This window comes from Equus przewalskii, chromosome 2, assembly GCF_037783145.1.
Source record: "Equus przewalskii isolate Varuska chromosome 2, EquPr2, whole genome shotgun sequence".
Taxonomy (NCBI): domain Eukaryota; kingdom Metazoa; phylum Chordata; class Mammalia; order Perissodactyla; family Equidae; genus Equus; species Equus przewalskii.
This window is the reverse complement of record NC_091832.1, coordinates 86892567-87018085: the sequence shown is the minus strand read 5'-3', so window position 1 is coordinate 87018085 and position 125519 is coordinate 86892567. Positions and strand designations below refer to the sequence as shown.

Below are 125519 nucleotides of genomic sequence, written 5' to 3'. Positions count from 1 at the left end.
CTTTTTTATGTGAAGAATTATAGCAGCAGCAAATATTGGTGGATACCAGTCAGTCACCCAAAAGTACCAATTTCTAAACTTCAGATGAGGATACAAGAGTGACTGTGAAGGGATGTGCTGTTGGAAGAGGACAGAGAACTAAAACTGAACAAGATGAGGGGCCTGCCTGGTGGTGCAGCAGTTAAGTTCACGAACTCTGCTTTGGTGGCCCAGTGTTCACTATTTTGGATACCAGGCACAGACCAATGCACCACTTATCAAGCCATGCTGTGGCAGGCGTCCCACATATAAAATAGAGGAAGCTGGGCACGGATATTAGCTCAGGGCTAATCTTTCTCAAAAAAAAACTGAACAAGAGGATATGATGACTTTTTGCGACCTCCTTGGGTGGGGACAATCCCATTCTCACCCCACCCTGAAACAAAATTTGCCCATGAAGGACACAGATATAAGGAGACTTAGGTTCTTCCCTGGCCAAATAGATGCCACTCGTACTCCTTTACGTTTTTATACCTCTTGCCCAGTGTTATTTGCCAGCCCTATTTGTTCCGCAAACTATGACCAAGCACAAATTTCTACTGCATCTTGCTGTGTTCAGAAACATCACAGTGCAAGTGGCGAAAGCCCTGACCTAGTTACAGTGCAAATTCATGCGTGTCTTTGCTGGGTCACTTAACTTCTGTGAACCTCTGTTTCCTCATCTGTAACATGAAGATGATGATGTCTCCTTATCACAAAGTTGAGGTGAGGATCTATTGGAAGAAAAACATGTGTGAAAATACCTTGGAAACATAACTGCCATGCAACTGTTGGGGTCGCTGTTTCCTTGAACCCTCCCCGTACTGTGTTCCCACGTACCTGCTAAGTCATGCCTGGCACAGGCGATCTGGATCAATGATGGTGATTGGTGAGATAGAATAAAAGAAGATTAATAAATTAAACCTGTTGGGCTCCAACAATGGAGTGTAACTGGAAATTGTCTGAAAGTAAAGAGGTCCGGTCAGGATTTCTCACCCTTTTCCTAGTGGACAGCTATTTTTTGCTTTTCCTGAGTTCCCATGGCTGTCTGCTGGGAAAGTCATGCATATTGTTAATTAAATGTAGCCACACTGGCAGCCAGCTTGGAGATAGACCAGATAAAACTCCAAGGTCATCCAGGAGATTGAAACCTACTAGATTGGGGGCCCTAGGGGTTTGCAGCATGAGGTGTAAATTGGCCCTTCATCAGATCATTGTCATCAGCCATGGGAGGCTATTAGGTCTTCTTGGAAGTTTTTAATTAAAGAAATGAAAAACTCAAAGCAACTATTTGTTTGGATTACTAGAAAAAAATTAAGCAAGTTCAAACAATAAAACCTATGTGAACTGTTTGAAAGTAGGCATATTTCCTACCACCAAGAACCCACCAGCTGGGATGGTTAAAAGTGCAGGGCCCTGGAGCTGCCGCCTCACTCCATCACCTCATAGTGTTTGACCTCCAGCAAGTGTCTTCACTTTCCTGCACCTGTTTCCTCATCTGTAAAAGAGAGGCAATAAGGCCTATCTCATGGGTTATCATGGAGATTAACTCAATACATGCAAAGCATTTAGTGCCTCTCAATAAATATTAATACTACTAATTAAATCCGGCTGGGAAGACAATGAGAAAGGAGTTCAGTTCAACAACATTTGATGCAGAACTACTTACCTTTCAAGTATTTAATAAACACAGTGGGAAATCCTGACCTCAAGGAGCTTATCTAGTGGGAGAAACCAGAAGGAAGAAAACTAGCAATTTGTGAGTGCCTGCTGTGCCAGGCACCATCCAAGGGTTGTCCACACATTGTCTCATCCTCACAAGAACATCTGAGATACAACTCTGTCCTTTACTCCTTATGTCATTTTTTTGTAAATGAGGAAACTAGCTCAGAAACTAAATAACTTGTCCAAAATCACTAGCTAGTTAGCATGGGAATCGGAATTGCAATTCAGGTGTGACCTAAAAATCTGGTTTATTCCACTACATCTTCCTCTCGTTAGTTTGCACACATATAAACTCCCTATGAAATAAGGCAGAGGATGAAAAGCACAGAGGAATGAAGAAAGAATTCGGATGTGGTTGAGTAGAGATCAATAAAGATTTTACAGAGGAAGTGGGATTTAAGGTTGAGCCTTGAAGGATGGGAAGCATTTTGATAATTGGAGAAACTTCTGGACGAGAGAACAGTCTGAGTAAAAGTATGTGTGACAGATACCTGTTGTTTGGTACACCCCCACATCTGCCCACCAGTTTCTAAACACACGCCTCCAACCCACAGGGTTACTATGGGATTTATCATACAGTATGACATGATGTCCCCTCTGGCCACTAATTGGGTGGTCTAGGCAGGGGCCTGTTCTTTGTGAATTCTGAGACTGGAAGTAAGGAAGAGAGTTTTTCTGTGCCTAGCTGAAGCTATCGTAAATCTTGGGAACTGTCCCCTACCATCTCTTCTGCTATTTGGGCTGGAGACAAGAAGGTCACAGAGGTGAGAGAGACAGGGTTCTCAGGGCATCTGGGTTCCTAGGTCTAGGATTTATCAAGTACTGCCACATTCCTGTGCTTGACTATCCTGGGACACACCAGAATCTTTATGGATAATCCCCTCTTTTGCTTCCTGTAGTTTGATTTGTGTTCTTGTGACATGGAAAAAACGTGATTTAAGCAATACAATATCAACATATTTGACCTTATAAAGATAGATCATTTTTATAGATAATTTCTTCTGACCAAAACAATACTTGTTCACTAAAGATTTTGAAAGTCCAAGAAAAACAAAAAGAAACCAAAAGTCACCTCGATAATTAAATTAGTTTATCGTTAACTAGGTGATTATGACAACGTGGCATAGAGATATTCAGCACACCATAGGAAATTCAGGTCTAAAGGTTAGTCTTATTAGCATAGAGATGATGATTGGCTCCATTGGTTAAGCAGTTATTGGCGTCAATCCTGTGCTGGGCAATAAAAGCAAACAAATCCTTGGCCCTGCCCTCAAGGAGCCGGCACTCTAATGAGAAAGGCAGACGAGTGAATGGAGAATGACACAGTGCTGTGACAGCAGGAGGCACAGAAGGGAACATAAACTGGACCAGAACAGTAAGTCAGGGAAGACTTCGCAGAGAAGATGGTGCCTCAGAACTAAGATTTAGCATGCCAGCTAAGAATTATATAGGCAAGGGATGGTAGGGGAAGATGTGTACCGGGCAGAAGGGGCAGAATGTGGGAGTGCCTGGCACATTTGGGAACAGTAATGCAGTGTAGGTGGCATGTAGGGCAATTGGCGATGGTAAATAAAAGAATGGAGAGGTAGGAAGGGGCCGGGTCATTAAAGATCTTGTGTTATACTAAGGAATGGGATTACACCTCCTCACCCCCTAGCATTTTAGCTCCTAGAGATCTCAACGTAGAAATGGTTGAGATCATCTAGGGATCAAACAGTCCAGGCTCCAGGAGGGCATACATGTAAGGAGCAGAGGGGAGCTAAGGGCGTAGGAACGAATTAGAGACGCCAAAGGGAGAGTTTCAACAAGGAGGGCTTGATTAGCAATGTGAATAGTACAGGGTTCAGAGGGATGAGAACTTAGAAAAGGTTAGGACGTCTGGTGACCTTCGAAGTTTTTGGGGGGTGGTGGTACATAAACCCAAACTGTAGGGTTAGACAGTCTGGACTGAAAAAGTGGAGGCAAAGGGCATTTGATTCTAGGAAAGTTTATTGGTGAAAAGAAGGAGACAAAGAGAGGAAACTGAATATGGTGGCTGGAGAGAGGAGGAGATGTGAAGGAAGGCTGTGTTAGATCAAAGAGCTATAACATGCCTGTAAGATGATGTCTGCTTCCTTGTGAGGTCTTCCTCTAAAAGGGGATGAAGTCTGCCCTGCAGAAGAATGGAAAGGTCAAAGCCGTTGCTGTGAAGAGAGAAATCCACTGGCAATAACCTCACGCACTGTGGAGAGGATCAATGGCATAGAGGTTGGTGACACAGCCTTGAAGTTGATCCAATCTGCATGATTATATAAAGGCTCTGGAATTCGGGGACAAGATTAGAGAAAAAGAATGTGGTAAAATTCCTGAAGTTGGAGATTGACAAAGCAATTTCCCTGGGGAAATTCAGGGGGATTAACAACCATCATTGGATTGATGGCCTATGTGGTCTGGGCTAAGAAGTGAACTAGGGGTACTAAGCCAAAAAGGAGTTGCTAGGAAGCTGAAATGGGAGCAAAGAGCACATTCAGTGTGGATGACCACAGCCTTCTCTTGTTACTTCATTCAGAGAAGTTTGAGAATGCAGCATCTCAAAATTCTAAGACAATAAATCCTGAGCCAAGGCCCTTCATGAAGGGTGCTGATATGGAGTAGAGTTGTGGAAGTCATTGGAGGAGAGAAAATCAAGGAACCAGGAAATAGGCTGAGAGGAGTTGAGTGATTCTGGTCATCACTGCATCACCAGAGAGTGCCTAACGCATAGTAGGCACTCTGTAAATAATGACTAAATGAACAAATGATATGGTTTAGCAGCATGGACACTGAAGTCATTTAGTATGACGTAGGAGAAACTGTAGAAGGTTACGGTGGAATTAGGGCAAGGGAGGGGCCGGCCTGGTGGTACAGCAGTTAAGTGCGCACATTCTGCTCAGCGGCCCGGGGTTCACCAGTTCGGATCCTGGGTGTGGACATGGCACCGCATGGCAAAAGCTATGCTGTGGTAGGCGTCCCACGTATAAAGTAGAGAAAGATGGGCATGGATGTTAGCTCAGGGCCAGTCTTCCTCAGCAAAAAGAGGAGGATTGGCAGTAGTTAGCTCAGGGCTAATCTTCCTCAAAAAAAAAAAAAGAAAGAATTAGGGCAAGGGAGAAGCAGAGCCACAGTAGTGAAGAAACAAAAATTAAACTGTCAAGAATCCAGAAGAACATCCAGAATCCGAAAGAATCCAGAAAGAACAAAAGGAAGACAAGTGGGAAAGAAAGCCAGAGAGAATCAGGAACATCCATCAGTTCATCCTGGGATCAAAAAGGAGCAAGTTGGAGAGTAAAGAGCTTCCTTCTCCCCAGTGCTTGGCAGAGGCTGGTTTTGTTCCAGAGCTCGGTATTTTTTGACATTACTCTTACGTCATGTGTCTTTTAAAGATTCTCTATGCCTAAGGTTTTGGAAGTATTTCCAAAGAATTTCTAGCTCAGTTCACAAGGTTTGTGATATATAAAGTAGGAACTCAAGAAAGAGGAAGCAGGAGTGGGGAGAAGAGAACACAGTTGATGGAGCACACTGGATAGAATTCTAGGCTCCCGAGAGTCTTCTTTCTCGTATTTCAGGTCAGGGACTAGTTCCTTCCCCAGACATTACCATGTCAATAACAATGTCCATAATAAGTGCATACCCAGCAAGCAGAATGAATGGAAGGCAGGGAGATGGTCACAGAGAGAATAGCTGGACAGGAATATGGTGATCCTAGCCTCTCTAGGATGTGAGGGCAGACTTCTCCTCTTCCCAAAACACACCGGATTTCTAGTAGGTGAGAGAAGAGTGAATCTCTGAAAAGCTACTTGCCCACTGCCAGCTCCAGGAGCCATGGGTGTGGAATATTTGGGTGTTTTCTGGGCTGATGCAATGCTAGCTGAGTCATTTAGAACAGTAGGTATTTCTTAAAGAATATGTTTTATTTACTGCCTGCATTGGGTCTACAGCATTTTCTTACGCTAGCAGGACTTATTAAAAAGAAATAATTTGCAGAATACCTTGCAAATTATTGTACCAGATTTAGATTTCGTTGCTATGAGGTTTCACCCAACACAGAAGATGAGCTGTTGGCCTCAATGTTCATTGATTTCTTTGTTACATATACATTTCTTTTTCTTCCCAGCAAATTTGGATTGTACAAATTGTAGGCAGTTTACTGAAAAGTCTATTTTTTATTGAGTCTGGCGACTTCGTAACAGTTACACTTTTATAATTCTTAAGTGGTTTTTAAGGCAGTGGTTCCCAAAGAGGGTGCTGTAGGGCATCCTGAGGCCTGCAATTTCCAAGCACTGGTACTGAAAACCTCTTCAATACATCTGCAAGCTCAGTGCTTAGCAACTGAAAGGCCATAATCCATTCCAGCTGAAACGGACCGTGATATTTAAAAAGCAGGGCCTTATTATATTTAAAAGCTTGGGAGTAACTTCTCTAAGGAAGACTTTGTAAAAAGCTGATAATTTGTAAATTCCCCCTTTGATCCAAAAAACAAATAAATCAAAGTAACACAGCTCTCTTTGTCCCTAAACATAGAGTAAATTTTAAAAAAAGAAAAGAAAAAATTGAAATTGAGCTGCTGTCACTCTTTAGGAGTAAACAGCACGTTGGAACATGAGAAAGAAAATTTTCTTCTTTCCCTTGGTCTCGGGTGAGATGGAGACCAGAGAATAGAGTCACCTCCACCATATTTCCATCCCACGGATTTATAATTATGTCGCAGATGTGACAGTGAAGAGTCTGGGCACATGAGTTATTTGGACTCATTTTTTAATGCTGACTCCATCACTTTCCAGCTGTGTCATCTAAGCCAAATGAATTAATGTCTGAACGTCTGTCTCATTATGTGTAAAAAGGAAAAATAATAGCCACGTTATCACAGGTTGTGTGATGGAGTGGTGCACACTCAATATTTGGCACAGAACCAGGCACACAGTAAGCACTTAACAGTGGCTTGGCTGCAATGGTGATGATGCCCTGCAGGGCTTCCTAAATACAGGCCTAGGGACCTTTCGGTAAATGGAGGTGGTGGGATTCTCAGAATCTTTGGGATATGATAGATGATTTGAAATCCAGGAAGAATTTTTTAAATCCCTAAAACAATAACAAGCATTGTAGTAAAGAAAAATGCAGTGAGTTCTGGCAAAGCAAAAATAAAAGCAGCACCCGGTGTCTAGCATCGCAAATGTTAATAAAACATAAGTCTTGCTGGTTTTCCCATGATGCTTCCAACAAGAGTCCCGTCTGTGGGTTCTTCTTTTTTTTTTTTTTGACATTTTATTTTTCCTTTTTCTCCCCAAAGCCCCCCAGTGCACAGCTGTAAACTTTTGGTTGTGGGTCCTTCTAGTTGTGGCATGTGGGATGCCGCCTCAGCATGGCTTGATGAGAGGTGCCATGTCCCCAACCAGGATTCGAGCTGGCGAAACCCCTGGCCACCGAAGCGGAGCGTGGGAACTTAACCACTGTGCTTTCAGGGTGCTTATAAATATTGATTTTCATTTACTCCCTGCCCTACCCCTAATTTATAGACTAGGTGCTTGTTAGGACATCTCTTACTCTTGTGATTTCCAATATTAAAATAATCTCCTTATTCTTGCTTCCATCCTGGGTCAGTTTACCTTGAGTGTTTGCCACCCCTGGTCTCAGACCTGTAACTCTCACCACCAGTCTTAGGGTGCTGCTGACCCCAAAGGATTCAGGCTGCTCTTCAGTTCTTACCCTCATCCATTTCACCCAGATTCTACTTCATCTGCTGAAAGGATACCCCACTGGGAATTCCCAGCCAACACCTGCCTTCGCTACAATTTTACCCATTCTCTTTCTGTGGTTCCACATTCTAAATTCCTGTTTATCCCTCTGTAGGCAAGGACTTATTTCGGTAGTGTAATTTTGTCTCCTCTGGTCAGGACATAGAAGGCTCCTATTCTACTTCTGGAAGTGTATGATTCCTAATGGGGCAAACTGGCAGCTGCTCTGCCCTGGGTGTCTGCCTAAATACACAGCAGATTCCACACTCCCAGTCATCAGATATTAATAACTCATTTGTACCCAGTAAAATCCATTAACTCACATCCCTACCAGTTTTCCTACTCCACCTGCACATTTGCCTAAATATGCTTAGAAACTTCAATTAGTTTAGGTCCTTTTGAGAGGAAGAGATAAGCAATTTAAACTTTATAGGATATGTAATTCTACTTAAGCATAAGGCTTTAAAGGTAACACCACTAAGAAATGTCTCTGAAACTAATCCCCAAATGACAGTAAAATGCTTTAAAACTCAAACCATCAAGACACCAATCCCAATGGGTTGAGACCAATCTATTTTTGAAATGAGTGGAGGGTTTCTATATATATTCCAGGCTTTAGCTTCTCTCCTTCAGGAGGCTGGGAGCCAGATGAAGTAAGAGAAAGAGAAAGGCTTTCGTCAGAGACCTGCGTTCAAATCCTGGCCTCTGAACTCCCTCCTGGGGATCCCCAGGAAGTTCTCCAGATCCTTTGAGGCCGGATTTTCTCCCTGTAAAATGGGAGACATACCATTCAGGGATATGGTGAAGATTGAGAATGATTATGTAAAGCGCTGCTTGTTATATCTGTCACCTGAGTTGATGCCCAATAAACAGTAGTGCCATTGTTATGTTTGGTTAAGCTGGCAGGGTGCTTTATTCTTTATATATGTCTATTTGAAAATTCACTGTAACTGCCTTCAAATCCAAAAACATTCAAGTTGTATGGTATGAAAGTTATATCTCAATAAAGCTGTTAAAAAGAAAGATTTTTAAAATTTAGAATGTGGAATCTATCAAATTCCCTTAGAAAATATAAAAGTGATTTTTAAACTGAAAAATCTCAGTGCCTATTCTGTAGGTGGCCAATAAATAATGATTAATGGACTTCACCTGCAGTTTTTCATGAGACCCTGAGCCCAAGTTCTCCCTTAGGTAGCCTGCCCTTAATCCAAACATTACTTACTACTTGTGTAATGTAAGATTCTTAGGATAATTGTACTCTGTGCATTAGGAAATAATTTGAAATTCATGAAGAAGTACATCCTCATGCTTTGATAAATGAGTATAATCAGTTCCAAAATTTTTGTTCACAAGCCAAAACTGGTGTCATCAAGCATTAAATAGTCCCATTAAAATTAATGTAAAAACTTTAGTGTTTCTCTTAATGGAATAACCAATAGAGTGGAGTGCCTCATTTAATGGTGTTGGAGGGCCCCAAGGCTCTCTCTTGGGTGCCTTTCTCTCCTCCATCCACCCTCCTCCCCGGTGAACTCCTCCACTCTCCAATCCCATGGCTTTGGTTGCCTTCTAGGTACCATTGGCTCACAGATGTGTCTCCAGACAGGGCATCTCTTGGGAACTCATACATCTAGCCACCTGCTTGATATCTCCACATGGGTGTCATCTCAAACTTAACGTGGCCAAAACTGAACTCGTGATTCCATGCCACGCCCCCACCACCCATGTGTTCTTCCCCTTCTTGGTAAATACCATCATTCATCCAGTTGTTAAAGCCAAGCATCTTTTCTCATCCCTCATCAATTCCATCAGTAGATCCACCAGTTACTTATTCCCCCTCCCTCCAATGCTCCTTCCCCTGCCGTTTGCATGACGGCTCTCCCTTGAGTATTACCTCCTCAGGTCCTTGCTGACCTCGCTGGCAGTAGCGGCCCCGAGGCTCTCTCCATCACATCACCTACTTGAATTCTCCTTAGCACTTGTCACCACCTGATCAGGGACCTTTTCTGTCTTATACAACAGTGTATCCTCTGTGCCTCAAACATTGCCTAGAATATGGCTGGGGCCTAGTAAATATTTGTGAAATTAAAAAATGAATTAGGTAAGAGAAAGTAAAGCATCCTGGTGGTAACATATAAATAGCATTCATAATTCTACAACATATAAAACTGTGAAATTTTGTATTATGAAATAAAATGTTAACACATTTGACCAATATGGTGTCATCAGTGACCCCCACTTCTCACCATTTCAGAGGCTGCAAATTAGTGCTAATTGAAAGTAACACAACAGATGTGCAAGCTCTTTAGTTCCAATTAGGTGTGGTATTTCTTAGTTAAAATATATTTGCAGGCATGTGGTGAGGGGTATAAAAGCTCAAATAAGTGATATCTTATTCAAACTGGGGTTAAAAACAAAATCATAATGGATGAACATGAATTCAGATGACTCCCAGCAAACATTCGCAACTAATAAGCAAATTATCAGCATCAAAATAGACATATAAGTATAGGGTTTAGGCAAGTAAAACTTACCAAGACAGTATACAAAGAGAGATGTGTGCAAACAGTGTTAATTAACTTACCTCCTTATTGGTGTTATCACTCTACTCTGACGAAAATCCTTCAGTAAGTCCTTATCACTGTGTATGACATATATAATAATGAAATCAATAATGTGCCACCTACTTGCAGAGCATGTGGAGATCCTTCATAATCTGGCTCCTGCCATCTCCTGGTGTGTCCCCACACCAGTCCTAAACTCCAGTCATGCTGGAAAACATGTCATCCTCTCCCATGACAACTTCTTGCCTTTACACAGCCTCTATCTGAGAGGTCTTTCTCCTGCTGCCTAGAAAATTCTAACTCATCATCAAGTAATATTTGAGGCATCACCTTTTCTGTGTAGCCACCCTGACACCTGCCTCAGGCAGTGCTGGGTGCCCACTCCATGAAGCTCTCATCACACTCTTGACATAGCCCCGTTTTCTGCAATAAGCATTTCTAGTGTCATTTTCTCATCATATTCCTTCACTCAACCAGCTGTTGTTTGAATCCAGGACAGTATCTCATTTATCTTAGGTTCGCCAGTGCTACCCCTGGCTCGGGATATAACAGGCACTTAGTAAATGCTTGTCTGAATGAAAGAATGAATTCACCTAAAGCTTCATAACTCTTCTTGCTGGAGTGAAATGATATCTCAGAAACTGCTACTTTAAATATGAGTTTTGTCCTTTTAGAGTTGAACATGATTCACTTTTCCCATAGGGAAGGCTCACCCTGAGTCTGAATGGGAGATCTGAACTTTCTTTCCTTGGAATTCTTATGTTTCAACTCTTTAAAATAGTGCTCAGTAAAAACACAGGAGATGCATGAAGGTGGGTGATATTTACATACGTTAAATTCAACAATCTTTTATTGAGGGTATTTGTGATCACAACACCATAATAAGGTTTCCAAGAGTGGAGGTTGTGGCCCAGCCTGGTTCACAACTAAGCTGAGGTGGCCCAGCAGGCAGAGGAGAGAGCTGGAGGAACCAAGAGATTGTGTAGCCCACAGCCCTTAGAGGGTCCATGTGTGGGCTCCAGGGCTGGAGGATGAGCCCCTGAAACTGCATGTAAAGTGTTTTGTGTATAGACCAAGGTGTATATTCCCTGGAAGTGTGTATTTTCCCTGGGGGTGGATGGATCTACAGCTTTAATTAAATTCTCAATAAAAGGTTAAGACATAGCCTGATATCAACTCCTCTCCCTTTATGAAGAAAACGGAGGCCTGAGCACTTGGGTGATTTCCCCAGGGCCTCACAGCACCTTGGTGTCATAGCTGTGTCTAGAACCTAGTCTCCAGGGATGTTTCCACTGCTTGGCCATGTTGCCATCCCATCAGAGAAGCCTGAGGCTTCTGGCAGTTTCCTTGGAAAGGCTTCTTAAATTGATGGCAGCATTCCATTTGCCCTAAATTAAATATAACATCAAAGGGTACCACTTTAAAACTGGAGGTAAAGAATATGCGTATTACATTTGATCTCTGTTTTACACCAGATTACATAACTGTACTAAGATGAAATGCTATTTGATACTTCCATTTTTTCCCCACACAATTTGGAGACTCTTTTAAACTTCATTTAAACTTGTACTACAGGTCAGAATGCAAATTTTATAATAAAATTATTGATCTGTGTTTGAGCTTTTAAAATTGCAGCTTTTATAAGCTCTTAGTTTCTAAAATGGCTATGGCTTGCTTTATTTATACATGAGCCAAGTTATTTAACTCTTTTAAAGAGACTATGCATTTTATTACTTCATTTTCTCTGTAGGAAATGACAGAAGCTCCCCAGGAAATTTTTGCATGAACTCCATTTCTATGCTTTTAGAAAGAGAAGCAACATGGCTCTTCAGTTTGGAATAATGAGAAAGAGGTTCTGTGTTTCTGTTTCCCGTGGAATGTGCCCCTCTTTAGAATTACTGCCTTGAGGTTGCTGTCAAAAGTGACAAGAACAGTCTACCATCTTGTGTCCATTTCACTGGCTTTTACACAGTACTAAAGGAGAACAGAAGGTTCTTTCCAGGTTGCACAACTGCCTACAGTGATTCTACTTGAAGCTTGGCATTATTGCTGAAAAAGTCTCACTCAGAGTGCTCAAATGGGGGGAAAAATCTCCCAACTGCAGAAGAGCTAATAAGATATGTCACCATCATTATGAAACAGCTAGCTGGGGAGGGGAAGGTGGAGACCTGTCCTCCCTCTCTAGGAATCCCTAAAAAAAGACTAGATAGTACCGAGGAAGAAAGGCCAGAAGGAAAAACAGTCAGAACATTAGATAAATACGGAGAAATAAAGCGTTAGCATTATGTACACAGTGGGGACAACTGCATGTACATTGCGAATGCAGAACAGAACCCAATGGAGCAGGAGAGGTGGCCCCAAAAGGCTCATGAAAGCCCAGGCCAGGGGCAAAGAGGCAGGTGAGAAATAAGAGGAGAGTTCAGAAGAGGAAAAGGAAAAGACTGAGAGGGGAAGCGAGCTCTCTGTTGTCTGTCACCTACTCCCCTTTCCTCAGTACCTGCCTCAAGGGCCTGCCCTGGTTATTTCCCAGTTCCTCCTGGAAGCTTATTCCCCCATCTTCTAATTGTTCATTCGTGTATGCAAGTATTTATTCAGCAAATGTTTATTGAGAACGGCTTCTGGCAAGAGGCAAGATTTCGTCTAACCTTGGAGGAGGGATGCCAGGAAATTGCAACGAGGAAGTAAAACCTGGGACAGTTCCAGCAAGAGCCTTACTCACCTGCAGTGTGTGGGTACACGCTAAAAGAATTGAGGTGACTGGCAAAATGGTCCTTCTCTCCAAGTTCCTTCACACGGCAGTCAAGTCGCTGTTTCATCTGAGCTGACTGGACACATGAGTGGCCAAAAGGCAGACAGCCTGAGAAGCCAGGCAATTGGAGAAATGCCCTCTGATACTGATTAGGGTTGGATATATGTTATTATCATAGTGTACTTGACTTTTCTGTAGTATTGTTCCCCAATCTCCAAGCCAGCTGTGCTCGCTATTATGCTGAACGATGGCCCCCAAACACAAATCTCTGGGGGGCTTCACTGAAGAGATGGGCAGTGAAAGACTAGGTGGTAATCCCGGATTCCCATTGAAAATAATATGTTATTACAGTGCTCTCTTTTATCTAACTTTCATCTTTTATATATCTCACATGGTCCTGTGTTTTTGTTTGAGATTTTGTTTACAAATACAATTGTTCAAATTTTTTATGAAGGGAACTTGCACACGATGAATTAACAACCCAATAGTACAGAAGGGCTTTTCTAATTGCAAAGCAACAATCCTAAACTCTGCTCTCCCTTTCTTAACTTTGCTGACCTGAGGCAACCATTGTTACATCTGTTGTTTTTCTTTTGGTTGCCATCTCCACAGCTCCAAATAATAAACTTGTGCTTCTATTTCTTGATTTCTCGATTCTAGACCTCGTTTATTGATTCCCTCCTGTGATAGAGGATTTAGCTAACATATATGGCTCCCACATCCCCTTCCCACCTCCTCTCAGTGTAGCAATTTCGTGATTCTTGTTTCCTTCACTTTGCCCTAAACTTCTCCTCCCGACCTTGTAACCTGAACCTCTGTTTATTCAATGTCAAGGTTGATGGCATTTACACTGTGTTCCTTAAACAGGGTCAAGTCTCCTGTGATTTGCCCACAGGTTGATTCTAAATGTTCCAAGCCAATAAACAGCATTTACATTATCATAACTATGTGAATAGCATCCATCTAGAGCCAAGTGGTAAGTTCTGATTACCCACCCTCCTCTGTGGTTCCAATATCACCACTGTGCCCCTCAGTGGAAAACGTTTGAGTCAAGTTCAAATGGATTCTCCTTTTGTGTGTTCTACTGCATAATCAGAATAACATTAATTTTAGTTTGCTTTTTATTTGGACCATAACTTTCTGATGATGGGAATTTTTTTGTTTTTCTTGTAGTTTCTGATTGCTTTTGTTTTCCTTTCTTTTGACTGCATATGATGAGTTTTTTAATCAGCTTGGCTAGGAAGAGTCTTGTTATTCAAACTCTAATCTAGGTGTTGCTGTGAAGGGATTTTAAAGATGTAATTAAGGTCCCCAATCAGTTGACTCCAAGCAAGGGAGACTAAAGTGGGTGGGCTGAACTTTCCCTCAGAGAAAAAGAAGAAATTCCATCTGTGGATGACAGCTTTAACCTGGGTCCATGGTTTCAAGCTTGCCATGACCTTCCCCTCCTGATAACCTGGACTATGGATTTCAGACTTGTGTAGCCAGCCCCCACAATCATGGGATCCAATTCCTTGTAATAAATCTATCTAATCTATCATCTCTAACTGGTTCTCTTTTTCTCATTGAACTCCTCTGTTCCTTTAGCGCATCTTCAAGTTTTACCAATGTCTTCATGATACCATGTAGTCTACCAAATCCCCATTTTCCCAGAGCCGTCCCTCCTGGAGCTGTTTCCTTCCCACTCGAATCCACATAAGTTACTCTCTAGGGCTGACCAGCCACTTTCCCAGGACTTCCCTTCACTGCGCTCCCAGGTTGAACTTGTTTTCTGGATTCCGTATCATCCTCTTTGTTGGTTTACTTCTTCATTTTGTTGGAGTTCAGCTAAAACTCATTTCCTTTAAAAAAAAAAAATGAAGGTAAACTTTGAGAACATGTTTTACATTCCGCTCTCCCCTTTGATGGATAGTTTGGATAGGTTGAAAATAATTTCCTCCTAAGAACTTTGAAGGTATTGATAGAGGTTTTTGTTGCTATCTAGGATTGCTGGTGAGAAACTGATGCCAGTGTGATTATCAGTCTTTTTTAGATGACTTGTTGTTTTTTCCCATTGAAAGCTTTTGTGATTTTTTTCTTGTCTTTGTCATGCTGAAATTCACAATGATAGTTCTAGGTGTTATTAAATTATTTCATCAATTTTGCTAGGCATATCCTAATCCCTAGAACCTATGAACATGTCACCTTACGTGGCTCTGCACATGTGATTAAGTTAAAGATCTTGAGATGCAGAAATTCTCCAGATGGGTCCAAAGTAATCACAAGGGTTCTTATAAGGGAAAGAGAGAGGCTAGGGAGTCAGAATCAGAGAAGGAGATGTGACTGTAGAACCAGAGGTATGAGAGAGAGAGCTGAAGATGCTATGCTGCTGGCTTTGAAAACAGAGGAGGAGGCTGCAAGCCAAGGAATGCAGACAGCCTCTAAAAGCCGAAAAAAGCAAGGAAATAGATCCTCCCTATAACCTCCAGAAGGAACATAAATCTATCAACCCTTTGATTTTAGCCTGGTAAGACTCATTTTGGACTTCTGACCTCCAAAACTGTAAGATAACATATTTATGTTGTTTTAAGCCACTGAGGTTGTGGTAATTTGTTACAGCAGCAGTATGAAACCAATACAGATTTTTGTGAGATTTACTCACCTTTATCTTTCAACTCTTGAATTGAATGCTTTATTTCAAATATCATGTTCCAATTTCCAAGAACTATTGTTCCTTGTTTCTTTTTTATAGGATCCTATTCTTTTTTTTTTTTTAAGATTTTATTTTTCCTTTTTCTCCCCAAAGCTGCACCCTGCCCCCCACCCCCCGGTACATAGTTGTGTATTTTTAGTTGTGGGTCCTTCCAGTTGTGGCATGTGGGCTGCTGCCTCAGCATGGCCTGATGAGCAGTGCCATGTCCGCACCCAGGATTTGACCCAGGGAATCCCTGGGCCACCAAAGCAGAGTGTGCAAACTTAATCACTCAGCCATGGGGCCAGCCCCTGTAGGATGCTATTCTTATCTTATGGGTATATTATCTTCTTTCAGATAGTATATCTTGGAGTGAATCTGAAATGTCATTTTTCTCTTTAATTATTTCTTCCTCTGCTATAAAATTTTCTGGGGCTTTTTCATTGTTGTTTCTTTCTAATCTTAGACTTTCTACATCATATCTGCCGAACTCTTATCATCCTGAGGAATAAGGCAATAGAAAGGCTGATTAGAAGCTCTACATGTGGGCAAGGGGCTTGTTGACCAGTAGGTTTCCCTCCATATGCTGCGGGACCCCTAAATGCCAAAGTGAGCAGGGTTTTACTCTGAGGTCCCAAGACCACAGTGGCTGCCCCAGTTCTCCCCAGAGAGTTGTTTGGGGGAAGAATCCTCCAATTTCTTTGTCTTGGAGTAACTGCCGGGCTGCAACAGTTATGCATGCAGGAGTTGGAGGGAGATGCGCAAACTCTCCTAAATATTAGTCCTTCTGTTCTCTACCTCACTTCTCATTCCTGTGCTGTAGTATCTGTCATTTCCAGCCCCTTCCTGCAGCTGTAGCCCGCCCCTCTTATGTTCTAGGTGGCTGCTGCCTCTCATCTGCTTCATGGTCATCTGCTCCATTAGCCTCTCCCCAAATTCCAGAAATGTGTTGAGCTCTCTTATCTGTTGATGTTTCCCTTGCTATTTTTTTTTTATTGCTGAGAGACTTTTTACATTTTCAATTACTTTACTACAATATTATTGGGACCTTAAGGGAGAGTGGAGCTCAACGTGTCAGTGCTTTAGCCTGCCATCTGGAGTAAAATCTCCCGTGGGATTCTGACAAACCAAAACTGGGCCAGAATGTGGGCAAAGAAAAAATCCACAAAAGGACAACTTGAGGCAAATGGCCTTGATTGTGCCTTGAAGAACAGGAAACACAGCCACAGACAAAATAAAATACAATTCCTATTGTTATATATTTATTAATTATGAAGAACAGTCTTAAGTGGACCATGAATGAAAGAGGCAGCCAGGAGCACCTCCAGTGTTGACATGCATCCTTGTGATGGTTAATTTTACTTGTCAACTTGACTGGGCTAGTGCCCAGAGAGCTGGTAAAATGCTATTTCTGGACATGTGTGTGAGGATGTTTCCAGACGAGATTAACATTTGAATCCATAGACCTAGTAAAGAAGATAGTCCTCACCCATGTGGGTGGGCATCATCCAATCTGTTGAGGGCCTGAGTACAACAAAAAGGCAGAAGAAGGGTAAATTTGCTTTTTTTTCCTTGAGCTGGGACATTCGTCTTCTCCTGCTCTTGGATATTGGCACTCCTGGTTCTCAGACCTTTGGTTTCGGACCAAATTATACTACCAGCTTCCCTGGGTCTCCATCTTGCAGACAACAGATCTGCAAGGACTTCTTGACCTCCATAACACACGTGCCAATTCTTATATAGATAGATGTAAATATAGACATACGTGTGTGAGAGTATATATGTTAACTCAACATTGATTTTTTTTCAGTTATCAGCACCAATGATCACCTTTCATTCAATAAATAGTTAATTAAGCATCTATTTTGTGCCAGATACTGTCCTGGATGTTTGGGATATAATGGTGAACAAAAATAGATGTATTTCTTGCCTTCAGAGAGTTTATAGTCTCGTGATCACACAAGTAAATGTGAAATTACATCTGCAGTTAGTGCTTTGAAAGAGTGGTACATTAGTCTGTGAGAGTGAATAAAGGCTTGCTCACCAGATCTGAAGCGTAGGTGAAGGTTTCTGTGAGGAACTGACTTACAAGTAGCATAATTTTCAACAAATTCTATTGTATATTTTATAAGCATATATGCATATTATTATTGCATACACATTTCATCAAATATACACCACTTGAGGGATAGTAGAGTGGGAATGAAAAGTGTTCAGGCTGGGTGTCAGGACACCTGGGGGCCTGGGATCTTTTATTCCAGCTTTGCCAATGTTGCTCGACCGCGAGTTCTGTGGGCAATATCGAGGCAGTAACAAAAGAGGCCATGTTACTGACAAAGTGGGGAGAAGCCCCATTGGGGTCATCGAAAAAGGGTAAAGGAAAAATATCTCCCTTTCACCAACATGTTCTTTCCTCCCTGAGAAACGGTGTTTCCGCCAGCAGAATGCAGGGATTGTCCACCAATCCCTTTTGATCTCTGAGGGCCTTTGAAATAGGAACATAGTTACAAATAGGGTTTTGAGTGGCACATGGAAATACTTAGGTAGCATCATCTTTGGAAAAGTGGTACTGTTCTCTACAGATTTCAACTCAAAAGCTAAATTCCTTTCCTGGAAGAAGTTTTGTGTTTTCCCCATTTTCTATATTGAACTTTGCGTTTCAGTTGCTAACCACCATTTATATAGTCCAGAGTACACAACGAGACGACAATCAATGCACAGTTACACAAGAACTGCTAACAGGTGTCTCTAGAAATTATAGTCATTTTTCAGGATTCATCTAAGAACTATATTACAGGCAAATATGTTAGCAACACATGTAACCCTGGTCAGCTGTGGCTATATCTAAACAGGCAGAATGCACCTGTGGGGGGATTAGGAAAGGCTGACCAAGTCCTATCTTTAAAATTTTATTAAAGTGCAACACAGAAGAGATAAAATGAATAAAGGCATTTGTGTATTTCCTGAGCCTACAAAGTCTATGCCAATAGTTCAGAACTGCATTTTAATATCATATCTATACACTTACAAATATGGACTATTTTTTTTTGAGGAAGATTAGCCCTGAGCTAACATCTGCCACCAATCCTCCTCTTTTTGCTGAGGAAGACTGGCCCTGAACTAACATCCGTGCCCACCTTCCTCTCTTTTATGTGGGACGCCTGCCACAGCATGGCTTGCCAAGTGGTGTGTAGGTCTGCACCCGGGATCCAAACTGGCAAACCCTGGGCCGTCAAAGCAGAATGTGTGAACTTAACCTCTGCCTCACCGGGCTGGCCCCAAATATGGACTTTTTTAGCCATGAAAAATTATACTGTGGATGAATATTCATTGGCATGGGAAGAAGTTTGCGGGAGACTGCTAATTTAAAAATCGGATTAAAAAAACAATGTGTACTGAATGGTCTCTTTGTAGTAAATAAACGTGTATATATTTATAGAAAGAAGAGAGAATTGATATCCAGAAGTTGTTAACAGTGATTACCCCAAATGGTGGGATCCTGTGTGTTTTATTTTACTCTTTTTGCTGACCTGTGTTTTCCAGTTTTTCTTGAATAAGATAGCATTGTTTTTCTAATAAGAAAAAAATAACAAATGTTACTTTAAACATACTGTATAACAAAACGTCTTAAGATCATTTGACAGCAACTGAGCTGCTGATAAACTGCAGTGATGGCATAAAACAGGGGTGAGAAACAAAAAAATAACAATCTAAGTGACTCCTTTAATTCTGACCCAGGTTCCAATGTGTGTTTTTTTCCCCATCACCAAGCAATTCTCTGATACCAGCTGGGTGTCCTACAATTTAACTCAATTCTGACACTACCTACCTGGAGATCGCATCAGATCCCTCAGGTTGAGGACTCAGTCCCTCAAAACTGCCGCCCACCCCCATACACACACACACACACACACTTCAGACACAATCGCAAATCCAGGTTGTCACCTGTGCTTCTGACCAACCAGCTGTAGAGTAAAGGTTCCAATGACCCCCTCCTCGGGTTCAATCTATTTACCAGAGCAACTCACAGTACTCAGAGAAGCATTCACTTACTAAATTACTGGTTTATTATAAAAGGATGTAGTTCAGGAAGAGCCAGATGGAAAAGATACATAGGGCAAGTTATGGGGAAAGGGCACGGAGCTTCCAAGCTCTCCGAGCGCCCCCCTCTCCTCAAATCTCTATGTGTTCACCAACTGGGAGCTTTCTGAATCCAGTCCTTTTGGGTTTTTATGGAGGCTTCATTGCATAGGCATGATTGATTAACTCATTGGCCGTGGGCAATTGATTCAACCTCCAGCCCCTCACCCCTCCCTGGAGGTGGGGGGTGGGACTGAAAGTTCCAGTCCTTTAATCACATGGGTGGTTCCCCTGGCCACTAGCTCATCCTTAGGTGTTTTCCAAAAGTCACCTCATGAACATAAACTCTGGTGTGGTGGAACGGGTTTGTTATGATTATCGAGACACTTTTATCCCTCTTATCACTTAGGAAATTCCAAGGGTTTTAGGAGCTCTGTGGCAGAAACCAGGAGGAAGACCAAATATATATATTTTTTATCATAAATCACAATATCACATTTCCTTAGGGCCAACATTCCCCAAAGTGGGATCCTGAGAACACACGTCCCACAAAATGCTCTTGAAAAGTAAAAAGAAGGTCGATTTTAAGACCTATCACAATGTCAGGAATATTTAAAAAACAACTAACCCTTTTGTGGATTCAAAATACACTGTGGAAAGTTTTTCAGTGAAGAAACCTGTGGCGACAATTACTTACTTGACCACAGATAAGTTTTTTTCATGGAACACTTAAGAACATTCCATGGCCCACTTTGGGAAATATTGTCTTCCAGCAAAGTCCAAGAGGATGCTCTTCTTTAAGTCCCAGAGGCCTCTTTTTTTTTTTTTTAAAGATTTTATTGTTTTCCTTTTTCTCCCCAAAGCCCCCCGGTACATAGTTGTATATTCTTCGTTGTGGGTCCTTCTAGTTGTGGCATGTGGGATGCTGCCTCAGCGTGGTTTGATGAGCAGTGCCATGTCCGCGCCCAGGATTCGAACCGACGAAACACTGGGCCGCCTGCAGCGGAGTGCGCGAACTTAACCACTCGGCCACGGGGCCAGCCCCCAGAGGCCTCTTATTTTGATTACTTTGTCTAAAGGAGGAATTCCACAACCAAAGACTTTCAGTTTAATACTCCTAATGAAGTAAAGTGCAAAATAAATACAGAAGTATCACACACACAGCAGCAAATCTGCTTCTGTTGTCTGACATTGGACAGAATTCTCCTCGGTGGGAAGGAAACCAGTGTTAAATTTCTCTTTGGACTCTATCACCAAAGAGGAGAGTGGAGAGGCTGGCCTGGTGGCACAGCCGTTAGGTGTGCACATTCCGCTTCTTGGCGGCCCTGGGTTCGCCGGTTCGGATCCTGGGTGTGGACGTGGCACCGCTTAGCAAAAGCCATGCTGTGATAGGCATCCCATGTATAAAGTAGAAGATGGGCATGGATGTTGGCTCAGGGCCAGTCTTCCTCAGCAAAAAGAGAAGGATTGGCGGTAGTTAGCTCAGGGCTAATCTTCCTCAAAAAAAAAAAAAAAAAAAAAAGAGGAGAGTGGATTCTCCCACAGCAAACTACACGGATCTCCAATTTTCACCTCCTGGCCTAATTCTTCAAGACCTCCTCTTGGCCTTTTCCAAGAGGTTCTCACTTCCTCCATTCTGTAGAAATGATGCTTCAAAAGTCTCTAATGAGAAATTTCAGAGCTAGCTTCCAGCTTGCACAGACCACTTGTTGGTTGTTTGGTACACACAAGACTGACAATTTGGAGTATATTTAAATACATTTTTATTATAATTTTAAAATAGTAATAAAACAATTTTTTACTGTGGTAAAATACACATAATATATACCATTTTAATCATTTTAAGTGTACAATTCAGTATTAAGTACATTCACATCGTTATGCAACCATCATCACCATTCATTTCTAGAACTTTTTGATCACCCCAACAGAAACTCTGTACCCATGACACACCAACTCCCCAGTGTGCACCCCAGCCCCTCCCCATCCCTGGTAACTTCTATTTTACATTCTGACTCTATGAATTTGATTATTCTAGACAGTTCATATAAGTAGAATCATACATATTTGTCATTTTGTGTCTGGCTTCTTTCACTTATCATGTTTTCAAGGTTCATCCAAAACAAAGTAGTTTTCAATTAACAATAATTATTGTCTCATATCAATGAAAGGGATGATTCTGTTTGTAATCTTTCCCCAAGGTTTCTGTAACCCTCTCAAAGATGGAGAGCTTGAGGCACATGATAGAGCCTACGTCCAGCCAGTTTCTTTTCTCACTCTACTTCTACCGAAATAGGAAGTCCTAATCACAATTATTGGTCATCAGGATTGGCAAAATCATTCAGGACCTCTGTCTTATAACTCTAAATATATAACTCAAACATATACCCAGAAAGCATGTTCTGAGTTCTTTTGCAGCAGTAAGTCAGGGACCAGGATGAAAAAACACATCATCACACTTAATACCTGGAATGTTGTCTGTTTCAACCTCAGAGATGATGGTAAATGGAGCCTTACTCCACTTTGATTTCATTGGGCTCTGGAAAGTGTTTCTCCAAGTTTGGGCAATAATTTCCTTTATTTATCTTATTTTTGAGGATCTGACATATAAGTATGTCCCATAATGTCTTGGATTTCTCCAATGAAAGAAAAAATCAAGTGTTAAAATCAAATTTATTGATTAAGATATTTATATGATAGTTTGGTCTTCTTAAGAAATCCTGATAGCCACAATATCTAAAATGATAAAATTTACACTCTGACATGATAGCCTGAGGCTATTAAAGAATAGAATATATCATTGAAACACGCTACTTGAAAAAACTACCCTTTTATAAAATTGGCATTACTAGTGTCATGAAGAAATACTTTAATCGCATCCTTGATTTCAAAAGCTTGTTTAAACTCTTTTACCTCAATAAACAGTTTACTTCTGTGTGGAAAAGAAGGCTTATACTTACTGCCAATTTCTTCACAAAGCATGCTTCAAGGATAAACACGCGGTGACCACAGCATTAACTACTTTCACCAACTATGTTCTGGAGAGAAAGCAATGGTAGAGGGACAAGTATTTCATCCAAATAAGTGAACTCTTCCTCGTTGAATATATTGCTGGTGCTGTCAGTGTCTTTCCAGCCTACATCATGGCTCACAGAATAATTGCCAACTACCTGAAAAATCTCCTCTAGCATGAGGTTGGAGCAATGAACTAAACAATAAGTCAGTGAGCTCTTCTCTTTCGTATATTGCTGCCCATTTCTGCCAACCATTGATTGATACTCAGCACATCTGTGGTTCTTCCCAAATGTAAGCCAAATGTCTGCTAGCACACACTCATGATAGACATTGCCCTTCCGTGCTGGATGCCATTAATATCATATGATGTACAACAGTCCACTTTGATTATGAAATTACCAGTAGCTAATTAAAGTTTCTTCCTGAGCATGGTAATTATCATTAGCTATATAGCTGGATTTATAAACTTTTTAGCCATAGCGTGACTTCTATATTTATTTTTGTTTTTTTGGTGTATAACTTTGAATAACGTTTCTCTAGTTTTGGTCTCTTCTCCACGTTTAAATGACAAAATTTATCAATTTCATATTATAAAGCATTATTTTGTGCTTGTTCAGGAAAAACTCAATTGGTTTATCAGAAAGGTCACAATACTTTGAAAGCAATGCGAAAGCTTCTGTGGCTTCTTGCCATTCTTTAACAAAGTTTTGTAACAGACAATGCAATAGAAACTAGAGGTAAATTGATTGCTGGGCTGATAAAATCCAATTTTCACATATTCATCAAGATTCACTCGTTCTAGCACATACAGCTCCACATTTGATATTGGCATTGGACTCCTGTTCACAGTTTACATACATAGTGTTGTTTTGTTATATTTACATTACCATTTTCATCACTACTCTTACATTTTACTACCTCTAAGCACTTGATTTATTTCTGTGAATTGGCTATCATTAACACACAATGAAAAATGTAATATTCACAGATTTAAATAGCTTTTAAATATATAAAATTCAATAGTCAAGGCAAAGAGCACTATTAACCGCATGTTAGTTGAGATGGACAATTTTAGGACCATAGTGATTAATAAGTATGCAACTAGATTCCTATAAAATATAATCAATTAATCTTAACTTTCAAATTTACGAATGAACAGGAACTAAATGGTTCCTTGCTCTTTCCTTCTATAGAAATCCTGGAAAACAATGATCCATGGTCTGCCTGTGAGCGGACCTGCCCCATGGGGTGTGATTTCAGGGTGTTAGGATGGCTGCCTGTCCTGCAAAATAGCTCATCATGCCCCTAGCCTGATAGCCAAAGTCCCCAAGTCATTAATTGTTCCTCCTATGACCTCAAGATAGAGCTGGCTCAGAAAATTCAAGGTGATTTTTATTAAATATCGTGAACCCCACAGCATAAAGTGAGGCTAAACATAGGTTATATATAAAACAGTGCCCGCCTTCCCCAGCTCATAATCCAGACCGTAAATAAACAAATTGCAAACCACCCATTGTGATAAATGTTGAAGGAAAGGAAAGACGAGAGAGAATAATAAAGTGGCGGGGGGGGGGAGGGGGAGGTCCATTTTAAATTGGTGGGTCAAAGGTAAGTGTTATGTAAACTATTTCCTCCAAGATCCTCAAAAAGAGAAATAATCCACGGGTATTAGTAGATGTTCTTTTTTCTAATAACATTGGTGTAGTGTAGGAATACCTAAGGACAACATCCGTTTGTTCTTTCGTTCAATAATAATAATAATATCAGTGATTCCTGTGTTAAACAGGCACTGTTCTAGGCTCTGGAGGTACAGATGTGAATGAGACACACAAGATTTCTGTATTCGGGCAGCTTTCCTTCAGAGTCGAGATATTCCTCAGAATACGAAAAGAGAAGAATATAGCTAAACTCTGGAGTAAACTATTACCAACGTTTATAAAGCGTCATTTCATCAACAACACAAGATCCCCATGGGGATAAGAAATACACGGTGGCCCAACAACACTTGACTGTAATCTGACCGAATGTTTAATCACATGTTTTAAAAAAAGGGCACACATCAGTCAAAACTGGTGATACCCAATGTAGAAGATAAAACCCTAAAACGGGGCCAGCGTGTCATAATGGTTAGTGATAACACTAACCATGAATACCATTTTACTCCTCTTCTGACAGAAATTTGGCCTCAAATGGAAACGTGTCTGAGAGAGAATTTTGACAAGTATGTGTTGCATTTTCATAACCAAGCAATAAATTGGCATTCTGGTCACACACATCAGTCTCCAGGAGCGTCCTTAACATGAGTCTTTACCTGAGAGATCATAAATCAAGCCTGCGAGGCTGGGAGCTGCTCTGGACGGAGCATGGAGCAATGAGCTCCAGGCAGCACCCCAGCACCCCTGCTGGGGAGACCAGCAGGCTTCCGCCACGAGACCACCACCTTTAGGGGAAGGTCTCCTCCCAGTCAGCAATTTGCATTGATCCATAATCATAAGATATTTGGAAGGCACCTCATCAACTATCCACAGGGAGAAAATAATGACTTAGGATGAGGTAGGAAATGATTATTTCAAGGTTTGTAATGAATCATTTTAAAAAAAATGGCTGATATTCCCAAGAACTGTCAAAATAGACTAGAAAATGAAAGAGCAATTGAACCCACAACTTTTAATCCCTTTATAAGTGTAGTTGCCTGCAATATCAGTAGGAAGATGGGCTAACAGCCAATGGAGTTCTTTTAATTAAATAAACAGACATTTCTCATTTATTCTAACAAGCTGAAATTGTGCATAAGATCAAAAAAGAAACATTCAGCAGTTTAGTTCTTGTCTCCCTTTCTCGTGAAATTGAAAAGAAACAAAATAAGCACATTTGAATTTGGTGTAAATGGGATGAAGAAAATTTATCATAGACAGTTCAATATTAGTCATCTGAGACCAAAGCTAGTCTTTCCAAGTTCAGCAGAAATACACAAAGAATTTGATAAATATTGAATTAGGCTTCAAGGCAACTGCTCGTGCTTTCAATATAATCTGGTTTTTTTTACATTTCTTCCCTTCTACTTTAAAATAAAAGTTTGTCACCAAATACAATTTAAAAAATACATTGACTTGCTTTTCCTCTCAGCTTAGGGAAGAGCTTTTGCTTGCTTTAACACCATCATCTTTAGCCATTTTTCTCCTCAATGAGAGGAAAGAAAGCTTGAACATTTCCAAAGAAATGTAGTAAAAAAAAAAACCCAGGCTGCCTGTAAAACGATGTGGTCATGTCAGATACATTGCACATATTTATTGTCAAGTTAACACAATGTGTTTAAAGATATAAAATTAGATTGCGGTAATTATTTTGGAAATTTGATTTTTTATTTTATGGAGTTTTGTGCAAAGTGCAGAATTTTTAAGCACCTGTAAAACATCGGTCAGTTTTTCTAAACTTTGCACATTAGGATCACCTGGTTGGGAGAGGGGTAGATGGTGGAGAGTGTGGGGGAAAGCCGATTTAAAGAATACTGATATTAGCTCCCTTGTTGATTATAACCTGCAGTCAAAGTTAAGAATCACTGTCCTAAAAAATAATTGTGGTAATGTAACCATTAAAATGCTGGAAATTCAAAGTGCATTTAGGTTTAGGTCAGGTTCCCAGACGAAACAGAGGATGCTTAGTTAAATTTGAATTTCAGATAAACAGCAAATACAGACTTCTGTCCTAAATATTGCATAGGCACACTGTATTTTTATCTGGCAACCATAATTTAGGTTCTTTTTTTTTAATTAAAAATTCTTTGGAATAAACTTGTTCACCTACTCTTGGAGCTCCTTAGAAACAGACTTCTGTGATTAAAAAAACCCCCAAAACTGGGTAAAGATGTCAGACGTCTTCCTGTCCTGGGGTCCTAAATCCACTCATCTCCTCTTACACGTTCGGAGTTCCCCCTTGGCTGTGTCTCGCGTTGCATCCAGGGTTTATAGTTGTCTTTAGCAGGGAGGGGCAGGGAGAAAGAAGGCTACGTCATCTTGTTCAGACCAGAGCAGAGTGTCTCTGCTTTTGTTTTTAAATGTTAAATTTTTCATTCATAAAAGTAAAAAAGTGCTCTTTGCACATTAAATTAAAACATTATGAAACTGGGAGATAGCCACTGCTAACATTGTGTATTTCCTTCAAATCTCTCAATAAATAAATTGGGACAGGGGGCCGGCCCTGGGCTGAGTGGTTAATTAAGTTCGCTCGCTCCGCTTCGGGGGCCCGGGGTTTTGCCGGTTCGGATCCTGGGCACCGACACGGCACTGCTCGTCAGGCCATGTTGAGGTGGCATCCCACATGCCACAACCAGAAGGACCCACTACTAAAATATACAACTAAGTACTGGGGGGATTTGGGGGAGAAAAAGCAAAAAAAAAAAAAAAAAAAGATTGGCAACAGTTGTTAGCTCAGGTGCCAATCTTTAAAATAATAAAAAAATAAATTGGGGCAGATGTAGATCTAGGAATCACACACTACTAGAAGATTCAATAACTAAGGCAGAAAACTCTCAGATCTGTTGTCTTCCGTGTTTTCTACCAGGGTGCCTCAAAGAGGAGTAGCAGGGACAATCTCAGCTTCACGAAATGGCTTGCTGTTTCTTCCCTGTCTAATTAACAACACATCATAGACCATTTATTAAATAATGTTTCCTTCCTCCATTTATTTGTGATGTCCCCGCTGTCGTATACAAAGTTTTTGTTGGTATTGTGAATCAGGCATTTTTATTGTGACCTATAACTGGTTTTGCTGTTATAAAGGGAAGTTATTAACGTTTGTCCGTTTGTTTTATTTTGGCCTCCTTAGAACGATTTCTATTTAAGAAGCTTGCCAAACTTGAACTGCTTCTCTGGCTAGGTCTTATTTAGGCTCTAAAATCTGGTCACTGTGAGTGGAAGTTTTATGACACCAGGAAATGGAGACCAATCAAGGGATTTGGGTCTCCTTTTACTCCTCATCAAATACTACTAAGTAAGTACAAATACTCCTCTCCTTGCTTCCAGCCCTTTTGTGAAGGAGATGTTTCTTCAAATGTCACCATGGGACCACTGCCTTACTCATCACAAAAGGGGTTGTCCTGACTCCCGTTACGACCTCCTCTGGGTCAGAAACTGTGTGCTCAAGGTATCATCCAGTCTCAGTACTCTTACCATTGAGACACGTTCAATGGTGATGTCCAAAAGCAACTTTTAACCTCATTAGAGCTAAATTGTGTGCCTTTACTATAAGTATTAAACAGCAAGAAGTGTAATTTCTAGAAAAATAAAATCTTTTTTTTTTTTTTTTGAGGAAGATTAGCCCTGAGCTAACTACTGCCAATCCTCCTCTTTTTTGCTGAGGAAGACTGGCCCTGAGCTAACATCCATGCCCATCTTCCTCTACTTTATAAGTGGGACGCCTACCACAGCATGGCTTTTCCCAAGCGGTGCCATGTCCGCACCCGGGATCCGAACCAGCAAACCCCGGGCCGTCAAGAAGCAGAACGCGCGAACTTAACCGCTGGACCACCAGGCCGGCCCCCAAATAAAATCTTCAAGAAGTTTCAAAACATTAAATGGTCTTCTCACATTGCATTATGTATAATTTATCTTCCAGGAAGGAACACACAAATCTTAGTGTGACTTAGTTAGGAATATTGTCACAGTTTATTAATCCCTGTGTTCCTGTGAGAAAGAATAAAAAATAACCTGGTGATGCCAAAGGATCTCTTAGAGTCTCTGATAACACTCTATTATTAGTTCTAATAGTTTTAAAGTTTAATTTTCTTGGTAGACAATAATGCCATCAAGAAATAAAAATAGTTTGGTCATTCCTTTTCAATATTTAGACCTTATAAATGTAATGTAATATGTTAAATCAAATAGATCATTGGAGAAAAACCATGCGACCATCTGATTGGATAAAGAGAAAAACATTTGATAACATTTATTATTCACTCCATGAAATTTTACTGAATATAGGATTTTAGATTAGCAGTTATTTTTCACTACCTCCTGCCTGTCCTTGTTTGCTCTCCGTCTAACTGAGGATTCTTTGAGTATAATGCCTTTTTTCCCCTCTGGCTTCTTTTAAAATCTTAAGTTCTTGCTCTTCTGCAGTTACACTATGTTTCCAGGTATAGATTTATTTTGGGGTGTCTTTCATTACTTCTGGAAAATTCTCAGCCATTATCTCTGCCCCATATCTCTTTCTCTCCTTTTCAACTGGAACTCTTATTAGATGTGTGGTAGACCTGCTCACACTAAGGTCCATGTTATGTAAACTTTCCACCTCTTTGTATCTCTGCATTCTGAACAATTTCTTCATATCTACCATCACACTAATTCTCTTTTCAACTCTTTCTTAATATATTGTTAAATCTATTCATTGAGTTTTATATTTTACTATGTTTTTCATTTCTAGAAGTTTTGTTTAATTCTCTTACAAATATTCTAGTTTATATTTTATAGTTTCTTATTCTCTGAAGACATTTTAAGCTTGTTTTTCAGTTTTGAAAACAGAAGAAGCATAGTAATTTTATTATCTGTCACTGAAAAATTCCAATATCTAAATTCAATGTAGATTTATTTCTGCAGTTTGTTCTTTCTGCTGGTTTTGTTCTTGGTGACTTGTTTCCCTATGGCACTTGGTTACTTTTGACTATGAGCTACTTTTTGTTTTCCCTTGGAAAAGTATTTTTGAGGATTTCTAGAGGCCTAAAGTGAAGATAGTTTTGCCGCTGCCTGGTGCCTAAAAACACTACCAGTTCAGAAACACCTTAAATTCACAGCTTAGGGGTTTTGGACCACCTTGGTGATGTAAATATGGTAGGCAAGCTCCTGAAGCATTCATCTGGTTAAAACTTCTCAGGGATGGTTTTCATTTCCCATTCCGACTCTGCTTAGAGCCAAGGCAACTCTCCTTGCAGAAGTGGGGCAGGTTAACTTCCAGCTCATCTTTAGACTGCGGGCATATCCCTTTGGTTTCCTGGTTTTATAGAGAAAGTCTCCTTTCAGATTTTCACCTTGGGTAAACCCTGGGCTTCGATTTCTGTTGTCTATGCATGACAAGGCCATTAAGGTGAAAGTTTACCTGGTTTAGCAAATGTTCTTAGGTCAAAACCAGTTTAAGTGCTCTGCCAGCATCACTGGGGTCCCTTTTCTATTTAGATTTTGGCCTCAAAATTCCTTACTATCTCATCAGACCTTGTTGCTTTGAAGAACTTGTTTTATGTGCTATCCATCATTTTAAGTTGTTCTTCCCTCCAGCTGGGAGGGTTGGTCTGAATAATGTAGCCTGCCATATTATTGGCAATGGAGGTCTTCTTTTATAATTAAAAAAATTATATTCAACCTGTGTTTCTATCCCCTTTCTCATCCCTAATATATTTATGGCTGTCGGTGTGTGTGTTTCTTAGTTAGAAATTCCCAGGGTATTTTTGTGTTATTTTTCCTCCAAAGGCACAACTCTTGGTCCACTTATAACTCTGATAGTTTTTATTTCATAATTCTTTAATTTCTGCTTTAAAAAATATTTAAATAATAAATTCATTTTTGAGTTCACCTTTGGATGTATCCCATTAGTTTTATTATTTTACATTCCCTTTGTCTAAAGGATCTATAATTGTCGTTTTTATTTCCTTTTTGTTCTAAGACTTATTTGGAATAATTTCCCTCCTCAGTTTCCAAATGATTGGTTTTTTCCCTCATGTTTGATCATTTATTATTATACTTAGTTTTTTTTTCTGGGGGTGGGGGAAAACCTGCTAGACAAATTCTAAAAGAGCTGTAACACATTTATTATTAATTTCTATCTCATTTTATTATTTTTTAGAGAATACGGCCTGTTCAGTTTCATATTTTGACAAAATTTACTGAGTTTTCTATAGCCTAAAATATTTACCAATTTTAACATATATTTTACAGATCCTTGTCAAAAAGAAGTAATCATACATAAGGTTAACATTCAAGAGACACATAAACATAGATAAATAGATATTAATCTTTAAAATTATAGTGATATGAAGGTTGTTTTTTTCCTACTTGATTTGTCAGGTCATTAATTCAAATGCAATAGGTATAAAATAAGAATCTTTCTTAGGGGTAATATGTCTAAGCCTATTCTTTTCTAAATTGAAGACAGTTTCCTTCAGATTACTTTAAAATGCTTAATATTTTCACTAACTAATGATACTTAAAAGAGCAAAGCATGTAGTTAGTATTTGTAACAAGATTATTTTCTCTCACTGTCAAATTTTTACAGCCTGTACCTCTTTCAACACTGAACACATATCAGCTATGGTCTTTCTACACCCTGTCTCTCCAGTAAGCAACATGACTGTGTTTTTTCTTTATGCTTTGGACTGCCACTGTGTCAATTTTTTCCTAGTAACCATATATTTAGGGAGAAAAAACGGGCAAGAATGTAATCTCTAAATAGTAGTTTGACTTGGAAACTCTTTTTACTTCTTCCTGAATCATTATATTGATAAGAGTATTTTTTTTTTGAGGAAGATTAGCCTTGAGCTAACATCTGCCGCCAATGCTCCCCTTTTTTTGCTGAGTAAGATTGGCCCTGAGGTAACATCCGTGCCCATCTTCCTCTACTTTATAAGTGGGATGCCTGCCACAGCATGGCTTGATAAGCCATGTGTAGGGTGAACTTGCAAACTTAACCACTGCACCACTGGGCTGGCCCCAAGATTTATTTTTTCATAGGAGTATAATGGCTCCTTTTGGAAAATTTGAAAACAGCATCAGCAACACAAAGAAGCAGGAAAGAAAACGTGCATATAATCCCATCACTCCAAGGCAACCATTGTTAACTAGTTTTGCTTGTTTCCTTCTATTTCTTCTAGAATTATTTTTATATTGAGATTCATTTTGTATTCTGACTTTTCCACTAATACCACAGGCATTTCCACTATTAAAAACTATCCATCAGGGGCCAGCCCAGTGGCACAGCGGTTAAGTTTGCACGATCTGCTTCAGCGGTGGGGGTTCGCTAGTCCGGATCCCAGGTGCAGAACTACGCACTGCTTCTCAAGCCACACTGTAGTAGGTGCCTCACATATAAAGCAGAGGAAGATGGGCACGGATGTTAGCTCAGGGCCAGTCTTCCTCAGCAAAAATCAGAGGATTGGCAGCAGATGTTGGCTCAGGGCTAATCTTCCTCAAAAAAAAAAAAAAACAAAGCAAACCTATCCATCAGAATCATGTTTAAACGCCTTGATAACATCTTATTATTTATTTAATATTCCTTTAATGTTAGAATATAATTTTCAATATCTTTGTATTATTAATACTGCTTTGATGAATTTCTTTTCTTTGTTTTTCTTAAGTAACAGTGGACCTCAAACTTATAGGTGCATCAGAAGCACCTGGAGGGCCTCATGCCCAGAGCTTCCGATTCAGTCAGTCCAGGTGGAGCCAAAGAATTTGCATTTCTAACAACTTCAGGTGATGCTGATTGTCCAGGAACCACATTTTGAGAGTCACTGGAATCACTGTAATTAACAGAATGTGTACGGGTTTGCTTCAATAAATTTCTGGAAAACAATGCTTCTTCCTTCCACAGTAGGTTACATCTTTGACATTGCAGGAAAAAAAATAGTAATGCTTATCCTGGTTTGAAAAGAAGGTAGTGATGTCTATTAAAAGGTTCTAAAAAATCTTTTAGTCACTGGCTTTTGCTAACCATTTGCACTTACCATGGAATCTTGCTGGAATACTTATCCATCTGACCCTGGAGCCACAGCACCATACAGCTGGTCTCTTTCTTTTCTTTCTTTCTTTCTTTTTTTTTTTGTAAGTCACCTGCTCTCATTTAATTCATTTCCTTTGGTGTTTTCCTTCCTGTGGGAAGTCTCTGACATCTGTCCCACATACTTCTTTATGAATACAAAGGCTCATCTTTTATCTTTTATTTTTAACTTTTATGAGTCAGTTATTCTTACCCTTTTTATAGTTGTCATCTTTTTATTCCTTATGTTTTAAAAAGACACTCTAGACTGTAATACTGTGCGGCTGCTTAAAACAAATCCTTATTTTTTAACAGCTTTAATTACATTCTGTTGACATTTATATTTAGGTCTGAGCCTAATGTCAAATACTAGAAGCACATGGCTTCTCACTTCGTTGGCACCATCATGTGGTGGAACTGTGTATCACACAGGAAAATCGGCCACGTACAGTAAGACAGGGTGCCATTACATCACATCTGACATACAGATAATACTGAAGTTAGAGAGGTCATAATAAGTTGGGGGATCTGAAATAATCCTGTTACTTTGGTAACCACACAGCAAAATGGGAGCTAGTAAACACCAGTGATTAAGTATGTGGACCCTGGAGTCGATTACACGAGCTGAAACCCCAGCTCTTCCAGTTATTATGATGTGACCTTGGGCACATTGGTTAATCTCCTTGAGCCTCAGTTTCCTCATAATTATGGAGATATCAATAGCATCTATCTCACAGGGATATTGAGAGGAGCAATCAATAATACTGTACTAGTTAACACAATGGCCATCAAATAATAAGTAATATCAGTATTATCAGTATATCATCAGTAATCAGTATATAATTAGTAATATCAGCTATGATTAGCTGTTAATAAACCATCACATTTGGTTTTCCCTTTATGTTCAAAGTCAGAATAGAAACAGTATCAGAGAAGAAGACTTCCTGGGGCGGCCTGGTGGTGCAGCGGTTAAGTGTGCACGTTCTGCTTTGGCGGCCCGGGGTTCGCTGGTTGGGATCCTGGGTGCAGACATGGACCGCTTGGCACGCCATGCTGTGGTAGGCATCCCACATATAAAGTAGAGGAAGATGGGCATGGATGTTAGCTCAGGGCCAGTCTTCCGCAGCAAAAAGAGGATTGGCAGCAGTTAGCTCAGGGCTGATCTTCCTCAAACAAAAAAAAGAAAAGAAGACTTCCCCTACAATTTTAAAAAAGTATACCAAAATGGTATAATTATTTTCAGAATGATCAGAAGGTGGAATTGAAAAAACATTTAAATAAAAATGGTTTTTTAGAAAAAACAAAGTAAACTTCCAGAAAGAAAGGCCTTCTAAACGCTACTTACAAAGAGAAGTATCAAAACTATCTAGTAAAATTAGTCATAATTGACATCAAAATAAATAATTATGGGGAGATTAAGTAAAACTCCTTTCAAAGGGTAGAAAAACTTTTTTTTTTTTGAGGAAGATTAGCCCCCTGAACTAACATCTGCCACCAATCCTCCTCTTTTTGCTGAGGAAGACTGTCCTTGAGCTAACGTCTGTGCTCATCTTCTTCCATTTTATATGTGGGACGCCTGCCACAGCATGGCTTGACGAGTGGTGCGTGGGTCCTCTCCCGGGATCTGAACCCACAAACCCTGGGCCACTGAAGTGGAGTGCATGAACCTGACCACTATGCCACCAGGCCAGCCCTGAAAAACTTTTTAATATTAAAAATTATTTATAGCCCCAAATCCTTTCAAAGGATTTTTAATAACCCTATTAAAGAGAAATGTATTCCACTAAAAATACCTGAAAGACAAATTACTTAGGACAAATCTAGATGTTGAAAATTTTTCTATTAGAAAATGAATTTTAAATATTTTATTAGAATCATAGGATAAAAAGGTATTTCAAATCAGTGAGAATAAAACAGGTGAGGTGTTTTCCTCCCTTTAAAACCATGCATCAGCGTTAAATAGAATGGACGATCTTGTCAGAACCAGAATCTTACATTCAGTTTCCAAACTGTAGCTTCCCCGGATAGTTAGCATCATTCAATGAATTTTTTTATGCCATTATGCAAATATAGTCTATGTTCATTATCTTTCTACTCATTAAATTCATCAAAAGCTGTCTAGGAACAGATTTTCTGTTTTGTCAACTACACCCACAGTCTTGTTCCCAGATTTTTTATCAGTATTTTCAGACTGTGAGGGAAGGAAAGCAAGAAATGGAACAATTTCATGAATTTTAAATACGCTGTAACCGTTTCAGCGCAATATTCCAGCATATAACAGCCGTCTGCAGTTGCTCCCGGCATACCCAGTCTTGGGGCAATGCCAGGTTAGCGCAGGTGGTTAGAATTCGATATTAACATGTCCATAATCAATTCCCATGCGAATCAACTGCCCGTGCAGAGAAAAATGTCTTCAGTGTCAACCTGAACTTCTGAGGCCAGCAGTCTAGAAAAGCTATGTCTTTGATTATTAAGATTCGGGAATTTTCCAGAAATCTATTATTGACTTCTATTTTAATTTCATTGTGGTCAGAGAATTTATTTTGTATGATTTGAATCCTTGTAATTATCTGAGACTTGTTTTATAGCCCAAAATACGGTCTTTCCTGGTACATGTTTTTTGTGCACAAATATGGTATACCTCTCTATTTATTTAGATCTTTCATTTTAGCAATGTTTTGTGGTTTCAGAGTACAGCTCTTATATATCTTTCATTAAACTTATGTCTAGGTATTTATAATACTATTATAAATAGTATATTTAAAATTTTCATTTCCTAATTGCTGCTTGCTAATATATAGAAATATTGATTTTTATATACTTATCTTTTATCCTATGAGCTCACTAATTTCCATGATTAATTCTAATAGATTTCAAAGATTTTCTACATGGAAAATCTATTAATCTAAAGATAAATTAATTAATCTGGATTAACAAAAAAATTAGTTTAATTTCTTTAATAGTTAAAAAATTTTTAAATTTTTAAAAAGACAGACTTTCCACATAGACCACTGTGAATAGACAGGGTACTCTTCCTTTCTAATCTTTACACCTTTTATTTCTTAATTAATTTTTGCCTATTGCACTATCTAGAACTCTGATACAAAGTTGAACAGAAGTGGTGAGAGCAGACATTTTCACCTTGTTACCAATTTCAGGATTGAATATTACACCACTAGGCATGATAACAACTATTGGTTTCACGTATGTCCTTTATAAATGAAGTTCTCTTTTTAGTTTTGTCTTTGGTTTTATCATGAGTTGGCAATAAATTGTGTCAAAGTTTTTCTGAATTTAGTGAAATGATCATACGACCTTTTTCTCCTTTATTTTATTAATGTGGTAAGTTACATTGTGATTTACTAAATGTTGGGCAAACTTTGCTTTCTGGGCAAAACCCTAACTGGCCGTTGTATTTTATCCTTTTTCTATATTGCTGTGCTGTGCTCAATTTGCTAGTATTTTGTATAGGATTTTTGCATCTATATTCATAAGTAATATTGATCTGTGATTTTTTTTCTTCTAAGGTCTTTGTCAGACATTTCTATCAGTGTTGTCATTATAAAATTAGTTGGATAGCATTCTCTCCTCCATTTTCTCAGAGAGTTTATATAAGACTGACATTATATGTTGTTTAAATGTTGATAGAATTTACCAGCAAAATCAATAAGGCCTGGAGTTTTCTTTATAAAATGGTTTATAATTATGAGCTCAGATTCTGTAATAGATGTACAACTACTCAGATTTTCTATTTCTTCTTAAGTTTTGGTAAGTTTTCTTTCTCAAAGAATTTGTTCATTTCTTCTAAGTTATCACATTTTATTGACCTGAATTTGTTTGTAATATTCTCCTTTTATGGTTTTAATTAGAATTTTTCAGCCTCAGTACTACTGATATTTGGGGACAGGAAATTGCTATTCTGTACACTGTAGAATGTTTAGCAGGATCCCTGGCCTCTACCCACGAGATGCTCATAGCAGGCTTCCCAGTTGTGACAACAAAAAATGTCTCTAGACATTGCCAAATGTTGGGGACAAAACAGCTCTGGTTGAGAAGCAGTGTCTTAATGTCTGTAGGATCTTTAGTGATCTTTCATTCCAGATACTGATAATGTGTCTATTTTTTTATCATTTTGTTAGGAGTTTTGTAGGGAGCACAAAAGCAGGATACACCCCAGATTTGGCCCAGGGATGTTTGCTGAGCCTGACTTAGACTACTGACTAACTCTTTCTTCTTTCCTAATAAAGGAATGAAAAACAATAAATTTTCCTCTAAGAATACTTTATCTGTATCCCATAATTTTGAAACGCTGTGCCATGCTGATGTATATTAGCGAATTAATGGCTATGGATACTAGTGTTTATCTATGGAGATAACATACGAGCATTATTATTATTCCACCAAAATTGCCTACAAATGGACTTTTGGTTCTGTGAGAAACAAGCAATGAAGAATAATATCAATATAACTATATGATAAAATTTAGTCACATAAATTACACTTTACCAACCAGTTGATAAGTTGATCTAAATTCATACAATCTGGCAGCAATGTTCTTTCTGCTCTTCTAGCTAAGAAAAGTCAGCCTGCAACATCCAGAACGTTTACCAGGACAAAAAAATTACACTGATTTTACTGCACCTTATCGAGTATTGATTTGCTGCCACCTGCTGGGAGGCAGAAATGGGTGTCCAGTGTCCTTGAAGGGCGAGAGTGATGACCTTAGAGGTTGTAAAATTTTGCCTATCCCATAAAATGAAACATAATATAGTTACCTTTGGGCCTGAAAGAAACCAGTAATTTTATAATAAATGAACTTCATATAAAGAAAATTTGATCTGTATATAAAAATGGGAGTGTATTTTCCACCTAAGAGAAATTAGATGGCATATTTGCATTTACCCGGAAATGATGTACAATAAAGTTCTTTAAAATGGTGAGCTCCTCAGGTACTGACACTGTATTTGTGTAAAGGTAATTAACCACTTGACTGGGGTAATGGAGAAACTTAAAATCTAAAGAACCACTACTAAATGAATATTAGTAAGAAATAATAGTAAATCTAAGATTTTTTGTTTCCTTTTTCTCCCAAAGCCCGCTGGTACAGAGCAGTATATTCTTAGTTATGGGTCCTTCTAGTTGTGGCACGTGGGACACCGCCTCAGCATGGCCTGATGAACAGTGCCATGTCCGTGCCCGGGATTCAAACTGGCGAAACACTGGGCCGCCAAAGCAGAGCGACCAAACTTAACCACTTGGCCACGGCCACAGGGCCGGACCCTGTAGTAAATCTAATGATGATAATTGCGATAGGCAGACAAGCCCTCAAAGACATCCATGCCCTAATTTCCAGCGCCCAGAGGGTGGAGCCCTGAGCCCAGAGAGCAGAACCAGGAGCCAGAGGATTTATTCCTAGGCCTTAAACTTAATGGAGACTGCCTGATGGGGTTTTGAAATTGTTGGGGGCTGGTGACTCCTTTTTTCCTTTCCTTTTCTCTTTTTTTGAATGGGAACGGTTGTGCCTCTTCCACCACTGTATTTTGGGAGCAGAGAACTTGTTTTCTAGTTTCACAGGTTTACAGATAGAAGGTGATTTTGCCCCAGGATAGATTATGCTGAGTCTCACCTATACCTAATGTAGATTTAGATGATGAGATCTGGGACTTTTGAGATTTAGAGACAGCTGTAATGTGTTGAGAATTTGGGGAACTTTGGGAAAGGGTGAATGGATTTTGTGTGTGAACAGACTGGGGGCCAGAGGGCAGACGATGGTAGGCAAAATGGCCCCTCCCAAAGATGCCCACACTCTCATGACCAGAATCTGTGAATAGGTTATCTTATGAGGAAAAAGGGACTTTACGGATGTGATTAAGGTTAAGAACCTTGAGATGGGAAGATTATCCTGGATTATCTGGGTGGGCCCAATTTAATCACAAGAATCCTTAACGCAGAGAATCTTTGACCACCGTTACTGGCTTTAAGATGGAAGGGGGCCACAAGCCAAGGAATGCTAAGCTGCCTCCAGAAGAAGGAAAAGGCAAAGCAAGATCCCCCCTAGCGCCTGCTCAAAGGAATGCAGTCACCTGACATCTTGATTTTACCCCAGTGAGACCTGGGTTGGACTTCAGACCTACAGAGCTGTAAAATAATAAATTTGTGTTCTTTTAAACCACTGTTTGTGGTCATTTTTTACCACAGCAATAGAAAACGAGTACAATAATAATACAAGCTGGCAGTTACTATGTTCTGGCACTACAGCAAGTACTTCCCAGATGATAACTCTCTTAACAAAGGAAGCTAAAACACCTCTGAAAGCATATTACAGATGTAGCCTTGGTACCTCTCTGACCTCATCTCCTCTTGCTTACTATCACCCATTCATCTGGTCTCCTTGCTATTCTTTAAACATGCCAAGCAAGCTGCCCCCTCTTTTTAGTATGCACTTTCCTTACATATCCACAACTCCCTCACTTTCTTCAGGTCTCTGCTCAAAGGTCACCTTCTCAGTGAGGCCTTCTTTGTTCACCCTACATAAAATAGTGTACACCCACCCTAACCCCTAAACCCTAGTTTATTATTCCACACGGCACCTATGATCATTTGGTACATATTTGCTTGTTTACTCTGTGTCCTTTCTTGCTCCCCAAATGTAAGCTCTGTGAGCAGGGGCTTTATCTGTATTGGTGACAGCTATATCTCAGAACCTAGTATAGTGCCTGGCACATAGTAGTCACTCAATAAATATCTGTAGGAATGAACAAACATTTAAAAAACTACTGACAGGTTACAAGAGTTCATTAATGTTGTTAAAATTCTAATGCATCAAACACAGCACAGGGTAGGGATCACCAGGATGACTCACATTACCACTACTTTGGTTGGTAAATGGGCCTCAGTCTACAGATTCATTATCATGCCTTCAAGGAGGTCATTTCTGGGGCCAGCCCGGTGGCATAGTGGTTAAGTTCACAAGCTCCACCTTTGGTGGCCCAGGGTTTGAAGGTTTGGATCCTGAGCACGGACCGAGCACTGCTCATCAAGCCACGCTTTGGTGGCATCCCACATAAAACAGAGGAAGACTGGCACAGATGTTAGCTTAGCAACAATCTTCCTCAAGCAAAAAGAGGAAGATTGGCAACAGATGTTAGCACCAGGCTGATCTTCCTCACAACAAAAAAAGGAATGAGGTTATATTTCAAGTGACTTCCTACAGTTCTTACACATGGTACACCATTTCTTAAGGTTAGATTATAAGACAACTAGCATACAAGTGATTTTTCTACTTTCTTATAAATAAGCATAAGCAATACTTTATTTAAAAAACGTTGCTACAATTATTTTCCAATTTTTTATTTTGAAAAATTCTCATCCCAGAGAAAAGTTGGAAGAACACTCATATATTATTCACCTAGAACCACAATTAACATAGTGCCATATTTTCTCTCTACATACACACTTTCTTTCGGACTGAACTATCTGAAAGTTTGGGCAGACACCATGAGCTCACCCCTAAACACTTAAGCATACATCTTAAAAGAACAAAAGCATTTTTCAAATAACCACAATATTATCATACCTGAGAAATTTAAGTCAATATATCCATTATGCTTCCAATGTTCAAATTTCCCCAATTGTCCACAAAATGTCCTGTATAACTTTTTCAAAATCCATAATCCAGGGCCAGCCCAGTGGCGCAGCAGTTAAGTGCGCATGTTCCACTTCTCGGGGGCCCGGGGTTCTCCGGTTCGGATCCCGGGTGTGGACATGGCACCGCTTGGCACGCCATGCTGCGGTAGGCGTCCCACTTATAAAGTAGAGGAAGATGGGCACGGATGTTAGCTCAGGGCCAGTCTTCCTCAGCAAAAAAGAGGAGGATTGGCAGTAGTTAGCTCAGGGCTAAACTTCCTCAAAAATAAAAAAAAAAATCCTATCTAGTTCACAGTTGCCTTTAATGCAGATCAGTCCTCTCTTTTTATGTTGTCTTTCACTACATTGACGATACAAATCACATTTTGAATTTTTCTGAGCGTTTCCTCACAGATTGAGGCTAAACGTTTTTGGCAAGAATTCCACTTATGTGTACTTCCAACAACCTCACAGCGACAGGTTTGTGTTCTCCCTGACACTGATGCTAGAAATTTTTCCCATGAAAGGTCTATTAAAATTTTGCAAAAGACCAGCGTTCGCTGACACAGTTTAGGGAACATCTGAATAAGAAACAAACAAAAAAAAAATGAAATGGACTAAAATGTTTAAGAGTTTGTAGAAAAAGCAGGTAAGGATTAAAAATCATTTTCAAGTTAACAAACTTCCCCATTTCCTTAGGTGATGCAAACTAAGCTTCCATAAAATTTACCACTTACCAAAAAAACACAAAACATCATACAGATGAGCAACCTCAAGCTTAAAAAGATGAAATCACTTCTCCCAAGTTCTATCCTTATTGTATTCACTGTTTTCAGGGGCTGAGATTTCTAACCAGGTCTGACTGCTTCCATGATTGGTCCACTAGGCTCCTTCATTTAGATCTAAGTTTAATTTTCTGTAATTGACTATTCATGGATCTACAATTACTCTGGAGTAAAAGTGTGGTCTTTTAGCCTAAATAATCATGAAGACACTAAGGAACACTAATAATTCTTTTTTTATGGTTCTATATTCAATAAGAATTAACCCATATCAAGTAGTTGAGGAAGGCCTAACCCCTCACAAATGCATGCAATTATGCAAATCACACATGGGGACTGGGGTCTTGGCTCTAAATACTAATTATAATACAGCCTCCATTTATAACCACTTCTATTCGCCATAATTTGATCCTTGCTATTTCCTATTCGTGCTGTCTTTATTACATGACAGCAAACACTTGGGAGCCTTCAGTTTTCCCAAAACATCCTGCAATTTAGGTAAAACTCAGGTTTTACTACTTATTAATCTAACAGGTTTTCAAAAAATGAGTTACCATCCTGCCCCGCAGTGAGGGAGGAGATACTAAGCGTGTTCGCGGTCATCTCCATCTCAGGCCAGCGCCTTTCCTCCTCGGGGACTTTCCGAGGGCGGTGAGCGCGGGTCCTTGCCTTGGGTGCAACAAATATTAATCAATACGAATGTGTAACTTCTCTAAGAGAAAAAAGGGCGGGTCCTTGAGCCATTAAAAACCACGCCATGGCTTAAAAACCTGAGCTCTATTTCCGCAGAACGTTGAGCATTGATTCCAACAGGTTGGAAACTACTTGGCGGAGGCCAGGTCTCCTTAGTGTCCCCAGTGTGTCAGACGGGCCATGTCTCACCCTCCACCCCAGCCTCTAAGCTTCCAGGGAGAGGAAGAAGAGGGTCTGCGTACGACGGCCACCGCAGGCTACCCGGGGCCTGACTCTGGCTCCGTCTCCCGGGCTTCGAGAAGCACCAAGGCCGGGAGGGGACGAACGTTACCCTCGAGCCAGGAGTCGAAAGATGCAGCCTGGACCTGGAGAAAAGCAAAAGCTACCCGCAAAGCTGTAAAGCATCCTCCCCGCTTCCCTTCCCCAGCAGCTGCCCACGCTCCGCCGACTTCCCGACTCCGCTCAACACCGCAAGACCCCATCCTCGAGCGCCTGCCGCCACACCCCACAAGCCCGCGGCCACGTCCGCCGGGACCCTGGCCCCGCCCCGCGTCGCCCCCGGCCTCCCGCCGCTCCCCAAGCCCCACGCTCCCGGCAGCCGGCACTGCGCCTGCGCGCCGCGGCCAGCGCGGGGCGGGGCGAAGCCAGCGCGGCGGAAGGGGCGGGGCGGGACCGTACTTCCGGAGGCCTGGGTGAGTGAGTATGGGGCGGGGGTTGCGCGCGGCGTCCAGAGCCCTCGCTGGGCTCCCCACCCCGGCGTCGGGGGCGCCCCCTGGAGGCTTTGGGGTCGGGGAAGGAAAGGGAGACTTGCTGAATTGGATGATATTGGGGGTGCGGGATGTGTGTGGACAGGCAGACGTCAGCAAAATGGGTTCAAACAGAAGATTTGTTGTTTTTTCCTTAAAAAAGAAACGGTCTGTTCAGTGTTAAAATTTTTTCATCATTTTGGGCAGGTTTGTGAGCTTACCGTTGTGCCACAGGAAGGAGGTTTTGGTAAGGCTGTTCGTTCCTTGCTGCTGCCAAACCTGGCCAATGGTTAACCAGAGGATGGGTTGGAGAAAGGTCCAGTGTAACTACTGCTGAGAGTGAAATTAAAACTCTTCTTTTATGGGATAAAATCCAGGATATAAAATCGGGTTCAAACTGAAAGTCACAAACAGTTATCTAGGTTCTGTCAAATCTGTGCCGGGCCCGGGTTAGGTCTCCTCCAGCAGACGTAGTGTATTCAAATAATTCGTATTTCTCTTTAGAAATTGAAAGGCAACCTAAGCCAAAATGATATGATAAAATTTCTTATTTTATTACTTTTCTTTAGAGTTCTGCCCTAATACAGACACTTTGGAAAATAGACAAAAAACAGACTGCTATAGTTTTCCCAACTTGTTAGAAAAACGTTTCCAAAAGGCCTTTGCAGATTCTTAATCATCTTGGAGTCGGTCGTACACAACGTGGAAAATATTCTTTTATATAGTAAACATATTGTTTTGTGTTAAAGCTAATAGGAATTAAAAAAAAAAGACAGGAATAGGTCAGTTCTTTTATGGGCCATATTCTATTAGGAGAGACAAAAAACAAAGATGAAAAGTTCCATAACCGAAAGAATGGTAAGTCAGTTTGAGTTATTTGAAGATGTCTAAAGAAAGCCTGTATTTGGCATGGAAAGTGCTGGCAAGTGCTTGAAATGTTTGCGCCTCAAACGATTGTTGCCATGTTGAAATGTGGGTCCCTCATACACAGATCTGATTTTCTCCACACAAATCCAAAATCTATATTTTTATTTTTATGTGATTTTTCTTGATTTTTCATGTTATTGGCAACCTATTCAGTTACGCACTCACACGCCCTCCGTGGGCAGGAACAGCCAGTTTGTGACCTCTGCAGATTACCACCTGAGTATTCAGAAATAATTGAAATTAAAGGAGGAAAAAATTCCTGGAAACTGTGTTAGGAAACATTGGCATTTAAGCTGAGTGGTTGGGAGAGGTGTCATAGAGAAGGAAGGATATGACAGGTGAGTAAAATCTCAGTTGGGGAAGTAAGTGGCAGTTTTGGAAGATAATGAGTAAACTCTCCTTAGAAGAGCTCTGAGAAGGCAAGTGCAGTAAATGGAAGAAAACTGGTTTGGGAAACCCTACAACGCCGGACTGGACTTTACCCTAGGGCAGTGATTCTCAAACTTGAGTATACATCAGGATCCCGTGGAAGGCTCATATTTTCATATGGAGAGTACTAGAGATTGCCCAGGTCCTTGAGCTAGTCTCAGAACTCCCCAACACTAGTTCAGATTTGAACTAGAGTGGTAGATGTGGAAAGAAATCAAAATGTTTAATGGTGACGGAATTTAGAAAAATAGAGACTTCCCAAGCAGATTGAAACCTAAAAGTAGAAATTGGGAAATCGGAGTCTTAAGTGGAAAAGTGATAAAAGGTAAAGTGGACAGAGAACTTTAGAATATTCCCTGCATGGATTCAGTATGTGTTCTGTATTACTCTTATAAAACAATGACCTATTTAAAAGTTGCTTGTTTAAAAAGTCATTCTGCTGCACTAAAATTTCCTGAAATTATTTGAAAAGGAGAAAGTAAAGCCTTCTGTGGGGTAGTGGGAGATGCTAAACAGATTAATAGCATCTGACAGCTTATCTTCAAATCAAAAGTGATTAGCATTGAGAAATGGAAACACATGGTGTAACACTGCATTGCCTGTATGAACTGTGCTGCACCGCAGACACTGACCTAATGTATTGATTTTGGAAATCCTGTACGATTTTTCTTGCCGGAGTCGTTATTGAAATTGAGAATATTCATTGGATCAATTTCAAGACAAATATCCCAAGTCAGACTAAGTGCTGCTGAGCAAATTTTTAATGAAGGAAAACATCCATATATTGAAATCAGACTTTAAAAAGAAAGTCCTTAAGATATATATATTTACTGTAAAATCTAGAAAAATGTATGTTTTCAAACATTGATTAACTGAGTAATCAGCATAATGGAGTTATTGATCCATGCAAAATTATAGCACTCATTCATTTATCCTGTGAGCATTTAACTATGCGGTAGATACAAAGATAACTCACAGTCTAGGAAGACTGACATCTTAAAAAATGATCACAAAACAATGGGATCAGCACTATAATAGAGGCATGTGACCAGTACCTGATGACAAGACATAAGAGTGACAAATGAAGGGATGTGGAAAGGAGGCCGGGGAACTGATTATAGAGGAGGAGACACTTAGTTGATTCTTGAAGGCTGAGGAGGATTTGTGAGATGATTAAGGAGAGAAGGGCATTCCAATCAGAAGAAACATCATAGACAATGGCCAAAATGGATGGAGAGTGTGGCTTTTTCTGGGACCTGTGTGCAAATCAGAATAGTTACAGCAATGTGGTAAAAGTGGAGGAGGGGACTGAATTAAGTTGGAGAGGTGGATAAGAGCACTCATAATGAGTATGAAATATATATGTGATGACTGTCTTAGCTAGATTGTCAACTTCATGATGTTAGGGGCCATGTTGGACCCATATACCAATGTACTCCAAGGCCTAGCATAGTGCCTAGCAAGTAGTAGGTTCTCAATAAATAATTGCTGAATGAATGAATGGCTGAATCACAGAAAAACTTTTTTTTTTTTTTTTTTTTACAGATAAGGCAGAGGGAACTTTAACTATTTTAAGCAGAGGAGTGTTATAGTCAGATTTACATTTTATGAGGATAAGTGGCAATCTGGAGATGAATTAATAATGGTCACAGAGATGGCTATAGTGGTTTAGGGTTTTTCAAACTTAAGGTTGTGCCCATTGGTAGGTTGCAATCTACATTAGATACACAGAGTGTATCGCGTGTAACGGAGGCAAGTAATGTTTTGTGAAATTTTTGTTTCAGTTATATGCCTGCTGTGAGTGTATTTCTTCCTGTGGATCCAAGCTTGAAAGCCATGATAGTAGAGAAATGTGGGAATGAGGGTGGAGAGGAGGGAATGGATATTAAAGATATTATGGAGGACAACAAATATGAGTCTTAAAATGCTGCTCTCCATGTGAACCTTGCAGGGGAGCAGTGCACTTACCAACCCATTTCAGGATTTCTGCCCACCTGATTTTCATTATATATTCATAAATTGACATTCTGATTTATTAGGAATGGCAGTGCTGAGTTATCTTACTGAATGTTGTAAATGCTGCAGAATTTCTCTTGTACTTTGGTAAGCTCAGCTTAAAATTGTAGGATGAAACCATACTCTCAGGAATCATGAAAACTCACTGAAACAGTTTGATTTGATTATTGGCCAAGTTCTTTGATTTCTTTCCATAAGAAAGCAGGAAAAGATGCTTAGATACACGAGCCGGTGGGAAGTCCTTCTTCCTGCCTCCGTGATTTTGCCACTCTGGGACACCTAGTCTGTTCTGCCTGTGACAAAAACATAAAGGTGGAAAGTTGCTGAGTTATATTGGCTTTTAAAAATTTTATGGACTCCTTTAAAATCTGGTTGATTGGTTAAATTAATGGGTTTAAATATGTTATGCATGTAGTTGTCGGGTGTGACTTATTCTCTGTGGAGTGAAAAATTTAAATATTTTAGAAATTTGGTCTGTTCTGTCACCTAATACATTATTGGGATCTCCTGATAAGGTTTGCATAGAAAATGTAAACTAATTTTTCATTTTGGGCTAAGCAAAAAAACAAAGAAAGAAAATGAAGATAAGCAGCCTGCCATATTCAAATGTAAAGGGTTATTTGGTGTTCCCTTGATGTGACATGACATCACTCCTCTTTTTATACAACAATCTAAAGTTGACACCATATAGATCTGGATTTATGAAATCCATAGTTTTTCCCAAGTTCTGCCCCTCGTTGTGAGGCCTTGGTCAATCAGCCTCACCTTACTGAGCCTCACCTGTAAAATGGAATCTTGTCTCCTGTTGGGAGGCTTAGCCGAGGAAATGCAGGCACAATATCTCACATGTAATAAATATTCAATAAAAGGTGGCAGCTATTGCTCTGCCGTTCAGATGGGCCCCAGGATTTAGGGGTACCACGAAAATCAGCCCACAGGGAGGTTTGAAGGCGTAAAAACCTAGAATTATATACATCTGGATAGCTTTTTTGGTTTTAGCAAAAAAATGGAGTAAAATGGTATCATCCTTTCCTGGTTCTTTCTTTTCACTTAAAAACCTTTTAAGATTTGTATTGGCCTCAGAGGGCAGAGAACTTCACAATCCCAAATTGTGATAAACCCTGCAATACAAACCATAAGCTTGTCAGATAGTTGGCGTGGATCTTCTGAGAAAGACTGCAATTCAATTGTGGTAAGATATCACTATTCTAAATGTTAGAGCAATCTATATACTAATTATTAGACAATTTTTATCCATCTCGTTTATTTAGGGAATGTTATTGCTTGCATTATTCTAGGTGTACATATTTTCATCTAGTAAAGCTCTTGTTACTGGGTTTTGATTCCTTACAAACTTATCTTTCTGTTTTGGAAGATCAGTTAGATTTTGCCTTGATTCAACATAGGAAACTTAGAAGATAGAATGTTTTTGCTAAAAAATTCTCAGATCACACAGGTTAAGATTGTTGCTCAAATGTTTCTTTATAGTATAGTAAATCAACAAAAAGTGGATAGAGCATCTACTCGTGAACCTTAAAAAAAATTATTAACAGATTACTGTACCAAGCACTGTGCTAGGTTCTGAGGAATAGTAAGATATTGTCCTTTGGGAGGATTGTCAGCTGAGGGATGAGAATTGGTGAGGAGGGGTTTATAAATAGATAAATTAGAAAACAAGATGACAAATACTCTACCTGAGATGTGAACAGAAGGCTGTGGAGCACAGAGAACAGTTGACTGCCTGGGAAAAGTCGGGGAAGATGTGTCTTAAAAGAGGTGATATTTGAACTGAATTTGTCAGGCAAAAAAGTGGAAGATATGCATTCTGGACACCTAATTTTTATTATAGCATCTAGATAGTTTTAAAAAAAATCTGCCATGCTCAAAAATAGTTACTACCTCATGTACATCCCATTATTTCAGAGTACTACTGAACTTCAAATCTTAACGTGATTCTGATAGAATCTCTGTGCATACAAGTATAGCTAAAACACGATTATCACTTTTCACCTTGCACATAATTCTTTTTACTAGGTTTTTGAGTATATATTGCAAATTTTATGTCTAATTTAGAAACTGACATTTAAGTATACATTGAATGTAATGCTGATGATCACAATAACTGGTTAAATTAAGGACTCATCCTGTTTGATTCTCATATTATGAAGAAATCCAAATGCAGAAGGAAGCAAGTTACAGGTTATGGCAAAGATAAAAATTAAATCATGAATAGTTATTTGACAATTCTCATTAAAATTAGGAAAATTCTAAATTTCATCTTAAAAGATTTTTGTGTATGGTTTTTTGTTTCTTTGTTACCACGGCCACTGCATTAGCTTTCTTTTGCTGCTATAACAAACTGCCACAAACTCAATGGTTTAAAACAACACAAATTTATTATCTTACAGTTCGTAAGGTCAGAAGTCTCTGACATGGGTCTCACTGGGATAAAATCAAGGCATCAGTAGTGCTGCAGGCTCAGCGAGCCAAGGAGTCAAAAGAAAGATTTCTTGGACTCTTAACATCTGGCAGTAGTGCTCCTTTATTCAGAGAATAGCATGGAGTAAAATGGGGCCAGGACCCATGGGCAGAAAAGAGCTGTAATGTGTTGAGGGTTAGAGCTAAATTTATAAGGCATAGGTATGTGAGTGATTTCTTTACAAGACAAAGGAAAGATCCTGAAAAAAATTGTTAAAATGGTATCAGTTCAGGTGGGGTCTGGTTAATGGGTGGTCCTGTAACTTTAGATAAGAATCAGATCGGGGCCAGCCGTTAAGTTCACACTTTCTGCTTCTCTTCTCAGCAGCCCAGGGTTCGCAGGTTCGGATCCCGGGTACAGACATGGCACCGCTTGGCAAGCCATGCTGTTGTATGCGTCCTGCGTATAAAGTAGAGGAAGATGGGCATGGATGTGAGCTCAGGGCCAGGCTTCCTCAGCAAAAAGAGGAGGATTGGTGGTAGTTAGCTCAGGGATGATTTTCCTCAAAAAAAAAGAAAAAAAAAGAATCAGATCGGATTAAGTCAGGATGTGCTGTGCTTCCCAGAGGATGCTATAGATCAGTATGTAGGGCAGGATTCCTTGGGCTTCTCCCTGGGGCAGCCTTGATGATCCTCATCATGTAGCACTCCTAGAGGCCTTAGGGGAGAATCTGTTTCCTAGCCTTTTCTCCTACAGGCTGCCTGCATTCCATGGCTCTCGACCCTTATTACTCCAGTCTTCAAAGCTGGCAAGGGTGGGTTGAGTCCTCCTCACATGACATCACTCTGCTCAGCTCTTCTACCCCTCTCTTCCTTTTGAAAGGACCTTGGTGATAACATTGGGCCCCCCTAGATAATTCAGGATAATCTTTTTATCTTAAAGTCAGCTGATTAGCAACCTTAATTCCATCTACAACTTTAATTCCCTTAGCCTTATAACACATTCACAGGTTCCAGAAATTAGGACGTGGACATCTTTGGGGCACCGTTTTTCTGCCTACCACAGTAACATATGCCTCCTTTAAAAAATCAGAAAAAGGTGATCAGCCAAAAAACAACATGTAAGCACCATAATACCACTCATCTGTAGACAAAGTTAACACTTTGACATATGTGTTCCTTCTGTGTGTGTGGATAAATTTTATGAAATGTGGTGTCACACCTCCTCTTTATCTCCAGTCACTCTTTTGGTAATCCTTTTAGTCTCATGGATTTAAATGACACCTAAACACTGATGATTCTCAAATTTACATCTCAGCTCTGACCTCTTCCTGAGACTGGTAAATGCAACTGCCTACTCAGGATCCCACCTGGATATTTAGTAGGCATTTTAAATGTAATGTATCTGAAGCTGAATGCCTGATCTTACATCAAACTTGCCTCCCACAGTCTTCCCCAGCTCATTAAAGGGCAATTCCGTCTTTGCTGTTGACAAATAAAAATGGCAAGCAATAGGATATATTGGAGAATATGAGGAAGCCATTTGGTGTAAACCTAATTCGGCCTGACCTTGTCTTTCCAATAGGGCCTGACCGCGGCCATTGAGCATGCATTGTATATCTGCTTTAGAGATTCCCTATGGCAAGAACAAAGGCCCTTAAGATAAAGGTGCAACTTCCCTCCCCCTCCCAACGTTGGCATTCCTTAAGGATTAAGCATCTTTCCTTAGGCTAGGAACTGATTGCTGCGCTCACCTGTGACCACCCAGCTTGAGACAATAGGCTTGCCTCCTGCTACGCCCTCCGAGATAGCAGACCCACTACCTGCTATGTCCATCAAGTGCTGTGCTGACAGGGCAATCTTGTGAGTATTGTGGGAGCGACATTTCAATCATATGTGAAACGTCCTGTTTGGGGGTATATAACCATTCTGTATACCTCACTCCCTTGGTGCCCTTTCTTCCTTCGGGAGGAAAGGCCCCGGGCCATGGTCCTCAGATTTCAGCTCAGAATAAACTCACCCAAATTTTCGTTTATAGATTGGTTATGGATTATTTTCGTCAACACTGTGAATCAGGATAAAACCTGTGCCTTATCCTTGATTGCTCTCTTTCTCTCCCGTCCCACATCTCATTTAATATCAGGTCCTTTGGAATTCCTCCAGAATCTGATTTAACACTTCCCCCACCTGGTCCAAGTCATCCTCATCTCTCATCTGCATTATTGCAGTAATCTCTTAGCTGGTCTTCCCGTTTCTGTTCTTGCTTCCCCATCAGATCCCTTTAAAACAGAAGTCAAACCAGGTTCCTCTCTGTCCCATGGCTTCCCATCTCACTCAAAATTAAAGTCCTTCCGGTCATCTATAAGGAAAGCCCTATATCTGACCCCCTCTTCGACCGTCTCTCTTACACTTTCCCTCTTGCTTACTCAGGTCCAGCCACATTGGCTTCGTTATTTATATGTCTGTTGTCTGTCTTCCCTTACTGTGATGTTAGCCTCATGAGGGCAAGAACTTTTGTTCTATTTTGTTTTGGTATCCCAAGTTCTAGACTATTGCAAGACACATAGTAAATGCTCAAATATTGAATGAATGCTTTATAGTCTTGTTTCTCTCTCTCTTTCTCAGTATATTAATTTGCTCTTTTTTGAACATGGCTTTGTTGGGTAACAAGAGGTAGTCATGGTAAGACTTGTTAATTAAAGGGCACCCTTTAAATAGTTGTAATTTTTTTGTAGACTGCATATGACGACATCTCCCCTACGGGAGAACAGGACTGGGTTTCGTAATAAAAATGTTCTGTATCCTAGTTAACATTTCCTCTTTCTCTGTTCTTTGGCTCCTCCTGCTGCCACCACCCTCACTGCACACTGAAATGCTTCTTTCTTACTTTGGGAGGGGCAGAGTTACTAATACCTATTTCCCTTTTAGCCAAAGGACTTCTCTTTTATTCTAAAATAATTTATTAAGAAAAAAATGCCACAAAGAGTCAAGAGACCTGGGTTTGAGTCCTGGCCCTGCCACTATCTGTGACCATAGTCACCTAACTCGCTCTTGGTTTCCCCTTCTTAAATGAGAATAATAGTAACTAACTGTCCTCATAGAATTGTCCGAGAAAATAAAGTGAAATAAAGTATTTTAAATTGGTTTATAAACTCTTGAGTGACAGGCAAGTGGGAAATGAAACAAGTTAAGATCAGCAGCATTTTTTTTTTTGGAACAATTACAGTGTGCCAGCCTCCATGGCAAGCTTTAAGGATTCTAATGTGGACAAGAAAATCTTGAATCTGGCTTCTCTTTTCTGTTCCTTGATGTCTTGCCTAAGTCCAGGTCCTCATCATCTCCTTTGAGTCTTTGCTGGGGTTTCCTAAACTTGGCTCTGTGTTTTCAGAGTTTAATCAATCTTGACTTCTCGCCACTGCTCCTGGTGTTATCTCCTACAAACCAAAGTTGATTATGTCACTCACCTCCATAATTCCTGTGGTTTCTTCACTGCCAACAAGACACAATCTAGTTCCTTGGCCTCAATTCACATTCTGGTCCAGTCTCACATCCTATCACTGGTTCCATGTATACACCAGGTGTCTGCCTCACTGAATTTCTCCGTCTTCTCTGGTATGGTAGGGAAGAGACCAGCTTCCATCTCTGACTCCACATTTAGGTCCTCAGCCTGGAAAGCCCGCCTCATCCTTCTGCTGTTTTTTTATCCTTTTGGACCCATCCCTGACACTGACTCCTGCATGACTTGAACCTTCCACTCCCCAAGCAGAGTTAGTTTCTGTAATTTTGTTCATTCCCACTGCATTTTGTTCTTTCTTTGGATGTGGTGTTTATTATTCTGTGAGCCCTTGAAGTGCTGCAATTATGTCACTTAGGATAAGAAAATGAGGCAGTCCACCTAAGAAGGTGTAGTGGGTTGAATGGTGGCCCCCAAAAAGGTATGTCTGTGTCCTAATCCTTGGAATTGTTGAATGTGACTTTATTTGGAAAAAAGGTCTTTGCAGATGTAATTAAGGGTCTTTTTTTAAAAAATATTTTTATTTTGAGGAAGACTAGCCCTGAGCTAACATCTGCTGCCAATCCTCCTCTTTTTGCTGAGGAAGACTGGCCCTGAGTTAATATCCGTGCCCATCTTCCTCTACTTTATATGTGGGATGCCTGCCACAGCATGGCTTGCCAAGCAGTGCCATGTCTGTACCTAGGATCCGAACCGGCAAACCCCGGGCCGCCAAAGCAGAATGTGCGCACTTAACCACTGCACCACCCGGCTGGCCCTTAAGTTAAAGATCTTGAGATAAGATCATCTTGGATTATCTGAGTGGGCCCAGTTCAATGAGAAATGTCCACACATAGGAGAGACACACAGAGAAGAGAGGGCCCTGTGAAGAGGGAGGCAGAGATTGGAGTTATGTAACTGAGCCAAGGCACACCTGGAGCTTCGAGAAGCTGGGAGGGGCAGGGAAGGCTCCCCTAGAACCTTCAGAGGGAGCGCAGCCCTGCTGACACTTGGATTTCTGACTTCCAGCCTCCAGAACTGTGGGAGAACATATTCTTGTTCTTTTAAGCCACGAAGTGTGGTAATTTGTTAAGCAGCCCTAGGAAACTAATACAGAAGGTTATAGTGTAATTACTAGAACATAATAAAATATCATTGTCATTACCATCAGTAACATTATCATCACTGTTATTCTTACTCTTATAACCTAGCATGGGACTGGAAAGTGGTACATGCTCAGAAAATGGTATTTGAGTGAAAATACAGTTCTTGCCTCTGAGCTTCCAGTCTGCTGGTAGTGGTGGTGGTATTGAGTGTTGAAAGGTAGTATTGAAAGAGAGCTTCCAAAATAGATCCCCTCTTAATTTTTTTCTTTAAACATCTTTTTGTGTGTTTGTGTGAAGGGTGGTAGTGGATGTTTTTAAATTGTTTTTTAGAAACTTTTTTATACGTTTTTTATTAGTTGTCCTTTTAGAATAAGATTAATTTTGTACAAATAGAAATCATAATGTTCCCCTCCCCTCAAAATAGAAAAATGGTGAGAAGTTATAGTTCTAACAGTAAAAAAATCTTAAAAGTATTTCTTTTTCTAATAGAACGTTATTTAGCTAAAATTAATTTCATGCTGGTTGGCCTTGAAGTACAATTTAAAGTGGTACTTTGGAGCAATAAAGTAATTTATTTCGTTGTGCTATGAGGTACTTGAAAACCAAAGTTTTCCAATAATCATAATCCCAAACTTGGTTTTCTGTCAAGGCTGTGTGTATCATTTGTCTGTAAATTTTAGTTTGCCTCTGAAAGCTAAGTCTGTGACCTAATTTTTACTAAAGTTTTATAAATTAGTATAATAATAAGAGCTAATGTTTATTGAGCTCTTACTCTGTGCTAGGCACTGTTCCAAGCTTTTTATATGAATTAACTCATTTCATTCTCACAGCCATCCTATTCTCTTACCTAAGAGGAAGTGGAGGCACAGAGTGGTTAAGTAACTTGTCCAAGGTCATTATCGCTTAAGGGGCAGAGACTCAGCCGCCATGCTCATAAGCTCTGCACTCTCCTGACTCTGAGCACCGTGTCGCCTTTCGTTGTCTGATACAGTTTGAAGTGGACCCTATCAGTAAATCTAAGGAAAGGATCCCCATCTAATTCCGTAGTGGTTCCAACTTTAGTGTGCTCACCTACTGAGACTCCGATTTGTGGGGCTAGGAATACACATTTTTAATAAGCACCCAGATGGTTCTGATCATACTTTGAGATATACTAATCTAGTTACCACACAATCCTCGTAGTTCATTTCATACAAAGGCTTCTTGTTGTTGTTGTTGTTTGTGTGCTTATGTTAGGGCCATTCTTTGCATGTATCTCTGTTCCGGTGAGTCTGGTGAATACATACATGTACCTAACTTATGCCTCGGGCCCACACTACTGGTCACATTTCTTTTGTAGAGAATGAATAAAACTCCAGCATCAAGGGATATTTTTTTTAACCTTTTGAATGAACTTTAGAACAGGGTATATTTGACCCAAGGAAATTGTTGAGATGAATGTAAGGTCTATAGACAGAAGGAAAGAAGCATGACATAAAATTTCTACCCTAATTGGGCTTTTTGTGTATTTGTGTTTTGTTCAGAAGAAAATTGTAATGTACATTGCATTTCACAGTAGAGTAATGGTTCCATGATTTGGGTTACTCTGAATAGTAGCTGTAGGCAAGGAGAGAGTCTTCTAAGTGTGGTAAGAAACTTTCACCCATTTGTACTACGAAGCATTCTGATTGTGTGTATTTAGGACATAGGGAAAACACTACACTTGCAGTTTTACTACTTCAGTATCTTAGTTGTGTATTGAACTGGAAAAAATATGTTTTTGTTTCTTTTAGGGAGTCACAAATCACATTGAGCCACAACCGTCCAGTGTTTTCTTCAGTTCCAAACGAAATGAATATTCCCAAGCTGCTACAACATCCTCACCAGCATTTCCTAAAAGGCCTTTTAAGATCACCTTTCCGACCTTACCACTTCATCTTTCACTCGAGTGCTCATCTCGGATCAGGAATGCCACCTGCTCAGCCATTTACTTCTCTTGGACTCCATTGTACAAAGTGGATGCTGCTGTCAAATGGTTTAAAGAGAAAATTGTGTGTACAAACAACCTTAAAGGAGCACACGGAAGGATTTTCTGATAAGGAACAAAGATTTGTGGATAAACTTTATACTGGTTTAATCCAAGGGCAAAGGGCCTGCTTAGCAGAAGCCATAACTCTCATAGAATCAACTCACAGCAGGAAAAAAGAGTTAGCCCAGGTGCTCCTCCAGAAAGTGTTAGTCTACCACAGAGAACGGGAACAATTAAACAAGGGAAAACCACTAGCGTTTCGAGTAGGTCAGTCTTTTTTGATTTGCTTTGGTCTGTCCAGTACACATTTTTCTAAATTCTCTCTCTTCTTTTAAAATAAGTCTAAATAATTTGAGATCTAATAGGGATTCTTTTTTTCTTTTGGGGATGAATTTTTAATGCCTTTTCTTTGCAAATATTAGTCTTGTTATGTTGAAAAAATATGCCATGACCATTTGAACCAATGTTCTATGTTTTAAGAAAACTTAAGATTTCTGTTTTGGTAAGAATCTTGCTATGGCTCCCCGAATAGAAGTAAGCATAGGAAGAACTATTAACTAGTTTACTCCTTTCTCTCCGAAGTCCTTCTGCTTAACAGTCTAAAGTGAATTCCCTGTTTTTGTGGTTATATCAACTATAATCATCCTTATGACATTTCAAAGTTCTACTTGTTAGGTGTTTCATTAGTCTTTCTATAGGCAAGTCTCCTTTCAGATACTTTTTGTTAGAGTTTCTGGGAGTGGCTTGGCTCTAAGCCCAGCCATCTCAATACCAAAATGTATTTTAAAGGAGAGACCATGTTCATTTGCTGTCTAGAAATACTAGACATTCATTTGATTTCTTGCACAATTGACTTGTTTCTGTAATTGCAAATAAGCTTGTTATATTTTTGAAATTGTGCATTTAAAAAACAATTTAGATACGTTTGACCAGCAGGAATTAAGCAAGTCAGTTTTGGGTGGCATGAGAGCTTTTGATGATGACAAACTTGGTGATTCCAACCAACCCTCTTACTACAAACAACTTGAAATGGTGGACCAAGTGCAGAAATTTTGAGGAATGAGTAAATACACTTACAAATTGACTGGCATTACATTAGACTTTTATATATCAGTTTATTGGTAATATGGGGACTAAAACCTCCTGGTTTTTAGGGTAACGGGAATAAATGCTTTAAAGATAATTTCAGAAATAGCTCACCAACCGAAGTTTGTACTAGTCCACATTTTTCACACACCTTATTCGTCTGCCCTCAGTGAGGGAACTCTCATTTTGAGAGTATGCTTTGGGTGTTAATAATCTTTATGTTTTGTAGACAGACAAGATAGCAAACATTCAAAGAGAAATTCCAGTTATGACAAAGTGTTTACTCTTTAGGCTTTAGAGACTCTTTGAAGAGAAAATGTCCCAGAAATATCTGGAGTTAACCAGCAACTCACACGTAACTAGCAACTCACAAATTTGCAGTGCTCTTCTGGTTTTTCCCTCTTGATCTTATGAGGCCAGATAAACCCATGTCTTTATTGCACTTATTTTATCACCATCATAAATAAAAGCAACAAATGTTTATTCAGCACCTATAAAGATGTTTAGGACAGAGACCTGCCCTGAAAATTGTGTGAGGAGCCAAGCATACCATATACCATATATACTTTGAATATAGTTACAATTAAATGCTTATGTGTTATATACTTTATTGAACATAAGCTTTTATATCTCTTACTTTATGCCATGCGCTGCTCTAAACATATTGCAAATATTAACTCTTCTAATCCCTACAACAACCTGAAGAGACAGGTGCTACTATTCTACCCATTTTATTGCAGAGTATACTCAGGCACAGAATGGTTAAGTAACTTGCCCAAGATGACACAGCTCATAAGAGTCAGGGCCAGAAATAGAACTGGCTGACTGGCTCCAGAGTTGTGCCGAGACTAATTATTTTTTTCAGGATTCAGTTTATATTATATTCTTTGAGTTCTGGATGAGATGAAAAAAAATTATCTGTTATAAATAGAAGAGTATTTTCTCAGTCACTAGAAATTTCTAGAGAAATGACTTGTTTTTCCAACCGGAAGATAAAGCATACAGAATTGGGGGAGGTGGAATAATTACTGATCATGATGAGAAGTGGGCAGATATAGAAATTCAGCACATTAACAACATAGGCAATGAAGTCTATCCAAAGACATCTACGTTATAGTAAAAGGCAAATCACATTTTGTACCTTTTTTGTTTTGAGGAAGATTAGCCCTGAGCTAACTGCTGCCAATCCCCCTCGTTTTTGCTGAGGAAGACTGGCCCTGGGCTAACATCCATGCCCATCTTCCTCTACTTTATATGTGGTACACCTACCACAGCATGGCTTTTGCCACACGGTGCCATGTCCGCACCCAGGGTCCGAACTGGCAAACCCCGGGCCACTGAGAAGTGGAACATGTGCACTTAACCGCTGCACCACCCGGCCAGCCTCTCATTTTGTAATTTTTAAAAGTGACTTTGGTGAACTTACAGAGCTCAGAATTGTTTCCTTCCTATATCCCTATTACTCAGGAACTAGATAAATGGATTTTCACTTACTGCTTTAGGAAATGTTAAAATACATTAATGATGGTTTTAATAAATTAGGAGAAATAGAAGGTAGCCTAATATTTTGTTTAATAGAACTCATCCTACTGCTGATTTCATTTATTACCTTAAATTAGATGATCTCTTTCCATCGTAGGATTGTCTGGGCCCCCTGGTGCTGGAAAATCAACCTTTATAGAATATTTTGGAAAAATGCTTACTGAGAGAGGGCACAAATTATCTGTGCTGGCTGTGGACCCTTCTTCTTGTACTAGTGGAGGTGAGTATTGCTGATGCTTTTTAAATTGCAGAGCCGGGGCTCGTGAGGCTGTCTGCGACAATTTAGTGGGAATTTGCAGTCAAGTGACTTCTGACCTTGGCTGAGTTTGGTCTCCCTGAAGGAAGGGAGTTCTGCGGGGCGAGCTGGAAGCTGGCGGAGGTACTTTGGGGCAATGGGCTCTTCAGAGGAGGCCGGCTTGCGGGTAGCCCAGAAGGCTGGGTACTCAGAGAACTAGAACAGGTGCCAGAGGTTGAAGGTAATCAAGAGCAAATTTTAGCCCTTTGGCTATCACCCCAAAGGCCAGGCCCCTCTTCCCGTTGTTTTTCCTGGCTGCATCAGCCCCTGTGCAATTCAGAAAATGGGTCCTTACTCATTTGTTACTTTCCTCATATTATTGTAACATCTCTTAAGCTTTAAAAAAAATTGTCCTGCACTTTATAGCTTGTTACCTGTTTGTATTACATGTTCAGTTAAACAGAAAGCTCTTAGGGGGTCCACGTATTTGCTGCCGCTTCCACTACAGCACTTAGCATAGTACATTGCACACGGTGCCCAGCAATTACTTAGTGATTTGAGGTCATGCAGTCACTCAAAGTTTAATTTGCAGCTCATCAGAGATAAAATAAATAAATTTAGCTCCCCAAAGTATCATTTAAATAAAACATAAAGCATACCATATAGATACTCAGGAAAGGTTTTTCTTTTCTTACCCCTCTTTATGATTTAAGCTTCTCACATTACAGTTATTCATTCAACAAGTATCTGAATGCCTACTATAGGTGAGGCATTGTGCACGGAAGGCACTGTGTTGCATAATAGTGAGTAAGACACAGTCCTCTTGGCCTTGGCCGCTTCATAGGTTATGAGGGAAACATATAAGTAAACACAGGCCGCTACACTATGATTGTATTGTAAAGGGGAATATACAGGGAGCTTTGTGAAAGTGTTTGGTTCGTATGCTGTGAGTCTAATGCTAAAAAATAAAGATGATATAATCATATTTCAGGGGCTTTAGGTTAATAGAGAGGTGGACAACAATTCCTATTACCACCCATTGATAAATTTAGCTGAGAACATTCAGTTTTTGATTCACTGTAATAAAAGGTTAACCATAAAATAAAATTTATACTCACAAGGTTCAAGATTAAATCCATGTCAATGTATTGTCTTATTTACAGTCTAAGAACTTTGTTAAAGGTAAGTACTTGAACAAAGAATTATTTATAGTGGCCCTCATCTTTATCTAGGTAAGAAGGCTTTTTTCCCCCCATCTTCATAATATTCTAAAAATACTTGTAATAGCAAAAGAAAATAACTTGAGATAATAATAGGAGAAATGGTGACATAAGATAGTCTGATTAAAGTTGCATAGCTATGTGTTTCCTAACCTTTCTCAAACCAGAAATGAGGGTCCCTTTCTCAGGTAAAAAAAAAAAAAATATATAGACTTTGAATAAAAATACACAAGGATAAACAGGACACCGTCACTATACATTTCTACCTTATTAGTGTAACAGTATACACACTGGAAAAACAGTGTTACGTTAAGGTTTGAGAAGCATTTGCTTTTTAGCCTACAGTCACTCCTGTGCTTTGGATTCAGGGACCCCCTGCAACAGCTTTGAGACCTCCCTGAGGGTCTGCAACCAACAGTTTTGGATTCACTGGCAAAGACAATCATATGAGAGAGTAATTTCATAATGTTTAGTTCAGTGTGTGAGGATCTATAGGATAATAATTTAAAGTATAACTTTGGCAGATTGTTGACTTCATGCAGAAAATTACTTTAGAAAGAAGTTTTATGTGCAGTAAATAAGGTAGTTAAGGAATATGAATTTTTCCTGTTCTGTAGGTATTAAATTGTCTCCTGTGAACAAGCATTCAGCGTGCAAAATATGTAAGACGTGGTCCTAGAGGCAAGGAACTTATGTTAGAGCAGGGCTTCCCAACCTTGGCACTAATGCCATTCTTTCTTGAGGGCAGCTTTCCTGCGCATTGAAGGATGCTTAGCAGTACCCTTGGCCTCTACCTGCCAGATGCCAGTAGCACCCTACCCCCCAGTTGTGACAAGTAAAAATGTCTCTAGACATTGTCAGATTTCCCCTGGGGGCAAAATCACCCCCAGGTGAGAACCATAAGCACAACATTAAGATGACAGTAAAGAAACCATCCTGGCTGGAATGGAAGATTGGTTTGGGGACTGTGGAAGTTGAAATTAGGTAAGGTAGGGCTGCATTCTGAGGGCCTTTAATGCTAGGCTGAAGAATATATGTTTGAACCTCTAGTCAGTGGAAAGCCATTATAGGTTTTGAGGGGCTTGAAAGGTTAAAAAGATTAATTTGGCATGATTATATACACTGTTGGAGGAAAGCGCAATAATAGGAAATACAATTTGAGATTTTGGGAGAAATGTCATTAAACACTTCCTTTAGGAGTTGGCTGATTGATAATTGGCGTTTACAAGTGTTCTATGATTATGAGGTATAACTGTGTGTTTTAGGATCTCTCTTAGGTGATAAAACCCGAATGACTGAGTTATCAAGAGATATGAATGCATACATCAGGCCGTCTCCTACTAGAGGTACTTTAGGAGGTGTGACAAGGACCACAAATGAAGCTATTCTGTTGTGTGAAGGGGGAGGATATGACGTCATTCTTATTGAAACCGTAGGTGAGTGTGATTTGCCATTTCATGACAATAAAATGCTATGATGATGAATGCTGTATAAAGATGAGTGACAACTAATTTCATTTTGTTCATTCAGCAGATATTTACTTAAGGTATAATTAAATACATGATATTATCTCAGACTCTCTAGGAGATAGGAGTATTTAGGCTATAATCCTTACCTTCGAAAGAAAAGAAAAACAAGCCCTGTTTCTGATAACTGTTATACAAGGTTGTATGTTATAAGTGCCGGAGAATAGCATAAGGATGACCTACAGAAACAATGCTTTAATGCAATGTCTGTTTTGTTTAAGCACATTTCATTCGTCTATAATATTCACTGAGAAAATTAATATAGTTGGGTAGCTCTTGAATATAGGACCATGTTTTATTTCATCTTTATATCCCTAGTACATCATTATCTGTAATGAAAATACTGAGATGGAAATCTCAAGAAATTCACCTTCTTGTGGAGAGACAGACTGTTATATTACTGTGTGATAAATGTTTGTGACACAACCTGACTTAGATTTGGGGGATCAGAGAAGACAGTTGAACTCAGTTTTGGAAGAAGAAGTGGAATCAAACAAAGTAGGGGCTAAGGGCATTTGTAAAATCAGAGGAGTGAGAGAACTGGCCCATTGAGAGAACTCTTGTTTGCCAGGAAACTTAGAGAGTGAAGGCAGAGAGTAAGAGGGATGGGGCTGGAGACTAGAAACTCCACGATTTCAGGGTGGATGGAGGAAAAGTTGTCTGAGTGGTAGTAGGAGAATCAAGGGAGAAAAGGTCCATAAAGACCAAGCGTCTTACCTGGAAGTTGCATGTGGCTGCTTGTCCCAGAGACTCGAAATAACTGTGACTCAAACAAGAAAGTGGTTTGTTTTCTTGTAAATAAAAGAGGCCTGGAGGCAGGCAGTCCCGAGCAGGCTGGTGGTTCTATGATGCGCTCCAAGTTCCAGGCTTCTGCTGTCTCTGCTGTCCATTCTTAGCACTTAGTTTCCATCCTCAAGGTTGCCCATGGTTAAAAGATGGCTGATGAAGCTCTGTCATATCCATGGAAGGAAGGAAAAAGGGGGAGTAAGGAAGGGGTAGGGAGAAGAGGTATGCCTCCTGGCTTGGTTAGCCGTCTTTAAAGAACTTTCCTGGAAACCCCATCTAGTGAGTTTTGCTTTCACTCATGAATCATCTCCAGCTGAAAGGGGGTCTGGTGAATGTGGTCTTTCACCTGGTTCATTGATGATCCTGATAACATCAGGGTAAGGAAATAGGGAAGAAAGGATATTGAATGGGTAACTAGAAGTCTCTGCCACACCAAGGAAGGAGAGAGTTTTGAGCGGCGTTTTGGTGGAGTAGGGCATGTGGAAGCCAGATTTAAGTGTGTTGAGATGGATGTCAAGTAGTGAAGTGGAGACAGTGAGCATATATTGCTTTTTTCCAGAAACTTGGCTATAAAGAGAAAATGAGAAATATGGTGATAGTCGGAGGAGATTGTGAGTTTTTTTCTTGTTTTGTTTGGTTTTAAGATGAGAAAGACTTGAGCACAATTCATGTGATGTAGTCTGTAGACAAAGGAAAGGTTAAAGATAAAGCAGAGCGAGGGGCCTAGAGGAAGTGAAAAGGAAGGAGAGCTTAACCTTCAGCCAGTACTTCTCACACCGAGACTGGAGAGGAGGCAGTAGGTGGAGTTTGATTGGCATCTGCTCATCTGTGGAGGGGGAGAGGGAGAAGCTGAGGAGGTTCTTGCCTTTATTTTCCCTTTGAAGTAGGTGCCATGCTCATCAGCAAGTGGGGAGATTATGGGAGAGTGAATGTTTGTAGTAATCACTGTGAGGAACGAGGAGGAAGCTGCTTGAGGACGTTTCGGGACATTGCTTTTACCAGGCCATGAGGAAGATAGAGCAGACATTGGAGACCATGACCCTATAGTGGCACCTGTCTACACAGTTGAGCAGTTCTCCAGAATGCTTATAGTTGGGTTGATCCATGGGTGAGGTTTGCAGGGCTGATGTGAGGATGAAGGCAAGAAAGCCAAAAGTATCAACAGGCATGGTCTAAGATTAGAATCGCTCTATCTGCTCACCAGTGAAAGGGAAGCCAAGAAAGAGCTGGGAGAGTGAGGAGAGAATGGAGGTCTCGAGGTTCTCCAGTCCCTCAAGGACTAAGTCTAATGCAAATAAGGGAGGGAGAGAGCTGGGGAGGATGACAGGTTTGCTCAGAGGGTGAGACAATGGCATTTAATAAATTCTTCAGAGGTGGGGTGTTTAAAGTGGGATCAGGTTGAGTGTGTGACTGTAAGTGTGAGTGAATGAAGTGTAATGGAAACGATGGTCAATGTAGTTGAGAAAGTCAAATTACCATGAATATTTTAATATATAGTTGTGATTTAAAAAATTTCAGGTGTGGGTCAGTCAGAGTTTGCTGTTGCTGATATGGTTGACATGTTTATTTTGCTACTGCCACCAGCAGGAGGAGATGAATTACAGGTAATTATTTTGATTTTTTCCCCCAAAAAACACAAAGTATACGTCTCTGAAAGTACACATTTCCAATGTTGTGTTTTGTAAATTAAGTCGATATTAGCATAGGGAAAGAAACATCATTCACATTGGCTAAAATACCTGAGTTAAAGGCAGGTGCTGTCTATTTTTCCCAACTTATGGTAATAGAATGTGTGACCTTGCAGTAATCATACAACTTAGATTTTTCCCCTGTAACATGAGAGTGAATGGAATACATGGATGCTCCTGTCGCATGGGTGTTTGTAGTACAGTTGGTTCAAAAGTGCCTCATAACTGTTTGTAACTGGGATCCCACTATCATAGTTTACATATTGTGAAATAGGATTCTTACTTTCTTCCTGCAGTGCAGTTCTGGCATTAACTACCTAGAGTTAGCACAGACTTCACAGGTTGAGGGCACAGTCCTTCACAAGACTGCCCTCGCTCCAGGCGCCAGTGCAAGCTTGGGGCTTCCCAGGCCACTCATGCCTCTGACCAACTTGCTACAAATGGAGTGGTTTCCCTCCACTACCCCTCAGGTTTGATGATTCACTGGAATGACTCACAGAACTCAGGAAAGTACTATATTACACTTAAAGTTTTATTATAAAGGATACAAATCCGGACCAGCCGAATGAAGAGACACATAGGGAGAGGTCTGGGAGGGTCCCAAATTTTTAAGCTTCCACGTCCTCAGGACGCATTTCCCTCCTAGCTCGTTGTATGTATCACCAATTCAGGGAGTTCACCTGAGCTTCACTTCTGCAGTTTGTAGGTGTAATTGACTGAATCATTGTCCACGCAATTAAACTCAATCTTCAGCCCCCCTCCCCTCCCCAGAGGTCATGCTGATGTCACATGGCTCAAAGGCCCTGCCCTCTAATCACATGGTTGGTCTTTCTGGTGTGGTCAGTCACAACCCTCCCCCCCGCCCCGAGTGATCTCACTGCATAAACTCAGGTATGGTCCCAGGCACCCACAGTGAATGACAGACACTCCTATCCCTCGGGAAATGCCAAGGATTTAGAGGTCACTTTCCAGGAACCTTGCCGAAGACCAAACAAATTCTTTGTTACACAATACCTCGCTTTCAATGGTATAATTCTTAAAAATGGTGATAGCAGACTATGGATGTGACAATTTAGAAACATTAACTATTAGAATTTAATCATTGAAAGTTATGTCTAAAAATATTTGAAAAGAAATTTTAATCTTAGATGGAAAAATCTACGTTTTCCAAATAAAGTTTGGCCTGAGGATTTCTAGTGTTTTTATGCAACATAATTTAAATCAAGAAATTGAGGCATTTTTAGCCATCAGGTTATTTTTCCTCAAATGTAAATTGAAAAAAAAATGCTATATACATTTAAGGAAAACTTCAAAGACTTTGTTTCTGGAAATGCAGACATTAGTGATATGTGTGTTTTCTCTTTAAGCACCTCAATGATGGATAGGTTGCATCCTGCAGTCTAGCTCATGAGGAGCGGAATCCATCATGAGAGTGTGAACTGTCTCCTGCCACTCAATCATGTTGTGTCTTGATGATGTATTTATTCTAACTCTAAATGTATTTCAGCATGTTAGTCTCTAAATTTGGCAGAGATGTCACAGATGACTTCTGCAATCCCAAGAGCCAGTGCTTTTGAGTAATTTCTATTGAGTAGTTGTGATTCCTGGCACCCAGGCCTTGGGAAGATGCTGAGAAAAAGTTAATGAAGTGCATGACTTTCAAAATCTTTGCATTGACTGGTGTCCCATTTTTTGCTGGTTGTAATTAAATGTTTCTGATAAATCACTTTCTTCTCATTTTTTCTTTAGGGCATCAAAAGAGGTATAATTGAGATGGCAGATCTGGTAGCTATAACTAAATCCGACGGAGACTTGATTGTGCCAGCTCGAAGGATACAAGCAGAGTACGTGAGCGCACTGAAATTACTCCGCAGGCGTTCGAAAGTCTGGAGACCAAAGGTTAGCTCGCATTCCATTCTGCATTTTTCACCCCGAGTGGACTGTGCACATTAGAAGAGAGGATGTAAGTCCCAAGCGAGACATATAATCAATCTTTGCTTGTATGTGAGATTACAGTTTAAAAAATCATGACAAAGCCAGAGTGTGTAGTCATGATTTTAAATATAATCATTCAACCACTAAATGTCAAAGACTACATGTGGGGTGATAGATTAGATTGCTTAATGCTTGACTTGAGCCATTTGGAAGTGATAGCAAATCCATTCTGAAAGGACCATCCTTAAGATTATGGAACAATTAATGATTTGATTATCTATATTAGAGTTTGAGTAAGAGAGAAAAGGCTTTTGATGTGATAACTTCCCTTCCCATTATGCTTGTTAGGTGCTGTTTTCAATAAGGAAAAGAAAAATCCTGTATTAAGTGATGCAATAATATTGATGTGGGCAGCTATATCTGCAGGAGGACACTGTTATTAAAGAATAAGCTGTAATCACTATAATGAGAACGATGATGACATATCTCACTGTCAGCTCCCAGTCTCCCCCACACGTTGTCTGTGTTAGTCTGAAGCCGTCTTGTAGATGCGGGTGCCGGATGCTCAGCTCTTAGCACCTGCTGAATCAGGCAACTTTGACAGAGGGAATGGGGCTGTTTCTCAGGCCTCAGGGAAGCCCATGTAGCTTGGCCCTTCTCATCCTGACCCTCTCACAGTTCCTCCCTCATACCTCTGAAGAGCATCCAAGCAATCCTAAGTCAAAATAAATCTCTGGGCTAAAAATCTTCACCTTGAATCAGTGTCTTATTTTTGCTATGTGCTTGGTAATCCTGGTAAGTTACCTTGACTAATTTCTCAGTATATTTCCTTAGACACAGCAATAAAACGTCTCAATTTTGTCACTTGTCTGTTTCTATAGACTGTAAGAATTAATTGGCAAATATCAGAGTCCTCATGAAAATGTTTTCTATCATTTTAAGTAAAATGGTTCTGATTCATCCCCTTTCCCTAGGTAATTCGTATTTCTGCCAGAAGTGGAGAGGGCATCACTGAAATGTGGGATAAAATGAAAGAATTCCAGGACCTAATGCTTGCCAGTGGGGAGCTGAGTGCCAAGCGACAGAAGCAGCAGAAAGTTTGGATGTGGAATCTCATTCAGGAAAGTGTGTTAGAACATTTCAGGACTCATCCCACAGTCCGGGAACAGATTCCTCTTCTGGAAAAAAAGGTTCTCAGGGGGGCCCTGTCCCCAGGACTAGCAGCAGACTTGTTGTTGAAAGCTTTTCAAAGCAGAGACTAATAAAATTTATCCTATGCAATAATTCGATATGTCATTTCATAAAGTATTTTAATATTAAAAGTCACTTGGGTGCTTATATTTTCAGTAAGTTTTTTTGGTGCCCTTGGCCTCCTTATTTGTGAACTGTGCTTGAAAATTTGAAGAACATTAGATATGGATGGCAAAGGTCAGGCAGCTGGACAATATTTATAAGGTACCTGTTGTATCTTACTGATTTCCATTTCTTTTTATTCTTATACCCTGGCATGGTGGCCTGTAGGATAGTTTCTTCTCATCAGTCAGGAGCAGAGAAAGCTGAGAAGTACAGAAAAAGATCATGTACCTTGAAATGCTTTCTTTGATTCTGTATTCTCTGTTTCCAGAGAAAATGTAAGCAAGAGTGACCACATTTTTGAAGTCTTACTTGAGGCTAGAATAATACACAATGGGTTTCTAAGAGCTGAAAATCATGATTGACATTTAGTGTACCAGACTATTCTAGGAATTTCTGAAATGGCCATGTACACGAGTAACAAAACAGTTTGAATGTGTACTGATGTGAACATAATTTTAAAGTCTACTTGTGTAGACTTATGGATCCCCCATGAATGGTAGGAGAGCCCAAAGGAAACTGGGAAAATCAGCCACAGATAATGTAGGTCCATTTATCCCCAAGAGTTGGAGTAAACACCCCAAAGACCCAAGTGAGGTCAGAATGATTCAAGGGTTATTCTGCTTGAATATTATCAAAAGTTTTTGCTTCTTTTCCTTCTCAGCCATTTGTGTTCATATTAACATCTTAAAAATCCACTGTTCTTGATGGTGAGGACCAAGTTTTGTCTTCTGGAGGAAGCATGGTGCAGTGATTAAGAGCTTGGGTTCTAGAGTTGGACTATGTGGGTTTAGCCTTTAAACCGAGATCAATTGCTTATTTGCTGTGTAAGTTTGGACAGATAACCCACCTCTCTAAAACGTTTCCTCCCTGGTAAATGGAATTGACATACTAACTTTATAGGGTTGCTGAGGATAAATGAGACAACTCAGGAAAATCATTTTGCTATCATGATGGTACATAGGAAATACTCAAAGGCTGCTTGCTATTATTATTATGTTAAAGTTATGGATACCTGAAGTTGTCCAAACCTTATATATAAGCTCAATTTTCTCCCATAGTCTTATTACTACCGTCATGCTCTTGTAATATTTTATGATTGTCTTTAAAGCACCTTCTCTAGTTAATTCTTTCAATATATTTTATACTATTTGATGGTAGTTATAACTGTGTACATTTGAATAAAATTATTTCTAACCATAAAATTTCTCCATTGCACAAAATGTCTTTCAAGAAATTTCAAACGTATTCTATTCTGAACCCTTTAGAATATTTTACACAGTATGTAAGCTTTCATTGTTACTTACCCTCCTATCTGGAATCAAATTTCTTATTATTTTAGCAAACATTCCTTTACATTTTTTTTTTAAAGAGTTGTGTTATTGGCATACCTACATCATATATGAGGGTTAGGAGAAACTTCAAAGATTATCCAGTCAATTCACCTAATTTCAAAAAGGACCACTATTTAGCCATCCTATCAGGTGAAAAACTGTGTTTACAATCTTCCAGAGAAGGAATTTCCTAATTTCCCTTAGTAAGCTATTACAGGGAATAGCAAACCCGTCATTTGTGGTACAACGTTAAGTCACGGTGGCGTGTGCACGCACACACACACACACACACACACACACACATACACACACACTGCATTATAAAGAAGGTAGAGGAGAAAGGGTTTTGGTAGCCCTAAACTTAGCTGTGCATTTCTTCTCGGTCTGAACTACTTTTGAATGTTACAAATATAGTCATAATAAGCATTAGAAAACCCCCATTGTCCTCCTTATGTTGTTATTGTACCACTGGCTAGGATATAGAGACCAATTTCTAAGATATTGTTCACCTTTATTTCTGTTATTTGCTATACTGGAAGCTGTATAATACAGTAAAACATTTGTGGCCTTTAAAGAAAAAAAATCCATGCTTGCTTTTGTTCAGCTCAAAAATGCTTCCCTCCCCGCCCTCTGTGACGGTACCGTACTAGCCCCCTGACCTGGGCAAAAGTGTAGGTTTTGACTTAGATACACATAGAGTCAAATCTCAGCTCTGTCACTAACTAACCATATGATTTTGGGCAAGTTATTTCTCCTCTGTATGCACCAGTTTCCTTATCTGTAAAATTAGGGTAAGAATAGCTACTTTACAGGGTTGTTGGAGTAATTAAGTGAGAAGTTGTATGTAAAATGCTTAGCACTCAATAATTGGTAGGTGTTGTTAGAAATATTGCACAAAGAGACTCATGACAGCTCTCTCTTCTATAAAACACACTAGCATCATTTAATTTTAGTTTGGCCAAACTACTTAATCTCCCCATGCCTCAGTTTCCTCATTATTAAATGAAGTTTATTAATACTAAATATTTAATATTAAACGGGGGTGACAACACCCAGAGTTGTTGAAAAGACTATTTTAGTTAATACACATACAGTGCCTGGACATGGTAAGTGCTAAATAAATACTTAATAGTAAACAGTTGCTACCTCGTTGTGAGGATTAAATGAGTTAGTCTCCCTCTATCATAAAAGCATAATTCTTTTCTGAAAAAAACCTCATAGGTTGTCAAAAGCATAATTACCATTAATTTCTGTAGGTAGGTAAAAATGTGCTATGTTCCAAACTGAGCTCCAAAATTGACATTTTGCTAAAACAATACCAAACTTCATTTAAATGACTACAATTGTATGCTTACAGCTGCCGTTAAGGTTAGCTATCACAATACAACCTTACAAGGAATTTTCTCTTCATAGACCGTAATATGGCTATTTATCTCTTTCCCTAAGCTCTCATAGCTATTCCCCAGTATACACTGAAGACAAAAGCTAATGAGCAACATACATAGGATACTCAGTGTTTATGTAATTCAACCTTCAATGCAGGAAGGAAAAAAAAAAAACAGGAAAAATTAATGAAAGCAATTCTAACATTTCACTCACCCAGTAGATTGCCATCATAGAAGTCATGATGCTACTACTACCAACTAGGAAACGACAAGGACTTAAGAAGAGAAGCAACTCCTGTCGTCTGCACGTCTGCATAGATGTTGGAGCTCAGCTGCTCCTAAAGACTGAGGAATCCAAGTGGAGCCTTCCTCAACACACATGGTTCCTAAGCCTGACTCTGAAACTCCTCATGAAGTTAAATTCCTCATCACCCAAGGGGCTTTATCTTGGCACCCCTGTAATTCTCATGGAGTGTTAGAATGGCGGCTGGCACCAATACTCGCTAATGGTGGCATTGTTATTTAGGTAAGAGTAAGAAAATGAGGAAGAAGTTGAAATTTTCCTTGAAAAAGAACAATGAGAAGGAGACTTTAGCCTATTTGTTTTTCTTTTTTTCCACCATAATATTTTGGTTAGTTGGCTACTAAATTTATGAACTTTTTAAACCCACTTGACATAAATACTTCATGATAATTCCAGCCGTGTGAGGTTTGTATAAGTTCTCTTGTTTTGTCATAAGTAATATGTTTGATAACAAAGTAATAGAGTGGCACAGAAGCAGTTATAAAATATTGAATGCTTTTTTCTCCAGAAAATTTTAATTTTGTACTGTAAAATGTGGATGATGCCAGTGTGTGTCAAAGTACATTAATATTTACATGAAAATTTGATGCAGAAAGGTAACCTTGGGACAATTTATTTTGCTTAGTAGCCACCTCAGCTTCTTGATGTAATGAGGTGAGGGCGCATTTAAGTCAGTGAACTATTTTACTTTCAGCAAGGCTAAATGCTTAATCTCAATTAATGTTGCTTTTAATTAACACAGAGGAAATCATGTGACCTCACCCTCAAGGCTCTGTAACATCCACCTGGCCAGCCATAAGGTGTGGTTAGAATTCTACAGAGAGATAGGATGACAATAAAGCCACTTATTGGGCTCCTACTTATGTGCCAAATCTTGTTACATATAGAACCCAACTATTTCAAGGATCAACACTCTCTTCTTACGAATAAAGTCACATGAGCTTTTACACCCAAATTTTGCTGACTTGGGATTCCATCATATCACACAGGATCTCAGTCCCCTGAAGACTCGTCTTCATAAGTATTTTTGGAAGTCGCAGGGGTTCCTCACTGGTTCACACACAAGCCCACACTCTTGGGTGCAGCTTACTCCTGCCAGGCTTCTGCTGGGCCTCCATGATCTCAGCTGCTGCTGTTCCTAGGAGAGCCCTGCCCTGCTTAGATGTCCCCACTGTGAAACTCTTAAGTTGCCCAAACTGCTGTGTTCCCAGAGCACAGGATCCTTGCCTCTCTCCTCACAGGGGCTAGTCCATCGGGCTGGCCTAGGAACCAACTACCACACCATCTCTCATTGTGCTCAACTCTCCTGTCTCTTCCCCCAGGACCTAAACTCTCAGTCTCTGCAGAAGACTTGCCCCGCACAAGCTCCCTTTTCAAAATGTCTACCAGCTCCTGCAAAAGATGCCTGGGGAGTTGGCAGTCCCTCTTTTTCTGGCAGTATTGCCTTAGGCTGAGTCGTGGTCTCCCAGCTTCACATATATAGGATTGCTAATTCTGTCAACAACCCCTCAAGAAAGGTATTACTACTCTCAAATTACAGAAAAAGAAATTGAACAACAGGAATACTGAGAATTAATCTAAATTCTCTATTCCTAAATGTGATGCATTATATACATTAGATTTTAAAAGTACTATTTTCGAAGTTGCTCAAAGTACTTTATGAACTTCATTTTATACTTTTTATAGACAGCTCAGTGACAGATACTATCTTTATTTATAGATGCTTCTGTGGTATAAAGAGGACCAAGGGATTTGTGCATAATCCAGATGGTAAGATCCTGCTCGGTGTTTTATCTTTAAGGCCTTTCTTCTGTAACCTAATATTTTACTTTTTTAAAAAAGATATTTTATTTTTCCTTTTTCTCCCCAAAGCCCCCTGGCACGTAGGTGGGTATTTTTAGTTGTGGGTCCTTCTAGTTGTGGCACGTGGGATGCCACCTCAGCATGGCCTGATGAGCAGTGCCATGTCCGCGCCCAGGAACCAAACCAGCGAAACCCTGGGCCGCCAAAGCGGAACATGCGAACTTAACCACTGGGCCACAGGGCCGGCCCCCTGTAACCTAATATTTTAGATTTTTCTCTTTTAGAGAATGATACCTCAAGGTATTTTTTCCAGTAGGCTTTCCTGGCTTATGTTTGAAGATAATATTTTAGACATTAAAAACCAAAACATGACTTACTATCGGCTTCTGTATTAGCCAGGACTCTTGGCTAGAAATGACAGCAACCTACTAGCTTGGGCAAATCAAGAGGAATTTATTGGTTCGCCTACTCATACAAGGAGAAGGGGAGTGGTGCAGCAAACTTCAGGGACACAGGTGTTGCTAGGGTTCTCCATGTCTCTTCTCTTTCTCTCTGTGTATTGACTTCATTTTCCAGCTTCCTCCACATCGCTGTGGATGTGGCAACCAGTAGTGTGACCTAGTGCAAGAGTGAGAAACTCTCAGGGCTGCAGCCTTACAGGAGCCTCCACACTTTCATGGACTTTACGTAACTCCAGGGACTGTATTGTCATAGTGAAGATCCAAGAAAAATCCCCTCATGGCTCTAACAGGAGGCGAGGGAGAATAATCATGTGTAACATGCCCAGAGCCTTCTCCATCAGGCCTATTCTCCAGGAGAAAAGACTCTGCCAGAGCTTTCTCCCAGCTGGGTAAGGGCATTCCTCCTACTCCATCCCCACTACTGTTTTTTTTCTTACCTAAAGTAGGGGGAGGTGGGGAACAAAGTCAACAGGGGTCAGGGCTTCAAGGAAATAGATTGGAAACTAATTGCCAGTAAATAGATTGGGAGTGTGGGGTGGAAAGCTATACTACTGGAGAGACACTTGTAAAGGTCAGGGCCCAGGGTCACAGGACCACTTAAAAGACTGATATTTAATCAAAAGATTATAGAATGCTCCCTTCCCCCCCCACCCCCCCCACATTACTGTCATACCAACAGAGCTCCAGTATAATAACATTGAAAGAACTGCAAGACACAGACTCTCTCTGAGGAGGAGGACTTAGGGGAGGCCAAACTCAAGAGCGGAGACAAAAGCAAGGACACTAGAGAAATTTGTAGCCTCTGGCACGTATAGCTGCAGCAAACATGAAATGTATCCCAACCCTTAGCCAGATTAACGTACATCCTCACACTAAAGTCCTTTTTACCTCAGTTCCTGTTACTTGATACATCATGTCTGGATTTCAACAAAAAATTACAAAGCATGCCAAAAGGCAAGAACAAACATAGTCTGAGGAGGCAAAGCGATCAGCAGAACCAGACTCAGATCTGCACAGATGTTGGAATTATCAAACAGGGAATTTAAAATAACTATAATTAATATATTAAGGGCTCTAATGGAAAAAATAGACAACATTCAAGAACAGATGGGCACTATAAGCAGGGAGATGGAAACTCTGAAATAATCAAAAGGAAATGCTAGAAATAAAAAACACTGTAACTGAAATGAAGCACGCCTTTAACGGGCTCGTCAGTAGACTCAACATGTCCAAGGAAAAAGATCAATGAGCTTGAAAATCAGCCATTAGAAACTTCACCAACTGAAATGCAAGGTAAAAAAGAAGGAAGAAACAGAACAGAACATCCAAGAACTGTGGGACAATTTCAAAAGATGAAACATACAAGTCATAGGAATCCTAAAAGGAGAAGAGAGAGAAGAAATATTTTGAGTAATAATACTTGATAACTATCCAAAATTAACAATGGACACCAAACCACAGATCCATGAAGCTCAGAGAACACCAAACAGGACAAATACCAAAAACAAAAAGAAAAACCCACATGTAGCCATATCATATTCAAACTGCAGAACACCAAAACCAAAAAGAATGGAGGCAGTTCTCATACACGACCCAGTCTCAGTATGACACTTCTGCCGCCCTCTTTTTTCTGCATCATTCTAGACTTTACTCTTTCATAACTGTTTTTCACATACACCATCAAGGGCCTTTCCAGCTCCAATTTTTCTCATTATTTTATAGCTCTGATTACCACTTTAACGCTGTGTAATATCTTGGTTCCCAATGACAAATTCTTGATAGAAATATGATTGACCTGTTCATCTTTTGGAGGTAGTAGAGGTCACTGAGGGAAATCTATGGATGGGTTGCCCAAATGAGGTATCCACCTCAATCTGGGTTTCAGGGGTTGGGATAAAGTATAAATACGGTTCCTTCTTATTCAGTAAGAACAGTTGGTAAGGCACCGTTTCTCAGGGGTTTATGGATGGGGCAGGCAGTGGCGTATGCTTCCACCACAGAACAAATTACTAGGTAAATAAATGAGTTTCAGAGGGGTGAATGATTTGCTTAAATCAGTCAGTATGACTCAGGCTCAAACCTACCTCTCCTAACTCTTTACTCAATGATCTATTACATGGATTAGAAACAAGCTGTAAGGAAAAATACATTGCCTGTTGACCATAGTCTTTTAAATTATTCCTGCTCTTTCCTTAGAAAATTATCAGTCTATTTAATAATAGAAATGTCATGGTTTGCTAGAGATTTGCTACACATACTACATCTTTATTTAAGATATGAATATGAGGGGCTGGCCCAGTGGCACAGTGGTTAAGTGTGCACATTTCACTTCGGCAGCCCGGGGTTTGCCGGTTTGGATCCCGGGTGTGGACATGGCACCGCTTGGCAAGCCATGCTGTGGTAGGCGTCCCACATATAAAGTAGAGGAAGATGGGCATTGATGATAGCTCAGGGCCAGTCTTCCTCAGCAAAAAGAGGAGGATTGGCAGTAGTTAGCTCAGGGCTAATCTTCCTCAAAAAAAAAAAAGATAAGAAGCTGAGAAATCACACCACCTCTTTTTAAAACCAGTGAAGGTGCTGGTTCTGGAAACTTTCTTCCCACTCGTTCAAGTCACTTGGGGCTCTTGGAACAAGAGAGGATTCAGAGACCATTTACTCAGTGAATCTCAGAACACTTTATTGCCCATACAATAGCCATCATGCACCATTATTATTGCTATGGTTTGAATTGTGTCCACCTAGAATGATATGTTGAAGTCCTAACCCCCAGTACCTCAGAACGTGGCCTTATTTGGAATAAGGTTGTTGCAGATGTGATTAGCTGAGATGAGGTCATGTTGCAGTTGAATGGGCCCCAATCCAATATGACTGGTGTCCTTATAAGAAGAGAGCCATGTGAAGACACATACACGCAGGGAGAACACTGTGTGACGATGAAGGCAGAGATTGGAGTGATACAGCTGCAAGCCAGAGAAGGCCAACAATTGCTGGAAAACCACCAGAGGCAAGGAAGGATTCTCCTACACATTTCCGAGGGAGCATGGGCCCTGCTCACACTTGATTTCAGACTTCTGGCTTCCAGAACTGTGAGACGGTAACAGTCGTTCTGTCGTTTCAAGCCACCTAGTCAGTGGTACTTAGTCACGGCCCCCATGGGAACTAATACAATGGTCATCTCCCTGGCTGAGCCTAACTCAAAGAGGGAAACTTCCATAACGATTTTATTACACTCCCCTCCACCCTAAATAAGAATATATTCTTGCACCTCCCAATTCTGCCTTCCCTCAGTACCTTGAAAACTCGTGAAACAAAAGGAACACAAGAGATTCCTGGCATTTCTCTTGTCGAGGTACCTTGCTTCTGTTGCTATTCCACAATTTATCCCATAACTTGGCATCGAACTCAGTATTGGGCTTTGGCCATCCCAAAGGGTCTGAATTTTACAAGTCTGGGAGGTTGGGTTCCTGTAAGAGGGATTCAGGAAATTACAGAAGTACTCTAAAGCAATTAGCCATGAGCAGCAGAAAAGCCATCATGAAATGTCTGGCCACTTCAGGCTCTTCTGCCTTGAGGAACTAATATTCGATACCTGCTAGAGAGTGGGGAGAGGTAGAGTATATAAAACGTGCTCTGCCCTTATAAAACTCACTCTAGCTCTATTCAACTTTTTATAATGTGTGTTAAGCTTCTCTAGCATCAAGCCCTATCATGTAATATTTGCAATATGAATTTTTAGCTCAAAATAATTTAGCCCTAGTAATTTGCTCAAAAATTGTACCAGGTATTTGTATCTCAAAACAACAAAAGTTGCTCTACTGTACATGGTTTACCTACTTTCCGATATTTAGGAAGTGGAGCCAGTTAAATTTGTATGCTGCCTTTTTACACAGTTCCCTTCTTACATACCTCTTGATTAGTGAATGAATCCTAACCAGGGTGGCAGGAAAGCTGCCACAGGTATAGCATATATCATTGTATTGGTAGGGAGTAGACCAATATGGTGGGAAATAATAAATGGTATTGTTCAGGCCCAGAGTAGATGCACAATATTTATTGAATGAATGGATGAATGAATAAATTCTGAGCAGAGCTCATACACAGCCACAGAGACAAAGCCACATATTGAACAGTCCCTACAAAGAACCACAAATGGAAGGGCAGGAATATATTGAATTAATCCAATTCTATGGAGTACCCTAAAATTGCATTTGTCAGGATACTCACATATCTGTAGGACAAAATACTGTTGTGTATCTCTTAGCTCAAGCATCTCTCAGTATGACAGCAGAAATGCAGAAACAGGCAATGTAAATACTTGTCCACAATATAAATCTGCTGACATGCGGATTAAGTGTCCAAAGGAGGTAGATGGAGTATTAACGTTGATCATTCTGGGGTAGTCTGTTCCCTGGCCTTATGCACGTTCCTTCCTGTGCATCCCTAGACTTGTGGACCCTGAATCAGCATGTAGTGGTGTTTCATAACAGAGAAAAGGGTGGGTTCGTATTTGACTAAGCCCACAACATAGGCAGATAAACTCCCCTCGGTGAACAGGGAGGGAATGAAGTGTCTATCAGTTAAGCCCTCCTGTCTCTGTTCGTCAACATACATGCAATAACTGATCATTTTAGCAATTTTATTTTGTGCCTCCTCCCAACCCCTGCCATGAAACCTTCCAGCTAGGATTCCATTTGTTTAAAGCTATGAGCAGTTCCTATTATTTGTCTTCAAACATGTAGAAACTATAATCCACTAAGATTAACTACTTTTTAACAGACAATTTTTTAGAATCCCAGTTAGGAAACATGCCATGGGTGATAACTTTCTAGGATCTCTCTTCTTAGTCTGGAAAATTTCTGGGGTTGTGAGGGTTTTGCACGTTAATATTTAATTGACAATATCTGATGTATGGTTCTTGGGTTGATTTCAGAATCTTCAGAGTATTAAATTATGTGTATAACAAGAGGCCATACGCCTCTTTCCTTACAAACGAGTCTATGGACCTCAACTTGGGAACACAAGGTTGTTCGTTTAGAAAAATAAAGACTATAATTCTTTGGTCTTTCTCTGCAGGGCCCGCTTATTAGGTGATCGATTAGAAGCCTCTTTGAATATGAAAGTCAGTAACATACAGGGTGTTGGGGACGCTTTTGGACTGGACTAACGAGAAAGGGAGTAGTCAGCAGACGTGGGACCAGACAAAGGCTGAGAGGGAGTTACTGGGCAGAGACAGGCGGAAGACAGCAGAGAAGGAGATTAAAGCAAGTTAAAGATGTAGTTTTAAGCGGTCTAAAGAGTCCAGACCCTGCAGTCACACCGCCTGAGTTTCAACTCCAGTCCTACCTCTTCCTAGCAGTGTGATGTTGGGCAAACATTCTGTGGATCAGTTTCTTCATCTGTAAAATGGGGATAATAACAGTACCTTCCTCATAGGGTTGTTGTGAGGACTAAGTGAATCATTGTATACAAAGGACTTACAAAAGTGCCTACAACATATAAATATGTGCTTCTATTGTCATCAATTATTCTTATTATCTACATGAGGCTCTCCTAAGACTCAGGTTACTTAAGCAAGAGCAGAACTTGGAAATATCTTTTAGGATATTCTTTTAAATGACTTTTGATTATGCTAATAATGTGTTCTATGTAAAACTAAGGGTGTTGTCCCAGCAGAATTGTACAGCAATGGCTTAATTTCATAGAGCAGGAAAGGTGGGCCAGCGCAGCTTGTGAGTGTACTTCCCCCACACTCTCCTTGGGTGAACCAAAGAAATCAGCCATCACTACATGCTCTTTATCCCAGGAGGTGCTACTGTGAAAAGCCTTGACCCTTCTTATGGCTCATTTTTTTAGTTACGGTTATTGAAAATCTTTTTGTTTGTTTGAGAGTGTGGGACACAATTTGTGGATTACCTCCTTGTGGGTACCTATGAATAGACAGGGTTTCCTTGGAAAATAGCAACCATTAACTGAAATGTCTTTGCTTTGGGGTCCACGGTATACCTAATCTTTTCCTATTTCTATTTCTCTATTCCCCATCAACACTCGGACACTTATTTTCTCCCTTCTACTGATCATGGACCCAGAACTAGAGAGAGAGGAAATTTGAGAAGCATCATATTTGACTGAATTCACTCCAATCTCTTTGCCCTAGAGTTTGTTTGTTTGTTTGTTTAAGGCCTAGACTCTAAAGAGCAGTGGAAGGGAAAAATAAATGTAAACCTAAAAGAGATTCTTTGCAAGATTTGGGAGATTGATTATATGTGAATGCATTCTATTTGTTTTAGTTTTTGTAAAATAACATTTTAGGGGCCAGCCCATTGGTGTAGCGATTAAGTTTGCACACTCTGCTTTGGCAGCCTGGGATTCGCGGGTTTGTGGACATAGGCACTGCTCATCAAGCCATGCTGTGGCAGCATCCCACATACAAAGTAGAGGAAAATTGGTACAGATGTTAGTTCAGCGACAATCTTCCTCAAGCAAAAAGAGGAAGATTGGCAACACATGTGAGCTCAGGGCAACTCTTCCTCACCAAAAAAAAAATAAATAAGTAACACTTAGTTCTGATTTGAGTTACATATACTCATTATAAAAAATTTAGAAGAGAAAGAAAGGAATATAAAATATAAAAATCACATGTAATCCTCCTACTCAGTTATAATAAGTATTAACATTTTTATTTATAGCCCACTAGGCCTTTTCTTATAAACATACACACACATATTTTTTATTAAACAAAATTGGGAACATAGTGTATATACACTGTTTGTAATCAGTTTCAGTTTTCAAATAGTAAATGTAACCAAAAATAAATTTCAGGAAAGAAGAGAAAAGGATCCTTCCTTTTTGGCTTCTCCTCACTAATTTTATCAGTTTCCTTTTCCTGTGCCTTTGCACTTTGCCCTTCTTCTATTTCCCTCTAGTCCTATTGCAACTAGTTCCCTGATTCCTGCATCCTTTAGACCATGTGCCACACAGTTTTTGATAAGTAAGTTACTAAAAATTTCAAAATCACACAACGGGTAAGCATCAAGAAATCATTCTAAGATCAAGGACTGAGAATTAATATTATTATAACTGACAGACTCAAACAGTTAACTATGACACATGATGTATGCTCATTCAGCTGCTGGCCACACTTATCCAAATATCAGCATTTGGCACCTTGTGAGGAGGAGCCAGATTCTTGCTGAGATGGAAACTTCAGCTTCATATGGGATCTTTTTTTCTCAAGGGAATTTTGCTTTTTCTGTCTTTATATGACTTGTTTTCTTCCTGCGTTTCATCTTGGAATGGCATCAGTAAGTTTCTTTTTTGTTTTTTGAGGAAGATTAGCCCTGAGCTAACATCTGCTGCCAATCCTCCTCTTTTTGCTGAGGAAGACTGGCCCTGAGCTCACATCCATGCCCATCTTCCTCTACTTTATATGTAGGATGCCTACCACAGCATGGCTTGCCAAGTGGTGCCACGTCCGCACCCGGGATCCAAACTGGTGAACCCCGGGCCGCCGAAGTGGAATGTGAGAACTTAAGCGCTGCACCACCGGGCTGGCCCAGCATCAGTGAGTTTCTGTCTTCACAGACTACAGCCTGATACATCCAATCTATGGTGATAGAGATCAAAATAGTGATTACCTCTGTGTGTGTGTGTACATGCTGTTTTGACTGGGAAGGGACAAGAGTCTGCATCTGGTCAGCAGTTACACAGATGTGTACATATGTAAACTATATTTGTGTACTTTACTGTTTGATATTACATCTCAATAAAATACATATATTGCTTGATCCACCCTCTTGCTAGGTTTTCAGTGGTTTAGGCTGCAGATCTAGTCAAGTAAATTCCAGAGACTGTGGACCTGCCACTGTTTTAGCTATAGAGACCTCTAGCCTTTTCATTCCTGGACTGTTCATAGAATAGCAATACCCAGAGATGCTCCCCACCCCACAAAAGGAGTTTTGTAGTCAATTAAGTTTAGGAAATACTACACTATCTAGGCCTCTTTGAAAGATTCACAATGCACATTGAAATATTAAAGACTATAAATCCTACAGCAAAGAAACATGTTTATCCCAACTTGTCCTAAACATGAAACCCTTTTAATTAACACCTAGTAACCCCTCATTAGGATAATCAGCTTATGTTTCGATAGAAGCCTGAATGGGGCCTGCCCACCAAAGGCACCTGCGCATCAGGTGATATGTAGGCCCTCTGCTGGTTTTATTGGGTATGAGGTCACTCAGAAGCTTCTATTTTCACTAAATCACACTCACAACCCAGAGTTCATTGTCACAGCGCTCTTAATTAGGTTTTTTCACATTCAGCATACTGGGGACTGAACAACATGGCTTGCCATAGCTCAGTTACAAAAGGAAGTTTTTTGTGCATACTTTCAACATGGAAGTCAGACCATACAAATCACACACTAGTGTCCAAATCATCTGATAAAATGAGAACAAAGAATGAACGTGAGCTCCCTAAGAATTCTAAGATTTTATAAATTAAACTCTTATGATAATAAATTCAATTAGTTTGTTCTATTTATTCTCTAATTTGAAGTCTTATTTTTAGCAGACTAGTTCAACCTCAAATAGACTGATTAATTAAGCTATAATTCCATCTAAATCCAATATCAGACATTTTCACTTAAATTAAGTTTCACTACCCTTGGTTCTTGAGGTTATAATTGTTAAAACGATATCATAATTGATTCTGAGAGAAGAGATAAAAATAATATAAAGGACAGGAATGTGATAATAAAGTACGCTTATATACCATAATTTACTTTTAAAAGAGCTTATTTTACTACATATTTGTTTATAGACTGCCACACAATTTGAGAAGAAAATTTAAAAATGTTTCCGACAAACAATCTTTCACAATCTGTTCTATTTATCTTCCTGTCTCAAAACAATGCATATTGCTCGCAGAGATTTCTTTAGAAGCACCATTTTTGTTAGAATAGTTAAAGGTTGAAGCATATAAGCAGTTGCTACCTGCCACTGGGTGGGTTGAAAGAGCTGGGCAGCCTGGTTTTCATTGCTCTCCTTCACTCTTTATCTCCATCTTCTTATCTCATCTGGATTTCTCCAACTGGCCTTCAGCTCCTTGAAAAAAAAGCAGCTGAGTCTGCAAACATCTGCCTAATCCTTCTGGGGCAAAGGTGCTTATGTTTCAAATTTCCAAGTTTTAAGGAAAGAAACTCCTAATTTAAAATACTAAGAATTATTTGAAAATAATTTCCTTCCCAAAGAAATATACCCTGTAGTATGTCAGCCTCACTTTAAAAGACTGTTTAGGGGCCGGCCCCATGGCCAAGTGGTTGGGTTCGTATGCTCTGCTTCGGCGGCCCAGGGTTTCGCTGGTTCAGATCCTGGGTGCAGACATGGCACTGCTCATTAGGCCATGCTGAGGCAGTGTCCCATGTGCCACAACTAGAAGGACCCACAACTAAAATATGTAAGTATGTACTGGGGGGGATTTGGGGAGAAAAAGCAGAAAAAAAAAAAAGATTGGCAACAATTGTTAGCTCAGGTCCCAATCTTAAACAAAAAAAAAGACTTTAAATTCAGCTCCTAGAGCAGTATTCCCAGTATTCAAAGATCAATTGCATCAAAATCACATAACAACATAGATATGCTGATTCCTGGGCTCCTCCTCAGATCTATAGCATGTTTAGTGTGCTTCATACGTGCTGATCCAATCACCAATTGAGATGCTTTTTTTAATGCAGATAATGGATCCGCTCACAGATGTTGCTTATCAACACCTCTAGGGTGAGGTATGACATCTGTATTTATAAAGAATTCCACAGGCTATATAAATGAGCACTGAGGGTTGAGAACTACTGCTGCAAGAGTTGATAAAAGAAAGGACAAATGTTTGGTGCTGGCCCGATGGCATAGTGGTTAAGTTCCTGCGCTCCGCTTCAGTGGCCCAGGTTCTCAGGTTTGGATCCTGGGCGTGGACCTATACACCACTCATCAAGACATGCTGTGGCAGAATCCCATGTACAAAGTAGAGGAAGACTGGCACAGATGTTAGGTCAGTGACAATCTTCCTCAAGCAAAAAGAGGATGATTGGCAATAGATGTTCGCTCAGGGCCAATCTTCCTCATGAAAATCTTTTTTAAAAAAATTTGAGGACAAATGTTGAAAGACCTATTTCAATTTGCCTATGAATGGTTTGTTAATGTGGAGAACGATGGGCTAACATATCAACCAGATTTAGAATAATTATTAGTGAAGGATCGAGATCATATGAATAGATTGAATGCTATGACTTCTCAATCTAAAAAAGGTTCACCAGTGGCACTTCAATGACATCAATTCTTTACCCTCCCTGCACTGTAGAATCCTCCAGGAGTAGCTTTTAAAAAATACTGATGCCTGGGCCCTATTCCAGACCAATTAAATCAGAATCTATGGGGAAGGGATGGGGAGAGGTGAGGCCTCAGCTTCTGCTTATTTTAACAGCCTCTGAGGTGACTCTCCTGTGCAGCCAGCTTAAGCACCATTGCTCTATGACATATGACAAGCTGTTTGAGTCACCTGCTATTGTTGACATCACAGGAAGTTCATGTTTGCTTCCACACCCTTGGCGGCTGGTCTTCAGAGGAAATGAAAGCTTGGCACTGTCCTTTTATCTCTTGTTCCCATCTCTTAAAGCTCCACCGTTAGGATGCACTGTTTTATTTATAAAAGCAGTTGCCACCTGTTTTCTTTCCATAATTTGTAGCCGTATATTGCTTAGAGCAAAGGCCAGAAAGTTATATAACTTACAAATTTGTTAGTTAAAATTTGGGGGCACGGGGGTAGTACATGTGGAATTTTGGGATCCGTTGCTTGGCAACTTTAAGAGAGTTAAGCTTCTGCATTCTGTGAACTGTCAGAGTTACAGAGTTGGATGAGCCCAGTCAATTACTTCTTGCTACTAGAAGGAAATTACTTCTTCATTATGCAGAGGACTTGAAATTTGTCGTTCAGAGCAGGCCCTCCATAGCGATGTCACACTTCTTCTACTTGACTCCACAAATTCTTCTGCCCTTTAGCCCTCTTACTTCTCAAGAGTTTGAGGTGATCAGACGCAAGGCTGGAGCATCTTGGCAGAATGAAACAAGATGGTCAGATTCTTCTGTAACAACATATGCGGGCAGTTACCGGAAAAAACAGCTGGATGAGTCCACGTGCAACCGATTTTCTTATAAAACAGGACAGCACTGGCCTGAGTGTAACCAGTAAGATTTCTTTGTAATTTACACCTGGATATGTCGCTATAAATAGACCAGAATGCTATTAGAAGAAAGAGGGTATTGTAGACCCTGAGAGACTTCACAGACCTTAACTCTGCATATTTTCCTGTGTAAATGTCAGTGGGAAGAACAGCTAAATGTCAGTCACTAGCTGAAATTATGACTGTATTCTCTATGTAGTACTCCTAAAATTATGTCTAACTACCTGCTCTTAAAAAGAAAAAAATATGAGCATTTGATTAAACTGCAGATATTTTGTGTTCTCTGCTCAGCAAAGAGGGGCTCCAGAGAATTTCAGTTTGTTTCTTGTCTGGTTTTTCCACTCTTAGGAGTTGAAAACTCCCCACAGAGCAGGAAGGTCAGCTAAATCTTCCTCTGCTGCCCACCTTGTATTGTCCATCGACGATGCAGGTGTTGAGGGCCCAAAAGACGTTGCTTGAGGGTTTACTATAAGCTAAGTCCTATGATAGGCCCACAGAAAAATATTAATTTCAGTTTAGTATGTCAACGGAAACCACAGTAATAAGTAATCTGCACAAGGACAGGAGATATTATCAGGGGAAGGATATTGTGTTTCTGGAAAGATCTCAGTAAAGCAGGGTTCCTCTGAGCTGGTTTAGGAGACGGGGAAAGGAAAGAACTGCATGGAAGGGAGGCATGCACAAAGGAAAAGACATTTAATCTCAAGGAGTATCAGAGAACTGCAAGGAGCTCAGTAAGTGTGACACAGAAAGCCTATGTGGGGATGTGGAAAAATATGAGGACTCGTTATGAAACACGTCCCTCTGGATGTTAATTGTCAAATATCTTGTCCAAATTCTGGAAATCTATTTGAAAATCAAGTTGAATTGGCTCCAACTTGAGATGTGAGGAATAAGTCAAGTAATATAAAGCCAGATGGACTGCTGTACTACTGTTTAGTTTGTGGGATGTTTAGAGGCAGAACTCATGATTCAAAAAGAAATCTTTTGGCCTTTTTTTTTGGCATTAGGTAGTTCCCTAGTTAGTTCTTAGTAGCTCCTTAGTAACTGTGCACACAATTCTTTCAGAACTGGGGAGTTTCCTAATAAATATTAGTTATACTGTCTTCCAGGGCTTTCCAAATTATCAGAACCATGCTTAAAGCTAGAAGGCCTCAGAAGTACTTTCCAGTTGGATATTTTGTCTGGTTTGCTCCTGCAATCCACAGTCTCTGCATTTTTAACAGCTCTCAACTATGCTGACACTTCAGTTAACTGGAAGTTCCTTTGCTAATTCTGTGAATTTTGAGGCACATCTTGGCCAGATAGGGGAATCTTCAAGCGCTGCTGGGGGCCTCTCGGAAAATAAGTTGTGTTTGAAAGCTGGTATCCAAACAGAGGCACTCAGCAGAGTAGAAAAAAAAATTTAATAACTGGAAAAATGCAAAAGTATGACATCTGGTGAAAATGTACAGAACTTTGAATGTTTCCTATTGAGAGCACGATCACTATGTGAGTCATTCCAACCAAGGTGCCCTGTGACATTGCAAATTGCTAAAGAGCACAAGCTTGTGAGGTTTATCTGTTTTTTTGGAATCTCAGAAATATAAATTTTTTCTTCTCATAACTACTGCTATTCTATTATAGGCTAAGAAGTAGCAAGTGTTATTAAGGGAAGACGGAGGGCAGAATCAGCTCATTTTGAAAGTACTGATTATATTCTAAATTTGCTTTTGCTTTTAATCTTTTTCTTGGTTAATTTTAGCCCTGAGGACAACTGTCTTAAGTTCTGAGCAAAAGCTGTTTGATTGAAATTTTGTAAGGCCAGGGGCCGGCCCTGTGGCCGAGCGGTTAAGTTCGTGCGCTCCGCTGTGGCGGCCCAGTGTTTCATCTGTTCAAATCCTGGGCACGGACATGGCACCGGTCATCAAGCCATGCTGAGGCGGCATTCCACATGCCACAACTAGAAGGACCCACAACTAAGAGTATACAACGATGTACCGGGAGGCTTTGGGGAGAAAAAGGAAAAAGAATAAAATCCTTAAAAAAAAAAAATTTGTAAGGCCAAGGCCACAAAGAGACATTTTTACACTGCTATAAAATCAAAATGGCCCAAAATATGAAAATATGAATGGTCCAAAATATGAAATGATTGATAATTTAAAATGTGTTAAGTCAGGAATATATTAAGGTATACAACAGAATACTTTTTATTCACCTTATTTATTCTCCACGTACATTGAAAACCCCATATTATGCAAGACAGAAGAAACTTGGGAGAAGTCTTGATCATTTGGTCCTGAATCAGTTTTAACAGCAAATACAGTAGTCCTCCCTAATCCACGAGGAATGTGTTCCAAGACTCCCAGTGGATGCCTGAAACCACGGATAGTACCAAACCCTCGCTATATACTGTTTTTTCCTATACATACATACCTGTGATAAAGTTTAATTTATAAACTAGGCACAGTAAGAGATTAACAACAATAACAAATAATAAAATAGAACAATTATAACAATATACTGTAATAAAAGTTATTGTAGATCTTAGCAACCTCAGCACACGATTTTTTTCTTTCCTTAATAAGTCGAGAACTTCAAAGGAAACACCTTACAACTTCTCTTTGGCATATCCGAATTGCCAGCATCACTACTCTTGCACTTTGGGGCCATTATTAAGTAAAATGGTGGATGGTAGGAGCCAGGTTTCTTGCTGTTATAGTGAAAGGTTAAAGATAAACAAGGGGAAGAGACTAGAATGATCCATGTGGTAATGGATTAGAATTGGAAACATCAGCATAAACTCATGTTTAGCTTAATACAGATATATATGGTTACATATAGAAATATATATAGATATGTGTGTATACATGGGTTAGTATACACGCATATGTTTTCCTGCTCTTTTGAAGAAAGCCCCTACATGCAGCCCATATCAGTATGGACCATCAGCTGAGAGGGCCCAGAAGCAAGACTTGCAACAACAACCACACCTAGTGCCCAGATTTTGGTTTCTAATACGCTTCTCCAATAAAGGAACCAGGGTTTCTTGGAGGAATGGCGATTCTCAGACAGGAGCAGCAGATATACAGGATGAGCCTGAAGCATCTTGTAGTGCCAGAAAGTATAAAAGTGTCCAAAAAACCCACAAAAAAACAGTGATGGAGCCAACTGAAAGAGCTCCCAATGGCCAAAGCAGGAAAAATTGTAGCAATAAAATAAAGTAGTACTGTATTGTAGCTCAAAGTATAAAATAAATGCCCACAAGTTGGTACTGGCATAAATGAGTGACTGAATAAATACATTAATGAGGAGAAAGGACAAATTTCCCACAGAAGACTTTCAAATAATTTGTGTAGTTCCTTTTGTGTTCAAGGAGGTGGCGCATAACTCACAATTCCTTAAGTGCGAGCTGTGCATAGTGACTTTCTTCCAATGACTATAGAAAGGGAAAAAAAGAGTAATTTTATAGTGGGGAATCTTGACAGCTTTTACCCTCAGAATGATGTGATGAGAATGGTACTTTTCCTCTGTGGTCCTCCTCTCCAAAATACATTATCCTCATCTAATGACGAGAAAAACATCAGACAACTCCCAATTCAGGCACATTCTACAAAATAATACCTGGTCAGTAATCCTCAACATCGTCGAGGTCATCAAAAGAAGGAAAGTCTTAGAAACTATCACTACTATGGGGAGCCTAAGGAGACACAACAACTAAATTTAATGTATCATAGATGGGATCCTGGGTCAGAAGGACACTAGGGAAAAACTGAGGAAATCTGGATAAAGTATGGTTAATAATGTGTCAATATTGGTTCATTAATTGTTAAAAATATACTGTACTAATGTAAGATGCTAATAATAGGGGTGACTGGGTGTAAAGTATACTGGAACTCTCTGTGTTATCTTCACAATAATTCTGTTAATCTAAAAATGTTCTAAATTTAAATTTTTATTTTAAAAAAAGGAGGAGAGGTGGAGAGGAGAGCTGCCACATGCAGGATGGTCAGAAGGCAAGAAGTATTATTAGGGTTAAGGAGGGACGTTTTATAATGATAGAAGGGTCAACCAAATAGGAAGATACAACAACCCTACAGTTGTCTGCATCTAATAACACAGTCTCCAAGCTTTTTAGATAAAATCAAAGGAGCTAAAAGGAGAAATAAGCAAATCCACAATCATAATGGAACATTTAACACACCTCTCTCAGTAACTGGTAGAACAAGCAAATAATCAGCAAGACACACCAAATTTGAACAACACAATCAAGACACTGGTCCTAACTGCCATGTCTAGAGTTCTGAACCCACCAACTGCAGGATATGCTTTGTTTTCAAGAGCATGAGGAACCTTTTCAAAAATTAACCATCTGTTGGGCCGTTAGGAAGTATCAAATTCAAAGGATTAGAATCATACAAAGTATGTTCTCTGACAAGTGTTATTAAGCTAGAAATCAATAACAAAAAGAAAACTAGAAAATGTCTAAATATTTACAAATTTAATAATATACTTCTATATAAAGCGTGGGGTAAAATGAAATCACAATGAAAATTAGAATATATTTTCAGTTGAATGATTAATAAAATACGACATAAAAAACTTGTGAAGGTAACAGTCAAATGGTGAAACAGCACAAATGCCCATAAACACATGAATGGATGAACAAAACATGGTATACACATACAAGGGAATATTATTCGGCCTTAAAAAGGAATGAAATTCTGATATGCTACAGAATAGCATACATATATATGCTTCAACATGGATGAACCCTGAGAACGTTACTCTAAGTGAAATAAGCCAGTCACAACAGGATAAATATAGTATGATTCTACTTACGTGAGGGATCTAGAATACGCAAATTCAGAGACAGAAAGTAGAACAGAGGTTACCAGGGACTTAGGGGAGGGGAAAACGGGGAGTTATTGTTTAACGGGTTTAGAGTTTCTGTTTGGGATGATGAAAAAGTTCAGGAGATGGACAGTGGTGAGGGTGGCACAACATTTTGAATGGACTTAATGCCACTGAACTGTACACTTAAAAAAATGGCTGAAATGGTAAATTTTATGTACATTTTACAATAGTACCACTACTACTACTATTATTAGAAACCTGTGAAGGGTAGGACTACCAAAATCCAGAGAGAGGACCTATGTATATCCACCCCTCCAAAAAAACAGAAAAACCCTAGCATAAACTCTCAAAACCAACTTTTACAAAACTCTGTAAATTAACCAGAGGTGTGCAACAGTCTGAGGAGGGTGTTTTCAAGGAACACTGCAGAACCTTTGTAAGAAAAGCAGGGTTTGTGGCATTGAAACTGACCACTCCCATCCCTGGATAGTCCTTGAGAGCAATGGTTCCCACACTTGTTTGATCATGAAAATGATCAGTTCCTGTTAAAAATAAAGATTCTCAAGCCACTCCCTTTAGGAATTCTGATTTTGACGCACTAGTGAATCTGTAGGTGTGACAAAAGCTCCACATGATTCTTAGGATTAGAAAACAATGGGAAATTTCACTTTGTAAGAGGGTAAAAATCATGTTCTAGCAAGGCGGTCATCTGACACTAAACTGGATGTTGCTTCAGGGCTTCTGAGTAGTTACAGTTTGAGGAGACAATGGATGTTGTGGGGTTTAACCCTCTCCTTTATTGCTTAGGGCAATGCTTGCGCCCCTGTCTCAACCTTGGACCCTCCCAATTGGCCTCACTGTCACTCAGGAGGAAAACAAACCCAGAAGAGATGGAAGCTATGATAACTCTGACTGGGCCTCTCAGAATAGTCCCAAATTATCTGAAAAGCAATGGTTTTCCTTTCTGAATTGGTACTTAAAGAAAGAAATTGGAATCTTGCTTCTGAAATGAACAGGCCTCTGCCAGGGCTTCCTAAAGCCACAGGACAAATACAGAGCACTAGTTTGTTACAGCAGCAATAGAAAAGTAATACAGGTAGAATGGACAGCAGAAACATTTTTACAATAAAGGAAAGCGTAAGTTTTTATAATAAAGGAAAGTATAGCATGATACAAAATTTTCATGAATGTCTAAAAGCAAGAAATATAAAAGAAAATTAGTACCAGTAAGAGTTTAAAAGTTATAGTTACAGTATAAAAAAGTTACAGTATAAGAGAACATTATTTCCAGTAACAGTTTAAAAATGAAATTTTTTTAAAAATGCCACTTTGCTAAAATTTGTCAAGTTTTAGGAATAAATGTAACCAAGGATGTGAAAGATCTCTACACAGAAAACTTTAAAACATTAGTGAGAAAAATAAAGATCTACATAAATGGAGAGAGAAACCATGTTCATGGATTGGAAGACTGAATATTGTAAAAATGATCTATAGATTCAGTGCAATTCCAATAGATGATTTTGTGGAACTTGACAAGATGATTCAAGTCCAGAAAAAAGCCAGGACACTCTAAAAAAAAAAAAAAAAAACCAGGTGAGAGGGCTTGTTCTACAGGTAACAAAGTTTATTACAAAGTAATTGAGGCAGGACGGTATTACAGCACAAAGATGGACAAATAGACCAATGGAACAGAATAAAGAGCCCAGAAACAGACCCTTGCTTATATGGGCACTTATTTATGAAAAAGGTGGCAGAGCAGTGGAGAAAGGCCATGTTTTCAATTCCAGGTAGATTAATTCCAGATGAATTAAAGACTTAAGTGTGAAAGGTAAAACAATAAAACCATTAGATGACAACACAGAGAATATCTTGGTGATCTTGAGGTTGGCAAAGATTTCTTAAACAGAACTCAAAAGCACTAAGCACAAAGACAACATTAGACAAATTGGACTACCTTAAAATTAAGTAGTTCTGTTTATACACCATTAAAGTGTGAAAAGGCAAGCCACAGAGAGGAGGAAGATATTTTCAACTCAGGGACTGACAAAGGGGTTATAACTATGATACGTATAAAGAACTCCCACAAATTAGCACGAAAAAGACAACCCACTAGAAAAATGGGAGAGACTTTAAAATGAAATTCATAAACCAAGATATCCAAGTGACCAAGAAACTTATCAAAAGGTACTTAACCACATTAGTAATCAGGAAATGCACATGAAAACCACAAAGAGCTTACTCATGTAGAATAACCCTCCAGAAAGGTTAAAAATTAAAAAGATCATCAATACTAAGTGAAGACGTACAATAGTGTGATCTCTCACATACAGCTGGTGGGAATGTACATTGATATAACTCTTTATGAAAACAGTTTGGCCTTGTCTTCTAAAGTTAATGTTATGGATGCCCTAAGACTTAGCAATTCTACTTATAAGCATATACGCAGTTGAAATGCATTTTCACACATATACAAAGAGACGTGCACAAGTATGTTCATAGCAGCATTTTTCATTATAGCCAAAAAACTGAAAATAAGCCAGTTCTATTCATCTACAGTAGAGTGGACAGACGGTGGGTATGTTCATAGTGTCGATGAAGCGGAGCAAACTAGGGTTACGCCCAGTAACATCACAAACATGATGTTGAGCATTTTGAGCCAGACGCAACATGTATTGTATAATTCCATTTATATAAAATTTAAAAAAACAGCCCAAACCAAACTATAGTGACTGGGAATGTCTACTTAGGTGATAAAAATATAAGGAATACAAGTGATTCCCACAGAAGTCAGGAAACTGGTCCACTGACTAGACTACCCGTATCAGACCACCTGCCCCAAACCTACTGGAAAATAATTACTTGGGTTGGGCTCAGAAATCTGAATTTTTAAATTAATACCCTCAGGTGATTCAATTGCTCCTGTAGATCAGGACAAGAAAAATGCAGGGTAGGCCACCAGCCCCTGTCTCAGGAACAATTAGAGCTAGTTTCTTGGCTGAATACACGTACAGGAGCATTTAGGACTCCTTAGGCTGACAACAATTCCACTCTACTCCTACCTCACACGCAGTTCCAGGTCCTAGAGCTTGGAGACTCTCCTCTCCCCAAATGAGAGGCCTAAAACAGTGGCCACCACGTGTTGCACTCTACAAATTGATGACTGTCCATTCCATACAAAATGACCTGTGCTTCCCACCAAGCCCTTGCTTGCCTAAAAAGAATGTCATGTCTCAATTCAGGGAAACAGATATAGATGTGTTTGGAAGGATAGACACAGCATCTGTGAGTTTCCAAGTTTCTCGTAGAACAGCTAAGTTCTAACTTATGCTGGGAAACCAACATATATAATGACTGTAATAGTTCCTATTCCATTCATGGCACTGATCTTATTTTGAAAACAACTCCGTAGAGAAAGACTCATAAATCTGTTAAAACAATTATGAACTTAATGTTTGAGCTTTTCATGAACAAAAGTTGAACACTTTAGCCTTTTATGACAAATCAGGGGACAAACAAATCACTGAAGACAATGAGAAAGTCTGACTTGGGGTGATTTTATGGGAGTGTGGGGTTACAGTTGGGAGTGTGGAAAGAGAGGAAGAGGAGAAGCAAAAGTTCAAGAAATAAATGAAAACATGAGCGAAAGTCCCAGTAAGTCCATAGGCTGTAAATTATAAACTCATTACTCGTTTCTTCTATTTTCTTTCTTCAGGGTGTCATCACCAAAATGCCCTGCCTGCAGTCCCACGGTCTGCAAGGCTGGTCCCCAGGAGACCACAAGTGCTAGAGGTAAGTGCAGCATGATCGGTTCTGCACGGCCCTCTGCCAAGGCTGCTGAGTTTATGACTTTCAGCTTCTTGATTGTAGTCCATATGGTTTCCATTTGCTCACCAAAGGCAAGGTGTCTTTAAGCAAGAAAACGAGCACGTTCTACCCTGGATCGGTCACTCTTAAAAATGACAGTATTCTAGAGCAAAGGTTTTCTTCCTCTGTATCAGTCCCAGAATGTAACTTCTGCCAGAGCTTGGAGCTCTACGTAATGTAATCTGAGCTTTACCGGATGCATCAAAAACCAAGAAGAGAAACCAAAGCTATAAACCATCAACTAGTAAACTGTATTTACTAATCCATAACCACCTGCACCCTGTTTTCGTTAAATTAAGATAACACTAGCTGCTCTAACAGATAAACCTCCAAATTCCAGCTACTTAAAACAATCAAAGATATTTTTCTTCATATAAAGGCCAAGGTGGGTGTTTTGCAGGCAGATCTTCCACACGGTGATTTAGGGACACAGACTCCCTTCATCTCGGGGTTCCACCATCCCCTGGGGCCCAGAGTCCTTTGTCTGCATCTGGCAGGTGGGGGATGAAGGGCAGGGAAGGCACACCTGCTTTTCCGCCACTGCAGCCTGGAAATGACACACATCTCTCACGTTCACATTCCAGGGGAAGGAGTCACAAGACCCCACCTAGATGTCAGGGAGTTCAGACATGGGTAGACGGTGAAAAGAGCTATCCTGCAGCCTTATGGGGGTTTCCTAAATAATGGAGATAAAGGTTTTTAATGGCTGCCTTGGACAATCGCTATTCTGCTGGCTTTCCTAATAAAATTTGACTTTATGGGCATAGTACATTTGAGATGGGTTTTATGTTTTCTTCTCTGGTTTGTTGAGGCAAGAGGATAGGACAGCTAACCATCTGTGCTATTGTTAAAACCAGGAAAGACTTGCTTTCTCCCCTTTGCAGTAACGAACATAAAATTAAAACACACTTCGTAGCTTGGAGACAAATCTGAGCAAGAAGGGTATGGGAAATTAGACAGCCTGGTTACATCATTCATAGTAAGTTAGGCTGACGGTGCATCTGATCCGAGCAGCCCGGAATACAATCCTATTACATTTACATTGCTATTTGTGCCCTTCCGAGTTCTAAATAGCCACTTATGGTCCATGAGAGCTGATAGCTGAGTGGTCCTGCGGTTGGATGGGTGGGAGTATTTGAAGGGTGGTAACATGAGCAGAAAAGGCAATAATTTACCACCATATGATATTCATTACTTTGTTTTCCTATCTCCTTTCCTGTTATAATGGTAGTGTTCGTAAGAGGCAAGGTAGAAGTAACCAGTGGAATATATTCAGAATGATGACATTAATGGACTTGGCCCATGTTGCCTTGTTCACTCTCCTCAAACAGTAATTTTAACTTAACTGATGACTACTCTGTTCATTAGGAGGTGACAGTACATCAAGGTAGAATTATTTAATTTGGCCAAATGACAAGCTCTCCTTGTGCTTCTTTTCAATTTCCATGTGTCGTGTTGGGATTATCAACTTTAATTGTGCTAGAAGCCCCTATTGAAGGGAGTTAAAACATGAAGCCAAGGACTAAATTGTCAATACAAGCCAACTGTATACATTTGCTCACCACAGGTCACATTGGTCCATCAACGACTGTCTCTTTGTAGAAGTGGATCCATTCATATGGCTATGCAAATCAGATGGGCTGTGCTTAAGTGTCATTCTCGATCCTGATAAGGGGAAAAGCTCTCAAATTCTTTTTCACAACTGCCTTTCAAAGAGTTCAGCCTTCTTTGTTCTGCCCACACTAAAGTGGTTTTCCTTTGGCGTTACTATTAATTCTCTTTCCAAGTGTTTGATTTGATTGTGGCTTTTCCTGCCTTTGGACCATCATAGGCTCATCTCTCAGATTCAAAGAAGAACACAGCAATAACTAATAAAAATAAAAATCAAACATCATAAAGCTGCAGAACAAATTGTTAATTCAACTTTCTCTTCATTTGCACTCCAGTAAGACAGATTCTAGTAAGTTTTGTTTAACTAAAAATCTTCTCTCCAGCAGATGCAATTTATGAAGAGTGTAGTGGAAGGCAGACTCTGACACAGCTGGGGCAGCCCTCACTGGCTACTCCCTTCCCCTCTCTTGTTCTAGGCACCATATCTGTGTCCCACACCTGGACCCCACTAGGATAAGCCCAGACTACCCTTGCAAAAGGGTACACTGGCCTCTTTTGTTCTTGCTGTTGCAGGAGACATAATACGCACTGGGGGAGAGGTTTTATACAGTATGACCACATCAAAGCCCAGATGTGACAACATGTGCAAGATTGCCTTTGGATATTCCATAACCACAGATAACAAATTCCAAGCCCCCGAAGCAGCTCCATGGAGCTGTTTTTCGGTATACAGCCTTTAACAAGGATGACAGGGTCCAGGAGAATATTGACAAGAACCAAATAATATTCTCGGAGGGCAACACGAATATATTTGTTATGTTACATGTTTGTGTCCATTTTTTACATCCCTCCTTTCCTCCTATTCCTTTACTCCCACTTTTACTCTTCTATGAAGGCTTCTCCAAACCTTGAGACTTCTAAAAGCAGTAAGAACTCACCAGACTACCCCATAAGTCATGTATTCACACAGGGAGATCTTAAAGCATAAACGAGATGATGTCACTTCTCTGTTTCCTGTCTCACTTGCAATAAAATCCTAATTCCTTACCAAGGCCTGTAGGGTTTTGCACGAATGTGACCCTGCCTCTCTTTCCAGTCTTGTTTCATGCCTCCTCCCTTTTGCTCACTCTGTTCCAGTCACATTTTAGTAACTTGAAAATGCTAAGCCATTTCCTCCCTCAGGACCTCTGCACATACTATCTCTTTGCTGGAATGCAATTATCCCAGCTCTGCTGAGCTGGATCCTTCAGGTCTGAATTTAATGTCCCCTCTTGAGAGAGGCTTGACCTGGCCACCACATTTAAAGCCAGTTCTTCACATTCTTTCCCTCTTAATTTCAATCTTGGTGCCTAGTTTGCTTTCTATGTATTATAGTGTTTGTTTATTTGTTTATTATCTCTTTTCTCTTCTAGAACATAAGCTTCCCGAGAGCAGGAACTTGTCTGTCTTGCTTGTCCTTATATCTCCAGTACCTAGGACAGGGCTCAACACAAATCAGATGTCCTATAATTGTGTGTTGAACAATGGTTTTTACGGACCTTCCATTATTGACTTTTTCTTCCCTATGACATATTTCCTTTTAGAGACAGTTTCTCATTTATAATTTGTCTTCCAAAAGGGAAGCAAATGTTAAAAAACTTGTGTTTCCAATGGCAGTCTTTAGAATCCTGTGTAGTAACACATAAAATGGTAATACCTTAAAAATTGAATGAATAGCGTATGGCACTGTTGCATCTGTACATGATTTTAGCGATAGGTACTCCATCCCCCACCCAGGTTCTCTAATGGGCTGAAGGTGACACAGCAGGGCAAACCCCAAATCTGAAACATACACATGCAGGAGTATGAACAAGTGAAGGCACATGTGACTGGGGATGAGAGGGAGACAGGAAAGAGAGCAGGCGAAGAACTTGTCTCTTTAGGGCCTGAGGCAGGGGAAGCACCTTCCATTTCTCAGTAATGTGCGCATCTTGTGGCTTCCAAGCTTTGCTAATCTTGTTCCCATAATGTCTAAGGGATAGGCCCCCTTGTGCTGTTTTTGGATCATTTCCAAAGCTTATTGCTCCTGGAGGCTGGGGCCCCAGAATGAAGGTGGAAGCCGATGGGTTAGGGCATACCTAAATAGAGGGGGCTTTTCCCACAGTTTTCTAGTCTGCCTGAGAAGGCGACAAGAGGCTGGCCCTAGGATGGAATAATAAAGGGGTGAATGGCAGCCAAATCAGGCAACTGTCCCCAGCTTTCCCGGGAGAGACTCAGAGCTCCCCAGTCAAGGCTCTTTCACACCCAGGCCAGCTCTTCCCAGGCAGAGGCATCAGGGGAACCCCCCTCTCCAGGGCATCCTCTGTTCTGAAGTGTAGAAGTGAGGCCAACAGGAAAGACTCTCACCTCTCCCTCAGCTCCCAGGGGAAACCCTGGAATGGGACTCTCCCCCCAAAACAGAAGACTAATTCTTATCCATCTCTTCCTGTGTGTGACTCCATACAATTCTGTGCCTGTCAACCAAGTTATTTCTACCCTGAGGTTCTACACTTTTCACTCCCACCATAGGCACTGGGCTTGTTCTTCTCGCCCTTTCTCCACCCATCTCCCCCGCACCTGTTGCCTGACCACTTCCCTCCTGGTCCTTCCCTTCCAGGTCCGTTCTGTTGCGAGGAGAGGACTCCTCAGCCTTTGGCATGAATATCTTCATTGTCTTTTCCTAGGGCCACCTTTGTTTGCCTTCCATTGTTAACAAAGGAAAGCTGCCCCTGGGAGACAGTTGAGGACGCAGAGGGCAGACGGCAGCTGCTCCCTCACCCAGTCACTGTCCTCCTCCGGCCTCCTCCATGCCCACCGTGGAGCTTGACAGCCACGGCTGCCCAGGCGGCGTGCCCGAGGGAACGAGGTGACTTAGAACAAGCCTCACTCACCGCAGGGTTCCCACATTCACTCCTCATGTGGGCTGTCACAGCAGAGGGACCTTCTAATGCTGGGATTTAGTTTGTTTTCTGGCTAATTTGTATGCTTTGCTGTGGGAAGTGCATACCTTTCTTTTAATCTACAGAAAGAAAAAAGCTCACATTGGCCGTCAATAAATCTAGGTAGTGTGATGAGCAGTTAGCCTGGGATGGAGGTTCTCACCACTCTAAAAATGACAGACATGCTGGATGACTGCCAGAACACCCCCAAAGAATTCCAGGATGGGCCCCCACACTCAGGAAATACCAATGTCCCTTTCAGGTGTTGGGAACTTTGTTTTGTGCTCTCTATTTCAAATCAGGAAAAACAGTCTAATAAATGGTTAAATGTGTTTGCCAGCAAATATTCAAGCGTAAGGCAACAGTTTCCAAATTCCCTGCAGAAACTGGACACAAGGGGACATTGGCAGCCAAGCCTGTTATTAAGAAGGTCACAAGATGCCATCTGTTATGGTGTGCACTTTACTGTTCAAGCATAACATCAACTAGGAGGTGGCTGAAATTGCTTTTGCTTGTGAACTTAAAAGACAGCGCTATAGAGGGAACTGCAGTGATTTTAGCGGGCTGTGTGAACGACGCATGTGTCTGCCTGTGGGATGGGTTGGGGTTACGTGGGGAGAAGATGGGAATAAGGTGAAGCATTGTATTTAGGTCTGTCCTCAAATGTGATTTGGGATGCTGCTGGTTGGTTTTCACAGTCTTTTTCTTCCTGGTTTTAGCCATCTATAAAATACAACAATAGTATTCCTTCTTTACCTATAATTATGAAATTAAGGCAGATAAATGAATGCCTTATACTTTTATTCACAACTTAAAAAATTTTTTTAACCCATGGAAAAGTTGGAGGAATAGTAAAATCAATATTCACCTACTCTTGCCTAGATTCATCAATTGTTAACATTTGCCATATTTGCTAGCATGTAGCTTTATCTCAGTTTCTCTGTATTGATACTTGTGTATACTTCTTTGCTGAACTATTCAGAGTAAATCACAGACATCTCAACAGTATATCCTTAAACACTTCAGCATGTACCTCCTAAGAGTAAGAACGTTCTCTTACAGACCCATAATACTATTATCACGTTTAATAAACTTAATATTGATAAGACAGTTTTTATCCAATATACAGACCATTAAATGCCTCATTCTTAAAAATCTGTGAGGAAAAGATGTGCTCTATCTATCCCAACGTCTCTCTTTAAGACACCTCATATTTTTGAGGCACTTTGGTAAATCTGATGAAATTTCCGGGCCATATCTTCAGAGAATATCCATAAAGACACTCTACAAGCCAACAATGCATACACCTTGGATCCCTCTAGGGTATCGGTGGACTCTAGGTTAAGTGTTGTTAATCTCTGATGTAAATTCTCCTCTTTTGTGTGTATACATTTTAAGACCACAGTACTCAGAAAAGATTAAGAACGGTTTGTCTTCACTTTTGAATCTTATGTTTTGTGTTCATGAGGCTTCATTTCAAGGAGCTCAGAGATGGATAGGTAGGAGATCATATTATCCCCAATTTATGAAAAGGAAACTGAATCACAAATATGGCTGAGAGCTGTCCTGTGGCAGACACCCAGTAGGTAGACTAAATGACTGGAAGGCCTGGAAGAAGATTTGCGCTTCCAAACTGGAGCGTCTCTGATTCTGAAATAGCTGATGCTCACAGAGTCACACTTGCTTTCTTGATAGTTTATTTTCAAAAACCAGATACTTGTAGCATTCTATCAGGGTTGGCACCACATTTAAGGACCTAATATGTAAAGGCAGAAGTTGTTGGCAGTTACTAACATTGTTAGTTTCATCAACAAAATTGCCCAATTTGGATATAGTTCTAGGAATAAGAGGTGGAAGCAGAGAGGTGGATATGTGCAAGCAAATTAGGGTAACATTAAATGTGCTTAATGAAAAGGCCAGAGGAAACTGCCAAGGTCAAGCTGCACTGTGGGTTCTATTTTGTCAACTGTGAACTCGCAAAGAAAAAAATCAGTAGCTAACTACACTCCAACATATGCGAGCTTGCTGGAGTTCTCTCCATGAACAGACTAAAGAAAATGAGAGACATCTCAGTTAGAAAAATGACTAGCTTTGGCTAAAAGACAGAAATAATATGTAAATCCCTCATGCAATGGTCTAGCACAAATTCTAATGCCTGTTTTTTTTGCCATAATCCATCAAAAGCATCAAAATTACTTTCTGTAAAACTTTAATATTATAGAATCATATCATATACTAATTAATGATTATCTCATAAAATTCTTGAAAAGAAGGGTGACAGAAAGTTAAAGCCCCTGTCAGGCCTGTGGGATTTATAAAAGTCTTACAGAGCTTTGAGAGGGCTAAAGAGTCACAGCCAATGGAATAATCAGAGCTAACGGGCAGGATAAACTTCTTATCCACCTGCTTTTACTGTAGCTGTGAAAAAGTTGTTTTTCCTTGAATTTAGCTAGGTAACTGTTTATCTCTTTATTTGACTTTAGTTTAAGATACATTGTTTTAAAAAGTTTATCAGCATAAAATGGGACAAATAACAGTGGGTATTTGTCAAAGGCTATGCTTCTCCCTTGACTCATTCCTAATGACTAGACCCTACCATATTATGCCAAGCAAGACCCTCTTTTTATTTTTAAATGAATTTTTATTTACTTTTAATCAGATTTAAAATTTTTTCTCCTATTTCTTTTTCAATCAAAATACACTAGAGAACTCAACATGGTTAGTGATTAGGAAAATGTAAATTAAAAACACAATGAGATACCACTTCACGTCTCTAAGAATAGCTATAATCACAAAAACAGACAATAACAAATGTTGGTGAGGATATGGAGAAACTGGAACCTTCATTCATTGCTGGTGGGAAAGTAAAATAGTACAGCCACTTTAGAAAACACCTTGACAGTTTCTTTAAAAGTTAAACATAAATTTACCATAGGATCCAACAACTCTATACCTACGTATTTACCCAAGAGAAATGAAAACATGTCTACACAAAGACTTGCACATGCACGTTCACTGCAACATCATCCATAATAACCAGAATTGTAAATAACCCCTACTTCCATCACTGGTGAGCGGGTAACAAAATTTGGTATACAGGCATACTACTACACACCATAGGACATATAGTACTAATCCTATGGGACCACCATCATATACGAGGTCCGTTGTTGACCAAAATGTCATTATGTGGAGCATGGCTGCATTAATACAATGGGATACTACTCATCAATAAGAAAGAACATAATACTAAAACAGCTGCGATGTGGATGAACCTCAAAAACATTGTGCTAAGTTAAAGAAGGCAGACACAAAAGATGACATAGTGTATTATTCCAACTATATGAAATGTCCAATAAAGGCAAATCTATAGAGAAAGAAAGTAGGTTAGTGGTTTTCTGGAGCTGGGGGTAGGAAAGGAGATTAGCCATAAATGGGAATGAGGGATCTTACTGGGGTAACGAAAATGCTCTAATACTAGATTATGGTATTATGATAATGGTTGCATAACTCAATAAATTTACTTGAAATCACTGAACTGCACACTTAAAGTGGGTCAATTTTATGGTATGTAAGCTATACCTTGATAAAATTGTAAAAAAAAAGTACACCAGAGCTTCTTCAGACCTTGAGAAAAACTTATAGCCTTAGAATTTCAGCATAGTCTTGGTTCCCTCTGATTCTAAGAGTATAAGCTGTGTATCAGAGATGAGTATTCCCAGCATAGAAGTGTTTACCCCGACTTCTCGTTTCCGGTTCCACATGTAAGGAGTTTGGAGGATGCCAATCCATCCTAACAACGGGTAAAATGCTAAACAGACTGAAAAATAAACAACTCTTCTTGGATCCATAAGAGAGGTGAGGACACAGAGCAAACTGCTGTCCCCAAGACTAGAGTGACAGACAGACAAATACAGGGAATCACAGCTTACCAGAACAGAGACTAACAGCAGAAACCACCACAGGAACCAGTACCAGGGTCAGAATATCTGAACTTTAATAGATGAATTGCTAGAGGCTCAAAGCGCATAAGTCTGAGACTTAAAAACTCCAGGGGGATCCAGGCATAGGGGAGCCCCCACAATACTGTGAGATTTACCTCCAGAAAGTCAATTAGATTCCCACAGTAAATATCAGAGAAAAATCACCTTGTACTTCTGGCAGGGGGAGGGGAAAAGAAACCATTTTGAAATACAGTCATGCATCACTTAATGAGAGGGATACGTTCTGAAAAATCCATCTTTAGGCAATTTCATCATGTAAACATCATATAATGTATTTACACAAACCTAGATAGTATAGCTTACCATCCATCTAGGCTATATGGTACTAATCTTATGGGATCATTGTTGTATACGTGCTCCTTTATTGACTGAAATGTCATCATGTGGTGCATGACTGTACTCCAGCGCACGATATTCTTCTTGACAAACTCTGCCATCAGGAGAAACTAGTTAACCAGAAGCTAATCTGCTGGGGGACTATCATAGCCCAACTGACCTGGGAGAAGGGAAATATCCAACTCCAGCCCACTCTTGCCATCCTGTTCCACTAAAGGGAGGAGAAAAAAACTCCGAAACATTTGTGAAGTTCACTGTTCAGAAGCACAGGCTCACTAAAAGACTGAGACCTAATCTTAGGACTATAGAATGCTTCTCCTCCCTCCACACCTCATCACCTTATTATTAAGGGCCTATTGATAGCAATTCCTTTTACCTGGTACATCATGTCTTGCTACCAAGAAAAAATTACAAGGCACATGAAAAGACAAAAACAATTCGAAGAGACAGAGCAAGCATCAGAACCAGACATGGCAGAGATGTTGGAATTATGAGACCAGGAATTTAAAGCAACTAAGGGTTCTAATGGGGCTATCCAAGGAGTGTGGGACAACTAAAAAAGGTGTAACATATGTTTAATGGGGATACCAGAAGGAGAAGAAAGAGAGAAAGAAACATAAGAAACAATAATGACTGAGAATTTCTACAAATTAATGTCAGACACAAAACCGCAGATCCAGGAATCTCAGGGAGCACCAAGCAGGATAAATGTAAAACAAACAAACAAATGAAAAACCCCTATCCCTAGGCACCTCATTTTCAAAGTACAGAAAATAAAAGATAAAGAAAAAAATCCTGAAATAAGCCACAGGGAAAAAACACATTACCTAGAGAGAAACAAGATAAGAATTATATCCAACTTCTTCTCAGAAACCATAGAAGCAAGAAGAGAGTAGAGTGAAATATTTAAAGTGTTGAGAGGAACCAACACTAAAATTGTTGACCCATGAAACCACCAACCTAGAATGGTGAGCTATGAAAGCCTGTGAAATTATCCTTCAAAAGCGAAGGAGAAATAAATAGGTTCTCAGACAAACAAAAATTGAGGGAATTTGTTGCCAGCAGACTTGCCGTGCCAGAAATGTTAAAAGTTCTTTACAGAGAAGGAAAATAATGTAGGTGAGAAACTCAGATCTGCATGAAGGAAGGAAGAGCGTCAAAGGAGGAATAAATGAAGGTCAAATGAAAACTTGTATTTTTCTGAATTGATCTAACAGATGACAGTTTGTTCAAAATAATAATAGTAACACTGTATTCAAATATGTTTGCTTATGTAAATGTTTTATGTACATATGTGTGCTTATGTATGCTTATATATAAGTGAAATGATTGACAACAATGATACAAGGGACAGGAGGAAGGAATTAGGAATATTTTGTTATGATAAGTACTTGAACTATTCACAAAGTGGTTTTCTGAAAGTGCACTTGGATTAGTTGTAAATGTATTTTTCAAACTCTAGGGCAACCACTAAAAAAGTAAAAAACAGAAGTATAATTAACATGCTAGGAAAGGAGAGAAAATGGAATCATATAAAATGCTCAATTAAAACCACAAAAGGTATAAAAAGAGTGAAAGACAAAAATAGGAATAAGGAATAGGGCAACAATAGAAAACAGTAACAAATATGGCAGATGTTAATTCAACTATATCAATAATCACTTTGAACATCAGTGGTCTAAATACACTAATTAAAAGACAGAGATCGTCAGTGGATCAAAAACAAGACCCAACTATACTTTGTCTACAAGAAACTCACTTTAAATATAAAGACATATATAGATGAAAAATAAATGGATGGTGAAAAATATACTATGCTAACATCAATAAAAATAAAGCAGTAATAGCTATATTAGTTTCAGACAGAGCAGACTTCAAAGTAGGGAAAGTTATCAGGGATAAACAAGAGCACTAAATAATAATGATGATCAAGGGGTCAATTCTCCAAGAAGATATGATAATCCTTAACATGTATGTGCCTAACAACAGAGCGTCAAACTATGTGAGGCAAAAACTGATAGAATTGTAGGGAGAAATAGAGGAATCCACTATCACAGTTGGAGACTTTAACACCTCTCTATCAGAAATGGACAGATCCATCAGGCAGAAAATCAGTAAGGGCACAGATGAACTCAACAACGTATCAATCAGCTGGATGTAATCAACATCTATTAAATGACTTTATTCAACAAGAGCAGAACACACAATCTTCTCAAGCTCACATGGAACATTGACCAAGATAGACCACATTCTGGCCATAAAACACACTTTGCAAATTTAAAAGAAGAGCAATCATAGAATGTTTGCTCTCAGACCACAGTGGAATTTAACTAGAAATCAATAACAGAAAGATAATTGGAAAATACCCCAAATACTTGGAGATTAAACCACACACTCTAAATAACATAAAGGTGAAAGAAGACATCTTAAGAGAAATTTAAAAATATTTTGAACTAAATGAAAATGAAAACACAGCTTATCAAAATTTGTGGGATGCAGCAAAAGTAGTGCTGAGGGGCAAGTTTATAGCATTGAATGTCTATATCAGAAAAGAAGAAAGCTGTAAAATCAATCTAGTATTCACCTTAGTAAACTAGAAAAAAAAAAAAGAGCAAATTAAATCCAAAGTAAGCAGAAGAAAAGATGCAAGATACAAGTAGGTGAATGGATAAACAGTATATACAAAAGTTGATCACTTTCCTATACACCAGCAGTGAAAAAGTAGAATTTTAAATTAGATTAATTGCAATCCCAATCAAAATCCCAGCAAGTTACTTTGTGGATATCAACAAAATGATTCTAAAGTTTGGATAAGGAGGCAAGAGAGCCAGAATAGCCAACACAATATTGAAGGAGCAGAACAAAGTTGGAGGACCGACACTATGTGACTTCAATACTTATAATAAAACTACAGCAATTCAGATAATGTGGTATTGGTGAAAGAATAGACAAGTGGATCAAAGGAACAGAATAGAGAGCCCAGAAATAGATCCAGATAAATATAAGCAACTTATCTTTGACAAAAGAACAAAAGCAATATAATGGAGAAAAGACAATCTTTTCAACAAATGCTGATCAAACAACAGGACATCCACATGCCAAAAAAAAGAATCTAGACATAGATCTTATACCCTTCATAAAAGTAACTCAAAATGGATCACAGACCTAAATGTAAAATGCGAAATTGTAAAACTCCCAGAAGACAACATAGGAAAAAACCTAGACGACCTTGGGTATGGCAAGGACTTTTTAGATACAACACCAAAAGCATGAACCATAAAAGAAATAATTGATAAGGCAGACTTTACTAAAATTAAAAACTTCTGCTCTGCGAAAAGCAACGTCAAGAGAATAAGAAGTCACAGACTGAAAGAAAATATTTGCAAAGGACACATCTGATAAAGGACTGTTATACAAAATATACAAAGAACTTTAAAACTTAACAAGAAACAAAAAACCGAATTAAAAAATGAGCTAAAAATTTTAACAAACACCTCACCAAAGAAGATATACAGATGGCAAATAAGCATATGAAGAGATGCGCCACATCGTATGTTATCATGGAAACACAAATTAAAACAACAATTAGATGCCAATACACACACATTAGAATGGCCTAAATCCAGAACAATGACACCCCCAAATGCTGGTGAGGCTGTGGAGTAACAGGAATTCTCATTCATTGCCAGTGGGAATGCAAAACAGTACAGCCACTCTGGAAAACATTTGGGCAGTTTCTTACAAAACTAAACATATTTTTACCATACCATCTAGCAATCGTGCTCCTCGGGATTTAGCCAAAGAAGCTGAAAACATGTCCACACAAATACCTCCACATTGATATTGATAGCAGCTTTGTTCATAACTGCCAAAACTTGGAAGCAACCAAGACGTCCTTAACAGGTGAATGGATAAACAGTGTTACATTCAGACATGAAATATGATCCAGCGCTAAGAAGAAATGAACTATCAAGTCATGAAAAGACATGGAGTAACCTTATATGCATGCTACTAAGTGAAGGACGCCAATCTGAAAAGGTTACATACTGTATGATTCCAAATACCTGACATACTGGAAAAGGCAAAACTATGGAGACAGTAAAAAGATCAGAGGTTGCGGGGCTGGCCCCTTGGCCAAGTGGTTAAGTTTGCGTGCTCCGCTGCAGGTGGCCCAGTGTTTCGTTGGTTCGAATCCTGGCCGCGGATATGGCACCACTTGTCAAGCCACGCTGAGGCAGCGTCCCACATGCCACACCTAGAAGGACCCACAGTGAAGAATATACAACTATGTACCGGGGGGCTTTGGGGAGAAAAAGGAAAAAAATAAAATCTTTAAAAAAAAAAAAAAAGATCAGAGGTTGCTACGGGCTAGGAAGGGAGAGAGATGAATAGGTAGAACAGAGGATTTGTAGGGCAGCAAAAATACTCTGATGGTATGCTGATGGTTACATGTCATTATACACTTGTCCAAACCTAGAGAATGTGCAACACCAAAAGTGAGCTGTAATGTAAACTATGGACTTTGGGTGATTACGACGTGTCAATGTAGGTTGACTGATTGTGACAAATGTACCACTCTGGAGGGGATGTTGATAATGGGAAGGCTCTGCATGTGTGGAGACAGGAGGTATACAGGAAATCTCTGTTCTTTCCTCTTAATTTTGCTGTGAACCTAAAACTGCTCTAAAAAATAAAATCTCTATAAAAAAAAGAGTATTTGGAAGGTTAACTATTTTTTTTCTTTTGATGAGGGGACAGGACATCAAGGATTATTTTGTAGCTGAATTAAAATTTAAGAAAATTGACGATGACTGAAACGCAGTCCCTATTTTAGGCTTGCTTCAGAAAAACCGCATAGAGAAAGCCAGAGGACAAGGAAAACTGAATTATTCTGACAAATTTTTCTAAATTACAGATTCATAATTTAATGTCTCCTTCACTGTTATCAGTATATTTTTCTTTTGAGAAAACGTATATCATGAAAAAAATGTACCCCTCCCTCAAAAGCCAGAATGTTTACTGCAGGTTAACCTTTAGTGATAGTTTCATCTTACCTGTCTGACTCTTACTTTTCCGTTGGTCAGATTCTAAAGGGAAATAAGTGACGTGTGTCTAATTTGTTGGTATAGCCTGGGAGTGTAAGAAATTTTATTTTAACACTGGGTTTAATCCGGGTTTTCTTCCTTCATTTCATGCAGGACTATTACCTCATATAAGCAGCTCCTTTAAAGAGCCATTTGATGTCAAGCACGGAGTGGTGAGTCCAACATTGCTCAGCAATCATTTACACGTAAAGAGCTTAAACGACTGCACACTGCATATTATCATAAAAAACAGACTAAAGGGGGTTAGAGTTACTGTTCAATAATATTCACTCATCAAACATTCATTTCTGAGTGCCTATGTGTGTACCTTTCTTTTAGGTGATCGGGATACAAAAATAAACAACCAAGATTATAAATTGTGAACTGCTGATGCTGTGCTTTTTTCCTCTTTCCTCTTTCCCATGGGTGACAATAATATATATAATATATTGACAGTTAAAAACAAAAACAGCTTTCCTCTGATTGTAAACTTTCAAATAATACAGAGAAATAGAGATAAAAGAGAAACTCATCTGAAATCCTTCCCCAGTCCCCAGGGATAATCACCATTAACCTTTTTTGTGAACTTCCTTAGAAATGTCTCTCTATACTTATGCATACATAAAGATGCACACACACACAGAGTATATTGATGGGATCCATTGTCCTCTGTAATCTGCATTAATCACTTCATATTTTCATGGACATCCTTTGGTGTTAGCATAATTATTTACCATCATTTTAATGGATACATAATATTCTATTGACTGGATATATCACAATTTAAAAATATCTCATTTCTAGGCATTTAGTTTTTCAAATTTGCAACTATTATAAACAATGCTGTGAGGAGTAAATTTGAATATAAATTTTTGCAATTGTACAATCATCTCCTGAGGGTACTTCCCATAAATAGAATTCTTGGGACAGAAGGTACGCTTATTTTAAATTTTGATATACAGCCAAATTGCCTTCCAGAAAATTGGCCTCATGCACCAACAGTCCACAAGAGTGCCTTTTCTCCTATATCTTCTCTAACACTGGCTTAAAAAATAATCTTAATATTTTCCAATTTGATAGATGAAGATATTTCAATTTTATTTTAATTTTCATTTCATTGATTATCAGTGAGGTTGAGCATCTTCTGTTTATTAGTTGTTCATAGCTCTTTTGTGAATTATACAGTCATGCACCACATAACGATGTTTTGGTGAATGATACACTGCATATACGATGGTGGTCCCATAAGATTAATACCATGTAGCCTAGGTGTGGAGTAGGCTATGCCATCTAGGTTTGTGTAAGTACACTCTATGATGTTTGCATGACAACGAAATTGCCTAATGACATATTTCTCAGAATGCATACCCCTCATTAAACTATGCATGACCATAGTCAATTCTCACTATTCAAGGTAGTTACGTTTCCTAAAGTCTCCACTAACACTGAATTAATGATTACTACACCATTGATCCTAGGGGAAATGTAGGGTCAGGTTCCTGTGAGCCTCTGGTCATTTTCCTCAATGTTTTCATCAACTGATCAATACATAAATTTGTTTTATACATGTTTCTATTTAAAGATACCTTATTTAATATATATTGTTGATTAATCAACATGGAACTTACAGCCAACAGCACTATAATTTATGCCTAAAGAAAGTTTATCTAACAAAGGTATTTTCTCCATAAGGCACATCACAGTCTTCTCGTAGTTAGGAACACAAGATAGCATTTCAGCCTGCACTTGGGGGCCATTTTTTTTCCTGAGGAAGATTAGCCCTGAGCTAACATTTGTACCAATTTTCCTCTATTTTTGTATGTGGATCGCCACCACAACATGGCTGATGAGTGGTGTAGGTCCATGCTCAGGAACTGAACCCAACAACTCGGGCCACTGAAGCAGAGTGCACTGAACTTTAACCATTATGCCAAGGGACCAGCCCCTTGGGGGCCATTGTCAACAGTGAAATCACTAACAAAAAAGCATAAAAATGCAGAAAATGTGGCACTATATAGGCTGCAAAAAGGACATTTGTTTATATATGACAGCTGAAACAAGAAGGCAAAGTATCCTCTTGTTCAACCTTGACTAAGACCACGCAGGTCCGGTGACTCAAATTGTTCACCACTCTGCCTGTGCCCTTGAATGACCTCAAAAGTGCTGTGAGTATTGACTTAGGGGTTACAAATAAATTTTAGCGAGTCAGAAAATTTGCAATTATGGAATCCATGGAAAATGAGGATTGACTGTACTTATTTCTTTTGCCTATTTTTCTTTTAGCTTTTTCTTATTGATTTATGGAAGCTATTTGCATATTAGGATAGCGTTCTCATTTTATAAATATTTTCCCCAATTTTGTCTTTCCATTTTGGTGTATCTGTTATTACAGTGGCTTTTGATGGCAGTATCAAAGTGCCTTTTCAATGGGGAGGACCACACTGGAAAAGGAATTTTATTAAATTTCTGTTGCTGTGAAAATGGTTAGAATTTATTTTTCCCTCTCTTTTTCATAGGCACACCAAATTCTGTTTGGTGATTTTTCTCCAGCATCTCCAAATTACAAAAAATCATGTAAGTCTTATCCTAAACTACTACTTTATATCTATATTCTGCCTTTATTTTAATTATGATCCTCATCTGATATTTTCACCCCTTCCAGAGTCTGAGGCCATTTAAGGCCTTTTGCATTTCTGCCTCCTTCCTCCTGTCACACACCTTGTCACTTCATTATAAATACTCTCCTAATAATAAGAACGGTAGCATGTAGAAATAAAAGGAGAGAGAAATCCCACAGAGACTTTTGTGGAGCAGCAGCTCTGAAAAAGAGTGTGCATGTGAGAAAGTTCTGGTGGTGGCAGAAGATAGGGGGGCATGTGGCATGTATGTGAGAGTTTGGAACTATTGATTAAAAATGGTTTAGGAATATCAGTACATTTCATTTATTCATACTATGGCAGACTCTGCCACAATCACTTACACATTGGCTGTCTGTCTCTTCACACTAGATGTCAGAATTAAAAAGCCAGCATATGAGAACTTGATGAACTACAATCAACAAAAGAAACACTTCCTGAAGCGTGTAAGAATCCTTCTACTTGTCGCCCAACAGTGGATCCCTGGGGTAGTGTCAGTAAGTGCGCAATGAGGCAGTGAGGGTGGTGGCGTGTGTATGTTTAGAGTTGGTGTGAAGATAATCCCTAACTTACAAGCAAGTGACAAACAGAAAAGGAGACTATTCTGATAATCAGCCTTCCTCAAAGCATCGTGAACATCTCTTGTATAGATCTCTCCAGTTGTTTTGGAAACAAGCCTCAAAGAGGCTTACGGGGATAATTGCTCTGGTACTGTCCAAATTTTCATCACTATCAGTGATTTGCTGGATTCTGCCTCTTGCAAAAAAACTCAGTAAGGTCTCAGAGTGTCCTTCTCTTCTGGGGACCCACCCTTCCCAGGCCCACTCTCTTCATGTGCCTGTTCGGCCACCCAACACCTCCTGTCCCTGCTCCCTGACGTGGCCCAGAGAAGCGGCTCTGTCTTGGCTGATCAGACTTTCGCAAACCCAGTCATTTTTAACAGGATGTTAAAATGGGATTCTTTTCATGTCTTAAGAGTTCCAAAAAAGTTACAATTATTTTTGCTATCCTATTACTTTTGTTTATTAAAATGCCTCTTTAAATTGACTTACAAAAACCCCTCAGCCTCACCCTAAGTAATTATATTTGCGACGCCATGGGTTTGGTATGCTAGTTATGTGTATTAGAAAAAAACCCTGGCCATTGAAATAAAATATGTTATTCAAGTACCACCTAATATTATCACAAGAACCACCAGTCGTATATACACACCACTTTGGAAAATTCTAGTCTTTGGGCACCAACTAGCTAATGTGATAGATTTAGCTAACGGGACAGTGTTGGACTGACCACCTCGGTTCCCAGGTCACTAGTCTACTTAGTCCTGACCTTCCAGAAATGGTGCATTTTTCTGCTTTAGGACCTGATAACTTTCCTGGAGAGCATTTCAAGCACAGGAAGGCAGGGCCGTGGCAAGCTGTGCGGGGAGTTATTTGGGAGCATTTGAAGCTCGGCAGTCTACGCAAAGTTATTTTGTGCGGGCAGGCCAGGGACATCCCTTCACTGTAGGGTTGCAGCATGCTTCTAGGAAGGGTGGATGATTTCCTGAAAGTATATTTACTGCTAGCTGGGCTCCTGGGAGTTGCTTGGGAGAATCGTTAACTATTGTTAAATAAATAAACCCCTCTTGCTGCACGGAGTTGTACTGGTGCCAAGCAATTCCACTGCCCGTGTCTGCCGCTGTTCTGGGGAACAGTTGCCTTTCTCTTTGAGGTGCTTCCCCGACCCCCTCCCCTAAAGTGAATTTTCTAGACTCACAGTAGCCTCTTTTAAGTCAACAAATCCCAACAAATTAGTGCAATTACATCCTGCTCTTGTTTTTATGTGCAACAATAGGCTAATAGTGCACACCCCCTCCACACACACAATTAATATGGGGCACTCGTTTGGGAAACCCTGGGCCTAGAGTTCTAACCAAAAAATAAATCCAGACTTTTAATTTACTAGACAAGGCAAAAGCTTAATTTTTTTATAGGCACTATATTTTGGGAGGAGAACAAGCATTGAGAGGTAACATGTACAAATTCCTGCCTCAGCAACAAGTAGAGATCGAATGAAATTTCCAGCAACAAGTAAGGACTGAATGAATTTTCAAGCATCATTAACAATATTCTCACTGTTAAAAGTATTTGCTCCGTGTCTAATGCCTTTGGTAACCATGTTCTAAATATTTGTACTTCTGGGTCCCATCTTAAAGAAGTTCATGATGTCAGGCTTAAAAGCAGAGAAATTCACACCTAGGAATGTAGTCCAGGACTGTCCAGGCTAAAGGATGGTAGGGAAGACAAGGAGAAAAGAATCTTACCGCTAATGGACGATTAAGGGGCAGTAGAGAAGCAGTGGGTGGTTCGGCTAGTGATTCCAAGAGTTCTTGCCTTTTTTTTCTCCCCTCTCCTGCTTATTGATCTGGCCTTCCTGACAGAGACACAATATATGAAATCGGAAGGTTAGAGGAGATGGAAGAAAATGCAGGAACAAGCCCAACTCCTGCTCATGACTGATGTCTTGGCAATTTAATTCCCAAGTCTGTGCAAAAAGTAACCTTTGCAGATGGGCGAGTGTTGACAACCAGGCCATTTTTCTCCCGCTTCAGGTACAGAGTTATTCTGCAAGCAAGGTTAGCTCGTCTGAAGACTCAGAAGCTGATCAATACGCCGCCGTTTACACTGTGGGAGGGCCGCTACCGTCATTTATCTGAGTCGGAAAACGAAGCCACAAAGCTGGAGGCCCGGAGTTTGCTTAATCAACGACTGTGAGGTATGAGAGGGCCCGGGAATATGTGGACCTTGGCAGGCTAGCTTTCTTAGACACTTCCCTGGGCTTCAAACGCCTTCATCCCTCAATTTTTTTTCTCTTAAATTGGAAGAGGGGGGGCTGGCCCCGTGGCCGAGTGGTTAAGTTCGCGCGCTCCGCTGCAGGTGGCCCAGTGTTTCGTTGGTTCGAATCCTGGGCGCGGACATGGCACTGCTCATTGAGCCACGCTGAGGCAGCGTCCCACATGCCACAACTAGAAGGACCCACAACGAAGAATATACAACTATGTACTGGGGGCTTTGGGGAGAAAAAGGAAAAAAAAAAAAAAAAATCTTTAAATTGGAAGAGGGGACAAAAGTTATCGTTATAATCATTGTTAAGTTTTTCTTTAAAATAAATACTTGGAAGCACACTTCTCTGCAAGAACCACAGAAATGGTGATGTGGCCCCGACGGCTGTGGGCTCCAGCGTCAAAGAGCCAGGCCCTTGCATCGGGGAGCCGGGGAAGGGCGCAGGGCCGGGAGAAAGGCCTTTTTGTATTCATCGCAGCCGCCAGGCAGAGCGGCAGCCCTCCACCGCCAGGTTTCCCTCCGCGCGGCGCGCCGCCGGCAAGCAAATTGGCTCCGGCCGTCGGACTGCGGGGGCGAGCCTAGTTGCGGCGGGAGCGGGAGCCTGGGGGCCGGGGGACCGTGGCCTTTCACGCCCCGGCTCTCTCCGGAGGGGCCGCGCGTCCCCAAAGCCCCGCCCACGGCCAGCCCCATCCACGGCACCCCCCGCCCCCCATCTTCCTCTGTCCCCTCCTCCCAGGTCTTCCTCCTTATTCCAACATCCTCCTCCCCGGCAGCCAAGGCCCGCCTCCTCCTGCTCCCTCTACGACCCCCCCCTCCCCCTCCGTCCCCCCGTCCCCCCGTCCCCCCCACGGTCCGCCTCTTGCTCCCACTCCCCATCCACCGTCCGCCGTCGCCCGGGCACAGCGCGCTGGAGGGAGGGCCCGGGGGGCGGCGCGGAGCCCCTGCGCGCGGGATGGAGCCCGCCGCAGGCCGGGGAGGCAGAGGCCCCTGCAGCTGCTGTCCTGGGAGGGGAGGCAGAACCACGTGTGCTGACGAAAGTCGCTGCCTCTCACCCCCGGCCCGCCCTCTGTCCCCTGCTCCATTGACTCCCAGTTACCAAGACTGCCCTTCTCTTTATGATTCCTGTGGAATAGAAAAGGTAATTAGAAGTCGCACCACCAGCACCACCACCCCTCCCTCCGCTCCCCCCGAAAAAACCTCCTAGTGGTTGTTTTTGTTCCTTAGCCCAGGTTAGGCTAAATACATTCCCGGGAAGCCATCTGGTCTCATTCCCGGATCCCTTCGTATGGTTTCCATTAGGCTCGCCAAACCGTGCATTGAAAACGTGGCCTTGGAGCTACTCAGGAACCTCCAGGATTTTCGCCCTGGCCAGCCTGCTTTAGAGAGCCTCAGGCAGAGGCAGGTAACGGCCTCTGCTTAAGTTCTGAGTCCAATGCCTAATGGTCCCGGTCTTGTGCTGTAATTCATATGCTTTACTACTCCAAGAAAATACAGTTCTCCAGGTTAATGGGTTTTATTCATTCAGTGTTTGTTTACTGTATGCAAGACATAGCTTATTATGTTTTAATTCTAAAACTCTGTGTTAGCAGCTTTACAAATAATTTTACAAAATAACCTGGCCAGAGAAATTCGGTTTGACCAGCAACATTTGTATGGTTGGGTCTACCCTTTCCCCGCTTCCATCCCCCAATCCTCTACCCTCTAAAGACAAAAAGCAAATGCTAGCTTGTGGAAAAGTATTCCCTTACACATGCGTTGGGGTTTGTGGTCCAAAAAAAAGGGAACAGGCAGGTTCATAGAATCATAGAGTGTTATAGCTGGAAAGTTCGTTAGAATTCATCCAAAATAAGTCTGTCATTTTACTGAGAAGACTCAGAAAGGGGAGTGGCTCAGGGAAGGTCCTTGGCTGATGAGTAAAGTACTAACTCTTTCAGTACTTGGACCTAATATGAGGAAGAGACCTAAACATCCACTGCTTTATTATCCACAGCCAAAGGGACTTAGATCACATTCAATGAAATCCTAGCCCATCCTCTCTCTCTCCTGCCCTTTCCTCCCCAGTTCTCTCTCTGTCCTGCTCTGGGTCTTGCCTATTTGGGGACTTAGAGCTATTTCTTCCTTCCTCTAACCCTGTCTGCACTCCTCCTTTCTCTTTTTCTTTCCTTCCTGTACCCCCACTCCACCCAACCCGATCATGAGATTTTATTTGGGTTTTTAAAATGAAACCAGGTGCTGCATAAAACAAAAGCAATGTAATAACAAGGAAAGACTATTCAACGCCTGAGGAATGTGCTGAGTTTTATGACTCAGGCTGTCCTGGCAAAGAACTCCGACTTACATGGAGAGGTGGGTGGCACAGCGCACGGACCATACATGGCAGCCCCGGCCTCCCCAGATAGGCACGGTCAAGACAGCCGGTGACTCATTTCACAAAACCAGAGACTCTTGTTCCTTATGGAACAAGACTTCCCGGAGGCTATAGCCAAAGGATCTTCAACTTTTCCTGATGGAGTCAGTTCATTTTGGCAGAGCAAGGGCCACCCTGAGGTTAGGAGGGGAAGGGAGCCTGGGTAGAAGGCCATCCCTGGGAAAGAAACAGGCTTGATGGACTTGGGCAAGGGTTTGAGTGTGTTGCAGAGATGAGTAACACGTAAGCTGCAAAGTGACACAAAAATTAGCGTGTATTGTTTTGGAGACAATGGCCTGGGAGCTCCAGGTGGCGGGATTGCCACAGTGCCTTGGAGCAAGGGAGAGTGGCCAGGCCACTAGGAGTCCAATGGGTATTTCTTTGCAGTAGTGCGTGGTGAAGAGTGGAGAAAAGCTGGTAAGATTCTGGCAGGGTTCTGAGGTGCCATTGCTTATGCAATAAGGAGGAGTAATTAAGAGCAGGAGAGGTGGACTTTACATAAACACCCAGAGAGACACCCAGGCACACATCCTCACATTCTGAGAATTCTTTTCAAATGAGCGTAGTGACGGGGCAAGGTGTACATTTTTTCTGTTACTAAGAGACAGGCTGGGAGCACTAAGGAGAATGTCTCTCTTGCAGAGGTGATGGAAGGGGTCTGAACTTGGGTGACAAGGATCTGTTTGTGTTCCCTTCATTACCCAGGCCTGGGTTGAACGGGCCTGCTCGTGCTTCTGGTTTCCGCCACCCCAGAGAAGGCTGTCACTTTTTGAATGAGAATGAACCTTGACTGGCATAAATGAGATCTCCGTACAGCAGCCTCATGGAACGGGGTCTTATTTTTCCTTTTCTTCTTTCTTGTTTTCTTTTCCTTTCCATGCAATACCCACTGAAAAGCTACAGCGACTATTCCATAATTGCAGGAAAAGCCCTGCTTAACTTTTTTATTAAAGTCTACTTACCTGGAAAAATAAAGTCTTTTAAGGACCATGACTTCATAAATATTTATAGTGTGAACAGGCGTCACTCTGGTTCTGCAGGAGAATGGGCTCATTCAGTTTTATTTAGGATGTGACACTCGGGTGAGTGACATCCGTCATCTGGGTCAGCCCTACACTCTGTTCCACTGAAGCATGTTTATGGAGTGATTATGCCTGCAAATATTTGCTATATTTAGTCCTTCTCCTCCCCTAACTCCCTCTCAGCCCTTTTAACTCCCCAAACCAGCAAAAAGCCAAGCTTATGGTCTAGGGAAGATTTGAACCCTAATGACAAGCACGGGGGCTTGAACAAGTGCTGTGGAAACTCCTGGCGGGTTGGGAGGCAATTAGAATGGGAGCAATGACTGGCATGGTAGCATTCACACACTAAGGTGGTTTGGTTAGGCCTGTGGCTAGCAGGTGAGGGCTCTCGGCCGGGCATGAGGGTTTTGACAGGTGATCGCACAGCCCTGACTGACGAATGCAGAGGGACACTTATGAAACTTTCCTTCCCAGGGAGCTATCTCTGGACAGGATCTCAGATCTGTCACCACACACCCTGGGGCTCTGGGGGCAGGGGCTCGTGGGAGCTCTGTGACCTCAGCTGGGTCAAGGTTTCTGGTGTAACCTGAGGCTGTCGCTTCTCAGCCACACCTGGCCTCTGGTGGGGGTGGCCAACAGCTGCCCTCCATCAGCTGTGGAGGAGAGAGGGCCACCTCTAGCTTTACAGCTGCACATGCCCTGACCTTGGCATTCCGGGCTGAACCTAGGCCTACTTCAGGGCTCAGTGCTCGCCTCTGATCAGCTTGGCCACCTATTGTTTATCCTGGGAAGGGCCAGGTCTTGGCACAGGGGCCTAAAGTGTTGCCAGCATTTTATTTTTAGAGACAGGAAAATGTTTGCTTTTTGGCAGCTGCTCTTTTTTTGGCACACACCGGGATGGCGTAAAAAAGTTCAAGTGAGAGATTCCAAACCCTAAATTCATGGCGTCTGACATAGGCAGTAGTACCATGAGCCTCTCCACAGAAGCCTTTGTGGAGCCTAAGATCTTTCATTAGCTGGCCTCTTGCGCACAGCGGCTCCCTCCTGCTGTGTGCTGGCAGCCACAGGCCTCTAGTTTGCAGACCTCATAGCCTGGACAGCTAATGAGTCCCTTTTCAGTGCGTCAGCTGGTCTGAAATTTTATAGTTCTTACTCCCTTCATCTCCTTCTCTACTAATTCATAACCTAGTCCAACTTGGTAGGCAGAGTGAGAAAAGCAATCAGTCTGCTAAATCTGATGTTCCTCACCTCTCCTCACGTCCGCTGTCACTGTCAGCACGACCACTGGGGTAAGGCCGTCAGCTTCCATGGCAAGAAGGGCCTTACTACACCCAGGGAGTACATTTCCCAGTTTTCTTGGACTTACTGTCTGTCCCAACATGGTTCTTCTTAAAATATAATTTGTGTGGGTCGTGTGAGTCTGGCTATTGGCAATTTATCTGAAAGCAATTCATAGACTGTAATGACATATTATGCAAAGGTAAAATGGAATGGAAAGAAAAGTCAAGAATTAAGTTGTGTTTCCTACCTTCCTTTCTCCCCAACCTTTTCAAAAATTACTTTTTAATTACAAAAATAAAACATGAATACAATCTCCTTTGCTACTCGATTACCTTTTGGATTCATTTTTCCTCTTGCTGGAGTATATCCTCTAGTAGGTTTTCTTTTGTTCTCCCTCCTTTCTCCGCCAGAGAGTGTCTGTGGATAATAAATTTTTCTGAGAGCTTGTGTGTCTGAGAATTTATTTTAATCTCTCTGGAGTGTTAGTTTGGCTTGTTATAGAGCTCTGAGTTCGAGATTATTTTTCCTGAGCATTTCTAAACTGTGGTTCCATTACTTTCTTGAAACTGCTATGTTTGATCTGAATCTCACTGCTTTGTAGGTAATCTATCTGTATCCTATTGTACTTTTTAGGACTGTCTTTTTCACCTTGATGTTCTGGAGTTTTATTATATATCTCTACGTGTGAGTTTATTTTTAGTTTATCCTCCTTGGGACTGACAGGGTTTTTCAATCTGAGCGCCCAGGTCTTTCTAGTTCCAGGATGTGGGGTAGGGAGGGAAAAACCAGAAAGGTTAAATTGATCTGTATAATAAAGTGCTGAGGAGGAGAGAAAAGGAACTCTTCGGCTGAACGTTGGAGAGAATTTTAAGGAGTTCCAGAGAGAGGAAGAAGAGGGAGATCTGGAAGGAGCCATTGTCCGTGAGGCGAGGAAAATGCCGAGAGAAGATTTGGAAGAATGTACTCCCCTCTTTGATGTTTTATGGAGAGGCTAAGACTTGGATTACTGTTAATCGTATTTTTTTTAATGGGACTGTTGTTTCCATGATTTGATGCAGAGACTGAACCACAAGACTGCCTTGGGTTAATATGATTTATAGAAAGTATTATTATTATTTTCAATTATTAAGCAAATATCTTTCTCTCTGTCTCTCTCTTCTCTCTTCCCTTCCCGCAATCTGTCCAGGCCACAGTTTTTCAGTTTTATATAGTGAGGAAATGGAGTTAGACGCTCTCAAGTTCTGCCATTTCTCTGTAACTCTCATTCTCTCTTATCTTTCATCTATCTACCTAAATATTCTTTTTTATGGCTAATAGCTTATAAGAAGCATAGACAAATAGTTTGTTCACTCATTTCTGTAATCTAATTTGTCACCAAATGAGCTGTCATGAATAGATTATAGATTTGGACAGAGAAGACAGCACAGTGACCAGGCTGATAGCAGGTCAGGACTCTTGGCTTAAGGTCTGTCCTGTGAAGCTCTGCCAACCGCCCCAGAGGCTTACTACTCTAGACTGAGGAATTCGTTCCATAGATTCTCTTGGTCCACCCACTGGCATTGGTATATGGCGTAGAGGAGAGAGACCTGGGAACAGCTCAACCCACAACAGCATCCCTGAGCAAATGAAGGCAGAAGATGCAAACAAAATTAAGTTATTCTTCTTAAACATGATCATTGAATCAGTTTTTTATTTTATCATGGGCATGTATTACCTTTTAAAAAGTACTCAAAATAGTTGTTAAACTTTTAAAAGTATGAGGAATATAGGGATAATCACTGAAGGCCCAAATTCTTCGGGGAGATTTGGATCGCATGAGGGCTAGGTCTTCCACTTCTAATATACATATTAAAGTGCGTGATATGAAGAGAAGTAAACACATGCAGCCTGTATCGTCTGAATTACTCACTCTCCTAACTCAACGGTAATTTGGGCTTGAGTAGCCACAGCCCCAACACCCCTGACAAATACTGAGCTCCTGGTGGGTAGATGCTGCTGTTCTCACTAGAATTTGAGACATGGCTGAGTAAGCGGGAATTCAGTGTATCATATTAACACCATTTGATGGATAATGTGGCCCTTTTCAGGTGACTCCATACATAGTGGTTGAACTTTGGTAGGCGGATGCCTCGTGGTCTTAGGGAGGACCAAGATGGGAATGAACTCTCACGTACTGAAAGGTTATCAAGGTCAAGCTCTGCTGACCTCCCTTATTTCTACACTTAGGACTTTGTTCCATGGATTCTCTGGGTCCACCTGTTGGAGGTGATGTGTGACATAGAGGAGAGAGATTTGAGAAAGGCTCAAACACAGAACTACTGATGTTCAACCAATAATAGCATCTCTGAGCAAACGAAGGAAGAAGATGCAAACAAAATTAAGTTCAAGGGTCCTCTGAAAATATAGGGCAGCCTGGTGAATATGGTTCACTTGGATCTTCAAGGGGGTTGGGTGTTTCCTCAAGTTACCATCAGCGTTTCTTCCTTTCTGAAATGCAAGTTTTCCTCCGCTTTGTCCGTAACCAGTGCTCTATCCTCTCCAGAGAGGGAATGTACTTTCCAAACTATAGATGTCGCTGAGTTTCCTCAAAAAAATGTGACAGTATGAAATTTTTAAAACTGCATTTTACAAAACAAAAGCAAAAGCCAAACATACGTTTATGATTTCAGGATGCTGTATTTTCAATTTTTGGTTAATCTATAATTGATTGTGGCCCCTAACTGTTTAGATTTCCTTCATTCTCCTTCATCTTCCATCCATCCTTTATGCAAAACAGTTAACGCTCTATACATTGGTATGTGAATACTCTTCTGGAATTTGGTGCCCAGTAAAAAATCCATTTTTAAAGGGAGGGATTCTGAAATGATATCTACCCCTCATTTTGAAAACTTAGGTTTTCATATAACGGCATTTGTAAAAGCCGGCCCGCCTCTAGAGAAACATGTGACGAGTATCTAGCAGATGTCATTGCTGCAAAGTACTCCCCTCAAAACCCTTAAATTTTCACTTCCTCTGGATTTACTACTTTAATGGAAGAGCCCGCCACGGTGACACATACACTCTGCTTCTCAAAATGTGGTCTGCGAGGCTATGCCAGATGGTCTCCTTCAGAATAAGTGCTTTCAATATGATAATGTTTATATTTGTGTTTCTGGCATGAATTAATAATTTTCTCATGGTATTTAATAAAGAACAGATACCCAGTACCTTTCTTCCCATTATGTCTGATGAGGGTTATTTTTTCCCTGGTGGGGAGTTGGCCGCAAGCATGGGCAGGAGAATGGAGCTGTAGCTCTTTTTCCCCAGCTGAAGTGCTGTGCAGCCTAGGAGGCTTGCAGATCCATTGCTCGCCATAAAGGTCAGGTTTGCGATGCGTCAGAAAGGGACAGTTAGTCAGGGTAGCATGAGACCAGGGCTCTGACATAAACAACCTCTTGCAAGCTTCTAGATTTAACCCCCAGGTCTAACATTCTGGAATTTGGTGACTGAATTTGTGCTCTCTGGTCACATCCACCACGTTGTTTTAGAGGCCTATGGTATTTCCGCCTAAGCCTTCATCTTTCTGCACTGGAATCCTTATTTTATAATTCTGGCCACAGTAAAGGGGAGGTAGCGGATGACTTTCTAACCCTTGACCATTTTTTTGCACTTCTCTAGACTCTTGTATTTAGAAGTGTTACTAAATTTTATCCACGCAGCCTGTTTCCTTCTTCTTTGGCTAACAGAAGCTGGTCCAGGCAGACAGCAATAGCAGGGGTGGTGTGAAGACAGACGGCATGCACTTCAAAGGATGAGTTATACCAAAAGGGAGACGGAAAATTGGTTTGGAGTGTGGCTGGGGCTGGTAATATCGGCAGATTACGCTTCTCCTCTTTGAAGGAATGTGAAGCAGGGAATGGGAAAAGCTTAGATTTTCCTGAGAGGGAAGGGAAGATTTGGCATCTTTTGGCAAGTACTAGGTGTGCGTGATTTTTTTTCTCTTTCGATACCAAACTTGATACAAGAGTAGACTTTTCTCCTTGTCACCAGCTCCTCACCATCAGTTCATTCTTTAACCTATTGGATTTTGGTTTCCACGCCAACCTGTCACTGAAACTGCATCCTTAAAGATCACCAAGGACCATCAAATTGGTAAAGGCTGTGAGATTCAGCCTCATGCTGCTCATCCTTCTGTCCAATTCCACATAAAAGTCTCTCTAACCTTGGCTTCTCTAACAATGTTGTGCTTATCTGCAACTTCTATGATTGTTTCTTTTCAGTCTCCCATCTTGCCTCCTCCTCTTTCTCCATTAAAGTTGGCATCTCCCAAGGTTCTGTCTTTGGTGTTGATGCCACCATGATGTTATCGCCCTCTCTGCTGGCTCTAAACATTGTCTTTGTGTCTACAAGTCTGATCAAGAAATTTCCTCTGAGCTCTGGAATGAATTTTTCAGTCTTTTCTACACAAGAATGTCCTATTCAGACAGGAAACTATTGTGAGGCACCTGGCAAGAATGCAAAGGGCCTGCACCAGGATGTTAAGAGTGGAAAGACAGAACAGATTCATAAAATATTTAGCAGATAAAATAAACAGGACTCTGATGGATTAACTGTCCAAAGATAGGGAGGAAGAGAAAAGGAGGAAGAGAGACAGAAGGAGGCAAAATTGACCCCAAGGTTTATAGCTTGGGTCACCTGGAGGATGGGTGTGCCCTTATGGGGCTAAAGAATACATGGTTAAGGGGCATATGTGAGGGAGAAGATGATGGCTTTGGTTTAGGATCTTTTTTGTCTTTCAAGTCTTCCTTTTGTAGCACTGCTAGAATTCTCTTCGTGAAACACAGGTCACATCATGCCATTCTCCTCCTCAAAATTTTTTCTTAGCTCTTATTAAGTATGGAGTAGTTTAGATGTTCAGTCTCCTTAACAAGGGACTCGAAGCCCTACACAAGCTGGCTTTGTTTGGTTTCATTATCTTCTAGCACAACAGAACCCATGAGGCAGTTTTTCACCTTGCTTTTTCTCAAGCTGTTCTCTCAATCTGGAATGCCCTCCCCACTTTTTCTGCCTATGAAAATCCTACTTCTCCTTTAGATTGTAGTTTGCGTACTACATCTCCCGTAAAGCCTCCTCTCCCCCTGGTTGGAATTGGTAGCTCTTTATTCAATATTTCCGCACTAATTTATGTGTATTTGTGTAGTATTATAATGCATTTGCTCAAACGTATATTTCTTCAGTTGGATGGTAAACCCCTTAAAGCTAGGAAATGTATCTTATTTATCTCTATTTCTTATAAGTTGCTAGCACATGACTTTCCACATATTTGTTGCTCATTAAATAATAAATGAAAAGCAGAGAGAAACTGGTCAAGGTTGGAGTGGAAGGAGAGTCTGTGGCGGCAAAAGTGATTGGCAGGATAGGCTTCCACTTGCTTTAGAATATGGCCATCTGGGATGGAAACTTTGGGTTGTAAAGCACAGGTGCAGAGAATAATAGTGAGAGAGGCGATGGATTATGGGTAACGTGAGGGCTCATATTTAAAGACAGGATCCTGTGACACAAAATCATGCATGTTCACAATTTAGCCTTACTCAGAGGCAGACAAGCCAAATTGTAAAGTCCTTCACCAGCGGGAAATTTTTATTCTGCCCACTTAAAAAGATACACGGCCCTTTTGTGTAACCACGACTCCTGCATATTTAGCTCTTGCTGCTTCTGTGTCTATTGTCTGATGCCATAAAGAGATGGGACCTTGACTGATAGTGTGGTGGTGACCCATTGCAATGCCCAGTTATTTAATTGTGGAAATGATGGGCAAGGAGATATTCTGATTAATGAGATTTCTTTGACCCTTAATTATTCTTTTCATATGTTACTCTTTCATCAATCTGTATTTATTTTCAGCAGTACAAAGGAAGCATGAAAAATATTACCTTTTAGTATTGTGAATCCCAGAATAATAAAATTCATGGTTTTCCTTCTGGATGCTCTCACACAAATACATATCTATTATGTTTCTATTTACGTTATATATGTACTCTATGCATTCTTTATAAATATGTTGTATGTATCTATGTAACTACCCATAGTCCATGCTTAGCCCAGTCTTCCATTAGTAAAAGGACTGCTAGTTGTGGGTTAGAGATGGAAATAAATAGAGATAACCAATATCCTGAATATTTCAATGTTCAATCAGCTGTTTTCCATGAGGACAGATACCTCCCTGTCCAGCCCTAGGTTCCTGAGGGAGATATATGTACAAAGAAAATTCCGGGCAAATGTAACCTTCTTATTCCTACCTGAGGTCTGGCTGCTGACCCCTTGTTGGACTCCCATTCATGGTAAATTGGGACCTATGAGAGCCACTAGGATGCCTTTTGCATGGGAGTGAGGCTGGCCTCAGAAATCTGGGGGATGGCTCCTCTCCCCTGGCCTCATTTGGGCTCTCATGTGGCTTTCCCAGGTCAAGGAGACTCTCTGAGGTTGGAGGCAGCCCATGTCCCTGACAAGAGACTTCCTTTTAATGGAGTCCTAGAAGAGCTCAATTCCATTAGAGAAATCAAAAAGCAAACCCCAAAGAAAGGAAGACTCTAAAGAGACTCCGCTAGATAAATGAGAGAGCCTTTACCTACTTCTCCTGTGCCACCTCTTCCATTCCTTGGCATCATGACCCAGCACCCTCCAACTCCCACTGGGGGAAAGGAGAAGAGCTTCGAGCTAATCCAAAGGTTGGATGAGTAGCCAACATTGGTTTAGAGGCTTAAGTGATGGCAACATTCGTGCCAAATATGATAATTTTATTGGATACCTATTGTTCCCCATCTCATAAACTCACCTTCTTACTCAAGCCTTTGCTGTAGCAACTAGCTATGATCAGGTGTAATTGACAGAGCCTCACCTCAGCTTCACCAAGCCTCTCTTACTTTCTGCACCATTGGCTTCTTTGCCTTGGCTGACGGTGGGGACCTACTCAGCCACTCTAAATTACCGGCAAACCTGTAAGTGCAAGGGAGTTAACACTCTCTGGGGCTACTCCAGCCCCTTCTGTCTCCCATCCCTTTGACTGTCCATTCTGAGATACACATACACAGCTCCTCATGATGGTTCCCAGAGGGCTTGCATTCCAGGTGTTCACAGCAATGACTAGCTTGCCAGTGCACCTTGGGATTGGCTTTCCCCTCTTTCTAGTTCCCCACTTTTGTTTCTGGAATTGTTTTCCTGAATAAATCTCAGGGGTCTGCTTTTTAGGGATACCCAGAAAATAGATAGATGGAGGGGGATTGGGAGGCTACAAATACTGATCAAACCCATTGCATGGAGAATGTTCGAACAGACATTCTATTTGAAGTGGGACATAAGGGGACAGGCAGCTTGGTGGTCCTTTATAATACTCACTGAAAAGTCTGTGGACCACTAATTAGGAATTCAGTTAAAAGAAAAATAAGAGAACACCGAAGTCAAGTGATGGCATCTTGTATCTAGAAATCTTTAAGATCTGAAAGACACTCGCTGTTCTGGGATGGTTTGGGTGGAGCCCTACATTCAGGCTGGGGGATGGTTAAACTTTCCCTAGTCCCAGCCCAGTGTATACTCTCTTGACTTTACTTGTCTAATGATAGAGACAGATCAGTTATTCCCCTGTGTCTCTGTGAACACGTGGAGCCTTTCCATCCAACGGAAGTGCCTGGGAGTTTTCATGATGTGCTCAGAGTTCTCGGGCTAAGAGTCTTCTTAAACAAGTGGCAGAATAAAAATATTTAGTATATTCTTTCATTATACTAAAACTAAAATGTCTTTCATTACCTGTTAAAATAAACCATTTGCTCTTCTACAGAAAACATTTGAAGCATGATCAACAGAGAGCTCAGGGGTCACAATTGCACTAGTTACCTGGAGGAGGTTGAAAGGTGTTGGGTGGTGGGAAAAGGAGGGGGTGGAGTTAGAGAGAGGCAATGGGTGGGGCAAAACCTTTGCATCCCCATCTGGCTACCCCCTAACTAATCTAACCAGATCAAGTTCCCTTGGTTTGATAAAATATGTTTAGGCTACCCTCAAGATAACTGCAGGCAATCCAAGCATGATGATTTAGTGTTTAATCAGAAGAGAAAATTTTAGACCTCCCAAACTCTGAAGTTAGCAGAAAAACATTTTTAGCCATTTTTTCCCCCTTAAATCTGTTGTGGCTTGAAAGCTTGAGGTGCCATTTTTGCTATAACTGCCTTGCAAGGATTCTGCTTGGCAACCAGTTTTGCTTTAAAAGGTTGACATTTGGCTGGCCCAGTGGCGCAGCGGTTAAGTTCACACGTTGCGCTTCGGTGGCCCAGGGTTCGCCGGTTCGGATCCTGGGTGCGGACATGGCACTGCTTGGCAAGCCATGCTGTGGTAGGTGTCCCACATATAAAGTAGAGGAAGATGGGCATGGTTATGAGCTCAGGGCCAGTCTTCCTCTGCAAAAAGAGGAGGATTGGCAGCAGATGTTAGCTCAGGGCTAATCTTCCTCAAAATAAATAAATAAATAAAAATAAAAGGTTGACATTTGCTTGTTTAGAAAGACTCATAGAATCATAGCATGTTATATCTTATTCATTAGGGTAGGAAGGGGTCTTAGAGATCATTGGGTTCAACCTCTCTTTTTATAAGGTGCTTCTGAGCCTGGCTTCAAACTCAGGTGATCTGACACCACCGTAATGTCCCTCATGGTTGAAAAACATTATCTGTAATCCAGATATTCTCACTCAATAGGGGAGGAAGCCACCTGTAGGGACTGGCATTGGGGAAAATAATTTTCAAGTGTGAATTAAGGTAGATTCTCTGCTCTAGGTCTAAAATTCTGTTGAAAACTAAGAACTAACTAATACTTAACTCTATCAAAAAGGAATTCCAAGGGGAAATAGCAATTGATTTTTCTTTTCCCCTTGCAGCTCCTACCAATGTGAGCAGGATTTACACTTTCCTGTTTCACAGATCCACTTATCAGGAAAGAATTGTGAATGGGGATCTCCTGCTTCATAAAGAAGAAATCTTGACTGAGAAGTAAGACCGTTCAGACCCTGGACAGAGGAAGAACGGGCCCCTCCATCCCCAGAGTCATTTAATGTCCTCTCATTTCATTTACCCCTGGGCCTTGCTTTGTGGGCATTTGCTTGCTTAGTTTATTGTAGTTATTTGCAAAATAAACTTTAATTTGTGTGGAACTCTTCTGTTTTGAGAGAGTGGTGTAGTAAGAATGTTGGCTGGCTCTCTTGAATGTTTGTGGTTGATGGCTCCCTAGAATGGAGTCTGAATCACCAAGGCTATCCTTGCATCCTTGATTTTGCTCACAGGTTCTAGGGTGCATTGGGAAGGATTCTGGTTTTACATTCTCTGTCTTCTGGAACCATTGCAGATAAAATCATTCAGCTGCTATCCCCTTCCGTCCCTCCCTACCATTTTAGGTGCACTGAGCTCTTCTTGGCTCTCCTTCTTCCCCAAGGGCCGAAAGCGCTGAGATGACTCGATTTCTGTGTTTTGGCAGCTGATGAGGTGTGCCTTCCCCTTCAAATTGTTCACAAGCGCTTCATGACCTTTGGCAGGCAAGAGTTCTAATATGATGCTTCTGACTGTGGGTAAGGATAGGCATGTGCTCGTCAAGCCTTGCTGTCTCCTTGTTCCCCTGTGACCAGTGCTGAAGCTCTGTTAAATGGTCAGGGACAGTTTTTGGTGGTCACTAAATGGGGTCAGTCAGCTGTAGACACATTACAGAAAACATGGCCTGAGTCTTAACGTAAAATGTCTTTACTTAACACAACAATAGGAAAAGTATGTATGATCTTGGACTAAATTCAAACAGGGCCATGGTACTGGCTTGGAGATGCCCAGGTGTACATGTAGCGCTCTCCAGGGAAGCGAAGATGGACGAGGATGTGGTCTGTCCCGTCATGGATGGCTCTGATGCCAGGCATTCCTCAGTCACTGGAAGCCCATTAACAGGGGAAACGATGATCACACTGGTGAATATTTTCTTCATGTTTCTAGCTTTTCTCAACCACAGGGAAAATGTGAGGTACATGTGGAATTGAAGGGGAATAAAGTATGTATACAAAATGAGAAGATACTGTTGCTTGTAGTGCTAACAAAAAGCAAAGAAGTTTGACTTATTTTAGTATTTTCAGTAAATATCAGCCACCCCCAAACTAAACTGGAATATGAATCAAGTGAGAGAACTTGATTCATTCACCTAAAAAATAGCTATTGGATGA

At 40.4% G+C, this 125519-nt stretch overlaps 2 protein-coding genes, 1 long non-coding RNA gene and 1 pseudogene across 8 annotated transcripts; 2 read left to right on the top strand and 2 right to left on the bottom strand.

Annotated features, from left to right (window-relative positions):
* Positions 1-30312: 30312 nt before the first annotated feature.
* Positions 30313-30362, bottom strand: LOC139082130 (U7 small nuclear RNA; annotated as a pseudogene).
* An 11655-nt stretch (positions 30363-42017) lies between these two features.
* MMAA (metabolism of cobalamin associated A) lies at positions 42018-65915 on the top strand. Of its 4 annotated transcripts, none has more exons than XM_070608891.1 (8): positions 42091-43012; positions 46593-46718; positions 54316-54818; positions 57277-57399; positions 59900-60070; positions 62465-62550; positions 64384-64533; positions 65544-65915. In XM_070608891.1, exons 3-8 carry the CDS (start codon positions 54374-54376, stop codon positions 65829-65831), a joined length of 1263 nt encoding a protein of 420 aa, XP_070464992.1. In that variant the 5' UTR covers positions 42091-43012; positions 46593-46718; positions 54316-54373; the 3' UTR covers positions 65832-65915. The 4 variants fall into 4 exon arrangements, with proteins under 4 accessions (XP_070464990.1, XP_070464992.1, XP_070464991.1 ...); XM_070608892.1 differs by lacking the exon at positions 46593-46718 and having other exon boundaries at positions 42113-42401; positions 42724-43012; XM_070608889.1 differs by lacking the exon at positions 46593-46718 and having other exon boundaries at positions 42018-42100.
* LOC103547886 (uncharacterized) lies at positions 45032-110450 on the bottom strand. The gene is made up of 4 exons (XR_011537114.1): positions 110310-110450; positions 110073-110182; positions 60878-61110; positions 45032-45819 (listed from the first exon to the last, which is right to left on the bottom strand). It is a non-coding gene; the product is annotated as an uncharacterized lncRNA (long non-coding RNA).
* Positions 81798-124475, top strand: C2H4orf51 (chromosome 2 C4orf51 homolog). Of its 3 annotated transcripts, none has more exons than XR_011537113.1 (7): positions 81798-82443; positions 90988-91064; positions 105246-105304; positions 107648-107705; positions 108140-108264; positions 110361-110524; positions 124203-124475. XR_011537113.1 is itself a non-coding variant. In XM_070608893.1 (6 exons), exons 1-6 carry the CDS (start codon positions 82211-82213, stop codon positions 110463-110465), a joined length of 657 nt encoding a protein of 218 aa, XP_070464994.1. In that variant the 5' UTR covers positions 81813-82210; the 3' UTR covers positions 110466-110638. The 3 variants fall into 3 exon arrangements, 1 of the variants encoding a protein (XP_070464994.1); XR_544119.2 differs by having other exon boundaries at positions 81813-82443; positions 108140-108213; XM_070608893.1 differs by lacking the exon at positions 124203-124475 and having other exon boundaries at positions 81813-82443; positions 110361-110638.
* The last annotated feature ends 1044 nt before the right edge of the window (positions 124476-125519 follow it).

Coding starts and splice junctions, on each gene's coding strand:
- MMAA (XM_070608889.1), top strand. CDS start 54,374: ATGAATATTCCCAAGCTGCTACAACATCCTCACCAGCATTTCCTAAAA. Junction 60,071..62,464: donor CATTCTTATTGAAACCGTAG/GTGAGTGTGATT, acceptor AAAAAATTTCAG/GTGTGGGTCAGTCAGAGTTT. Junction 62,551..64,383: donor CAGGAGGAGATGAATTACAG/GTAATTATTTTG, acceptor TTTTTTCTTTAG/GGCATCAAAAGAGGTATAAT.
- C2H4orf51 (XM_070608893.1), top strand. CDS start 82,211: ATGTCACACTTCTTCTACTTGACTCCACAAATTCTTCTGCCCTTTAGC. Junction 82,444..90,987: donor CACTGGCCTGAGTGTAACCA/GTAAGATTTCTT, acceptor TTCTTTCTTCAG/GGTGTCATCACCAAAATGCC. Junction 108,265..110,360: donor GGATCCCTGGGGTAGTGTCA/GTAAGTGCGCAA, acceptor CTCCCGCTTCAG/GTACAGAGTTATTCTGCAAG.